Genomic DNA, 143,180 nt, shown 5'->3' with positions numbered 1-143,180 from the left:
GCTCCGATGTGAGGCAGCACCAGAGACAGTGACAGCAGCTTAAGGAATTACCTACAGTGTGCATAATCGTTAATAAGGGTACATCTCCTGTACTGGTGGCTGCTCTTGATTTTCAGCTTTGACAGGTCATTATTAAAGGACCAGACATGTTTTAGAAATGGTGAGTGTAAACATTACTTCATCTCTTTGCTATGAGTACTTGCTGGAGCTCTGCTCCCTCTGCTTTTTACTTTTTCTTTTTCCTTAAGAAAAGAGGAATGTTTTCTCTTTGTGAATAGGTGTAAAGTGCTAGCTTGTGCCAAGATGCCTGGTATTTGGCCTCCTCACATGCTTGCAGGACACGGCCTGCATGTAAAGCAGGAGTGTAGGGAGCTGGGACAATGGATATTGGGGAGTAATTGAAAGATTAAAAAGAAATCTCAGACATTGCAGGGAGCCAAAGATTATAGTGAAAATAAAGGGAAGGTATAAGGGCAAAACTTTGTAGGGCAAGAGAAGCATTGCTTTTTTGTTGAGGGACAAACAGTCATGCAGCTTTTCTTTGTTTTTTGGCGTGTATGTACTTTTAGCATAACAGGAGCATTGTGGTGGAATTTTTTGGTAAGAACTTAGAGTAAAAATCTATAGAGCTACTGTGCCATTCTTCCTGTCCTCTTTGTCCTTCTCTTGCCATTGTTTAATGCTCTGCAGGCAGTGATGGAGGGGAAAAGCTGATGACACCTACATGGTTTTCATCTTTCTTTATCAATCCCCTCGTTTGAATTATCACTTGAAACCCAGAGAACTCTTTTCTAAATAGCTCAGACTTGAGGCTAGTTTGAAACTTCACATTAAGCAAGTGAACAAACTCTCCTCTGCTTTGTGGCTCACTTCAGTAAATAGATGTTCCAGTTTGCTGCTGCCCTGTGATGTGCTGTGTGCCTCGATCAGGCTGAACAACCCCAGCCTGGCAGGAGGTCAGGTCAGCTGGAGCTCAGGCCTGGCACCTTCCTGGGATAGGAGAGCCAGGCAGGAGCAGGTCAGTGCCCTCACTGCATCAGGGTAATTCAGGCCTTGCTCAGAGTAAGTGGAATCCAGCCCCTTGATTTGTTTGGTGGAAGAACCCCTGGTTGCCCAAGGAGCCAGGAGTGGCTGGAGCTGCTCCGGGTCCTGCTGGTGCTTCAAGTACTACAGAAGATGGTGTGGGTTTGATTGTACCTGTGCACAGCCCCCTGGGCTGGGGCTGAGGCTGGGCCTGTGTCTGTGGGGCAGAACAGCAGTGCCCACCCTGTGCCCTGTGTGTGCCCTGCAGGGTCAGGGCAGTGCCTTTCCTGTGCCCCGTGTGTGCCCTGCGGGGTCAGGGCAGTGCCTTTCCTGTGCCCCGTGTGTGCCCTGCGGGGTCAGGGCAGTGCCTTTCCTGTGCCCCATGTGTGCCCTGCGGGGTCAGGGCAGTGCCCACCCTGTGCCCTTTGTGTGCCCTGCAGAGTCAGGGCAGTGCCCACCCTGTGCCCCGCGGGGTCGGGGCAGTGCCCACCCTGTGCCCCGTGTGTGCCCCGCGGGGTCGGGGCAGTGCCCACCCTGTGCCCCGTGTATGCCCCGCGGGGTCAGGGCAGTGCCAACCCTGTGCCCCGTGTGTGCCCTGCAGAGTCAGGGCAGTGCCCACCCTGTGCCCCGTGTGTGCCCCGCGGGGTCGGGGCAGTGCCCACCCTGTGCCCCGCGGGGTCGGGGCAGTGCCCACCCTGTGCCCCGCGGGGTCGGGGCAGTGCCCACCCTGTGCCCCGCGGGGTCGGGGCAGTGCCCACCCTGTGCCCCGCGGGGTCGGGGCAGTGCCCACCCTGTGCCCTGTGGGGTCAGGGCAGTGCCCACCCTGTGTCCCATGTGTGCCCTGCGGGGTCAGGGCAGTGCCCACCCTGTGCCCTGTGTGTGCCCCGCGGGGTCAGGGCAGTGCCCACCCTGTGCCCCGTGTGTGCCCTGCGGGGTCAGAGCAGTGCCCACCCTGTGCCCCGTGTGTGCCCTGCGGAGTCAGGGCAGTGCCCACCCTGTGCCCCGTGTGTGCCCCGCGGGGTCAGAGCAGTGCCCACCCTGTGCCCCGTGTGTGCCCTGCGGAGTCAGGGCAGTGCCCACCCTGTGCCCCGTGTGTGCCCTGCGGGGTCAGAGCAGTGCCCACCCTGTGCCCCGTGTGTGCCCTGCGGGGTCAGGGCAGTGCCCACCCTGTGCCCCGTGTGTGCCCCGCGGGGTCAGGGCAGTGCCCACCCTGTGCCCCGTGTGTGCCCCGCGGGGTCAGGGCAGTGCCCACCCTGTGCCCCGTGTGTGCCCTGCGGAGTCAGGGCAGTGCCCACCCTGTGCCCCGTGTGTGTCCTGCCGGGTCAGGGCAGGGCAGGGCAGGACAACTCAGTGGGTAACAGCTTAAAATCCTCAGCACCTGAAAGACGATTGAGGGTGGGTAGTTTATCTGTGCACAGATGGAGCACTGTTGTTAAGGGACCTCTCTCCACCTCTGACACCACAAATGCACTTTGAAGGAAATTCAGCTGATTTAGCTGAAGTCCTAAGTAGAAAAACATTTGCAGAATTCTTGAATTCTGTAATAATTTCTTAATACAATTTCTCCCCCAACAAATGAGCATTAGCAAAAGTTTGCAGGAGAATAAATCATCTCTTACTTCAGAAGAATGTAGCTTTAGAAACCTTAATGATTGTTTGAAACATCTCACTTTTAAAGGTCTTTCTCTACTGCTGAATACTTTGTTACCCCACTTCTTAGAATGCATAGCAATGTCATATTAGCTTTTGTCCCAGTGCAATAGACTCCACAGCTATTTTAAATATTAGTACAAATATAAACAAATAAAACTACTCCCATGTATACCTGAACAAGAAAAGGTTTACATTGTGTTTTGCATAAAAATTATTGAATTTCTAAAACCTTGGAAGTTTTTCATGAACTAATTATGTGCCTAACCTTGGGACCTCAAAGAAATAATTAAACTACTGTAATGTAATACATGTTGTGCTGTACCACTGACACTTTGTGTTACGAGAAAAAAGTGATGCAACACTGAAATCCCAACTTTTCACTGAGAACATTGGTAGGAACCTAGAAAATAATTTTTGTTTTCTACTGAAAGCAGCCATCAGATTTATTTATTTACAAAATAGAAACCCAAGTTTTTTGTAGCTGCCCTAGTCAGTACAGTAAAGATGTTTTGAAAAGAAATTCCTGCCTTGTATGAAGGCTTAGAGAAGGCTCCAGGGGGACCTTATGTGACCTTACAATAAGTAAACAGGGCTTGTAAGAAAGCTGGGGATAGACTTTTTAGAGGGTCTGTAGTGACTGAACAAGGTGTTATTATTATTTTAAACAAAAATAGAGTCACTTCAGACTAGATAAAAGGAAGCAATTTTTCCCAGTGAAGGTGGGGAAACACCAGGACAGGTTGCCCAGAGGTGGTGGCTGCCCCATCCCTGGAGACACTGAAGGTCAGGTTGGACGGGGCTCTGAGGTGCCTGATCTCACTGAAGGTGTCCCTGCTCATTGCAGGGGGTGGGACTGGAGGATCTTTAAAGGTCCCTTCCAAACTGTTCTCTAAGAATTACTTTTGGAAATTGGGATGAATTTCCTGAAAGATCTATAACTCTTATTTTGGATTTGTTTTTCATGAATGAATATTTGGCCTTTTGGGATAGAAACTGGGGACTGGTTGGTATCCAGTTGTCACTGGGCTGTGTTATTTTTATTTATTTTAAATAGCCATTAATAGGATGCAGACCAGGACACACATCCATGCCCAGGAAGGTTCATTGGGCTGCTGCTGTTCCCTGCTCATGGTTAACCCTGCTGGGGCCTCACGTGAGGCAGGGGCTGATCTGTCCTCCCTCCCAGGATTTGGGCAGTGCCCATGGGCTGGGAGGTGTATGAGGAGGCATTTCTGGGAAGTGTTTCCCAGCATGGTCCAGTCTGGAGCAGCTGCCCACAGTGTCACACACCAACATGCTGCCTCCCCTCACTGTGCAGGGGAGCACCACAAGATTGGCACCTGGGGGGGAATGGCATAGAAATAATTTTTGCAGAGGTCTGGTAATCTGGCAGAGTTGTATCATTTTTCAGAGGACGACTGAGGAGAGCCCAGCTCAGTGCTGGCAGGCTGAGCTGGCGTCAGGAAGTGCAGGTCATGGCTTGCTGCCTTCATGGAATCCTTTGAAGATATTGCTGCTCAGGAGATGTGAGGGTCAAACTGTAAAGATGGGACCTGATGCTTGCAAAGTGGGGCTAAAAATGATGGGGTGCTTAGTCTGTGTTGCAAGACTCTGCCCTTTTAAATGCTTCTTTTAAAGATATTTGTGTTACTCTGCCTTTACAGAGCACAGCCACAGCCAGTGCTGTAAGCATCCTCAATGAGAGCTCATAAAAACTACTTATGTGGTGTGTCATGAGGGAGTTTTTCCAGATTAATAGTGACAAATACTGCCAGGAAATCGGGTCTGATAGCAGGGTGTGAAGTTGCAGCAGTACATAGTCATTTGAAAACCTGACCAATAGAAATCACTTAAATTCCGCTTTGTATTTGTATCAACAATAAAGTAATGCAGGGAGAAGAATGAGAGATTAAAATACTACTTGGAAGAATAGATGGTCCAGATGTGCATGTCTGAGTAAACAGATCAGCTTCAGGTTGTTTTCTGGGAGACCTGGAACTGGAGAAGCTGTAAACTCTGTAATGCCATCCCTTCCTCTTGGGTCTGTCAGCAGCTGCTCCGTGGGGCTCAGACTGGGCCAGTGGACAGGGGGTCAGGCAGCACCAGCCACGTGTGCTGCCCCTGCTGGAGCCAGGCACACCTGGGAGAGTTTACCTAGGAGGCTGAGGGGATTCCTCTTCAGATCAAGTTCCACCCTTCATACCCCTGAACGCTGAAGGACAGCTCAGTGAGTCCAGAGGAGGAGGCAATATCCTGCCTCTGCTTCCCGGGAGACTTGTTTCTAACTTTCCATCTTCACACATCTCGAGAATCTGGACCGAGTTGCAGTGCCTGGTGCACAGCAGGTCATCCCCTGTTCACCAGGGAGAGAGGGAATGTGACCCCCAGTAGTGATTTGTGCCAGTTCTGGTATCTTTGGGAATATGGTATTTACTGTTAGGATTGTGCAGTTTTGGTCAGATGACAAATTTGGGGAACAGCAGCAGATAGAACAACCTGTGGCATTAAGGTGTCATTGTGCCTGTGGTGGCCTGAGGTGTGGGCAGCCACCTGAGGGTGCCAGAGGTACCAATGGGGACTGCTTGGCAGCTGGACCAACCAAAATGTGTGTTTTCTCTCCAGAAAAAAATATGTGGAAACCTCTAGGATATGATGATGGGAGAGGGGAAGGAGGTAAATTAATAAAACTACTTCATCATCACATGTCAGAAGCGAGAAAAAAATGATGGAGAAAATGAGGAGAGGGATCGACATTTCAGGTGTCCACCTGCCAATTGCATTTGTACAGACTGGACACCTCCTCTACAGCTGTGGGTGTTTTGGTGGGGTTTTTTAGACTTGCATGGCATTAATTCATCTTTTCCTAAAGAAATCATGCTGGAAACAGGTTTTTTGCTGTTGCTTTATCAGTCCCCTTATAACTTCTAAATTTTGGGCCAACTTCTAACCAAATTTGGTTGTTCTTAAAGTGATGTGAAAGTAGCTGGGGAGAAAGTGGAAGGGAACTTTAACTTCTTCTGAGGGAAAAATTGTATTCATTAGAGAATCCTCTGAGGACTCCAATCTTGGGACATAAAATCTATGAGAAATAATACTTTATTTTGCTGCTCAAAGAACTATTTGTGTTAACATCTTAACAAGATCTTTAAAAAGTTACATTCAAAGAGAACTGTCTCCAATTTTTAGTCTATTAATCCCTTGTGCTACAAATGTTTATGTGCAAGACTAGTCTTGGCAGATCATTAGGCTCATTAATTTCTTTAAAGCTATTCCCCATTAAGCCCATGCATAAATACTTGCAATATAAGGTCTATGCTGAAACTAAATAAATGCTAGAAAGAGGCCTTTACTATGGCTGCAATGAAATGTTTTCAGTGATGGTGTGTCTTGTCCTCCAGGATTTTTCTTTTTCTTTAATGGAAACTAAAGAATGGTACTGTTCAGCTTGCTCCTGATGCAGAGATGTGAGGGGATATCCTTTTGTAAGTAGGTTTGCTGACCCTCTGCTCCAGCGTAGCATAGCTGGGGAAAGCAAACCCTGTACAAACTAGATAAAGAAATTTGAATTTATGAATTACGGTGGTAGGAAAATGCCTGCAAAGTGCAATTCTGTTTACATAATTAAAAAAAAACCTGATAAATGTTCTATGGCTATTTACACAAGGGATGGAAGCTGAGTCAGATGTTAAAAAAGCAACACAGTTGCTCTTGATTATTTAGAAAATACGAAAAAATACCACACTGATGTCAGACTGGCACTGTTTTTCAAGACTTAAAATTAGCATTGGACAGTGTGTTCTGGGAGCCCGTGGGTTGGGTACATGTTTTTTCCACCGCAGGCAGCACTGGGCTGATGAGCATTGCTCTCCTTGCTCAAGTCCTGTGGCTGCTCAGTCAGGAATGCAAAACTCAAACCAGCAACAGGGAGCAGGAATGACTGGGATTGTTTACAAATTCGGATTTGCATGAGGGAGGGGAGATGTTGACAGTTACACTTTAGGGATCGAGCTACTGCAGCTGGATAAACATGGACTAGGTATCTCAAGGCCTCGCTCCCTCCCACCCTGTGGCACAAAAGGAACTAAATGCAAGTCCAAGCTAATCTGAAAAATAATAGAGCAGCTTTCAACAAAACCTATTTATCTGTGAGGTCAAAAAGCATCAGCCTGTTCCAGTGCTAGAGAGGCTCTTCTCAGCAAGGCTGTCAGACTGTGTTGGGCCGGGAGCTGCACAGCCCCCCCAGGGCACTGCTCCCCAGGGCACTGCTCCCCCGGGCAGGGACAGGGATGGCACTGCCTTCTCACTGGAACTGACAGGGAATAGCTGCAGTGGCACAGCCCCCCCAGGGCACTGCTCCCCTGGGCAGGGACAGGGCTGCTGGGATGGCACTGCCTGCTCACTGGAACTGACAGGGAATAGCTGCAGTGGCACAACCCCCCCAGGGCACTGCTCCCCCAGGCAGGGACAGGGCTGCTGGGATGGCACTGCCTGCTCACTGGAACTGACAGGAATAGCCCCAGTGGCACAGGCCCCCCAGGGCACTGCTCCCCCAGGCAGGGCAGGGCTGCTGGGATGACACTGCCTGCTCACTGGAACTGACAGGAATAGCCCCAGTGGCACTGCTCCCCCGGGCAGGGCTGCTGGGATGGCACTGCCTGCTCACTGGAACTGACAGGAATAGCCCCAGTGGCACAGGCTCCCAGGGCACTGCTCCCCTGGGTAGGGACAGGGATGGCACTGCCTGCTCACTGGAACTGACAGGAATAGCCCCAGTGGCACAGCTCCCCCAGGGCACTGCTCCCCCGGGCAGGGCTGCTGGGATGGCACTGCCTGCTCACTGGAACTGACAGGAATAGCCCCAGTGGCACAGCTCCCCCAGGGCACTGCTCCCCCGGGCAGGGACAGGGATGGCACTGCCTGCTCACTGGAACTGACAGGAATAGCCCCAGTGGCCATGGGAAACCCGCTGTGTTGGTGTGGTTTATGGATGACCTTTCCTGGATGCTTTTTAGTCACCAATAAAACCATGTTGGTTGATTGGAAAAGTGAAGAAGAATTCTAAGAGCAGGAATGGAGAAGCAAGTTGGTATCAGTGTGCAGAGCTTATGCAAAGCGGGGATTAATAAACAGTTTTATCTTCTTGGGCTTCAGGATGTTGACACACCAGAATTCTGCCAAACTCCTTATAGAAGGACCTGATGTTTTTATGGTTAAAAGATAACAGGCTGCTCCCTGGAATGAAACTGTGAATGAATCCCAAATGTAAAGAGCTCTCAGTTTTTTGAATCTATAGACAAATCTTCTGGGGCCTTTGGGTGCATCAGCAATGTAGCACCAAGTGCAGGCTACAGGAAATAGGCACTTGTGAAAGCTGTACTGGCCTTGTGTTGAGAAAAGTTTGGAGAAATAACTTCCCGTGAATCTATTCCAATTGCTGAATGATCTTCAAGTTGGTCCATTCCCTATGTAGGTCTGTTTTAAAGAAAACAACAAAACCAAACCAAATCAAACACAAACCCTAAACAAAATTGAGACTGTTTTTGTAGAGGTTGGATTTCTATTCCTGCTTCCTCTCAAGTCAAAAAAAAATCTGCCATAGGTTTGAATGGGAGCCGATTTCGTTTAAGGAGCAGCTTTCATGGGAAAATATTTGTACACATGGAGATGTGTTTGTGTAAGTACTGATTTACATATTCAAGTGCTGTTTGCATAAGGAAGTCTATTTGAGCCCAGCTGTTCATAAATACTGCAAGGTGCATGTAAGTCTCCTTTCCTTTATTGCTGTTTGAAACAGTCTGTTGCCACCCAACCCCAGCTCAAAGTGACATGATCTTCTGTCTTTCTTCTTGCCCTCAAGCTCCCTCACACCTCAAATCCAATGACATGCCTCTGAACTTTGGAAACAATCACATTGCTTTCCTGCTAAATCTTTTGATATCTACAAATAGCTTTTTGTTACAGTCATGCAGACATGAGTGATCTTACCTGGCAGGTGGACATGAATATTTTTGTATCGTTTTCCACTGTCGGTTATTAATTGCAAATACTTTAATCAATGTGCTTTCTCATTTTAGGGGTTGTTGTGCTGGGGTTTGTTTTGTTTAGATGGTTATGGCTGATGTTTGGGCTTTCTGTTCAGTGCATTAGGATGTAGTGACTCACATCTGTATGTTTGTGGTGGGTTTGGAGTGAGCGTTTTGTTGGTTTCATTGGACACATTCTCAGCTCTGAATGCTGAAGTCACGTCTAGCCCCAAATGGGAATGGTGCCATCATTGTCTTCCCAAGAAACTCCCAGATTTGTGACTGCAGCTCTACCCTCTGAGTTGCCATTTAGTGTAAGCACAAACACCAGCAAAAAGATCAGACTGACCCAAGTTCCTGTTAGGTCCTCCATGGCCATGTGGGTGCTGTGATCCTGCTGGATGAGCACTTCCTTCAAATCTGCTTCCCAGGGACTGTCAGCTCTGGAGTGTGGAAAAGCACACCTGGAGGCGGAGGTGGGGAGTGCTCTGGTGTTTCCCTCTCAGACATTTCAAGTCATTTTCATCCCAAGTACCCCCGGAGTTCAAAATCTCTCCTTGTCCTCAGTGGTTATAAAGGTGAATACTGGACATCATACAGTTTTCAGACTGAACAAATCTCTTGGGAAAAGAGGTGAATGTTAGCTGCAGATTGTCAATACACCATTCTGTGTGCCTAGAAATGTTTCATTTCTATCAGGACACTGTGAACTAAAGCTGGCTTTCCTCAGTCAGTGTGATCTATTTTGAAAGCTGCAGCTTTTTTACTACCTTGTTTTATATAAACCTTGTCATGGAAGCAGATTTTTGTGTGATTTTCTTTTTTGATTATATCATATTAGTCATAGATTTCTTCGGGGTGGGTTTTTCCCCTCCTTGTTTTGTAAACCACAGAGAAATGTCCCACTCCTCCTGTTGTTGTTAATTCCTGGAGCAGCATGCCAGAAGAATGTGGTGTCACAGAAACATCTCTTCCCCTGTGAGCAGATGGGTTCACAGCCAGGAGTGTGTGGGTGTGCTGGGCTGATCTCGGCAGCCTGAGCCATGTGACCCAGGAACAGGCTCCTCTGCTCCATCCATTGGCAGGGCGTGGCCCTCAGAGTGGCTGGACAAACTGGAATAAAATTCGTGTTTTTCCAAAGATGAATGGTTTGGGCTGTGTTGCACTTCTTGGTCTGATCTTCAGAGAGAGCTGTGAAGTCTCTCCCTGTTTCATTTTCTGGATGAAGAAGGCTTTTTGTTAAAGAAAGACCCAGTTACTTAGTCTTGTTTGAAAACTGGCCCAAGTGCTTTCCTTTGAGGTGGGACAATGTGGCATCTACACACACACTTCCCACCTTCCCCCTCATGCTGTGATTGCCCGGGATCACCCAGAGCATCCTGTGGAAGAGCAGCTTATTTGTCTCCCACCCTGAGGTCACACAAACACGTTGTGTTCAGGTTTTGGGTTTGCTGCTTTGCTTGTTTGTTTGTTTTTCCTACTGGGGATGATGGAGCACTTCATTACAATGAGCTGCTCCTGCTGCTGGTGTCTCGTTCTCAAAGCAGTCCATGGCCAGTGCCTGCTCTTACCCTGGAGAGGAATCTCATCCCTGTGGTGGCAGGAGCTGCTGAGCTTTGAGGGGCAGACAGTGCCAGGCCAGGGCAGAGCCACAGGGATGGGTGTGTGACAGCACATGGCACTGCAGCACACCTGTCGTGTCCTCCTCTTGTGGAGAGGCATCACTGGGGCCCAGGGAAGGGAATGTGCTGCCCTGCTTAGGTATCCAAGGATAATAAAGGCCTAACCAGAGGTTCATAGGGGACACTGCACTTCTATGAGAGACCCAAACACAGAGAATGGGCTTTTTTAGTGTTCTAGAGGTTAAGTTTTAATTAAAATGAGATCTTGGATGTTAAATTAAACAACAATATAATCTCTGTCTTCTATTCCTGTGAACTATTTTGGCACTTTTCCCTCTGAAAAGCAGGTTTTGCCTTGGGAAGGAGTTCTATCTGCATCTTCAGAAATCTGTTGCTTGTCTTGTAAGAGATGCAGGCATGGATCTCAGTTGACTTTCAAGTCACATGAAATTGTCCAAAATATTTGCAATGAAATGTTCTGCTAGGAGACAGCTTTCAAAATTTCATGTAATGGTGGAAAGCAACCTCTCTTGACAAAACTTTCCCTTCATGTTTAACAGGATTTTAGTTAAAAAAGTCTTTCCTATGCTGCATTTGGAATGCAAAGTGACTTCAGGTCTTACTGTGCAGAAAACCTGTATTCAAATGCTCCTTCAGTAAAGGTGACTGTGTTATGTTTCTCTCTTTGCCAAACCTCATTACTGGTATTTGTATTTGGGTGGTTTCAGTGTTCCATCTTAGTCCTATCAATACCTGGAGAAATGGCCACATAAATTTGAAATTTTGAAAGTATGAAGAGGACAATATGCTTTTTTTTCCTGAATAAAAGTATCAATTGTACTAAAGACATGGTGGGTCTGTGTTGGGCACTGTCCCTTATGCAAAGAGAACACTCACAAGGAATGCACTGATCCAGAGTTACTGCTGCCTAATTTTATGATCCATGGTAAAAGGCTCTTCCTAACTTTAAAGCTAAGATTTTTGTTCTGGTTTTGCTTGTGCATGTGGATTTTATCTAGTGATTCTCCATGGTCAGCAACACAGAAATTTGCCAGTCTCTTAAGTATTATAAGTATTCTGTTTGGGGCTTTTGTATCCAAGATAATGACTTTTCACACAGCACAATTCAAAGTGATGTGACCACAGGGAGTAAGGAGAGGGAGATAAATGCTAAGATTAAAGATTGGCAGACTATTTTGGGCTGAGCAAATTGTAATGGAAATGTATCACTTACTGGAACATCTCTGGGACCAGGAGTTGGAGGACAAAACACTGGGAGGGGAAAGATTGCTTGCACTTGGGACATGAGAAGACAAGTACCTGCTGTGTCTGGGATGAGGCTGAGATTTTTGCTCCAGGTCACTGGAGTCTGGCAAGAGAAGTCTGATTGTGGCAATCCCACATCCCAGTGAAGTCCCAGCATCATTTCTGCTGTGTTTTTGATGGTCATTCCTGTTTGTTGAGAGGAATTGTGCCAAAATATCCATGTTTTACAGGACTTCCGTTCCTTATGCTGTGTGGGATTAGGGGAAAGAAAAGAAGGGCAAGATACAGATCTTTGTGGTTGCCACAGAAGAGTCTCGTTGTTCTTGGTCTGTCCTGTGTGGGACTGAGTGAAGCTGCTCGTGAGGTCCAGAGATGGCTGTTCTTTGGGTGTGATTTCTGGGGCAGTGAACAGTGCTCAGCTGCTTTTGGGAGCTCTGATGGGAATCATTCTGGTCATCCCTCTCTGTGTCAGTGTGTTTCTCTCCTGCGAGCCTTGTGTTCCTCCAAGCCTTGTGTTCCTCACAGTCTCCACCACTGGAAGTGCCAAGGAAGAGATTTTGTTCTGCTTTGCTGTCACTTTTGGGAACTGACTGAGATTAGAATGACTGACCAGACTGGTTTGTGAAAGAGTGAATCTGAAGCTATGAAAGGAGCAGGAATCAATGCAAGAAGACACTAAATTTTGTACTGCAGAAATGGTTGTGATTTGTCTCGACTATGTCTTGCCAGACTTTGTCAGATGTCCTAAACTGAGGTAAAAAGTGGTGTGGCATGACAAAAAGAGTGTACCAGTGACTAATGGTAGCCAAGAACTGCCCCAGGAAAGCTCAGAAGTGCTTGTCCCAGACACTCTTTTATAATTTGCTCTTTTTAAATTTTTTGTTTGTTTGTTCACTGAGATGAATGGCTTGTAGTGCTCTTAAATTGTACCTCCCCTGGAAGTCAGAGTAAATGCACATGTTACCCAGACACTTTTAAGTTGTGATTGTGGTTTTAAGTGAGGCTACATTATTTTTTGTTGTTGCAGAGCTTGCAGGTTACTGTGGTGTCATTTGGCTTCAGCCAGACACCTCTCTCTGAATGCAGCACCTGGTGCCTCAGGCCAGCAGTGCTGTGGAAACCCAGACCAAGGCTTTGTCACATACAGAAACTTCTGTGAGTCTCACTTCTAACATTTGCTGATAATACTAAACTGTATTGGTGTAGACCAAGAGTCCTTCCTCCTTAAGTATCAGCTGTGTGATGCTCACACGGGGTTTGTGAGGGCCTTTGCTGGTGGGAAAGAAGATCTTGACCTTGGTTAATCTTCACACAAAGTTTGCTTGCTGAAGTACAGTCCTTATGTCCACTTGACTGGCTCTCTTTACCCACATCATTATTCTTAGAGAGAGAATAAAAGTCCAGTGGGAAACATCCTCTCAGTTATCTCACAAGCACTGCAGGGGATACTCTCATCAAAGTATAGTCCCTAGTTGGAATTCTGCAAGGAAAACCCACATAGGCCGTGTGTTGTAGTTCAATTTGTTCAGAAACCCCACTACACTTATGTTTATTAAGTAGAAGTCCTATGTTAGACAAAGTTGGATTTATATAAGTACTAAATATTATATGTTTACACATCCAGAGTTTTTTTTCTCCCTCTCCTTAGACATCTGTTTCTAAATCTCTCTCTGGTGTCCACCACCACATAGTCCATCAACATACAGACATCAACAACTGCTTTCCTGTGATACCTCTGGGAGACAGATATCCCCATTTCAGCTCTGGGACAGGTTACTGGGGATTAAGCACGTTGCTCAGAGGAAGACAGTGAGAGAAGGCAGGAGCAGATGTGTCAAGTGCTGTGCCTGTACCCCCCTCAGCAGGGCTGTGGGAAGGAGGTTGGGTTCAGGAACCCACTCCTGTGTGCCACTGCCTCCCTTCAAAGCTTTACATGTGTCAGCACACCAGGCATCTGTGGGATCCACAAAAAGGCTTGGAACCAAATGTCTCTCTGCACTCTGAGCCCTTCTCATTTTGGAAATCCCAACTTTGGAAGTTTGTTCTGCACAGAAATGGAGAGAGGCTCAAGTTTCAAAAGGCAGTTCTCGTCTTTTTTTGTCGTTTTGTTGACTCTTCAGCTCTGAGGTTTGGTGTTGGCTTGCATGTAGCCATAATAAGATTGCAAAGAATTCTTTTCAATGTGTGCAGCACTGGGCAAAATGTCCTGCAACATTATGGGAGGTTTTCCCCTGAGAGAAAGAGTTCTTACTGCTCCATATAAAACTTAATAGCAGTTCTTAGGAATGAAGATATTTAATCTATTTAATTTTTCTCAGATTAGCAGCTGGATGTGTTTACTTGTGGAGCTGCAGTGCTTTGGCTCCTGTGTGTAAATACTGTCCACACATTCTCTTTGCCAGTGTAACTGTGTGCCCATGATTGTTCACCCATTCAGCTTCTTATGGTGAATGCTGAGTACAGGTGATGCTGTATCTGCTCATAACAGCCCTGCTACCTGTGTTTGGCTTTGTTTGTGATGGGTACATGTTTAATATTACCTGGTTAAGTCTACAGATAACAGCTTCACTGCTGCCTGGATTCCAGCAAGTCTTTCTTTTCCCCCTGGGACATCAGGAGGCCGAGTTCCTGCAGGGAGTCATTCAGAGTTAAATCAGCAGCTGGGCGTTTGCTCAGGAATGATTTACCCACTGTCAAATACTCGCCAATCCATGAACAGGACATCCTTGTGACCTTTCCTAAACTCTTCTCTTTAACAATATTTTTTTAACATCTACATCATTTCAATTTCTAGAGTGAGGCTTCAGAAGGGCAAGCATGCAGAAATAAATAAACCCCAATGTGGGGTGGGGGTGTGTACTTGGGAATTACTGATTGTACCTTTCCATTTTGTGTCCAGGCTTTCCCACTCAGTCATGGGGAATTGATTTACATTGTGATGGGGCACACCAGTGATTCTTGTACAATAAACCATGTTGTGCACATACAGTCTGTACCTGCACCCTTAGAGGCAACCAGGTGGGAGATGTGAGAATTTTTTTTCCCAGGAAGTAACCAGAGTGTTCTGCTTGATTGCCAGAAATGCCCCATTTCCAGAAAGCCACAGTAGATAATACAGGCTTTTGCTGTTTTGGCAATATTTTCATATTGCTGTGCTACAAGAAAAGCAAGATAGCAGTAAATGCATAGTTCAGCTCAGCAAAGGTTTGGGTGTGCACAGAGAGACCCTCTGGAGGGAAACAAGGTTCAGCATTGCTGACCCTGCTGCTGAGGCCAGCTGTGGGCTCTCTGGTCACCTACAGGAGGGACAACACACAAAGATCTGAAGGGCAGGCCTGGGGCTGGAGGACCACTGTAAATGAGTGATGATGGCAATGTCAGCAGGGAACTCCAGGCTGGGTCAGGTGTGCCCACAGCAGTGGCTGCAGCTGGTCTGGCTGGCAGGTTTGGGCACCCCTGGCATGTCCCTGCCATGGGCATGGTCACAGGGCTGGGCTCCTGAGCACAGGCAGAGGTGCTGGGAGAGGTGCAGGCAGAGCTCCCTCTGCATCAGGTGTCTGTCACAGTTCCCTCAGACCATCTGTCCTGCACAAGGGTGTCTGTGGCAGTGCAAAGCTGTTTGGTTCAGCTCCAGTGTGTGTGCAAAGAATAACCAACAGAACAGCTGGGCAGTAAAGCAGACAGGCACCTGAGCACGAGTGCGTGAAGCTCTTAAAACCTCATCTGGAGTCTGACTTAGCAACTGAAATCTTCTTACACTCAGCTGACTCCTTGGGCCTGCAGGCAGTGTTCCCATGGGCTGAGCTTCCAGGTATTGAAGCTGTAGCCATATAGACTTCCATGGATACATTTGAATTCCTTTTTCTGCCCTTGTATCATTTAAGAGCCTGTGGCTACAGAAAAAAAATTAATGTAGAGGGAGGGGTATTCCTTAGGCTTTAATTATTTGTTTATTTACTACTCATAATTTGTTTGTTTACTACTCATCATTTGTCTACTACTCATCATTTATTTCCTACTCATCATGAGGACTGTAAAGCATTCACAACTATGGGAAGACTTTGGCAGTAATGGATGGGGGAGGGGAGGGATGGGAAAACATGCCTTCTGATCTATTTTAGTCCTCCAAGATGGCAAAAAATACCCTACAAACTGCAAGAGCAATCTGGGAGTAGGATGTTCAGTGCTTCCCCCTGTCATGCCACCGCTGCTGCTCCGGGGACGTTTGAAAGCCCCGAGTGAGACGAGAGGTAGATGTGGCACTGAGCAGGGCATCGCTGAGGGTGCCCCTCCCAGGCCCGCGGGAGGAGTGAGCTGTGGGGCAGCTGCTCTGTCCCCGCTGTCACACCTGGGCTGGTGGAGGGCAGAACAGGAGGGGCAGCTGCTCTGTCCCTGCTGTCACACCTGGGCTGGCTGGGGACAGAACAGGAGGGGCAGCTGCTCTGTCCCTGCTGTCACACCTGGGCTGGCTGGGGGGAGAACAGGAGGGGCAGCTGCTCTGTCCCTGCTGTCACACCTGGGCTGGCTGGGGGCAGAACAGGAGAGGCAGCTGCTCTGTCCCTGCTGTCACACCTGGGCTGGCTGGGGGCAGAACAGGAGGGGCAGCTGCTCTGTCCCCGCTGTCACACCTGGGCTGGTGGAGGGCAGAACAGGAGGGGCAGCTGCTCTGTCCCCGCTGTCACACCTGGGCTGGCTGGGGGCAGAACTGGAGGGGCAGCTGCTCTGTCCCTGCTGTCACACCTGGGCTGGTGGAGGGCAGAACAGGAGGGGCAGCTGCTCTGTCCCTGCTCTCACACCTGGGCTGGCTGGGGGCAGAACAGGAGGGGCAGCTGCTCTGTCCCCGCTGTCACACCTGGGCTGGTGGAGGGCAGAACAGGAGGGGCAGCTGCTCTGTCCCTGCTGTCACACCTGGGCTGGCTGGGGGCAGAACAGGAGGGGCAGCTGCTCTGTCCCCGCTGTCACACCTGGGCTGGTGGAGGGCAGAACAGGAGGAGCAGCTGCTCTGTCCCTGCTGTCACACCTGGGCTGGTGGAGGGCAGAACAGGAGGGGCAGCTGCTCTGTCCCTGCTGTCACACCTGGGCTGGTGGAGGGCAGAACAGGAGGGGCAGCTGCTCTGTCCCTGCTGTCACACCTGGGCTGGTGGAGGGCAGAACAGGAGGGGCAGCTGCTCTGTCCCTGCTGTCACACCTGGGCTGGTGGAGGGCAGCAGGGAGGGGCAGCTGCTCTGTCCCTGCTGTCACACCTGGGCTGGCTGGGGACAGCAGGCAGGGACAGGGTACCATGCAGAGCTGCTTCAGCAGGGAGCTCTGCCTTGGCTTGGTGGTAAGAAGAGCTGGACAAATAGAAAGGAATCCTTAACAATGCATTAATTCAGGCCTCTGCTTGTGCTACATCACTGTGCTCTGCTGTGGGACTGTGTTGGAGATGTAACGAGTTATAAATGGCCAGCCCTAAGCTCCTGGTTGTCTGCTGTTCCTCAGCACCATCCCCTGTCCCAGCTCTGCTGCCCAGGTCACTGCCAGGGCTTGGTGCTCAGGAATGGTGGTGGGTCTGGTTGCTCATGGCACGATTCACAGGCTTAAAGTTAAGCTGGTACTTTAGGACTCTACCTGATACCCCTTTTTTGGAGAAAGAGGGTTTTGAGGGAACCCCAATATGCTCTGCTGCATTGAGTTAATTTCTTTTGGTGTTAAGGTGCCATTTAAGACATCTCTGATAACCTAATTCTCTGTTTCATAGATGTCGTACACAGGCAAAGAACAAGAAAACACAAAGGCCTCCTCATTATCAAACTTGGCTGAAGTTTAACAGGTTTGTTGGAAAACCCTTTTTTTCTCCAGGGTATGAAAGAGGTGTTGCTGCTGTGCTACACTCATGCCCAAGGGCTTTGCTGGCATTACATATATAAATGAAGATTTGGGGTGAATTTTACTCCTTGGGTTAGTGTTGCTGTTTCTTACTTTTCAGTACATTGTAGACTTAATCATGAAACAGAAAAACTAATAGACACTCTGACTCCTAATTACAAGTGAAGATCAGAGTTGTAGGAACTTCTGTAGTCAAAAGGAACATTTAATGTTCAGCATTAAAACTTACATTTAAGGGAATATTTTCATTTTTGCTGGTTTGAGAAATGAGGCAAGTGGAGAAAAAAATCCAATGAAGTCAACTGTCAAAAAATAAGCTGCTGATTAAGTTCAATGGTACAGGAGAATTTACCTTCCAAACCCCATTTATAAAACATCTTTCCCATTCAAGATAGAGCCAGAATGCTTGTGGTTATACTTTATTTTGTAACCTTGTCTAAGAAATTGAGACTAGGGGGGTTCCCATTGAAATAACTGTTCAGAATTCCTTAGGAAGCACCGCAGTTGCTGCGGGAGAGCCCTTGCAGGTGTCTGTCCCTGCTCACCAGCTGGAGCAGGAGTGCCGGTGCCAGCCCTTTCATTTAAACACTGTAACATTTAATATTTCTCTGATGTCCTTCTGATCCCTTCTCTCGAGGAACTGAGTGGAAGGAAACACAGAAGACATTCAGTGATGTTCCAAAGTGCCCATTTTTGGCAGCAGTGAGCTCTCTCCAGATCGCTGCCTGGGAGTTCACAAAGCTGGCACATCTGGCTCCAGTTTGCAAACCTTCCTTGAGGCTGCACCTGCCTCCCAGACACACGGAAAGAGAGAGACTGCAGATTTGCGATCCCTTTGCTGATGCTCCATTAGCACTAAAAGGAAGCAGCCACATGTCAATGGTGTGATCCCAACACCTCGGGTGGCCAAACACCCTGTTGCTTGTTGGGAGGGAGCCCGCGGTAAGTCAGCTCTGCTTTTGGTTGTGTTTGCCCCAACCTGGACCGCGGGCGTGGCTTTTTCCCTGAGTGAAGCGTAACTTTCTCCGAGCTATTCTTGCTGAGAATAGAGAACAAACAGTCGAGTACTGGAGGCTGAGTCACCGAGCGGGAGAAGATTCCTGGCGCTGCTGTGTGCGCCCTGCTCGGGAGCTGACTCTGGAACAAAGAGGGCAGCAGCGAGTCGCGATCCTGCACGGGAGTGAGCTGGGAGCGCAGGTAACACAGCACGAACATCTCCGGAACGTCTGGAGTCTGAACTCTGCTAAAAACTGTGCCAGTGTTCCTAAAGCACATGTGTACTGGTGAAACATGGGCCACAGCAACTCTTCACTCTGCAAAATTATCCAAGTGTTTGCCTATGAAAAACGAAGGCTTTTTTTGTCACTAGTATTTGGCAGGTTATCCATTGTTGTGTCAGATTCAGGTATAGAAACTGAGTTTAAAGCTTACTAGTGGATTTTCAAAGTGAAATTACAGTTCTCCCAGGTCAGCAGCTCTCGAATGCACTGAAATTATTTGAAGAATGGCCCGGACTGCTTGGTCTGTCCCAGCCCGGTTCTGTCTGCAGGACAGTTCCATCACTGCCCCTGCAGCCTCGCTGGGGGACAGGGCAGCTACAGGAATAGTGCAGCTCCTGTGGCTGTAATATGTCTCCAGTCCCAGGGACAGGCAGATTTCAGCAGCCACTTCCTGGTGGAACTGAATGCTCTGAAAGGACAGAGGGGAGCAGAAAGGCTCATTTCTTGGTAGCAGCTTTTGGTCAGCCAGAAACACAAAACCAGACTGGTGGAGTCTGCATTTGAATCTTTGGATGCAGATGCTTTTATAGCCCCTTTGGTTGCAGTCAAACCTACCACACAGGTGTAAATCTGTGAGGAATCAACTATTCAAGTTCTTTCCACAGTCTTGGGAGGGATCTCCTGACCCACTGTGGACTTTATTAAAAACACACTACCATCAGTATTTACATACACACAAACACATATCTATTCTCTAACACAGAAATGCTTTCTAATTCTATTTGAGGGCATCCTTTCAAGGCTGGCAGTGATGTGAAGGTAGAGCACCTACTATTTTTTACTAATTCTAATACCTGTTTCTAGTGGGAATAGAATAGAGAAAGCCCAGCAAGACTTTAAGGTAAGCCCTGACCACTTTCAAAAGTAATTCATGATGTAGCCTCAGAGAGGCAAGTGTTGCTTTACGGGTACAGAAGGCATCTGTGTAACTGCAAGGCATTTCTTTACTAACAAAGAATTAGTTATTTGCAAATGACTGTTGGGTTTTATCAGCTCCTCCCCCTTTTTGAGGCAAGAACATTTTGCTAAAATAGTTTAAATAGTTTGAAGCAGCCTAATGCTTTACAGCAAGTATTTGTGATACTTTCTACTGTGCAGTCCATCTTCACAGCAATTCACAACAATACATTTTGTTCCTTCCCCTGCTTGTTCCTGCTCAAGTCTCCTGATAAAAGCCTGGGTTTATCTGGGAATGTACCAATATACATATTTTTCACACCTAGCTAAATAATTTTTCACATGGCTGCTTTAAAAGCCTCTGGCTTTATCAGTGGAAAAAATGCTTGGAAAGGAGAGAATTGTACTTAAATTAGTTCTATCAGCACTCCTTTTTTTTCCCCCTCTTTTTTTTTTTTTTTGGTTGGCTGGGACTTGTTCTCACAGAACTTCAAGCTGGATTATTTGTGTTAAACTTCCTGACTGAATTCCAAACAAGTCATCTTTCCCCACAACACTGACCTTTAGTGCAAGGCCAGTATAATTTTGATTTGTTTCAAGTTTCCCTTATAAGCAAGGGAACAAGAAGCCATATCCCTCAAAGACCTGGTTAGCCAGCTGCAGGACAAAATGTTTTCCAAATCTAAGGGGGAACAAGCCCCAGTAAAGCTGGACATTCCAAACTGGCATGCATCCTGTGTGGAGTTAGCTCTACCATCTCCCAGTCTAAAAGCTCTGGGAAATGCCGACTTCAAAGCAAGGTATTAAGTAACTAACCTGTCTTTGATCAGGGTTATGCCCTAATGGAGGCATTGCAGGGCAGATTCCAGGCTCCTGTTGGCTGTTCCTGGCTGTGGTGGGGGCAGAGGTGATGGCCCAGGCTGTAGCTGGCTGAGCAGATCAGGCCACCACCTTGTACTGGTGCTGCCCCAGTCTGCTGCTGGCACAAGCATCTGTTCACCCATGCAGGGTCCAGGGAATGCATCTGGCTGAATGCAAACCCTTTTTTTCTTTTTTTTTTTCTTTTCTGGAATAGTTTTAATGCAGGTTGGTTCCCTGATCTGTCCTCTGCACATCTGCATGAGCAAAGGAGCAAGTGAGGGGGAAGCAGCATCCTATGCTTTCATTTTACAGCCATGATTAGATACAAGGACAGGCAGTCTCTGTCCTCCCATGGCAAGGAACTGCTGTGGACTGAGATGGATTTGACTGCAGCAAATCTTGGTAGCTCCCTGTAAGGAAGAGAAGAGAGAAACGTGTTTGGTGAGACAGAGTGGGGTGGGCAGCTTGGACACCCTTAAGAAGAAGCAGATCTGCTTCACCCAGCAGCAAAGGGGAGAAATGCCACAGATAACAGCCATGGGAGAATCCCGAGCCATGTTTTGTGGGGTGTCTTTCTGGGGATAAAAGCACATTTCCTGTGCAGTTCAGCAGTCCTTTTGTTCTCACACTTGCTGCTGCCCATAGCTGGAAGTGCATGGTCATGACTTTTGCAGAGACTTGGCTTTTGTTCCTCCTTGCTGGACCCTTGGTCTCAAATGCACTTCTGGGACTGTAGAGGACAGTCACAGATGTGGGAAGTGACTTTTTCCAGCACTAGGTGGCTGTATGACGTTCTGCAGCATCCTGAACACAAGTTTTCAAAGTTGGGAAGTGGACTGTCCTCAGATGGAAAGGCTTCTGTGTTTGCACACCTCTTCTTCAGTATGATTTGATTGAAGTTAGGAAATCAAGGAATGAAGGCTTTTATTTGGGTAAGCTTGTCCCTGGCTGCAGGCACCTTTATCTCTGTGGAGCAGAGGGGGACATGGAGGCCCCCACAGAAGTGACTGTGGTGCCTGGACTGTGATTGCTGCAGTTGGCTGGTGCTGCTGCTGCTTTTTGCTTAGAGACTTGGAGATGAGCACAAAAGGAAGAGTCTGCACGTGGGGGTCCTGATCCTTCCAAATGCTTGTGCTACTTGGAGGCCACAGGGTGCTCCCCTGGGACATGAGGAGGGTCAGGTGGAGGGTGCCCACCCCACCAGGGGACAGGGGTGTGGGTGGGTCCCTGACTGCTGGTGATCCTCAAGTGCCCTGATGTGCCAGACTTTGCTGATAGACCAAGCTTGGAGAGGATTAGGTTGTCCTAAGACCTGGCTGTGCCCGTGGGCTGAGTGGCTTTGCCAAGGCCAACAGACCCCCTCAGGAGCCTGCTCGGCTGTTGTTTATTCATGAGGCCCAGCCCAGAGAAGCAATTAGTCTCCAAATGAAAGGCAGGCCGTTGTTTCCCCTACCCCTTGCAGCACTGTCTTCTCTCCTTGCTCTTTTCTCAGCCAGGATCTAGTCTTTGTGCATTTCCCTGCCCATTCCCCTCTCATTAGCAAACAAGGACTAGGGTTTGGCTTAAACATGGGTATAAAATCCCAGTGCAGTGACTTGTGGAATCCTTCATGCATAAAGGCTGATGCATAAGGGCTTTGGCCATCCTCAGTGTGCTTCTGGTTATTTCTTCACACTGAATTGCAGTGGAAGAACCTTTCACAGCTGGGATCCTTCATGTGTTTGAGTTTCACCTTTGCAATATTTTGTAGTGATCTGTTTGGTGCTACTGTAGTTTTCCTGTTTTTCAGAGCATTCTGGAGTGTAGATCATGCAACTCCACTCTGGAAAATGTGATGACATGGAATGTTTATTTTGCTTTTTCATGGTGATACATCCAGTGTGATGATACATATTTTTAAGGGAGGAGGCCTGTCTGAGGATTAAAGATCTTGGGACATTCAAAGCTGCTGTAAATGCATAAGGTGAGACATCTGATGAATTACAATGTCTGCTAAAATGAAATTGTTTGTTAAACCACTAAGTCTATGGGCACAATAATACATTAGGTCTCCATTGTGCTGGGTACTGTATGAGGGCAGCAAAAGGTTGGTTTAGGCCCCCAGATGTTTTTTGTAACTGCTGAAATTCTTAAATGATGTCACTTTGCAGCCTTGTTTCATGCTTGCTTTCTCTGAATGCTCTTGAATGAAGATCCCCAGGACATAAGAGTGATGTGCAGGAGTATTTGTCCCCAGGATTTTGCACAGTTGATCAGACGTGAAAAGGAGACGCTGCAGTGACTCATCTGACCTTGCAGCCCCAAGACTCTGAGTGCAGACAGTGGGCTCTGCTAAGGTCCCCATCCCAGGAATGCAAAGCATTCCAGAAGCTTTCCTCAGCTATTCTAGATAGTGGCCTGCAATTTTCTCACCAATGTTATGTGAAATGGACAGGGAAGGCAAAAAACTAATTGGGTAAATTATTGCAAACTGCTTATGAAATCCCTTTAATTTATCCTTAGCAACATAAACCCAGTGCAGGAATGGTACTGCTAAGGAAGGCTGAAATAGATTTTTTAATGTTTTTATTAAAAATAAGGTCAGCTTTCAGTGCTACACATTAAAAATTCTTCCTGTAGCAGAACTGCCACAATGTTGGGCCAAAAAGATTTTGGCAATATTGAAAGATTTGCTGGTGCTTACTTGTAAACTTGTAGAGTTGCAAAACTGTCTTCCTTGTAATTAAAAACAGCTTTTTGCCCTCAGAAACTTAGTGCCCAAACTTAAATGGGATAGATGGGTACAGGTGGTAGGCATAGCGTGTTACTGGCTCTAACTGGCAGAATTCATTTAGCCCTAAGAGCAGATGAAGGCATTAGGGAGGGATTTAAAGGAGGATAATGAGGTAAATAACTTTGCAGCTCCCTCTAAATGCTGATCCTCCCTGGCCAGGAAGGGCCACGCAGAAGCAAAGCTGTGAGCACAGCCTGGGCTGGGCTGGACCTGCTCTGCCTGGAGGGGCTGCAGGGTGCTGGGAGCCAGGGAGCACCCCCTGGCACTGACAGTGAGGGCAGAGGGGCAGGACCCTCATACTGGGCTGGTTCATACAGGCCAAGCCACTCACACATCTGAACTACCGTCCTGGAATATGTTTAATGGAGAAGCAGTTGGGTTAGAGCTTGGGAGTTTTTTTAGTGGGGGAGCAACTCAGTTTGCTTCAGTGTCTAATTTTACCCTGGAAGCAAACCCTCCTGTTTGCCCTCTGAAGGCAGCAGCAGCTCTGATGGCTCTCTGGGGGCAGTGGCTCTGCCAGGGCTGCTCTGGGACTTGTTTGCTTTTGATTATGGGAAAATAACCCGAGATATTTCTGTGCATGCAGAGCATTCTTAATGACTGACAAATCTGTTGTCAAGTAGGGACAAGGGGGAAGTGCCATCTTGAAAGATAACACAAATGTGTTTGGAATAGGTTTAAAAAACCCAAATAAATTTATTTTTAGTGACTTCCAGAAGCTTCTAGAACAAAAAAAAAGAGCAGAAAAAAACCCCCACCCTCCAAAAACCCGTTGTGATAGCTGCACAGTTAAACCTGCTGTGGTGGAAGTCAGTGGAGTTCACTGCAGTTCACAGCAGCAGGCATGGCAGGAGGGCCTCCTGCACGGCCTCCCAGATAACCATCACTGATCTCCTCCAGGAACAGGGCATAGGGGCTTGTCAGGCCTCCTGGGGTCACTTACACAGAGGGGAGGGGGCATTGCTGAGGCTTTGTTCTGGCCCTCAGCTTCCAGCAGCCATTCCAGCAGCCATGCAGGAGGAGAGGTGCTGTCCTGCCTTCCTGGTGCCTGCCTGCTGGCTGGCTCTGCTGGGCACACCAGGGAGCACTGGGGAGCACAGGATGCTCCCCAGGGGTATCTGCTTTGAAGTAAATGGTGTTGCTGCTGGAAAAGGTCATCTGGTGACATTCCCATGTCCTTCAAAGTTGGTGCACCTGGCACCGTGCAGGAGGCTGAGCAGTGACCATCTGCTCTTCAAACCAGCCACTGGCTGGGTCACCTCTGGCTGTCCCACCTTTTGCCCACCTTTATTTTAGTTCAACATGTTGCAACTTCTTCCTTGCACGCGAGGCCAAATCACGGCAACCCCCAGGATGGTGCCTCTGGCTGTGCTGACAGGCTGTGCTTTGTAAAGGGAAGCTGTGGGGCAGCCCCTGCAAACAGCCCCCAGGGCAGCCCCTGCAAACAGCCCCCAGGGCAGCCCCAGAGCCTGATCCCACCCTGCCCTGCCACAGCTGCAGTGGGCACTTTCTGCTCATGGGGCCGTTCCTGCTGCCTCCTCCGCCTGTCCTTGGGTGTGTATCTGGAGCTCAGACAGGGGGAATTCCTTCCTGGTAAAACAGGGTATTTGGTAAACTTCAGCTGGAGAGGGAGTGAGGAATAACTGCTGTCAGATAGTGAGAGGAGATGTGCTTGTGGTACCTGCCTCCAAAGAGTCACACTGGGAAACATGAAATGCTCTGTAACCCTTTGGCAGTGAATCTGATGGGGTCTGATTCACTCTAAAATGAGAACTTTGCACACAACAGCCCTTCAGCCCACTTACACCTTTACATGTGGATTTATCAGTTGTATATATTGACTGTAGTATTGACAGTAAGTTCATATATATGGGACATTTTTTGAGGTGGGAGTTGCTGTGAGGACAAAAAAAACCTTTGCCACCTCCACAAGCAGATACAAAGGGATGACATGCTGTGATAGTAAAACTGCAGAGCTTTTGGATGAAGCACCCAGAGGCTGCTTGAGCAGCACAGCAAGAGCTTTGCTGTTCTCTGCACAGGGCTGGCACATGCCACAGTCCTGCTCCTCGTCTCTCCTGTGCCATGTGGCAGCTCTGCTGGGCCTCTGCAGCATCCTCTCTGCAGTGCTGCTTTCTTTGGGGCTGCATGTTTGGATACAAGACTGCAGGTGAAGGTCCAGCTCAAGGGAAACAGCAGCCTTTGGTCCCTGCTGCTCTGTGCTCCCTGAGTGTGCCTGCTAAGCCTGCCAGCACATTCCTGCTGCAGGAGATTAGACCTCGGGTACCAATAATGCCATGTCATTTTTGGGAAAGGTGATATGGAAATTACTGGCTGTACTGCAGTAGGTGCCTAACTTCATACTATCATTTGGATAGTAAAGGAAAAGATTTCATGTTTGATGATATTGCAATTAACGCAAAAAATCAGTTAAATTATACCATGAAATCTAGTATGCTTTATTAAAGCATTATCTGGCAGCTGCCAGAGCCCTTGGTTTAGCAGGTTTTCTCCTGTATGTTGCAGAATAAAATAAGAAACACTTAAAGAAACTTTGTTTTGCTCCATCTTCTTTCTTTTCTGATTCTGTTTGAAAGATGTGATAGCATATTCTTTAAGGACTTCTGCTCCATTTCAGAGGCATTCATGGACTCTTCCATATAGACATTTTTGTTACAAATTTCTTCTCTTAATAGAGAATGAAATAACATTTACACTCAAGTGAAGGCAGACCTTATGACAGCTGCATGTCCCTCACTTTTACCATTAACTGTGATGTATTGGGGTGATAAAAGATCAACAAGCCAAATAAACTGTAGTTATAACTTTTATAGGTGAGGATGGAGGTAGCAAATTAACTATTCCAAATGATAAGACATCACTAGAAGCAGTAGAATGTGTCTAAAGTGACTGCAATGTTTGTTGGACCAAGACTTGCCATTTTTCCCCAACGATTCATGTGTGATGGTACTGCTGGCAAGGGGCCTGTGCCCAGGGACCCCAGCCCTGTGCCATCCTCCTCTGCTCTCTGAGGAGTGGAAAAGGAAAGGGTGCAGAAAGCTGTGATGCTTTTTTCTCTTCTACTCTTTTTCTGATACAGGAAGAAGTGAGCAGAAGACCCAGCTGCCAGGTGAGCCTGGGCACAGCCAGGTGTGGAGGAGTGCCAGGTGAGCCTGGGCACAGCCAGGTGTGGAGGAGTGCCAGGTGAGCCTGGGCACAGCCAGGTGTGGAGGAGTGCCAGGTGAGCCTGGGCACAGCAGGTGTGGAGGAGTGCCAGGTGAGCCTGGGCACAGCAGGTGTGGAGGAGTGCCATCACCAGCAACCCTTTGAGGGACAGTCAGCAGTGCCTGCTGCAGGACACTGGGGCCTTCTTTTGCCTCATCAGAGAAGCTCTGTGAAAAAAACTTTTGGGGAGCCATGTCCACTGTTGGAGGTAAGTGCAGTTAAACATGTGGCTTGCAGGTGTTGCAGTGGGTCTTGTTACTCTCTCCCTTGTGTTGCACTCTGCCAGACATGCCATTTTTGTTTTCTTCCCTACTCTATTGCTGTATCCATCCTTACACAAACTGTGTGAGCTCTGAAAACCTCAGGTGAAGACACCTGAGCGTGGAGCCACACCTGACCTTCACAGAGCAGAACTGATTGCTGCTTTTTTCCCCTCTGCTAAGCTTGGGGCCCTTGACTCAGGAGGTGGTAAAAGACACAGTTTGGCACAGTGATTTCCTTCGCTGTCCTGATGCCCTGTCTGGCCCAGGGCAGGAGAGCTCTCAGCATGACCCAGCACAGCCCCTTGGTTTCAGCAGTGCCAGGCCCTTTCACACCAGCTGGGAACTGCTCATGGCACCGTTCCCTTCCTGTGCTGGGAGCACTGAGGGGTGTCTCTGGCTCTCATTTGCCTCCCCAGAGCAGCCAGTAATTAACTGATCAGTTGGCTTTGACATTCCTGCAATAGCTTCAATGTGCCAAATTTTTAATGAACTTGTTTTTTTTGGATAGTCCACTTCACCACTTGAATTACTGTAACTAACCAATGCAGCCCTTGTTCTGCGAGGTGATGACTTCCCAGACATGTCCCATACAAAGGGGCGAGTTGAGGACTTTTTTTTCAGCTGTGATGCAAACTTTTAAGAATTTGTTCTTAAATGTGTTGCTGGATAGATACTTACCACTTCTAGCAAACCAGATCTCCTTGTGGCTTCTTACTTTTTGCCCAGTTTTCAGTTTGTATCTCTCCTGTGCTCTTTGTGGGAGCACAATGACTTGTGCTCTCTAATGTTGTGTGTTGTCTTCTGATGAGACAGAAACCAACAGAGCAGGTACTGCAGAAATTAATATCTGTTCTTAAACAACATGGGAACTTGGGTTTGCTCAGTGTTAAGAGATGGTGGGAATTGTACTGTGCACTAGGACAGGATCTTAAATTAATTTTGAACAGGAAGAAAATATTTCTTGTCTTCTGAGTCTTACCAAAAATTGAGGTTAACTCCATAGCTTTTAAAATACATAATTCATCTGCTCATAAGCCCAGTGGTGGTGACTGATGGGTGAACTGCAGTTTATTCCAGAAACCAATGCCCTCTGTTTCGAGGGTGACACTTTCATGTCCAGCTTAGACACCCAGTGAAGACTGGTATGTCCTACTCAGTGTCCAGCAGCTCTTCTCACTGTTTCTAGACCTTGCTTAGTAGTTCCTTCTTCAAAGTTTCTTATCTGTAAATTGGCCCAAGCATGAGGTTGTAGCACCAACTGGAATCCTGGTTTTAGCAAATTCAGCTAAATTCAGTGATGACCTCACGTTGGATGGGAGTGTTGATCTGCTGGAGAGTGGGAAGCTCTGCAGGGAGATGAGGACAGGCTGGATCTGTGGGGCAAGGACAGCCCATCAAGGTGCAGTGCTGGGTCCTGCACTTGGGTCACCACAACCCCTGCAGTGCTCCAGGCTGGGGCACAGGGGCTGGAGAGCTCCTCAGTGGGAAGGGACTTGGGGGTGCTGGTTGGCAGTGCCTGAATGGAGCCCAGGTGGGCAAGAAGGTCCCAGCAGTGGTGTGGCCAGCAGGATCAGGGCAGTGATAGCCCCTGTGCTGAGCACTGTGAAGCTGCACCTTGAGTCTTACAGGAGGGACACTGAGGGGCTGGAGCTGTGCAGGGCAGGAATGGAGCTGGGAAGGGGCTGGAGCAGCAGGAGGGGTTGAGGGAGCTGGGAAGGGGCTGGAGCTGTGCAGGGCAGGGAATGGAGCTGGGAAGGGGCTGGAGCAGCAGGAGCAGCTGAGGGAGCTGGGGGGGCTCAGCCTGGAGAAAAGGAGGCTCAGGGGGCACCTTCTGGCTCTGCAATCTCTGCCAGGAGGGGGGAGCCGGGACAAGGGGTTGGGCTCTGCTCCAGGGCACAGGGACAGGAGCAGAGGGAACGGCCTCAAGTTGTGCCAAGGGGGAGGTTTAGGTTGAATATTGGGAAAAACAACTTCATGGAAAGGGTTGTCCAGCCCTGGCACAGCTGCCCAGGGCAGTGCTGGAGTCATCATCCCTGGAGGCATTTAAAAGCTCTGCAGATGTGGTGCTTGGGGACATGGTTCAGTGGTGGCCTTGGCAGTGCTGGATTAATGGTTGGACTCGATGATCTTAGAGGTCTTTGCCAACCTAAACAATTCTATGATTTATATACACATACATATATTTTGCTTTGAGTGTGTGTGTTGATGGTGGGGTGTTGCATCAAATGACCTCTTGTCCAACCTCATTTATTCTATGATTCTCTAAGCTGTGGGGACTGAGAGCTGAGTGACAGGGGTTTGAGCTGCTGACAGACCCACCAGCCTAGTTCTTATCCTCGTCATGGTTTCCAGAACTGGCCCAGTGTCTCTGGCTCAGCCCTGGGATGCCTTGGGTCCCTGCTGCAGTCAGGAGCTGCAAGGTGAGGGCACAGCCCTGAGGATGGCTGGGAAGGTGGAGGAGCAGGGCAGGCAGAGTCCTCCCAGATAGTGTGTATGACAGATTTAGTCCCCACATGTCATTCAGCAGGTTCATCCCACAGGGCTGTGGCGTGGCTGCCCTGCCAGGGATCCCAGCATGGCACAGCCCTCAGAGCCAGGCCTGGCTCACCCCTTCCTGCCATGGAAGGTGGTCATTTCCAGGATGTGTTTCCTGCGTGGAGGCCCACGAGGGGCAGTTAGTAGTTTTTAAGTTCTCTGTTCTTTTCAGTCAGACTGGTTATGAGTTGGTATAAATTCTTGATGCATTTAGACGTCCTAATTTGTCTAGATTTTTATTGAGTCCATTTGTGTCACCCATGTGGGAAGATCCCGTTAAAATGCTTTGAGTTGGTCAGCCTTTGTGCCTTTTTTTTCTTCAAGGAGAGCATGAATTGCTTATTTTGGATGAATTTTTAAAAATAATGAGTGAAAAAATAGCATGTGTGTGAGGGCCCTCCAGAAGTGTGGCACATCTGTTTCAAAGCACCCAAGTGCAGACTGTGTCCCTAAAACAATTGTGGCATTTGTAACTCTTTCCATTCTGACTGTGCAAAAGAAAAATTTGCCAAAATAGCCAATGTGGGGAAAGCTCTAGTAAGTTTTGTTTCCAGCTGTGAAGTCATTTGGGCTTTGCCAGGCAGAGTGGCAGAGCTGGGGAGGCCCCTCAGACGGGAGGGTGGCAGCCTGTGGTTGGTGCTTCTCTGAGTCACTGGAGGAAAGAACATGCACAGGGAGAGCAGACTGAGCAGCTCAATGGAAAGGAAAGTCACTGAATATGAGGAAGTAAGAAAGAATTTGGCCCTTGTCCTCCTTCCCCAGACAAGATACCAGCCACGCTCTGCCTGACAGGACCACTGGGTGAGGACGGTAAATGTGACCAACTCCATCTGTGCCACGAAGCTGGAGACAAGGAAGTGGCAAAAAGCTTCAGAAAGGGAAAAGAGATAACAATGCATCTCTCTGATCCTATCAGAGCTCTGGCCACAGTTTCTGAATTACTGTGACTTCGCAGGAATACAGAGGAAATTCCCCAAACCCAGGCCCAGGTGCTTAAAGCTGTGTAAGGTCACAGGCCAGGCCAGGTCTCTCCTGGAACACTCCAAAGAATAACGGGAGTCTTGGAAAGCAAATGTCCCTCAATACTGACTGTCCTACATGTGAACTAGCCAGACTGGTTAAAGCTTAATTAACAATTGCCAGAGTGGCTGAATTCCTAAGTGCAGCTGCAGAACGTTAGCTGAGGGCATATTTCAGACCTTAATTAGTAACACTTGCACTGGAGGACCAAAATCTTTCACAAATGCAGCTGCAATCAATTCATCAGTCAGGCATTTCTGCAGGCAATACCAGGCTCTCCTGAAAATTGTTTTACTGCCCACCTAGACTGAAAAAATAAAACAGTTATACACAACAAACCACAGAAACAAATATAACTACAAAATGTCTTTATTGAAAAAAGCAGATTATAGCATCTAAGGTTAAATGAAACTTCTGACTTTAATATTAAATAACTTAAGATGATAGCAAGTAGCTTCTTCTTTAGATAAATAAATCTACATTTCCCAATTTTTTTCTTCAACAATCAAGGGAATCAAACACTGAAACACAAAACCACAAGTAATTCTAAAGACTAAAGACAGAAGCACATTGAAAGGTTTTACAAGGATATATATACAAAAATAGTTAAACTAATGTATATTTTCAGCATGTAAACTAGTTACATGATATACAAACTGGGAATTCATATATTTCCTACAAAATAAAAATCAACGTTGGTCCAAGTTCTTGGAAGAAAACTATATTCTTTTAAAGAAAATGAAAATATTTCTCAAATGAAAACTTAATTTAAGTCAAATTATATACTCTAGTTACGGCATTAGTTACAGGATGAATCACAAACTTTTAAACTTTTCTTGAAACACAAGAAAGCAGCTTTTGTCTCCTTTAGAGCTTTGGTTTACTTTACTACTCTGGAATTTCTGGTCTTAAAGAGCTCCTCTAACCGTGTTTTCCTTTTGAAGCTCCACCTTACAAAATATATACACACATACACACGTGCACACAAGTGAAAGGGAAAGGAAAGAACCCCAAACAAACCCTCCTTAAGGTCAGTTATGTGAGTGCATTCTTTTGTTTTGTTTTCACCTGACTGTTTTGGTCCTTTCTTTGGAACAGCCTCCCCGACCCAGAGCTCTGAGCTGCTGGCACAGCCCCACCCACGGGGAAAGGTGGGCCTGATGCAAAGGGGAACAGGTTGTTGTGTGTGAACTTCACAGAGACATTCTGCAAGTACAGCCAAGGCTTTTGGAGAACAATCACATCATCAAAGGAACTCAGGAGGTTGGTTTACATCTGTGTTGAGCTGATTTAACACAAGAATGCTCCATAAGAAAATCATTAGAAGCAGCTTTCTCATTTGCATAATTCCCAGGCAGGAGGGAAAATGTGCAGAAACTGCCACTAGCACTAACGAGCAGAGCTCACCATTACTTTAGGTTTAATTTTTCCCTTTGATTTGAAAAAAAAAACAAACCCCCAAACTGGCAGTTTCACTCAAGCTCCAGCTTTTATAGTCAGTGCTGGAAAAGCAAAGCTGTACTTCATAATACAGTAATGGCATGCATCTGCCTATAGAAAATACTGGTACAGCAACTGCTGCTTTCTGGCTTTAAACAAATTGCTTATTCTATGCTGAAATATCACCTTTTGGTGTTTTGCCATGATGACACATCAGAACTGGGTAGAACTACAAGAGACTGACAGATCAACATGTGAAGTAAAATTCAGTATTATTCTGTTCTACGGGATGATCATTTTCCAATAAAAGAAGAAAAGGTCAGGTATGCACGTTTGATAGTTTGCTGTTCCTTGGAAACTATGTTGGAACCTTAAGACTTGCCCCTGAAGTGCTGGGGAAGGTGCTGGCAGGGGCCAAATGGCAGAGTAAGTCCCTCTGGCCACTGTCAGATTGGAGGTTTTGCTTCTCTCCTCATAGAGCAGAGCACTTTTCCAGTACAGTGAGTACTGTTATGGGATGATTTGCTCCCAGGAACAGACCCAAACCTTCTCTCTGTATTTTAAGGACTGTTTTCCTAATTTGGGTTCCTTAATATATATTGTAAAGACATGCAAGTGAAAATGCCTGCAGGCTAATGTGGTCCAAGGGTTCCTTCCCTGGCAAACACACTGCACTGCAGCTGCTGCCCAAGGGTTATCCTGAAGCTCTGGTACAGTCCATGTTTGTAGTAACCTGAAGGAACTGACCTAGTCATACAATCCAGTTTAAAACAACTTTCCTCCCTGTTCTAGCAGTTGCTAGAACACAAAATTCCCCTTCCTCCTGAGGCTGGGCTGCTGACTATGGACACAGAGGGAGTGTGTGCCAATGCAGAGCTGCACATGCACCACGGCTCCTGTTTGCAGGCCAGGCCAATTGGGCCACAGTGTAGAAATGGGGCACTGGTTGCACTGCAATGCCTTCAAAACCTGGCACTCACATTAAATATGTTCATTATAAACTGATATATATTAACTAGAAAATGACTTTTTAAAAGTTCATCTGACTTGCCCAGGAGCACTGAGTAGGGCAGGTTAGTCTGGTCCATGGAAGTCTGGCAGAAGTTCAGGAAGTGTACCTTTTGTTCCTGACTAACAGAAAAAAACAGTTCTCAGGAAATTTAACTGCCCCTCCCCCACGTCCCCCATAAGAAAATTCCAGACTATCAAAAAGTTCTGTTAAGGGAGTTAATTATTCCACTTAGGAATTAGTGTCCATTGGATGCTCTTTGTGCTTTTCAAGAGCACCACAAATGGCTTTCAAAAAGTCAATGGAGCATAAGAAACTAAACTGCACTGGTGTTGCCAAATAAGTCACCTCCTCAGGCTGGATGGGGAATTTAACCGGGATTGCTTCCGAGCAGATCCCTCACATTCCAGCGTGGGGACAGCTGGAAGTGCCCCCATTTGCACAGGCACAGAGTCTGGGCTGGCATTTCCACTTCCTCTGGAGCAGAAGAGTTTTATTTTGTTGTAATTTCGAACACAGTTAAAGACAGCAATGGTAAGTTGTGACTTCAGGAAGGCTGGATCAATTCTCAGGGGAATGCAAGGAATTTTTTAGACATACAGATGAGTGATTTGCATGTAAATCATCTGCACATGGTAGAAAACAAACCATAAAAAAAGATTCATCTCACTTCCTATATGGAAGACATGTATTTTCCCCAGAGCTCTGAGGGTACTGTAAAAGCTTATGCAAAACATGGAAGTGTGTACATTCTATGTACAGCTAATGCTTGTTGGAAAATACCAATGTTTTGGTGGTCTGACTTTCTAAATTATTATTTCTGTTAAACTGTACTTTGTTTTCCAATAAAGACAATCACCCTAATCAGTTCAAAAGTAATCCAGAAAAGAACACAAAGCTGAAAAGGTAATACAAAACCACTGTCCCTCTCTTTCTTTAATAATGTCTCAACACACAATCATAAAGCAGTTGGTAACAAATGAAATCTTGTATAAAACAAGCAGTATAAAGACAAGTGTACCTTTGCATAGAAAGGGGCTGCTAATCCAATTAAACAGGTTGGAAAGATGAATTCTTTACTAAGTGCCAAATGGTCCAGCTGGTCTGAGTGAGGTTTGACACCATGGCCACTTTGTATACACAGCCAGCACTTGCAGGGGCTGTCCTGTCCCAGCCTGCAACTGCTGCCCCTGCAGTGCCAGTCTTTTGGAAGCATTCCTCTGGAACGTGGGGTTTGTATGAAATGCTTGCCATATTTCTTGAACAAGCTCAATACTTAGTCTTTGGATGACTGTGGAACCTTGTAGGATGGAGAACTGGCCTCACAGGATGCTGTTCTTTCCCTGTGCTGAAAGCTGTCCTGCCTACAAACACCCAGCTGCCTCCTGGTCACTGCTGCTTGGAATCTAAGTATTCTCTAAGACCAGAATTCAACAACACCAGCTAAAATGCTGGCATTTATCTTATGCCTGCTGCAATATGATAAGGTGCTACCTCTTGGAAAGTTATCCTACCCTCCTTACCCAGGTGGAATCTCCACTGAAGGAAGGTGAGCAGGGAGTGCAGAACAGCCCTTTGTACCACTGGGTTTAGAAATGCTGCCATTTACAGTTACAGTTTAGTGGTGAATTACTTGTTCAAGTAGACTGTGTCACAGAGAAAATGTCTAGATAAAAGAATGCATATGTACAAGATCAGAAAAGGACCCTTCACCTCTGATTCAAAAAATAAATAGCTGGTTTAGGTGGTTATTACTGGGATCTCATCTTTAAAGGAACACAGGGAACGTCTCTCAGAGCTCTGTGACGTGCATGGGGTAGCTGGGAGGGGGATGTGATGGCAGTTTGATGTTGAGGCGCCTGATGTGACAGCTGTGGCAGAGCAGGTGGCCCTCCAAGGGGTAACAGCGATGGCCTTCCTCATCATTGAGCTGCAATCTACAGTCCTGGAGGAAACACAGACATGCCAGGGTAGTGAGTGAGTCAGGCAGGGCATCTCCCAGCACTGCTGTGTCCTGCACAGCCCCGGAGCTCCCCCCGTGCCTCCAACACCAGCAACCTCTGCAGCTTTGGGCAGGGGGACCCCGACTGTCTCACACTGACATCACTGAACTCAAACAGGACAGGCCAGACTGTACCACCAGCCTTTTCTTTCCCCAGTGTGCCCCATTCTGGTCTCTTCTTCATCTCATAAACCTTGCTGCTAATCGGCCAAAAAGCAGGGCAGGGACTGACCCTGATGCACAGCCTGGGAGAGGCTGCAACAGAGAGGGGCTCATTCTGCAACACGGGAGCAGAGAGAACATAAGTGGAGAATGAGAGGAGTGGGGAGAAGGGGGGAGATGAGACATGTCTTACTTCTGAAGCAAGGCTAGGCTTTCTCTAGTTTGGAATTAAAAGAAATAAAGACTTCAAGACCAATGATCCTGCTTTAGTGGAGATGCTGGTACATGTGGGACTGGCAGAACTCCAGGGACAACACGGGGGGAACAACAGCCCAGGAACAGAGAGAAACAGAAAAGCAGGTGACAGTAACCCTGCCTGCTGACTGCTCTGTACCCTGCAAGAGAGACAATCCTGATTTTCAACCATCAGTGTTATCATTTTGAGGGCATTTGAAAATCATGGAAGTAGATGCTCAGATTCAATGTTTCAACTATGTTAAATACTTAAAAATTGTTACTGTGACCAGTCCTGAAAAACCAGAGGTTCTGAGTATGGATCTGTGCACTTAATAGAAAGGAAAAAACAAGGATCAAATTTGGCATATTTCAGTATTGAAAACAAATGAAAAGCTTTTAACTGGACACACAGTATGACTTTCAGAGCTCAAGTTTAAATCCTCAAATTTTACAGTGCTGAAATAAGACTGAAAATGGGTAAGCTTTAAAACTGGAGTGTTAGTTTAGTGAGGCCAAAATCAAAGTTTCTGCTAAGGTAGTTTTCTGTGTGTCACTGCATATCATAGAATAATTTTATAGCAATTTATGCAAGCTTTAAAATTAGAATTTAACAATTTCAGACATGCCAAGTTAAGTATCTTTTTCCCTCTCCAAAACGGAATTCCCTCTGTGCAAGCAGAGACCTTGCCTTGCCAGTGGGTTCCAGAACGAGGGTCTAATGATCTGTAACTGCTCCACCTCCTGCAGGAGTGAAGTGGCGGCACAGGAGTAGATGATGCAGAAAGGCAGCAGTTTCCAACCTGACCGCTGACTGGGCATGGCCCCCAGGTGAGGATGACAGCAGTCACTGCAGTCAAAATACTGGCACTAACTTGTCCAGCAACATTTGGGGACAGCTGTGCAGCCTGAAAACCTGAGCTGAGGCCATCAGGCAGGGCCCCACCCCTGCTGACACATGGCTGGCTCCTGATTGCTGCACACAAATGCACTCTGCTCTCTGGGCAGATGTGGAGGCAGCTTGATTTGCCTCAAATGGGAAGGAGAATGGGAAAATGAATAATGAAACAGAACTGAAAATAAACCCCCAAGTGGGACATTCTAGCATAAAGTCAATAGCCTGAGAGAGAAGGGGAGGGAGCTGTCAGCTGAGGTGAAGCCTCCACAAAGCAATGGATGGGGGAGGAAGGAGGAGGGAAGTAAAGCTCTTCAAAATACTGCCATTTCCTGTGCCAATTTCAGTTGAAAAATTCATAGAAAAGGATGGGGTATCTGTTGGAAAGGAGAGAGCTGAGTGCATGGGGTCTTACATTTGGGTACAGAACATTTCAAGATCTCCTGGATTTTATTGTTTCTCCCTCAATCAAGACTCTTTGTAAAACCTCTTTGCACAACAGTCATGGCAGACAGCATTGGTGCACTGCTGCCTCTGGTGCTAAAAGTTGGGCTCTGTGTGGGTATTACTGTGTTATATCAGAGCACAAAACTTACAGCAAAAGGGAAGTTTTTGGTCGATCCCAAATTAGAGGGATTGTTTCCCTCCTCATGTTCCTGGATGCAGAACTAATGATGAACTGAGCTTTGCTTTCCAAAGCAAGAGCACTAATTCCACAACTTGATCTGCCACAGCACGTGTTTAAATGTTCTAAGCAATAAGAAACTGCTCCCAAAAAAGAGACAGAAAGTCAGTGGTATCCTGGTCTCTTTTCTAGTAAAAAATTCAGCAGGGAGAAATCAGATCCCTTAGGAAAGCCTTGCACTGAGGGTTCTTCCCTACATAGGCCATGGGAATTCAAGTCTCCCCAGATCAGAGCCCTAAGGACCTTAGCCAGAGATGAGGAAAAAGAGAACTGGCATCCACTGTATTGAGAAAATTCAACCCAACCAATCAAACCCAGCTTTGAAGTTAATATATTGGGAAAAATCCCCACCCTGGCAGCACCCAATCCCTGCCTCCCCCTACCCAGGTGTGCCTCCCTGTGCCCAGGTGTGCCTCCCCATGCCCAGGTGTGCCGAGCCCTGCCCAGGTGTGCCTCCCTCTACCCAGGTGTGCCTCCCCGTGCCCAGGTGTGCCTCCCCGTGTCCAGGTGTGCCTCCCCGTGCCCAGGTGTGCCTCCCCGTGTCCAGGTGTGCCTCCCCATGCCCAGGTGTGCCTCCCTGTGTCCAGGTGTGCCTCCCCCTGCTCAGGTGTGCCTCCCCATGCCCAGGTGTGCCTCCCTGTGTCCAGGTGTGCCTCCCCCTGCTCAGGTCTGCCTCCCCATGCCCAGGTGTGCCTCCCCCTACCCAGGTGTGCCTCCCTGTGCCCAGGTGTGCCTCCCCATGCCCAGGTGTGCCGAGCCCTGCCCAGGTGTGCCTCCCCATGTCCAGGTGTGCCTCCCTGTGCCCAGGTGTGCCTCCCCATGCCCAGGTGTGCCGAGCCCTGCTCAGGTGTGCCTCCCCGTGCCCAGATGTGCCTCCCTCTACCCAGGTGTGCCTCCCCATGCCCAGGTGTGCCGAGCCCTGCTCAGGTGTGCCTCCCCGTGCCCAGATGTGCCTCCCTCTACCCAGGTGTGCCTCCCCATGCCCAGGTGTGCCGAGCCCTGCCCAGGTGTGCCTCCCTGTACCCAGGTGTGCCTCCCCCTCCCCAGGTGTGCCACCCCATGCCCAGGTGCCTCCCCGTGCCCAGGTGTGCAGAGCCCGCAGTGCAGCCCATGGGTGGGTGTCCGCCTCATGGGGTGGGTGCTGCCCTGTGGGGTGGGTGCTGCCCACTGGGGTGGGTGCTGCCTTTGGGGGTGAAGCCTGTGGGGTGGGTGCTGCCCATGGGTGGGTGCAGCCCGTGGGGCAGGCAGGGCGGGCTCACCTCGCAGTGGTAGCACTCCACGTGGTAGTCCTTGTCCATCGACACCACCCGGATGGTCTCCTCAGAGCCCTGGAGGGACACAGACACAGTGAGGGCAGTGCCCAAAAGCTGCCTTTGCGCAGGGCCCAGCCTGCCCCAGGGCCACCCCTTCTGCCCCAGGGCATCTCCTCTGCCCCAGGGCACCCCCTCTGCCCCAGGGCACCCCTTCTGCCCCAGGGGCACCCCCTCTGCCCCAGGGCCCCGCTTCTGCCCCAGCGCATCTCCTCTGCCCCAGGGCACCCCTTCTGCCCCAGGGCATCTCCTCTGCCCCAGGGCACCCCCTCTGCCCCCCCAGCACAGCTCTGGTCTCCCAGGGGTGCATGGCCCTGCACCACCGGTTGGCTGGTCAGCAGCACTCCGGGTCTCTGACACATCTAAGCTGGAGAAGGCATTTGGGAAGTGTAGCCAAAACTACATCCTCGAGGGACAAATTAGTCTTGAAATGAAATAGTTTTCCAAGGGCAACCAGGAGATGAACAAATGACCAGTCAAAACCCTGCTGCTTGGGTAACTTTTCCTTGGAGGCATCCTGGAGTGTTTTCCAGGAGTTGTGTCCCCCTCAGTCCATCTGCTGCAAAGCCCTTTGCACATGCCCAGGTCCCTGTGCACACCCCCAGGGACCGACAGACCAGTCTGGCAGGTCATTCCGTGCACAGCCCAAAGCCTCAGCGTGGGGTGGGTGCAGGGCAGTTGTGCAATCACTGCCTGAGCCCCAGGCCCTGCAGAGCAGCCCATACCCTTCTAGTAACCTCCCAGGCTCCTTCCCTTCCTGATCCACTCTGAAGACAGAGCTCATTAAATGTGCTGCCTTGCCTTGTTTCCAGTTGCAGGTGTGGTGAGAGCCATAGGTATGACGTGGACTATGTCTGAGAGAAGCGGTGGGCAAGTTAGTGCCTGCACTGCTAGACTTGAACTAACCTAAGAAACCCCCATGGGAAAGAGCATGGAGGCTCTCCTGCTACTCATCCCATGAGTCAGCAGTAGCACTGCCTTTTTTTTGCTTTTCTTTTTCTTTAAAAGAAAAAGAAGTTATTTTGTAAGGTCCAAAATCAGTGACATTTACAACCTACCACCTCCTCACAACCCACCACCAGGACAAGTAGGTCTGGCTCAGCCTTTATATGGTTTTAGTTATGTGAGACCTGGCCAGTTAACAGAAATACTAATGACAAATGAGAGTAACATGCAGAGTGATGGAGGTGGGCACGTGGGAGGCTCCAGCCACAGGCCTTACTGGGGCACAGCAGCCCACAGGAGGCAAACTCTGGCTCTACAAACATGGCAAGAGGGAAAGTAGGAGGTGCTGAGGCTCTTGTTTACAAGTCAACTGGACAGTGACCTCAGCAATGGGAACTGAGAGAGCCCTGCACCCACCAGAGCACGAGGGAGCACCATTAATGCACAGCTCTAGCTGTGCCAGTGACACTGGGCTGAGGTTGCAAGCAGGTTTCACCTGTCTTCTATTTTAGCCAACTTTTTGGTTGCCTTTTCCACCCCTTTCAAGCCCTTTCATTGCCACCCCAGGACAACAGATTGTGTGGGCTTCTCACAGGGTCAGGATAACCATCAGATGTCTTTTCAAGGGCTTTACTTCTTGGGTTGTTCTTGGAGCCCCAGCCAGGGTTTTTAATTAAATGAGATTTCTAACAGCATAATTAGGACCTGGAAAGCACCCTAAAGATACAAAGTGCTTTGCTGCATAAGTAGTATGACTATTACAACGTTTGGGAGTGACTTTACTGCTGAACTGTGTTTAATGTAGTACCTAACATAGTACAGATTTTGGAAGAGGGAGGAAAAGCATCTGGGGTGTTTTTAGAAAGTGTTCACGTGCCAACAGCTGTTTTCTGTCCGGGCTCAGTGCCTGGGAACACGTACCTGTGCTGGGAGGATCGGCTGGTTACAGGAGGCACATTTGGGTGCAAAAACCCTAGGGTGCAAGAAGAAAGGGTTCAAATCACAGTAAAAGCTTCTTCAAAAAGTAGAATCAAGGGAGCTATTCTATTCATGCCTTGTTTTTAGCAAAGCAGAGATCTACAGGATTTGAAACACCTCTAACTGTTTGATGATAGTCAGCAAAATGGAGATTTGGGAGAGGCTGATCTACTCCAGCTTTATTGCTTAGGTCTTCCTGACCTCCAGGCATAGTGAATCCAGCCCTCTTCCTGCATATGCCCTTTCTCTTTCTGTCCTTTTCCTCATAAAGCCATTCAGATTCTCCCAGAGACCTGGTGTGCTGACTGCAAAGCAGCTCCTGACTTGGGGACTGTCACAGTCTGACGTCAGAAAGCCATAACCTGCTAACCAGGAGAGGGGCTGATCATGGCTGGGATGTGCCAACTCAATCCAGCCACTGGGCTTATGGCCCACAGCTGCAGTTTATGACAGTCTCTGGGCCAGCACTCTGTGACCTTGTGCCAGGGTCAGTTGGTGCCAACAGGGTTGGATTCAGAGGGATTGGCTCTTGCTGCACAAGATGAGTTACTGGCTGCCTGGAGTAAAGGGTGTTCCTGCTGCCTTTGAGCAGGATCAGAACAGAGTCCAAAAGCAATCTCTTAAACCTCAATACCTTTTGTCTGGCAAGGCTAAAACCATGTAACACTGACTGCTAAAGACACGTCTACTGTCCAGTCTCAGTTAACATAACCTACACTCATGCCATGAACTACCAGAACCTCGACTCTTGGAAACAGCAGAACCTTCCATCACTTGCAGACTTGGCCTGATAAAATTAGTATTGGAAGTCCTGAAAGAACAGCCCCCAAGAAAAACCTCTGACACAACTTGATTTTCAGCCTCACTTGGCCACTGAATGCCACACTGGGCCCACAAAGTGCCCTTTTATAAACTTTAAAATATTTTACAAATGCAGCATATGAAAGCAGCAGTTGAGGGACATCTGAGCAAATAGGAGTGACCCTTTTAATCTACTACAAGGCTTATAATAACTCTGTGACTAATTGAACTGCTCTGATTTTCCGTGCACACAGTGGATTTGTGTACTCACGTGTGGTAGTCTTTGACACAGTAAATATTGTTCTCCACATCTACAGTGAAGGGCACTCCGTCCAAACACTCGTTACACACCACGCAGCGGAAGCAGCCAGGATGGTAGGACTTTCCAAGGGCCTGTAAGATCTTAGGAAGCAAACAACAAAATGAGTGGATGCAGGATTACATGAGATTTCCACTCCCCTACACTGCTGTGTCTCACTCAGTCCTAACAATGACAGTGAGAAAGGCACTTCAGGATGAAATTACCCTCTGCAGATCTGTCAGCAAGGGGCCTCTTAAAACAATCCCCTTGCTTATTTCAGTGGGTTTCAGTGCTCCCAGTGAGGAGAGAGAGCTGCAAATCAGGCAAACGCCCACCAGCCTCAGCTCTGCAGGGCCAAACTGCCAAGGAAATTACAAACAGCTTCACAGAGCACTGCTTGGAAAATCCCAAACACAAATTACTGGGATGCAGAGTGACTTCACAAAACTTAACAGGCTGTGACAGGCAGAATCCAAACTGGTCATTGCTCAATCTTAAAGAGTAAAATAACAAAACAAGCAATGTCCCTTTATTAATTAAGGATCCTAATCCACCCCAGTTACTGACTGGTTATCACTCAGTCACAGAGGGCCACTGGTTTCTGATAAAATTCCATGTGTATCCCTGTGTTTGGATATTGATCCATCCACCTGCCCAGGCACTTCCCATGCTGACCTTCCCCACTGCATTTTAAAGGTTTCAAGGAAAGGTCTGATGCAGCCTCAGCTGCACCCCAGAACAGACGCCCTTCCTGCTGGCATCCCTGTATGTCACACCCACTGTGGCACTGGGACATCAAGGAGGATGCCCCAACCCAGGAACGAGCCCCTGGGAAGAGTGAGACACAGTATCATTGTCAGGCAGCTCACAGCAGGTTATAGGACCATCTGCACTCATTTCAGGTATAAAAAATACCTTTGGAAGGTAATTTCCAAAAGCATCTGCCAGCAGCAGTGCTCAGCTGGGACAGGCTAAGTTCGAGACGGAAAATCCCTCTCCTGGCCCTGTAGATGATTTTATCAATAACGACCAAATCAACAGGAAATAAGTAGTGGCACACAGGAAAAAACCCACTTTAATGTAACCTTTTCTTCCTCCCTGATGAAGCCCTGTGGTTTTCTGTTCAGAGACTGGCATCAGGCTCTGTCTGACCTGCAAGCCTGGCCAGGAACAGCTGGTCCCTGTGCCATGCTGATGTGGAGGCTGAGCAGCCCCAGGGCACAGAGCACTGCCCAGTGCCCACCCTGGAGCCAGCAAAGCCCCAGGGCACAGAGCACTGCCCAGTGCCCACCCTGGAGCCAGCACAGCCCCAGAGCACAGACCACTGCTCAGTGCCCACCCTGGAGCCAGCACAGCCCCAGGGCACAGAGCACTGCCCAGTGCCCACCCTGGAGCCAACACAGCCCCAGGGCACAGAGCACTGCCCAGTGCCCACCCTGGAGCCAATACAGCCCCAGAGCACAGAGCACTGCTCAGTGCCCACCCTGGAGCCAGCACAGCCCCAGAGCACAGAGCACTGCTCAGTGCCCACCCTGGAGCCAGCAAAGCCCCAGAGCACAGAGCACTGCCCAGTGCCCACCCTGGAGCCAACACAGCCCCAGGGCACAGAGCACTGCCCAGTGCCCACCCTGGAGCCAATACAGCCCCAGAGCACAGAGCACTGCTCAGTGCCCACCCTGGAGCCAGCACAGCCCCAGAGCACAGAGCACTGCTCAGTGCCCACCCTGGAGCCAGCAAAGCCCCGGGCACAGAGCACTGCCCAGTGCCCACCCTGGAGCCAATACAGCCCCAGAGCACAGAGCACTGCTCAGTGCCCACCCTGGAGCCAATACAGCCCCAGAGCACAGAGCACTGCCCAGTGCCCACCCTGGAGCCAGCAAAGCCCCGGGCACAGAGCACTGCCCAGTGCCCAGCCTGGAGCCAACACAGCCCCAGAGCACAGAGCACTGCCCAGTACCCACCCTGGAGCCAACACAGCCCCAGAGCACAGAGCACTGCCCAGTGCCCAGCCTGGAGCCAACACAGCCCCAGGGCACAGAGCACTGCCCAGTGCCCACCCTGGAGCCAACACAGCCCCAGGGCACAGAGCACTGCCCAGTGCCCACCCTGGAGCCAACACAGCCCCAGGGCACAGAGCACTGCTCAGTGCCCACCCTGGAGCCAATACAGCCCCAGAGCACAGAGCACTGCCCAGTGCCCACCCTGCTGCCCCCGGGCCAGCACTGCCCCAGCACTGCCCTGGGCTGGCTCTGGGCACGGCTGGGCCACGTTCCCGCGGAGGAACCCACAGGAATCAGCCAAATAACAGTCTGCAATTCCTGGAAGTCCCAGAGCTGCTCCCTTTTGTCAGAGCACACTTGCTGATGGGAGGAGAGGCAGAGCAGCACCTGCCAAGCTTCAGCTACTGAGCTGCACCAACGACATGTTATGGCCTCCTGCCTGGGATTCTGCAGTCAAGGGCCAGCTCCAGGCGTGCAGTCGGGATCCCCCTCCCCCTGCCAGCATGACACAACCCCAGACATTTGCTCTTGGGCTAAAATGAACAATATCCTTGTCCAACCAGTGGTGCCAGGATATGAGCCAGAATCCTCATTAGTGGAGTCTCTGTTCCAGCTCCTACTGAACCTCCCTGTGTGCAACACAGCAGCTCCTTCTCTGAGGCACCCTGAGGTTCACACACACTTAAAGGCAAGGGCAAAACAGATATGCAACAGGACCTGCACTTCGTTGTGCAAGCCACTTCATTTTGCTTGGGAATTTCTGCTTAGGAAGAGCAGACTAAACTCTTCCTACTTTCACCCACTGAAATGGTGCCAGCAGTGTCTGGCCCAACCCACAGTCCTTGGATTTTTTTATTACCAAAGTAACTCTGACTACTGGCTTCCTACAAATCCCAGTGGCAATAATGCATTTTAAATTACATGGAGCAAATGACAGAGAGTAAATAAAGCAAGTTACAGAGTGGGCAGCAAACCTGAGGACTATTGGTAATGTCCTTCTCCACTCCAGCCCAGATTCCACCCACTGCACAGAGCTCTTGTTACCTGCTGTCTCACAGAGCACACCCTCTCTGTTCCTTTACCATGTTCTCACACAAAGTTGTGCTGTATTTTCCCCCTTTAGTATTAAAATTCCCCTTTTTTGTAACTGACATATGGCAGAACAACAGCCTCCCATATCTCAGGCAGCAAAGCCAAACTTCTGTACTTAACAGTAACGGAGCACGAAAGGCATTTTCATTTACTGTCTCAGTTTCAAAAATTGCACCGACAGCAGTGAAGGCACAATGGCAGCCTGGGCAGGGGGAAAGCACAGAGTGTCACAGTGCACTCCCAAAGTACAGGAAAAGTGGCAGGAATTTAGGTCTCTTACCATTTCCATTATGAGGTGTCCACACACAAAGCACTTGTCTGCCGTTTGCTGAAAACCTGAATACTGTTCAAAGGACAGAAAAGAAAGGATGATTAGTAGCCACTCCTTTAGCCACAGAAATACCTTTTAGGTGGAGCTGTGCTATTTTCCAGCAGCACACTATACAGAGGTTTGGGAGACAGTGACTCTTGCAGCAACCTCAGGTGCCAGTCTGGCCTTCTGATCCACTGCAACACTTCCACGGAGATTTCCAATGTAACAGTATCCTTTTGATTTTTAAAGTCTATTTGGAGAGTTTATGTTTGATGTGTGGAAATGACCTTGAAATGACTCTACTGGTGGTGATTTTAATAACACAGGACTTAACTCCCAAATCCTGCTCCAATCAGCAACCTCAGACTTTGGACCTACGTTTCACTCAATGCTATGTGCAAGTGAGAAAAATGAAGACAGGGCTAAGGAGATTCAGCTGCCTTGTGGATACCAAGCTTTTTATCCGGGAAGGTCTGGCAGTCCATCTGTAGGAGCTTGGGCTCTCTGCACACTGTGGCACCAGTGAGATACCTCAGAAAGATGCCCAACCCTCAGGTGCCACCCTGTGCCCCAGAGCTGGGGGCACAGTTGTGGGGAGATTCTTTGCCTCCCTGGGACCAAAGTTCTGTATTCCCTGCCTGTCTCTGACCTTAACTTTGTACTCGTGTCCCCAGAGCAGTTCCTGTTTCAGATGCCCAAGTCTGTCTCTAGTCCTGTGTTTAGAGGTATAAAAAACCATCCAGGTGATCAGAGCAATGACTGACCTACCAAAGCACTGCCCTACAATGGAGAGGCATCTGCCTGAGGAACTGCAGCTGTGTAAGTCTGAAACTGGTGTTTGGAGGGGCTGAACTTCCCCTCAGCCTGTGCAGCCCCCTCTCAGCCAGTGTTGCCTGCACAGGCAGGGGTGCCCGGGTACCTGTGCCATGACACAGGGATGGCTCAGTGCAGCAAAGCTCACCTGGGTGTGCTGCAGCTGCACAACAGGTGAGGGAGGGGAGGATGAGTGTGAGCCAGACTCTTCCCCCAGGACACAGGTTAATTGGCTCAGGCATCTAATGCATCCTCCAAGCCCCAGCAGGGCTTATGGCTTATTCCATTCACCCCCAGGTTCAGTGGGGATTAACTGTCCCCTCACTTCAAAAGCCAGTGGTACCCAGCCTAGAGCTGCCATATGTTTTCTTTTTATTGGTGTGAAGGGATTACATGTGATGTTGGATCAATAGGTTGGAGACAAAATTATGGTTGCTATGCAACAAAGTGATTATGGAGGAAAAGGGCTCGTCAATACTTTGATGGCCCACAAGTCAGTAAATGATGGGATGGCAGCTTGTCAGCCCCAGGTTTACTGTGCCCTAAGGACCTCAGCTCATGCAGTCCTAATAAACTTTGAGCTTCATCAGAAGAGAGCAGGGTGTTGAGGAATAAATACAGAGCTGGGCAGTACCAGCTGGCTATTTCTTCAAGATACTGCTTTTATTTGCCCTTCCCTTCTTGTTACTGATGCAGCAAAAAGGCTTCACTGCTTGGGAAGCTCCTTGGCTGCCCTGTGGCTGAGCAACCCCCTGGCTGGGCTCTTCCTATGGCTGAGAGCTCTGGGCTTACTGCAAACAGGTGGGCAGGTGCTGGTGGCACAGACAGCAGAGGATTAACAGCAGTACAAACCCAGCTAATTCTAAAATCCTGCTGGAATGAGTTTACCAGCACCATCTGGCTGTCATTTGATAAGGAATGCAAAGGAGCATTCACCCAGCTATTGATTAAGGGGGAACATTATTCCCCAGGAGCAGAATGGCATAGTGGTCAGATTAATGTCATTTATTGCTAACTAGATTGTCATAAATTACACTGTTTGTCAAAAAGAAAGGCTCTGCTGACACAAAATCACGCTTTTTATGACTAACCCTATTAAATTAAAACCATGATTTGTTTTTAACAAGAGAATTGTTATTAGTCAAACACATCCAGAACTGGATTACCCAACTAAAAGGACTTTGCCAAATGGCAGCAAGTCTAACAGCAGTGATGAAACATTTCCTGGGCTCAGGGAGCTGTCCTTTGCCACTACACCTTCTCTCCCCTGATCACAGGAGTGATCCCAGACAAACTGGAGGCTGGGTCAGTGACATCAGGGGTTTGGGTTCAGGTCTGTTTGTGCTTTAAATCTGTTTGGGCTGGAAAAGACTACAGGATGGCAGTGCTGGCAAAGGCAAACAGTAAATGATTTTCCTGATGGTTTTGTAGCTCACCTGACAACTTCTTTATATTGTTAGCTCTTAATCTGAAGTGTTCAAACAGGGCTGCTGTGCTAAGGTTTCCAGTTTAGAAGCAGAGCTCACAAAGTATTAAAATACTAATTGAAATTGTCAACCTCTGCCTTTGAAGCACTTAGTTATTAATAACCTTCAGAAATCTTGAGTGTGCAACAGGAGAGAAGTTGTGATCTGCTCCAGCCTGCAGCCAAAGCAGAATGGCCTCTGTGTTGTGTCCCAGCACTCCACGGGCCTCCCTGCCAGGCATTCCCAGCACGGCTGGGTGGGAGAAGAACCAGGCCCCAGAGCTGCAGGAGAACACTTGTACCTTTGTGATTACTGGCATAGTTGGAAGGCAGAAGAGCTTTGGAGCACACCAGCCCTCCCTCATGATCTGGAGATGTGAAAAACATAGACTGGGGTGAAGCTGCAGGAACAGCTGATGGGCAGGACCCTCGTGGAGAGGCCAAGTCACAGCTCTGCTGTTCCCGTGGGATTCGTGTGTCCCGTTTCCTCTGGGATGTGAACAGTGCAGGGCTCAGTTCTGGACCTGCTCTGTGAGGGTTTCAGGTGTGAGGGTATAAGGTTTAGGTGTGCCATGCTCTTCTTAAAACCAAGTGTTGTGTTGGCAGAGTCCTGAGATGATGTAAGTACAGATCAGTCTCCAACTGGATGGGAACGTTACCAGGTCTACAGACACTCTGAATCCACGACAAAACAGAAGTGTCCTTTGGAACCTTCCTTAATATTGATTACAGATGCTCGTTAAGCAGATATAAAACATAGAAAGAAGTGGTTATAAAAAGAACAGCTCTGAAATTCAAAGCTGAAACTGTTACCCTTTACTCTCCCTTCTGTGCCTTAGGAGTCCAATCCTAGTGACACCAGGATGCAAAGAAATCCAGTGCAAGAGGAAGAACTGGCACACTCTTTTCCTGATTTCTTAATTTTTTCTCAACTGTTTTCTCCCCTATTTATCTTGTCCTTGACTTCTCTTCCAGGGTAATAAAATATCACTTCATATGCACAAATCAAGACTTTGTAATCAAGCTCCCAAATGATACTTATATAAAATAAGACTCTGGGAAACTAAATAAACCTTGAGAAATATGTTAATTATGTTAGAATAGAAGAGAAAAATAAAGTAGAAGACTTGGGTGACTGAACCTTCCTTTTGTTTGCTATCCAATATACTTTGATTATCAAACGGGCAAAAAAAAATCTCTAATGATCCTGTCCAAGAGTCTTTGTTTCAATGTAAGAGGAAAACAAGTCCCCTTCTGTCCTGAATATTTAGGCCTGCTGGTGTCCTCCTGTGATAATCTTGGGGTCTATAACCCTACTGTCTAATGTGCAATATATCTAAAAGAAATTAACAATGAATTTTGAGCATATAATCAACAATTATGCGTGGAGGATAATCCCACCACGTATTATGAGACACAATTCCTCCTGTCTGCACTGGGTCCTGCAGCAAATTTTGGTTGTCTACCAGGGTCTTTGAAAGGTTGATGTTCTCATCATGATTTTTCAAGGGAAAATGTTCAGCAAACAGCATGCCTGAAAAGGCTCCAGGACCCAAACCTTCTACCTTAGCAGTGTCAGAGCTTTGCACAGACGTGTTGCTGCTTCTCCTCCACATGCCTGGCCGTGCCCAGGGAGGGGCTGGGGCACTTCCCTGCTGTTCTGCACTCAGCAAAACAAAACCTTCCTCCTGGAAACAGGCCCTGGAATCTCATTCAGGCCCCTTTTCTTCTTTGTTGAGGATGCTCCCAACCTGCTGAAGGTTTGTGCAGGCAGAGCAGTGGGTTACATTCAGTAGTGTGGCAGCTGCTGCCCCAGCAATGGTGTGAGGCTGTGAAATCACAGCTCTGCAGAGTCACCCAACGGGGCTGCTCAGCCCAGCCTCGACTTTCCTACTCCTTTATGCTTTAAGACCTTTTGAAAGAGATGATAAGGAGTTTGGGATTTTTTGCCAAAATGCTTCAGGCATTTAATTCTGAAAACTAATTTTGGAATTGGGTGCTATGCTATTAATGTATTCCAAGCTCCTGTGATCCCTCCCAGCCTCCCCTCTCCTGGTTTCCCATTAGCAGAGCATCTGTCTGCTCACTGCTGCATTGTTTGCTCTCTGCATGGCACCCTTAGTACATGGGACACAACAATGCTAGAAATTCAGGGGATCACATTAGGAGAGGGAGAAAATATCAAATTTGGTTTCGTGCTGATGGAGTTTTGTTGTTGTTATTTTACACACATATTTAAATGCAGCAACTAAAATAAACTGGACAGAATGGGGCCTTCTCAGGCTCAAAGATATGGGAGCCTCATGGCAGGTGACAGAGATTAACTAAAGGAAAATAGTCCAGAACTTTATTCTTCATCTTGCTGAAGCCCCTTCATATATATCCTGTTGCTTTACTCTGTCTTGCTGCCAGTGAGGAAACACCACACAGCACTTGGCTTTTGCTTCTGCCTTCCCCTTTGCCATGTGTGAAGGCCAAGAGAAGGGCAGGGAGGGTCTCCATGTCCTGCACAGCAGTAGCAGGTGGTGTGGCCATGCACAGAACTCTTGCCAGGCCCCAGGAGCTGAGCTGGGGGAGAACAGTGCCTGGAGCAGCCAGGCAGTCCCAGCCCCTGAGGGAACAGCCATTCTCACCCTCCAGAGACCTGGTGTGAGCACTCACCAGGGCTACCTTCTGGCTGATCAATGAAGAGCCCATAATGATTTGCTCACCTAGACCTCTCTTGGAAGCTTTGCAGTGACAATGACCAAGAAAAAAGCCTGAAGCAACAGCTTTAACTCTGCATCATATCATACAACGTAACATCTCTTGAGTGGGTTCTCACTGTACAGCCCTCCCTATCGTGCTGTGGGTTATCCCCTGTCACTGCCACCATCCACTGTGGAAGGGTCTCCATAAGAACCCACCTTCCTGGAAAAAAATTATCTGCATTTTCTCCCTAACAGTTGCCGAGAGATTTCAATTCAAAACCTAACAGCAACTAGTACCCACATTCATTACTGAAGTGAAAACAGGCCACTTTCTCACATCTAACTTTTTTCTAACTCTCCCATAGAAAAAAAATTAATGCTGTCTGCTTACAAGTGTTTGGCAGGAGTTACAGATAATTAGAGAGAGCTTGAGGTCTTTCAAGTGCGCTTCAGATATTGTAATTTACTTTTCAATGCAATATTAAGAAAAATGGGATAGTCTGACTTTTTGGATCACCATCTCAGGAGCAAAGAGGGGAGTGACTGTCTGGCATGAAACCAACTGGACTTTGTAACATGCTCTTCCAAACATTCCACTAGCAAATGTGAGGTATGGGATAGTTACAAAAGCTGGACAGTAGTGACACAGCTCAGAAAAAAAATCTTTGTCTTTCCTGGTCTGTTTTGCCAAGTGCCAGAGAGTGATTCCTGTCACTCATTTAACCATCTGCAACCCAGCTCAGGGTGAACACAGACCTCCCTCACACACTGAAATGTCACTGCATTATGTTTATCCCCATTACCACCTGGGCCTGTGTATTGCTGTTCCAGAAACCCGAGAGAGTTACCTGGACCCCTGTGGGTTTGCCCTGCAGAGCCCACTCTGTTCCTGGCACACCTGCCACGTGCCTGTGCCGTGTTCCCTGGCACACCTGCCATGTTCCCTGGCACACCTGCCATGTGCCCGTGCTGTGTTCCTGGCACACCTGCCGTGTTCCCTGGCACACCTGCCACGTGCCCGTGCTGTGTTCCTGGCACACCTGCCGTGTGCCCGTGCTGTGTTCCTGGCACACCTGCCATGTGCCCGTGCTGTGTTCCTGGCACACCTGCTGTGTTCCTGGCACACCTGCCGTGTTCCTGGCACACCTGCCGTGTGCCTGTGCCGTGTTCCTGGCACACCTGCTGTGTTCCTGGCACACCTGCCATGTGCCCGTGCTGTGTTCCTGGCACACCTGCTGTGTTCCTGGCACACCTGCCGTGTTCCTGGCACACCTGCCGTGTGCCTGTGCCGTGTTACTGGCACACCTGCCGTGTGCCTGTGCCGTGTTCCTGGCACACCTGCCATGTGCCCGTGCCGTGTTCCCTGGCACACCTGCCATGTGCCCGTGCTGTGTTCCTGGCACACCTGCCGTGTGCCCGTGCCGTGTTCCCCGGCACACCTGCCTTGTGCCCTTGCCCAGTGTCCACCCTCAGCTCCTCAGCCCCGGGGCCAACATTCCCCATGGGTCCAGCATTAAAAATCTGTCTTCTGGGATGAATTCCTGGGAGAAAATCCAGACCCTCCCAAGTCAATGGGACTTTTGGCTCCAGCTTCAGTGGCCTCCTCACTCCTTGCCCCAGGACACAGCCCTGTGTTGCAATGAGAGGTGAACCCAAACCTCTTGGATTCACATCCAAAGCCAAAGTGTGGAGGTGAATCAATATTTGACTATCCACAGATATTTTGAAACTTGAATTTTGAGTCCAGTTGAAGTTTGGCCCAACCCTTCAATTCAGAACACCCTAATTAATCATCATTAATGCCAAATTCATTTATAAAATACAACCAGGACTGCTGGCATACTACAGACTTAGGAAAGACTGAGGAAGGAAAGTATTCAATGTTTTTGGCAGGGAGGGGCTGCAGTGAGACACACACAAGCAGCAACACGACCTGCACTCCCTCATGCCCCAAGTACAGTAACACACTGGGAACTCTCTGCCTTTGTTTGCAGTGACAGGATCTGGAAGCACAGCAACACTCAGCACTCATGGTGCCTTTGGAACTTGAAAGCAGCTCCTGTCCCAGCCTGGAGCCATCAGTGCCTTGGAAACACTCACAGACTTCCTTTTGCTTCTGTACACCAGGAATATTGCAGCAAATCCCTGTCCAAGCTTTGCTTCCATCATTCTGCTAAACATATCAACGAACACCCGTGTTGGTCTGTTCTCTGACTGGAGCATGGATTTTACCAGCAAGTCTCCCAAATACAACACCCTCCCAGGTTCCCAGAACTCCATTTGCTCTGTGATTCCCATCAGAGATGGAATGGACACAACCTGCAGCTTCAACCAGTCACCTTCTCAGCCAGTTTGTTCTGAGAGTCTCCCTCAGCAGCAATGGGCTCTCTGGCCAATGCACCAGGCCCAGGGCTCCCTCCCAAGGGAACCTCCGAGCATTTATAGTCACTGAGATGGAAAAGCAAACCTCTGACTCCAGCTGACACCAGCTTCCATTACACTAAATAAGAACTATCTTCCCAGGGCCCAGCAAGTGGGACAGACAATGTGCCACAATGCCAGGCTTGGAAAACAGCATGTGCACAGACTGAGAAGACAAGCCTCATTAGTATTAATTACCCTGCAGCCGTGCCCAGGGGTCCAGGTTAGTGCAGGGGTCCTGTTGTGTTTGGTGCTGCAGGAGGTGAAGGTGCTGGCCCTGCCCTCACCAACTGCCCATCACTCCATTGATAACCTGACCCTTCCCCCATGAAAAGCTGAGCATTGCCACTTCCCACCTCCCTACCAGTCTTGCACACCCTGATCCTTTTCCATTTCTAAAATCATGGAGAGTTCACAGTTATGGACAGGTGAGGCCCTGTATGTTCTCAGCAGCCACTCCTGTGTTGCTGTGGCCAACTGTGGGGCAAAGAGGAGAGTGCCCTGAGATGGGACCAGCCCTGGGGCAGGGCCAGGAGGATCCCAAACCCCACAGGGCAGGATAGGCAGGAGAAGGAAGACTGGAGAGGCAGTGCAGGGCTGCCAGACACGGCTCTGTTGGGGCTGGGGGCTGCACTCCTCCTTCTGCCACAGCCACAGCCTCTCCCTGCAGGAGGGAAGGAGGGCAGGGAACCAGGGGCACCAACCCACAGCCTGCCAGGGGCTGAGCAGGGTGGGAAGGGGCTGAGGAGAGGCTGGGCAGGGTGGGAAAGGGGTGGGGAGGGTGAGAAGGGCTCCCCAAAGGCTCCTGGAGGGCTGCAGGGTGTCAAGTCACTCCGCAGGGTTGGCATGAACAAAGGGTTTAGAGCCTTCCTCTTTAAGGATTTATGGGCAAAGTTTCTCCAGTCTCACTCACTGAAATGGATGAACAGCTTTAGATGAAACTTTCAGCAGCTAATGACAGCAAAGATAGCCAGAGGCAAAAACCTGGCATGGAGAATTTCAGCCTAAATGATTAAATTTGGCAAAGTTATATACACAGACAGTGAAAATCTTAAAAGGAGATGTTTTGGATGACCTTAATGCTCTGCACTGTGCTTGTGGTGTCTCTAATCGGTTATTTCCAAAGCATCTGAGTGTCTTCCAGTAGTGCATTAAGCAATGGAACTAACATCTGTCAAGAGGTTCATTTTCCCTCTCATCTCCTCCCTCGAGGGAAATTCTCTCATTTCTTAACCTCTACTGGACCCCCACTCAATAATGTTCATTACCTCAAGAGAAAAAGGGAAAGCCTATCAAAAAAGGGAAAAAAAAGAAAAAAAAGATAGATAATGGATCTAAGATCCAGGCTGCTTTGGTGACATTTTTAGAGTCTTTTTTGCCAAGAAAAACAGTAATTTCTTTTAAATTTCTTTACATGATATTTAAGCATTGAAAAGGAAAGACAAATTAAAATTATTGAGCTATTTTTCCTTCACCCATGATTATGCAGCAATTTATCAACCAAATGAAACAGGAACATCTGACTGAGATTATTTATTATACAGTAAGGCATTTATTTTTTGTTCACCTCACCAGGAACAGTGTCTCTGTTATGGCTAGTTAGCCATCTGTGTCCGAAGAGCTTTCAGGAAAGGATTAAACTGTCATTTGTTTTATTTCCTTTCATGCAATAACTATCCCAACAGGGCTGGGGCAAGACTTGGGTATTGCTGGCCTTGCTACCTTAAGGTGGCATGGAAAGGAGTAACTGGGTCTGTCCTGGAGCTGAAGCAAAGCGAGGCAAAGTTTGGGGGTTTGGTTTTGTTCTTTTTGCTCCCCACACTCAGTGCCATGCAGTGTCCTCCTGGAAATGCCCAGCCTGGGCAATGTCTGTGCCATGCTTAGGCAGAAGTGGAATTACCTGTGGAGTTATTGTTTGAAATCTGAGTCAGTCAGTGCATTGGCCAGGATGGCTTGGGTTTAAGCACCCAGAGAATGTGCAGCCAGTCAGGGCTGGAAGCAGGAGGCTGTAATATAACCTCCGAAGGCAGAGGCATTCCCTGTCCTCCAGGAGTGGGAGTTCCCAGCCCCACTGCTCCATTCCCAGCCCTGCACACCTAAGGCCAGCCCCACCAGGGCAGCGGGGGCAGGTGGCACCCCTTTCCCATCTGCAGCTCCACAGGGGGGTCTAAAAACCTGGCACACTTCTTCCCTGGCAAGAGTGAGCAAATACTGAGCCACCTGGGGCAGGGACAGATGATCTGTGTCCTCAGTAAGAGCAAACCTGTGGGAAAACTTGCTGGAAGAATGTCCCTGGTGGCTCCTGCAGGGCTGTGCTGGGTGTCTGTGCCTTGGGCTGCACCTCATCCTGAGTAACATGATGTGTCACTCCCAGCTTTGGGCCAGAAATGAAAAGCACTTTTCCAAGTAAGAGACAGAACCTGAATGCTTGGCACTCACATGTCACATTTTGCAGACTGTTATTTTGGGAACACTTGGAAGCCAAAGCTCTCGGGCATTGTTGTGCTTTAAGTGACAACTGTGCCCTGTTAAAATGTGACCTGCACAGGATTTCACAGCAGGACAACCCACCTGGAGCAGCTCCACCAGCTCTGCTGAACCTTGAGGGGACACTTTAGCCAAGGAGGGTGACCCCCATTTTTACAAGTGCCAAACATTTGGAAAATGGTTTTTCTCAAGGTCTTGGCTTGATACTGCAGTGAATTCCATGTAGCACCTTTGATTGAGGGAAAGAGCTGGTCTGTCTGGAGTGAGTGGGAGTTGAAGACCCAGTACCCAGAGGAGCCCCAGCTCTGGAGGCTGGGCTGGCACAGCAACCAGCAGCATTGCAGGAGCAATAAAACACTGACATCTATAGGATCTTACACATTTCTAACAGCTACAATAGAAAGACACCCATAGACAATATTCATTCTCCCCTAAAATGTCCTGCCTTGATTCCCATCAAGAACCAGTTCAGCTTTTCTGCCCATCACTGTTCATGTGCCACCATTGCAGCCCCACCATGCCTGTGTCCTGCCTGTGTCCCAGTGGGACCCCAGGGATGTGGGGAAGAAGCCCCTGCAGCAAATGAATGGGACACCCAGAGGCAGCAGGGGATGGGCAGAGCTCTGCAGGAGTGACAGCCCTCCCTGGGAAGGGCCTGGGCTCTCCTCCAGCTTCCAGGAGGCTCCAGCCCCCTCCCACCCATCCCCAGTCGCTTCCCACAGGGATTCCTCCTGCTGGGAGGGCACACCAGGGGCTCATTCAGACTTCTGCTGCTTGGGGGGACTGTAAGCAAGGAAAAATCAGCTCCTCACCTCTGGCTGTCCCTGGGAATCCATGGAAAGATCAGGAGGCTGCTGCAATCCCAGCCAGGAACATGCAGGGTGTTATACTCTGGATTTCCCAACACCCCCAGTGTGGCAGCCCTGCACCTCCTGCCCACATTTTCTGAGGCTGCTCTGCCATCTCCTCTTCTGTCATACTTTTGAAATAACCTGCTGTGGAGCTGCAGATCTACAGAGCTGTGGCCAGGCTCCCAAACCTACAGAAGCATCTCATTCTCCTCATCAATTCCCAGACAAAGGCCAAGAAAGAGCAAGGACACCAACAGCAGGCAGCATTTTCTTAGCATAAATACAATTATAATGCTGCTAGACTGACTCTGTTTACACTCCCAAATTAAAATAATCTTTCTCTTATCCCCCTGCTTAACTTCCCTGATATCCCACTGCCAGCAGGGAATCCTGCTGCACTCCACTGAAGCTGCACAAAGATTTGGAGTCACAGCAGAGACTGAAATTCTCAGTTTTACTGAAAAAGCATTTGTCTATCTGCTTTGGACAGAAAATACCTCTTTTTAGAGAGGACTGAGGTTTCCAAGTGCTCAGGAGCAAGATGAAGAAATTAAAATAATTTCCTTTTTAATGGCTACTTTTCCTTTCAACTTCAAGAAAAGCTCTGAGCTTCCTCTGTTCACAGACCTCTAAACAGGCAAAGCTGCTTTATTTTATAAGTGAAACAATACAATTCCTCACATTCTTGCTATGCCATTTGCTCAGGGGAGCTGAGAGAAGATGCAATCCCCTTCTGAGAAGCAGAGGGCTGCCCAGGAGCAGGGACAAAGGCAGACTCTCCTGCTCCTGTCCCCTGGTCTGCTCCTCCCCATCCCTCCCTCTGTGCCACTGGGAACCTGCCAAAACACACCTGGGGGATGCTGGAGCTTTTCAGTCCATGCCCGAAGTGTCCCAACAGTTCTCTAACCTGCAGAAAGCTTGTTCCTATCAGGTCCTGACTCGCAGTTTTCTTGGGAAAATCACTGGAATTATCTCTGTTCAGGAGCCCACTGCAGAACATGTCTGAGCTAAAGAGGTTCCCCCCATCCACAGAAACTGAATGTTATCCAAAAGATTATGATTTTTAGATTTAAAATTCTCCTGTTTAGGCTGAAATTACAGGGTAATAACAACAATCATGTCATTAAGTCTGGATGAAAGGGTTTGATCATAAGGAAAGTACATTCCAAAACAGTTCAAATTAAAAATCTCAAAGGTTTGAGCCCCTCCCTCTCTCACTCCTCCTCTTCTGCCTCACTCTTTGCTTCTGCAGAAACACAGGAAAGAAAAAGCTGAAAAAAGCAAGCAAAAAAAAAAGTAATTTTCTCTCCAGAATGCAAGAAAACAGTAACAAGTTTCAATGACAACAAAAAACTTACTTTCTGCACAAAGTAATTTCCATTTTTTCCTGAGGCTCCAGCTCACTGCTAGGCTGAGTAAAGGTGTAACACAAGAAGGCAAATATGGCTTATATTTTAGGAATCTCCATGATTTTTATGGATTGCATTGATGAGAAATGCATCTGCACACTCTGAGCTACCAGTTTTGTTGTGGGATATACTTTGAGTAATTCCCTTGTAAAAACCATGCTTATATGTTCATTAGAAATGGGAAGGCATTCTGAAGGCCTGAGCTTCTAGACTAATGGGATTTCAATAACTGAGGTGCTATAAATTCAACATCCTGATTCTCCAATTCATCTTCCTCTAAGCTGTAATATATCACTGCTCTCTAACTGCAATTCCCAGCCATGCTGTCCTCTTCATCTTAATGCTAAATGCTCTGCCACTCAGCACACCCTTCCCTGTGCACTGCACAGTCCTCACCCTTAACTGCTCCAGTTCTGTGCTTGGTTTTACAGCCACCACTTCAAACCAAGGGGCTGATCCTGCTGGTGTGGGGTCAGTGGGGAATGACTCCCAATCCCACCTCTGGCAGGAGGCCCCACATCATCAAACCATCTCTCAAAGCAAACAAGTCAATATAAAAGAATGTTTTGGGTTAGAAATAATAAAAAAAAATCCTGAAATCTTACTTACTAGGAAGTCTTCTTCACAGTACACCTTGCCATTGACATTGTAGAATGCTTTTCCTCGTAGTCTTCTCCCTGTTAAAACACAGGACCATCAGAATTTTGTGCTCCATCCCCAAACCCATCTGGTCAGGAGGGAAAGTGAAAAGCCCAGCCTGCTGTGCCTGTCTGTGGGGTGTGTTCCTGGCCCTCTCCTCCCCAAGGGTTCCTCCAGAGACACAGGTGAGGGTCAGGCCCTTGGCTTTATCTGCCTCACCAACTCAGGTACCAAACCTTACCTGAGGTACCACCTCCACATCACCTCTGGGAGCAGGTTATGGAACCAGTTGATACCAGTGCCTGGAGGGCTTGAAATCAAACCCAAAACTGATGTTGGGGAGAAGGCTCCTTTGCAAACTGAGACAATTTTCTTGGCAGGTAAAAGCCCAGAGGCAAACACTCAGCACAGCAAAGTGTCTGTCTCCAAAGCACCACACAAGGGACACTGCACTGGGTGTTCCTGCCACCCTTAGAAAATATTAATAACCAATGTCACAGCAGCTGCCTGAGACACTAAAGCAGTACAAAGCACAAAGGACGGAGGGAAAGGCAGGAAAATCCCACCAAACCCAGGAGATTTTGTATTCAAGTTTTGACATTTGCCATTTCATTAGCCCGTGTGGAACTCCACTGACAAAGCCTGTGATGGCCGTTAACTGAAGGTTCCCTTTACAGCAAAGAAATGCACAGCAGACTCCAAAGAGACCCAACAGAAAGGATTAAACCCAGGGACTGAGGAACCACCAAGCCCCACCAGTGTTTAGGTGCAGCAGATCAGAGCTGCCTCCCACCAGAGCTGCTCGGGGACCAGAGAGGGAGAGGGCAAACCACGCTCATGCCAACTCACCTTATTCCCACTGTGCCAGGGCCCACTGGGCAAAGCACTGGGTGCCCTCCCCAGCCCTCGGCAGCCCTGGTGGGCAGATGGCACAGGGGCTGCCTCTGCCTGTGCTGGCAGGGATACAGCCAGGGGAGGGAAGAGCTCCACACCCACAGGGCCACACATGGGCCCTCCAGGTCAGTGCCAAAGCTCCACTCCACAGAGAGAGCCTGGACATCTCCAGCTGCACCATAAACACCCCCCACCTTGGTGAGGTTGGGCTCTGAGGGCTGCCAGCTGGCCAGCCTGGAGGGGCAGGAGAGCTCTCCATGGATTCCACAAACAATGTGGAGGGAAATATGATTAATTTTCAGTGCTGGAAAGAGCTTTTTACACGTTGCCACTGCGATCCGACCCTGGGAAACAGAGTGTGGCACAAAGAGTGGGGATCTGGGCTGATGCTTTGGGGAAATCACATGCTGCATGTGGCTGTCTGGTGGTTTGACTGTCGTGGCCCAGGGAAATGCTCCTTTTGTGTGCACATTCTTGGGCTGTCGATCTCACGGGCTGCTGTCTCCACACTGCTGGGAGGTGGAGTCAGCTCGTGTTTGTTTTCCAGCTGCCTGTAACTCTGGTGGGGACCAGGAGCTTCATGTTGTGGACAATGTGCTCATCTCTCCTCTGAGAGTCTTGGGTAAAGCTGGGCCATCCACCAAACAGGACACAGGACTGGCACAGCCATCAGGGGCTCACAGGGCCCCTCAACTGATGCAGAACCATCCACCTCTAGAACTTCCCTCCTCCTCACCCAGCTGTTTTCAAACCTCTCCAGTGCAAGGTGAAAACACATGGAATGGAAGGAAGAAAGGGAAAGAGGCCAGAATGGCTTTTTAAAGGACACACTGTCTGTGTCAGGCCTAGCCTTGGTACACAGCTTGTCTTTAGATGGTGGACATGAAGTGGCTGCACCCAGAGCAGGGACCTGCCTGATGTGGCACTCTCATCATGCTCTCCCACACCTGCTGGGCGTTTGGGTCAGGGGAGTGCTGGCCACGTCCCTCCCCACAGCCCCACTGTGGTAACCAGGGTCAGATCTCACTCCTGCTGTGAAAGGATCTGTGCAGGACAGGAGGCCCCTGATGGGAGGCACCAGCACCTCGTGGGGCACTGCAGGAGGTGCAGAAGGATCTGCACATCCCACTCTGCATCCCAGAGTGCAGAGCCTGGCACTGCTGAGGCTCACAGGACCAGCCCAAATCCTGCTCCCGTTGCTTCCTTAGCAAAGCATCTCTGGCAGAGAAACCAACAGGGCCTGGACTGGGATGGAGTGGGAAGCTCCTGACCCAAAGCCAACAAGGCAAACCCAATGTTTGGAGTGGCTCTCAGATGTCTCTGATATCAGCTGGGTTTGGCAGCTGCTTCCCTGTGACACAGAACCACCTGAGCCCCATTCCCAGCCCAACCTGCAAGCCTGAGACCTCTGGCCTACACAGCACTGCCAGCACAACAGCTTTCAAAACTGAGGGAAAATACTGTTTTCCCCATTTTCCAGCTGAAAAAAACCAAGACACCTATTAGGGAACCAACTTGCCTAAACTCATAAAGCAGGCAAGCAGCTTGCTCACATGATAATGACTATGATTAGCAATGATTAGTAAGATTGACAGGCCTTTTACCTTGGGAGAATTTCATTCAGGGATCATACAATACTGATCTCACAAACAAGAAAACAGCAAGTTATCACTCAAGCAGCACTGGATGCCAATACTGGCTCTCACATCCTGTATTTTAGAAATAAAGGCAAGAGCATCAGTCCCCCTGGCCCTCCAGAAGAGTTTGCTAAAAGCCAGCATTGAACTCAGTCAACCACCACACTGGGAGTGAAAGCTGCAACCCACAGGCAAGTGCTGGCTCTTGCAGCCAGGGAGACAGGAATCCCAAGGAGAGGCAGTGCTGGGACCCCCTGGCCAGGGCACCCCAACACCTCGAGGAGGGGTCCCTGCCCCTGAGGTATGGCACATGTTGCCTTCAGCTCTGCAGGTCCTGCAATAACTTGGGGCCTGCACAGCACCAGCCTGTTCCTGTAGCTGTAACCCATGATTATCAGTTTGGCAGAGACTACAAGCTAAAAAGGCCTGATGTTCCTTCAGGCAGCTGAGCCAGAGTAGGTAACACCATCCTGCCTGCTGGCACACAGGCCCTGCTGCTTGGCTTTCCTCTGAATGACCGAGTCCAGCCAAGCCTGGGGACTATTTGCTTTCATACTATTGAAACAAAAAAAGTCAGGAGTTTCTGACAGAACTTGATGCAACTCGCCGATGGCTCATTACAGTAATCATGAGCAGTGGTGAGAAGCATCCAAAGTGGGGTTTCACCACCATGCACTGGGCTCCTGCTCCTGCTGGCTGCCCTCCTGGGGTCTCTGCCCCATCAGCCCAGCTCCCAGCAGCACTGGGGAAGGGGCTCTGCTCCACACCCGAGCAGAGGAGCAGCTTCTGGCCAGGAGCGTGTGTGGGGAGCTGCAGACCCTGGCCAGAAACCCAAACCAGCAGCAGCCCTTACAGGGAAGCCCTTTTTCCCTGAGTGCTCCTCAGCCTTGTTTTGCTGTAGAAAACAACTCACAGTGACAAATGCCATGGAAAGTAACTTCCATTTCTTGACTGACCCCCACACCCTTGAGGGGCAGTGAGCACCAGGTAAGGCGTTTCAACACCTCAGGTGGGAGGCAGAGACCCCCAGCAAACAGGACAAAGATTCATGTGGATAATCCAGTAGATAATAAAATATAAGCTAGAAATTACTTGGTCCCAAGCAGTGATCACAACTGGTGTTTGTAACCAACAAGGCAAACACCCAAAAGAATGCAGGCTTTTAGAATTAAAAAAAATAATATATATATATAAGAAGGATTTTAACATTGGTTTCATATTTAACCAGTTAAGTCTCTGGTGTTTTAAATGTATCTACCAATTCCAGCAAAGTTCTACCTCCTGCAAAATTTTTACCTCCTACGTGTTGCAAAACTAAAAGGAAGGAATGGGAGAGCTGTTGCTTTATCAAAGTACTCAATTCAAAGATTTGTCTTGCAAAAGGAAAAATTACACAGGCTGTCCACAACTATCTCTGGCACTGTTCTCTCCAGCCTCTACACACTCCACTGCGAGGTGAAAACACACCAGGAAGCCAAGATGGGATAAAACCTTTTCCAATGCTGTTTCCAAAGCTGCTCCAGGCCCCCATGGAACAAACTGTGAATCAGCCCAGGTTATACGTTCTTGAGGAGGTGCTCCCAAAGAGCACTGGGATTGTCCTGCCCCCTCCCCTCTAGCCTGGAAAGCATCTCGGAGCCCTCCCTGCCACTGCTGGCTGCGGGTATTGCCCATGGAGAGGTCAGTTCATCAAGGCACAGCTCTCCTGTCACACAGGATGATGCAACCACCCCGGGGCTGACACCCCCTGCCTCTGCAGGGCAGCAGATAGCAAATGTCTCACTGTCACAGCCTGGTCATTAGGCCTAATTACTGTTTGCAGCGTGCTTTGAAGTTGGAAAGTGCCAAAGCATTATTACAATATTTTAAGTACTTTGATGATTAAAACCATGCAACCGTTTGGTACCAATCACCATTTCCTAGTACTGCAGTTCCTGAGAGCAGCCTGCACTGTCTCAGCGCTGCTCACACTCACCCAGCTCCCCCTGGCACGATGGGGATGTGCAGCCCCAGCCTCGCCTCCCCCAGGACACCCCGTGTGTCCCCGAGACTCCCAGCACACTGAACAAACACCATCTCGTGGTATTCTCGAGATTCTGGGCTGCTTCTCATGGGGAAAGCTTCAGTGTTAGAGGGCAGATGACTAATAATGTCCTTGGTATTTCTAGTGCTACAGCTGTGTGGAAAGAGAGGATTCTATTTTAGCCACAAAATGTAATTAAACCGCTCCCCATATGGAGAGCAAGCCAAGAGTTCAGCTGTAAGTATCACTGGTAAAGATAAGGAACTCGTTAGAGCAGAGCTAATTAACAGCCCGAACAGCCCAAGCTACGCAGTTCTACTCGGTGGCTGCCATTGCTGTGGCTGGGACAGCCCTGGGGGACAGAGCCGGGCTCTGGGGCTGCTCGTCCCACGCAGGCAGTGCCAGGACCAGGCAGGGTGGCTGTGCCTGCCCCGTGCCAGGGCCTGGCTGAGCCCCAGCATGGCCCTGCCCTGCTGCTGCTGGGACAGGGGCTCCCCTGAGCTCCTGCCTTGTCCCACAGTGCCCACACAGACTCACAGCGTCCTTCTCGAACAGTTCTTTCTGGAGATAAAACCGTATCACAGTGCTCCTCCTCGACATTCTCCCCCTTCTGGTGTGATGAACTGTCAGTTCTGAGGCTGAACGGGACCCTCAGGGAGATCTCTTTGGCCCACAAAAGCTTTCTGAGCGTGGCAGCCCGGGCTCTTCATGCCTGGCTGACCAAAGAGCTGTGCCTATCTAGTTTAGTTAGCAATATTAAACAAGGACCTAATTGCTTGTTAACTGCTCCAGCCCCATCTCTGCAGTGGCTGATGTGACACCAGCACCGTTACTGTCTCGTCGTGCACCCTGAGTGAGTGTCCAGAGTGTTCCGACAGCAGCGACATGGGAACACACACAGAGCATTAATATGCAACGAGATCTGCTCAGGTATTTCCCAGCTACTGTAGCAGTGAAGGAAAATTCCCATGTATTGCCCCAAAGCCCTGTACAAGTGGAACCAGACACAAGGAGGCTCTGCCTGTGGCCACGTTCTCCATCACTGCCCAGGGGAAACACAACCTTTTCCAGGCCAGATTGGGAAGTGGCTTTGCAAAACCCGCTGGGGCTCTTGGTCTAGGGCTGCTCCGATTCTGAGCTGGTCCGTGGTGCCATCCATGGGCTGCCCATGTTCCCAAAGGCACTGTTACACCCCATGGCTGTGGGGTGCCCACGCAGGGCAGGGGGTGCCCAGGAGACCTCTGGAGTGTCAGGGCACCACGGTGGCACCACTGCCCACAGCCTCACACCAACCCTGGCACACACGGCAGCTTTTCTTACCGTGCAAGGGTCCCCCTGAAGAGCCCCTGTGTGACACCATCCCGTGATGAGAACCCAGGACACACACAGCTCAGGAGCTGAGGGGCAAAGGAAGCCTCCAGAACCAAAACCTGCTCTCCACAAACCCTCAGGTTTGACAGCTATTTCTCAACAGCGGAAGCCAAACTTTAAGTCACCAGATGACTCCAGGAGCTGAAACTTCGTGAGAAATACCAAGTTTTACAAACACAACAAATAATTGAAAACACTAAGTAATAACAACCCACCTGTGCTGTGTCCTCTGCCCAGTCACCTCCAGCTAAAACAGATGCAGAATTCCACCCAGGAGAGCTGTTCCCTTTCAGGAGAGGAGGATTCCTGCCCAGGAATCCAAGATGTGCCAAAAGAAAACAAACACTTCCAATACTTTATTTGCTACCATTCTTCCTTTACTCACATGTTCCCACCCTGTGCCCACTGAGGTTTTCCCTACACAGGTTTCTGTCTCTGCACCCACTGGGGCACAGGGTGAGCCGAGGGCAGGTGTACCCCTGTGGAACAGCCTCCCCAGTGGGCTCACACAAAGCCCCAATCTGGCAGTGTGGGCACAGCCGGGCAGTGCGGGGCAGTGCGAGCACAGTGGGGCAGTGCGGGCACAGCCGGGCAGTGCGGGCACAGTGGGGCAGTGCGGGCACAGCCGGGCAGTGCGGGCACAGTGGGGCAGTGCGGGGCAGTGCGAGCACAGTGGGGCAGTGCGGGCACAGCCGGGCAGTGCGGGCACAGCCGGGCAGTGTGGGCACAGTGGGGCAGTGCGGGGCAGTGCGGGCACAGTGGGGCAGTGCGGGGCAGTGCGAGCACAGTGGGGCAGTGCGGGCACAGCCGGGCAGTGTGGGCACAGTGGGGCAGTGCGGGGCAGTGCGGGCACAGCCGGGCAGTGCGGGCACAGCCGGGCAGTGGGGGCGCAGCCGGGCAGTGGGGGCACAGCGAGGCAGTGTGGGCACAGCGGGGCAGTGTGGGCACAGCCGGGCAGTGCGGGCACAGCGAGGCAGTGCGGGGCAGTGCGGGCACAGTGGGGCAGTGCGGGGCAGTGCGGGCACAGCCGGGCAGTGCGGGCACAGCGAGGCAGTGCGGGGCAGTGCGGGCACAGTGGGGCAGTGCGGGGCAGTGCGGGGCAGTGCGGGCACAGCCGGGCAGTGTGGGCACAGCGAGGCAGTGCGGGCACAGTGGGGCAGTGCGGGCACAGCCGGGCAGTGTGGGCACAGTGGGGCAGTGCGGGGCAGTGCGGGCACAGCCGGGCAGTGCGGGCACAGCGAGGCAGTGCGGGGCAGTGCGGGCACAGTGGGGCAGTGCGGGGCAGTGCGGGGCAGTGCGGGCACAGCCGGGCAGTGTGGGCACAGCGAGGCAGTGCGGGCACAGTGGGGCAGTGCGGGCACAGCCGGGCAGTGCGGGCACAGCGAGGCAGTGCGGGGCAGTGCGGGCACAGTGGGGCAGTGCGGGGCAGTGCGGGGCAGTGCGGGCACAGCCGGGCAGTGTGGGCACAGCGAGGCAGTGCGGGCACAGTGGGGCAGTGCGGGCACAGCCGGGCAGTGTGGGCACAGTGGGGCAGTGCGGGGCAGTGCGGGCACAGCCGGGCAGTGTGGGCACAGTGGGGCAGTGCGGGGCAGTGCGGGCACAGCCGGGCAGTGTGGGCACAGTGGGGCAGTGCGAGCACAGTGGGGCAGTGCGGGCACAGCCAGGACAGTGCGGGCACAGCGGGGCAGTGCGGGGCAGTGCGAGCACAGTGGGGCAGTGCAGGCTCTGCGGTGGGAAGGGGCTGCGAGGAGGGGGCTCAGCTCTGTCCCTGGCCTTGCAGAAACCTCCACCCCCCCCCGGCCCGCTCCTCTCCTCACAATGCTCAGGCTTTGTGAAATAAGGGATGAATTTCTAGGGCTTTCAGGGGTTTTAAGATAGCGGGGGAAAACCCCAATGCCAAATTCCTTTGAATAGAAGATACTGCCTGTTGGCAGAAGCCACTTTTTCACAGACTCGGCCGTTTGAAATCTGAAACACTAAAAAGTGGCTACTGTGGATGTGCTGTATTCTTCTTTTCAAAGCAATCTGGCACACAATGTTGCTCCCCCGTTTCAGGACCCAATCCTGCATTCCTTTCACGCTCAGACTCCCATTGACTTTAAGGAATGCAGGATTGGATCCTAAATGTGTGCTTTAGTCACACAATAGCTCCTCATGGTTACGATCTATTGAGAAAGGCACACTTTAAAAACCATTTGGAATTGCAGGCTCATCCAGCAGGCCAGAATGCCTGTAAAGATCTCCCATTATTCCAGGAGAAATGCTCGGTGTCTGAATTGCACACACACACCCGCACGTTTTCCTGGTTTCAAGCTGCAGGCACAGCTTAGCTTGAGATGCATCAAAATATTTTGAGCACTGGCCTGATAGCTCCTAAAGAAACCACGTGTAATTTTAGGTGTTGAAGAAAACCCAAAACTCCGCGGAAAGGGGAAAAAAAAAGCCACCAAAGCAAACATATAAGCAGCTGAATCTTAAGGTCGGTTTTTCAGAGAACTTTTGTAAAAGCCTCTAAAGGACCTGCACTGGCTAAGACAAAACAGAGCCTTGCACTGCTGGTTTGGAGGATGCTGTATATTGAGTTACGAGCCTATTACGATGCAAATCTCAAATGTACAAGCTTTTTACTTGGCCATAAACACAAAACAGTATACATTGTCCTTTCAGAAGAAAAGGTTTGCTGCTAAAATAGCAGAAGCCCTACGTAAATAACCAACATTCTTTCTGCCTGAGGTCACTGACTTGGCCTATTCAATTCCGGGCTAGTCTGGGATTTGACAATCTAAGCAGGGGAGAGGCCCTTTCCTTTTTTTCAAAAGAATGCTGGGATTTTATTTGAAATTTAAACTCTTGCAAACAAAAGGTGGCATCGTATGCTGGAGGCCTATGAAGGTGGAGTACAGGATGTATATTGTTTTCTCCCTTTACATAGGTTCTTTCAGGAAAGAGTATTCAGAGTCTGTGAACAAATTCTAATCAAACATTATCATCAGGTAGACAGACGTTGCAAGATATGAACGAACACTTTTTAGAGATTAGGAGATTCACTTTCAAAAAATATTGTTGTGGGGAAAGCATAAAAATGGTTTAAAATGATAATTTAAATTATAATTTAAAATAAATTATTTTCAAAATAATAATTGGAAATTATTCAGTAGTTTAAGTCCCTGTGCTAATTCATATTTGTGCACCAAAACAGAGCTTTTCAGTGCAAATTGAGCGTGGCTACAAAGTCGGCACTCCCTCTCCCTCTCAGGTCTGTCCTGGGCAGGCAGATGGCACTTCACTGCTTTTCCTCCCGGTTACCATTGCCCAGCTCTTACTTGGCCTCTCCCAAAAGCACACTCTTGCATAATGCAATTATCATGTCTATTGCTGGGCTGCTGGCCAGGCTGTGCACGGCTCTGTGCCACCTCTGCAGCAGGGCAGCACCGTGCCAGCCCCTGCCATGGGGACAGGCTGCCCCACACACCTCCCTGGGCTCAGTTTGGGCTGGTGTAAATCCCGAGAGCATCGCTGAGCTCACCCCAACCCACCCCAGCTGCAGGCCTGCCCCAGGGCATCACCTTCGCCAGAGAAAAGCCTGTCTTAGCTGTGCACTCACTACTACCCTGTGGCAAAATCCAGATGCACCCATGGCAGTTCATCATTCTGACATGTTTGTAGCCCAAGGTATACTCTGGACTCCCCTCTGCAGTTTACCTTAACCTGCCACAATGTCAAAATGAGAAACTTCATTCTCTTCCCAAAAAGTTTGATTCTGCCTGGTGTCAGCTGTGCCACCAGAGGGAACAAACCCTCTGTGCCCAGCCCTGTGCCTTTGCTGCCACCCCCTGCACTGGTGCAGGTGAGGAGTCTTCTCTGCCATCCCCTGCATTGGGGCAGGTGAAGGGTCCCCTCTGCCACCCCCTGCACTGGGGCAGGTGAAGGGTCCCCTCTGCCATCCCCTGCACTGGGGCAGGTGAAGGGTCCCCTCTGCCACCCCCTGCACTGGGGCAGGTGAAGGGTCCCCTCTGCCACCCCCAGCACATGCCCACCAAAGCCCAGACGGGGCGGTGGGGACATGGAGGGCACATTTCTGCCCCAGTTGCTGCAGGACCGAGGTGTCAGCCTCCAGCAGGACTGTGTAGACACATAGCTAATATCTTTTGTTACCTTGCTGAAACCCCCACCTTTCTTGGCAGGGGATCCATAATCTCCGTGCCATGTTTACTCTAGTGTGGAATTCTCTCTTCCCTTCTCTCTCCTCCTACTCTTTGGTCAGGTTATTTAACCAAGAGGTTGCTTAAAGCTGCAGGGACCAGACGATCTCTGACCTCTGGTATTCTGGCAAAGCCTTCCTGTGCAGACTGTATTATAAACTTAGCAGATACTTTCAAGCTTCCATATAATTTGCAAAAGTTAAAATTGGCAGATGTTTCCTTTCTGTCCCAGTTACGTATTTATTCTATCCTGTACCACCCATCAATTTCAGAGTTAACACACAAATTATTTCCACAGAGCTCTAACTGAAAAACTTATGTTAAAAAGGAGTTCACAAAAACATAAGCCAAGTATATATTTAAAAACAGAAATACAACTGCCTGCATCAATCTAATATCTATTTTGGGCCTATATATTAACATATATCTCAAAATATATTACTTAATTAGCCACCAAGACAATGTAAAATAAAGCTCCAAATGCACTTCAATTTAATTTCTCCCCCTCAGGGCTGGGTTAAAAAAAGTGAAGAAAAAGGGCAAAGCACCACAGCCCACTGGGTAAAAACCACGAGAGGCCTCCCCAGCACTCAGCAAGCTGGGAGGGCAGGGCTTCAGCTCTTCCCCCAAGGAAACTGCCACTGTGGGAAGCTTTCACCATTCCATCACAGCCCCTGCTTGTTATCAGCAAAGAATTCCACTTTCCAGCTGTTGCCTGTAAGCCAGGACTTAAAAGGAGTACTTGTCTTATCCCTGTATGCCGGTGTCCCAGTGCCAGTCTCTGGCACAGGAAATCCAGCCCCAAACTGCAGCCTGTTCCAGCCCAAGCCTTCCCCACTCTCCAGGCAGGGCAGCCTTGCGCTGGGTGTTCTCATTCATGTCCCAGTAAGAACCAATGTCAGCAACTGGGATGCAGTTGGTGTCCTGTCTCCAGCCCCGGGCAGGAGTGGAAGGTCACTGGGAGCTGCAAACAGGGCTCACACAGCTGAAGTGTTCCCAAGAACAACCTCTCAGCTTTCAGCAGCCAGCACTTAAGACCTTCCTGCACCACAGGTTGCATCATAACTATTATGTTTAATAGCCTCACTGGACCAATCCTTCTTTAATTTGCCTAATTCCTCTATGAGATCATTTCTGCTTTTGGCCTCCACGCTGTCCCTGTGGCAGCGAGTCCCAGTCTCCCTGTGCTCTGTATGAAGCCTTCCCCTTTGTTTGTTTGAAACCTCTGCTCACCTCGAGCTCCTGTTGCATCCTAAAGAACACAGCAGCCCCTGCAGTCACCCCCACCAGACCAAAGGGCTCTGGGAGCCACAGCCTGAAACTCCAGCTGCATCTGGGCAGGGATGTGATGCAGATCTGCACAACTATTTTTATCTAGCAGCATCTTCAGACTCTGCTCAGGTCCTCTTTGCACTACACAGAAGAGGGCACATTCTAGTGGGATGGAGAGGCCCTGACTCAAAGTTCCCACTCTGTGCATGAGGTCCCTGCAGGACACAGGACCAGCATACTGAGTTCTGCACTGCCCCAAGTCAGTGAGCAGCCCTTGAGAGGGGTGAACTGCTGTAACACACACTGGGAGGGAACTTCTGTGGGAATACATCCAGAAGAAGAAGCCACTGTATTCCAGTAAGATCAAGGGAAGAAAATAAAAAAGAATCTAAAAATGTATTTGGTCCTTAGTGCCATCTGGACATTCATGGCAGGGCAAGAATCCACCAGAGACTCCACCTGACAAACAAGCAGCAAAATTTAGTCAAGCCTGTTGAACTGGGGTACTACAGGCCCTCTTCATTCAAGTTCAGCCTCAACTAGGAGTCCCAGCTTTAGCCAGGCTCTGAAGCAGATAGAAGCAAGCAGACCCAGAGCTGAAAAGGCAGCCAGGCTGCTGGATGCCATCTCTGCAGGGACTGAATTGCAGCATCACCTCTCCCAACACACAGAAAAGCATGCTGAAGAAAAGGAGTGGACACAGCCCAGTCCTGTGGCAACATGCAGGAGAGCCTCAAGGGAGATGAGCAATTTCCCTGAACTATCTTGTGTGTTGTCTCAGAAAAACAAGAATGGATTTGCACAGATCACTGTCTCCCTCCCATAACACCATGTGAGTCAGCTCCCCAGTGTGAGCAGCACCAAAGGGTGCTGCTGTGAACCTGAACCCACCAGCAGCGCTTGGTTTGAGGCACATCCACAAAGGGCTCAGCAGCCAACACCAATGGCACCCCTGTGCTGGTGAAGTGAAGCTCACAGGGATCAATTCACATTCCCTTGAGATAAATCTTTGCAATAAAGTGAGGTTGTTGAGTCCACAGTGCCTAGAGATGGTATCTTGTGCAACAGCTGTAACTCTTTTCTTCCTGGGGTAATGGAAGAATGTGTCAGCGACTGGTCCTTGGGTCCAGACGTGCTAAGAAGGCTTAGAAAGGTTAGTACAGAGTGAAAAAAAACACTGTTAGAATGGCAAAGTATAAAACATCTGCCAGCTTTCAAGCACACTCTTTGGGTTTGAATTATTTAGCAGTAAATTTGAAGGACCTGCACAGAGAACAACTCTTCTCTTGCTCCCACTGGTGAGCAATTATACTGATGTTAATAACATCACTTCAGATTTATGCTGCGTAATTTTAAACAAAACCTTGCTAGGGCCTTAGATGTGTGTTTCAGACAATATTCCAGTATACTTCACTGTAAGCCAAACAAAACTGAAAAATTTCAGTTGTTGCACTGACTTACTGAGATGAACTGGGGTTTGCTCAGCCAACCTGAAATAGAGATCAGCCCTCCTTGGCCTGTCCTTGATATTTTGGGGTGGACTGACCACAGCTTCTTGCAACAGGTCACCTAGTACTGAACCCACAGGCAGCTTTCAAGGCAGGGAGCTGAACAGGTACAGCTCCTGACAGTGCACTCACTTCTTTTGGCACTCAGGTACAATAAGGATATTGTTCCTTTAATGCTTAGCTTTCCTTTTAAGAAGTATGTGAGATTTCAGCCAATTCTCTGCAACGATTAGTTCAGGATGAATGTACTTAACTCAGGATTCAGCTGGAAAGAGCCCAAGTAGATGCAATCAATTTTCTACTAAATCCACTTCCTTCCTCTCTTTCCTACCCAGCATGAGACATCAGCTCCCCACTACAGCCAGTGGTGACTAAGACAGTGCAAAGCTCTGCCTTCAGCCATGCTCCTATATCAAACCTGGCTATTTCTTCTCATTTCCCCTGGTTTGGGGCTTTTGCATATCCTGCTTGCTAGCCCAGCATTTTGGGCTTGGGGAAAAGGCTCTAGAGGCAAATGTGAAAAAGCAGCTGTAGAGCGAACCACAAACCCCACAAGGTTCATCACTCACAACTGCACAGAACCAGCTGCAGAACTCTGAGAAAGGACGACTTGCCCCTTTGCAGGAGTGTCAGTGGAACCTCCCCCAGTTTCAGCAGGCACTGTGTGGCTGTGCCAGCTCTGTGTGTGCCACCTCTGTGTGTGCCACCCAGTTATCCTCACCAGGACCAGTCAAACACCACAGGGCTGCACCACAGCCTCCTGCAGCACGGCTGGAACAGCACAGTGTAACAATAGGGATGATTTGCTACTTGAATTTAACCAGGGTAATAAAAAAATAACATCTGTTCAAAAACAAGGCTTAGAAAACATGCTCTCTGGCTCTCACCTACATGCCTTCTTAAGAGTTTAAGTAGATGATTTCCAACCTCATTTTCCCAAGTGTGTACGTTCTCCTTTGTTAAGTAACTCATGCAATCAGCAGAACAAGTCCTGGTGGCTCTGTATTCTCCAGGCTTTCTTCCTCTGAACAGTGGTGTCCAAACTCTTTTACTGGGCTCCCCTACCAGCAAAAGATATTTGGACTTGCACCCCCAATACGTGCATGTTTCTATATTGATCCATTAGACACAGTTACTACTGAAGTATTTTCTTCCTGCACCCTAAAGGATAATCTCCAACACTCTGTGGGCTGTGTCCACCCACTTTGGAGCCTGCTGCTCTAGAGACCACTGGACTGTTAATACTGATTCAGCAAATTGTTTCCATAGGTCTGAATTTACACTGCCATGGTTCCTATGGCCAGTAATCCACTAACTCACTCAATAAAGTTATTTGCATTATTTCCAGGAAAATTTTTGCAGGGAACACAGTTGGAATAGTGACAGTGCAGACAGAGGAGTTCTGTGACTGAGGTGCTGTGACTGTATCTAATTTAATGCCAGGACACAGAACACACTGACAACCACTGAGACACAACAATCAGTAATCAATGACTCTTAACTCCATTTCTGCTTTTAAATATGCACTAAAACAGGTGCCTTTCACCGTGCACAGGCACAGCTGGAAGAGCTGGCAGGTATTAGTGGCCCTGTGCTGCACGAGGGCTGGCAGAGTCCTGAACCCACCAGCCACTGCTGCTGGGGCTTACAGAGACACTCCAAAGGGTCTCTCCTCCAGTTCTTTCCCTGTTTCTTGCCGAGCTCTTAATTCAGTTTATTACTGCTACTGCAAACACCGTGCAAGTTCACAGGAGCCTGGCACACAAAGAGTTAAGGCTGAAAGGCTGTAGGGAAGAAAACTCAGCTTGGGGCTGGGGGAGAGGAAGAGACAGCAGGAAGCCTGAGGGGCACCCAGAGCAGAGAACACTGCTGGAGGGGCCCTTGGGCTGCCTGCCTGGCCCAGGCTGGGCTGCAGGAGCTGGGCAGCAGCAGGCAGGGAACAGTGGCAGTGCCAGGGACTGACCAGCTGCATCACAGGGGAGAAGCAGTGCCAGCAGGTACGGAGGTCAGGACAAGGCTGCATGGGAACAGAAAGGAATACAGGGTTTGTGCATCTCTGAAGGGAGCCAAAAGGGAGCAGGACAGTGCACAGATCAGTCAGGGACCCCCTGGCCAAGCACTCAGCACTGCTGTGCCACAGCACTCTGCAGGATATGTGGGCACAGGGAAGGAGAGTCTCTGTGGGATTGGAAACCCGGTTCACCCAGCCTGCCCCAAACACCCCAAGGCAATGAGCACTCTGGGAGCCTCAGGAGTGACTCTGCAGGGCTCCAGAGAGCTCTCAGAGTGTACCATGGGGTTTAAACCTCACTGCAGAGGTTGTGGCTGCAAGCAGCCTCCCCCAGCCCTCTCTGCCCTGGAGTTCTCCTCTAAACAGCATGAGGTGACTGAACACTTGCAAAACCGCTGGGCAGAAGGTGCTCTGAGGGCATAAACAACACTTCTTGTCCCCAGCAGGCTCCCAGACCTCTCCATCAGGACACATACAAACAAGAACTTGCACACAACTTCAACACACTGAGCCACACCTTGCTCTGTCACTCAGCTTCGTGGGACACGGCTCTGCCACTGAGGCACACAGGGGGGTCCTTCACTGCCCAGAACAGCAATGGTGGGGGGGAAATGCTGAGGCCCTGGAGCACCCGCTACCCCAGAATGATGGTAGGAAGTTACTCTGGCCCAGGACCACAGGACACAGACCTGTTCTCAAGTACTAATTCTCCACGAGGAGAGGAGCAAGAGGACCATTCCTGGATGAACCCCTCCTCACATGCCCCGAGCCTGCTGGGGTGTTTGGGGCAGGCAAGGAACACAGAACTACACCTGATGGTACCACACTCCTGCCCCCTCCACTGCTTGGAGAAAGTCATTCTCGTTAATGGGAATGCTGAGCCAGGAGAGCAGCTGAGCTCCCACAGGAGGGTGATCAGCAGGGCAAGGACACTGTCCAGGGGCAGCGTGTCCCTGCCAGGTCCCAGCCCCAGCCCCAGCCCACCTTCCCCCCTCCACCCACCCAGCACCACTTCCAGCCCCACACTGACAACACAGCACTTCTATCACAGCATCTGCCCACTGCCAACCTGTGACCCACCACACACCCGGCCTGGAACTGCCTCACAGGACCAACAGTCCCAGAAACGGAGAAGCAGGGACAGGGATGGGCTGCCATGGCAGGGGGTGCTTCAGGTTTGGTTTTGGAAAGCCTTTACTGTACCTGACTCAAGACCGTGGGATCAAGTTTGCAAGCACGATGATTTTTGTGTCAGTTCAGTGCAATGCATCACAGGCAGGTTTCATGCTGGTAAAATATTAAGAATTTCACAGTAAAACCATAAAATAATTCCTGAGAATTTCTGGCGTGGTGTTCATAATCAAAGCCATCTTGCAAAACTACCTGCTTTTTATGTAACTACAGGGAAGTGGCTCACCTGGGGCAAACCACAGCATTCATGTCAGGGTGAAGCTCCTGCTGCCCAGCCAAGAGCTCACACTGCTCTCCACAATGTCAAGAATTCTTCAACACTAACTGAAACTGGATTTGGCCATGAATGATGATAAATCTAAAAAGTCCCAACAGAAGTTCTGGTCAAAGGCAGGATTTTCAGGAAATGAGATATTTATTGGAAGAGGGGGAGAAAAAAGAGCTTCCTGGTCAAGATCAAATTTATTTTCTTCCTGTGCTGTGTTTTAAGGGAGAGACAGAGCAGAGTGTGTGGGAACAAGAGCTCTTCGTCACCTGGGTTAAAAACAAGCTAAAATTTCCTGAGAAGTCCAAGGATAGGAGAAAACATCCACTGCTGGGAAGTAACTCTGACCTGTCGATGTCAATTTACCAGAACCAAGCTGGTCCTTCTCTAACAGTAAGTTTATAAGCAGGCAAAACAGTCAGATCATGTAAATAGCAGGGGTTACCACAGCACTTTCCTTGGTGCCCAAGGCCAGCCCCTGCAGCTGGAGAGGCCAATCCTCCTGAGCCCCCCATCCCAAGGAGCAGGAATGCCTGGCTGTTTGAGCCCCCCATCCCAAGGAGCAGGAATGCCTGGCTGTTTGAGCCCCCCATCCCAAGGAGCAGGAATGCCTGGCTGTTTGAGCCCCCCATCCCAAGGAGCAGGAATGCCTGGCTGTTTGAACCCCCCATCCCAAGGAGCAGGAATGCCTGGCTGTTTGAGCCCCCCATCCCAAGGAGCAGGAATGCCTGGCTGTTTGAGCCCCCCATCCCAAGGAGCAGGAATGTTTGAGCCCCCCATCCCAAGGAGCAGGAATGCCTGGCTGTTTGAGCCCCCCATCCCAAGGAGCAGGAATGCCTGGCTGTTTGAGCCCCCCATCCCAAGGAGCAGGAACGCCTGGCTGTTTGAGCCCCCCATCCCAAGGAGCAGGAATGCCTGGCTGTTTGTGTAGGCTCCAGGCCAAGCCTCATTCCCTGATAAGCCTCTCTGGTGCGTTTGTGTCTCACATCCGACTCAGAGTCCTCTGGATACTGGAGACAGCATTCCTTGGATACTGAAAATAAATTAAAAACACAACGCTGGGCTTGGACAGAGCAATGGGAACGTTACTGATGTGGCCCAGGCACCAAGGGCTCTGGGGAGCAGTGCTGGGAAAGCAGCCTTTTTAAAATCTTACATTGGACTGTGTATTTAATGATATATAATCCTCAAAATGGTCCCCCACAAACTGTAAATACACATTATTTGAACAAGTAATTAGTTTCAGTAGCATGCTGGAGCAGCTGGATGGCTTTTGGCTGCCAGACACTGCAAGTGCTTCTCCAGCAAAAGCATCTATTTGGGATATAACAATAATTGCTTGATGATTTATAGAACTTCTCACTTCTCTGGTACTTTGACTTCCATATCTCCTCATAATTTCCAAATATCAATGAAAGCAGCACAGTATCACTCGTGAGGGAGGGGAGAAGAATTATGTCCACATGGCCCAAGCCAGACTGGCTGAGGGATCTGCCCCAGGGGACAAGGAATCCTGGAGCAAGTGGAATAAACCCCTGTCCTCTGACTCAGGGGCAGATCTACCCCTTGGTGGCCACCAACCCCTCAGTCCTCTCAGCTAAGGGTTTTTTTCTCCGTCCTTTGCCACTACCATCTGCCAGAAGGAACCTGGAAGACAGAATTTGGCAGCAGCTGAAGTTTGGTACTACTGTGTGTTTTATAAGTGTTAAGACAAACTTTAGCAAAAAACTCCCAAACTTTTATTTTGTTTTGTACATGGCAAGATTGTTATGGGAAACAGCTTTTCTAGACCCACAAGAAGTAAAAGCATCCTTAGGGTGAAGAGTGGCAGTGGAAACCTTTGATCTGTAACATGAATTTGTAAGGTAAAACCCAAGCTGCTTTCTGGTGTGCAACTTCAATGTATTTTCAGGCCATGCAGACATTTCTCCCTCAAAATAAGCAGTAAACAGGAATTACTCTTAGAATGAGTTTGTAAGCCAGCCTGGACAGGAGGCATGGATGAGGTGCAGGGAGAGAGTCCTCCTGTCAGAGAGCACAGAGGGATGAAGAGAAGCAGCAAACCCAGATTTGCCCTTCCCAGGGTGTGCTTTGCTGAGAGCCCCTGACCCTGCTGGGCAGGACTGGGGTGCTGTGGGGTCTGGCACTGGCACCAGGGAAGGCTCCAGGGCTGGAGACAGCAGCAAAACAAGGGGACAGGAATAAGAACAGAAAACTCTTTGGAAGTTTGGAAAAGAGCTTTGCTGGTGAGAAAGGACAGAGTGAGGTTTCCATGGCTGCAAAGTGGTATAATCTTGCCTCCTTGATATGGGGATGCTGAGCTGGCAGCAGTGAGGAGTCCTTAGACCCTGGGAACTCAGGGAGCCAGGAAAAGCTAAGATATGAATACCAAATCAAATCACCAGGGTACAGTAGGATTGCAAACAGTGTCACAGGCAGGAGGACAAGCTCACTATTTTCTGGAGAAAAGGTACTGACATGCAGGTAAGATCTTGACTAAAGAAATCCATGTGCTTGTTTGAGATGGAAAACAAAAGATGCCCACACAGAAACAACAAGTCTGAATTCTGGCACAGCAGGCACATGCCAGAACAAATGCAGGCAGAAAGAAGGAAAAAGAAAACCCATGGAGATGGAAATCTTCACAGATGATTCATCAGAGACAAAACCTGAAGTTCAATCCTTCCAACACAGGAGGAAAACAATCAGGTAATGGTGGCCCACAGAGCACACTTTGGGTCAGTCCAGACTGAGATCACTCCAGGGGCAGGACAAAGGAAGGGTGGGGATTCCCTCAGATGACAGGAGAATATCCAGGAGATCCGTGGCTGTGGGGCAGGCTGAGCACGGGGGAGCTGAACAGCTCTGAGTGCATGGACAGGTCTGTGTGTGCCACAAACACGAGACAGGCCCCAGAGAAGAAATGACCTGCTGGGTGAGGGCAGGAGAACAGATTTACCCAGTGCTGACAGACAACACTCATGAGCTGGCCAAGTGTGGAGATAGAATGGGCTTATTCCTGAAGAAGTGATGATGATGATCTGCATTAAATGAGAAATCATTTCCGAGTTTAGTTTGCAGGTTTAGTTTTCAGATGAGTAAAGATGAAGGACATCACTAAAGCACAGGTTAGGCACTTTAGAAAGTATGTAAGGACAACATACAGCAGAAACTTGGATCATTAAAGTTACAGAGAGCCAACCCGGTGCTTCTCTTCTCATTTGTTCTCTTTGTCCCTTTTCCCTTCCACCTGTTTTCTCCCTTTGTTTTTAGGTAACACTTCCAAATTACAGAACCTGGAAATGGGAAACAGAAACATCTGTTGATAGTCAGTGACTTGCCTGTGCTCTGTTCTGGATTATCTGGATTTCTTCCCCTTTGAGAGATGAACTCACCAGAAGCCCAAGGGAGACTATTCTTTTGGAAAAACTGAGATGTGTTCCAAAAAACCACTTCAAATGTGCAAAAGGGAAGGCAAGAGAAGAAAAAAAGGAAAGGTTGAACACCCAAGAGATGTGGGTTTCAGATAAGACAATTGAGACCTGCAGATAATAAACACTGATAAGGAAAGAGGGAAAGTTCAGCAAATCCTGTTACATGAGACAATAGGTGACATTTCAAACCCACAAAACTGTGCAAGGAGGTGATTAGTTTCTCTGGGGTTTTATAGAAATTAAAAACAGAGGCAGAACCCTTGTTAATTAGAGCATGGATTTGTGCTTTATGTGTTTTCCAACCCCTGAAAGGATCACAGGTGCCGTCAGTGATTGGTTCCACACTATGAATACACAAATATTATGGCAGGAATACATCCATGGTCAGTCCATCAGCACAGAGAAAACTTTCCATCATGAGTTGCCAGGCAACCCCCACCAATTAAAATAACCATCAAAAGCCACACATTTCACGCTGGAATCATTAACAGCAGAATGTAATTACAACCTTTCAAGGAAACAAGGAGACAGACACAAACCACCAGACAACTGCTGATCACATACCCTCTGATCAGCAGAAATTGGGAGTGGAAATGTTTCCTGGTTCCCTGGTGGTCAGTTGCCCATCCCCACCAACCTGCCCTGGGTGTCAGTCTCCAGCTCTAGCACAGCCCAAGCAGCCCTCAGAGACACACAGAGTGACACTCTGTGCTATACACACCCCCACAACCAAAAAAGCTTTGAGCACACCCATCTTCAAGTATCTGAGATGTCCCCATGGAAGGAAGGCCCATCAGATGAGCCATGCCTAACAGAATGGGTTCTCTCCTGGAGCTGAACTAACTTAATTTCAAGTAGTCACAAAATTGAAGACATCTCATGACATAACAGCTGACCCAGCAGTCCAGGCTGCAGAAGGGACACAGCAAAGCACTGTCCCTCTGAAGGCCAGCACACAGATACCTGGGGCAACAAACAGCAAGGCAGAGAAACTACACAATGCCTCCTAAAATACAAAACCCAACTAACTAAATTCTAAATAAAGGAGCTGGATAGAACATGGTGCTAATAACACCAAGGTTGTGGGTTTGATCCCTGTGTGGACCATTCACTTAAGAGCTGGACCTGATGGTCCCTGTGGGTCCCTTCCAACTCAGAATATTCTGTGATCCCACCTCAAACATTTCTGATGACCCTTCCACCAGCCCATTGTTTTTCTTCTCCTAAAGCCTGGCACATTATCAGACTAACCACGGATCAGGATAAAGGAAACACTTTTTGACTCATCAGTACCCAAAAGTACTTGGGCTCTTCCATGGGCTGGTGTCCAAGTTTGACACTTAATTCCCAGAAGATCACATTCCTTTGCTGAGACTCATGATGGCTCAGTGTTGCCCAAGGTGAGCCCAGACCATGTGAAGCCAGCTGCTACCTCTGCCACCCTCTGCCAGTCCCTGCAGCCAGCACCTCCCTCTGCTCAGCCTGGCACTGGGGTGGGCTGGGGCTGCAGTGCACACATCTGCAATGGCCTGGAACTCCCTGCCTGTGTTACATGGGAATCGTGGGGCTGAGCACAGGCTGCAGCTCACCCCAGAGCAGAGGGTGACTCAGGCACAGCCCTGGCCTCCTGCAGATTGGAAGTTCTCTCCTTGACACGTCCAGACCAGCCACAGCCTCACATCAATGCTCTGCTCCCTTCCCACAGCCAGCCTCCCGCAGCCCCTGGCTCTTCCCGTGAATCAGCCCTCCAGGAATCTGCCCCACATGCCTCAGGACCTGCTGCCAGCTCCAGGCAGGGCTTGAAAGCCACCAAACACTCAGGTGGCCGCAGCTTCCCCCCCAACGTGGGGCTGAGACGTGGATGAGTAACCACAGGAGTTGTGCAAGTCAGGAGAGTCAGGGAGGAACCTTCCCACACACAGCCCTGAGCCAGCCTGGCTGCCCCTGGGCACAGCCCTGCCCCAGCCTGGCTGTCCCTGGGCACAGCTCTGCCCCAGCCTGGCTGTCCCTGGGCACAGCTCTGCCCCAGCCTGGCTGCCCCTGGGCACAGCCCTGCCCCAGCCTGGCTGTCCCTGGGCACAGCCCTGCCCCAGCCTGGCTGCCCCTGGGCACAGCCCTGCCCCAGCCTGGCTGTCCCTGGGCACAGCCCTGAGCCAGCCTGGCTGCCCTTGGGCACCACGGCACAGCACTGAGCCAGCCTGGCTGCCCCTGGGCACAGCCCTGCCCCAGCCTGGCTGCCCCTGGGCACCACGGCACAGCACTGAGCCAGCCTGGCTGCCCCTGGGCACAGCCCTGCCCCAGCCTGGCTGCCCCTGGGCACCACGGCACAGCACTGAGCCAGCCTGGCTGCCCCTGGGCACAGCCCTGCCCCAGCCTGGCTGCCCCTGGGCACCAGGTAAGAGCCCAGGGCTCTGGCAGGATTACAGACCAAAAATCCCCAAACTTCAGCCGGCTCCAGTCCAACAGTGGGTGGTTAGAAAATGGCAGGGCAAAGTGCAAGGGCACCGGTGACCCAGCAGGCTGGCACTGCGTGGCAATGCTCCACTCCCAGCAATGCCCATGGGCTCCTCACCCTGCAGTGCTCCTGCATTGCTCCCTGATGCCCAGAGGAGCTGCACAAAGCAGCTGGAGGAAGGTGAGCAGGTACTGAACCTCCAGCTCAGTCACTGCAAAGTGAGCCATGAGGGACCGAGGGGTTAAAAGCCACTGACACAAACACATCCATTTGTATCACTGTGATTACCAATTCTAACAGCATAGAGCTCATAGATTTGACACTGAATTGTGTTTTATTTTATGTGAAAATCACATTCACAGACAATTTAATTTAAGGCTATAAAGCAAGTACTGGCAGTGTGCAATTTGGATGCAGCAACTCATGCCAAACTTAAAAATATACTGTGGGGACAGAACAAATATGAATTGAAAATGAATCTTCCACTGGGAATTTGGGTATTTTAAAAATTCAACCAACTGCTGATAAATATACACTGTAGGGACACAGCTGCCTTAAGATGTTCTGTGCATCACTACCACCAAGAGCAAACAAAGGTTCAATTGGGGCAGCAAATACACAAAAGAGCATTTCCAGGGTCACAAGGACCTTCTCCCTACAAGCTGGGACACGAGCAACCTGCTGTTAACAGACATCTCCACCCAGCAGCTCTGAGGCCTCAGACAGGAGGTTGGTCCAGGGGGAAAAGGCAGGTTTGTCCATGACCATGACCCAGGTCCCCTTGGACATCAGCTGGAGAGCAGGGGCTGGCTCAGAAGGGCCCTACAAAGCTCATTCCCTGACGCTCTCCTGTACCCTGTAAGCAACAGAGAACAAACTGATACTCCTCCCCGTTAAGATTTATCTTACTGCACCACACTCATTGCCACTGGATTAACATTTTCAGCCTGAAAAGATGCTGTGGACAGCATTATGATCTGCAAACGGAAGGCACCTGATAAGTTATCTTCTTTAATGAATATCAAACAGAGCCCATTAATTCCTGCAACTGTTAACCTGCACTTAGATCACACAAGCAATCTGGCACTATAGCAATTATTCTCCTTCAAGAAATCCTGTCCTGCTCTGAAATACTATCAAGAGGAATTAGATGATGAGCTTTTCAGGCAGACATTTTTCAGCTCTTGTCTTCCACATAAAAAAATCTGCAACTGAACTCCTGCCAAAGCTAAGATTTTACACTTAACAGAAGGGACAGTGCATGTTGTTGCCTGAATTAATATCTGTTATTTAAGATTCACAAAGCATGCTCACATATGAGTAATTCGACATATTTAAACACATCTAAGTGTTTTGCTGAATCAAGGCCTAAAAGAGGTTCTTCTGGTGTCAGGGCTGAGAGAAAATCTACATTTAAAAACCATCCTAACAAGCTTCAGTTGTTTTCTCTAGGAGATTGTGGATAAAGGTCTACATTCAACTCCTTGATCCCAGGAAACCAGATCACTTTAGCTTTTACCTTACCTGAAGAGAATTATCTGACCTCTGAAAGGGAGCTATTTGAGGGGCATGGCTCTCTGCAGAAGGCAACAGGGCTTTACACAGAGATGTGGCAAAAATCAACCAGCAGAGCAAAGTTCTGAGATGCTGCACTTGCTCAGTTACAGAAACAATGCTCAGCTGTGCAGAACCCACTACACACACTGGAGAGGCAGAAATGTGGCACATAAAACATGCCTGATAGGTCATTTACTTTCCCTTTCTATTTTTCTTTTCACCCCATGTCGCTGGTGAAATTTCCTTTTTTGGGGGGAGATCCTGAACAACTCTGAATCAACATTACTGAATTTTCCCCCAAAGTTACCAGAATGTGGGAAGACAATGAAGAGATTTACCACCTGAGCATTCTTCCAGAACATCTAAAGGGGACAGAAGTCTCCTGTTTTTCTACTGTGTATCTGAAGTATTTCCTCATTTTTCTGTGTCCTCAAGAACCAGTCACCATTCCTGCAGGAATCCCTCCCAGGAATCTCTCCTTCCATCCCCACACCTCCACCCTGGCAAGGCTGGAGACCTCACGGAGGTGCCCATGGGCATAATTTTGGTTTTCCTGCTCATCACAAGGAGCACAAACCCTCCAGCACTGGTGTGGTATGTGATGGTGGGAGAGCAAAAGGACAGTGCTGGAATCTCCCTGTGTGCTCCCAGGAGGGCACAGTGTGGGCTGTGCTGCCACACAATGCCCTTGTCACCCAGGGCACCCTGACAGATGGCACCTGGCACTGACACCGAGGAGCAGCTCCAAGAAGTGCCTAAGAAAGGGCTCTGACTCGGGCAGAATTTCCACTTCTGTGCACAACTGCACTTGTCTTTGCTGAGCTGAAAACACTCACTTGCCAAGAGATGAAATGAGGCCTTGGAGGCTCCATCACTCATTATCACATTTCAGCCTGAGTGGTCTCCAAACCACAACTTTTCCCAAGGGTCTGAAATACTATTTTATTTATTCTTTAATTGTAGCTGGTTAAATATTGGGCCCTTATCTAAATCAGATGTCTTCAGGTACAGAATTATTATTCTTTGGTTATTAACTTCTTCTACAGCCATTACATGGAAAGTAGGACTGGAAACTGTAGGTCATTGTTATTTTGGGGAAAAAAGAAAGGCTGTCTCATGCTCTTACTCTCAGATTTGTAAGTTGTACTGGGTTGGTGTGGGCAGGTGTGGGTGGGGCAGGGCAAGAGCCCCTCTGGGAGAAGCTGCCAAAGCTCCCCCAGGCCCAGCAGAGCCAGAGCCAGACGGGGCCAGGACGGACCCACCGCTGGCCAAGGGCGAGCCCAGCAGAGATGGGGCAGCTCCTCTGGGGAACATGGAGAGAGGGGCAAATCCCTGTGGAATTGCAGAGATGGGGCAGCTCCTCTGGGGAACATGGAGAGAGGGGGAATCTCTGTGGAATTGCAGAGATGGGGCAGCTCCTCTGGGGAACATGGAGAGAGGGGGAATCCCTGTGGAATTGCAGAGATGGGGCAGCTCCTCTGGGGAACAGGGAGAGAGGGGGAATCCCTGTGGAATTGCAGAGATGGGGCAGCTCCTCTGGGGAACAGGGAGAGAGGGGGAAATCCCTGTGGAATTGCAGAGATGGGGCAGCTCCTCTGGGGAACACGGAGAGAGGGGCAATCCCTGTGGAATTGCAGCTGGAGAGCAGTGGGAATACAGGAGAGGGGCAGCCCTGCAGCCCCCAGGGCAGGGCAGGGCAGGGCAGGGGCAGGGGGTGCCCCAGGCACAGCAGCTGAGGGGCCCCTGCAGCCCCAGGGGAGCCCATGGGGAGGCAGCTGTGCCCCTGCAGCACAGGGGGGGCAGGGGGGCTCAGAGACCCTCCTGCAGCCCCTGGAGGAAACCCTGGAGCAGGGCATGGATGCCCAAGGGAGGCTGGATCCCATGGGAAGCCCACGCTGGAGCAGCTCCTGGCAGGACCTGTGGCCCCATGAGAGGAGCCCACGCTGGGGCAGGTTTGGGGGCAGGACTTGGGACCCCACAGGGACCCACTGGAGCAGTTTGTTCCTGAGGGATTGACCCCATGGAAAGGACCCAGCCTGGAGCAGTTTGTTCCTAAGGACTGATCCCATGGAAGGGACCCACTCTGGAGCAGTTTGTTCCTAAGGACTGATCCCATGGAAGGGACCCACTCTGGAGCAGAGGAAGATTCTGAGGATCCTCCCGCTGAGGAGGAAGCAGCAGCAGAGACAACATGGGATGAGCTGAGCACAGTCCCCTTCCCCCATTCCCCTTCACTGCTCAGGGATGAGGCACAGAAAGCTGAGAGTAAAGTTAACCCAGGAAGAAGGGAGGGATGAGAGAACATGTTTTAAGATTTAGTTTTTATTTCTCATTATCCTGCTCTGATTTGATTGATAATAAACTCCCTTCCCGCAGCCAAGCCTGGTTTGCTGTGTCAGTATCTGGTGCCTGATCTCTCCCTGTCCCATCCCCACTCATGAGTCTTTCACTGTATCCTCTCTGCCTGTCCAGCTGAGGGGGCAGTGACAGAGTGGCTCAGGTGGGCCCCTGACATCCTGCCAGGGTCAGCCCCACGTCAGGAAGCACAGGAACTGGTGCCCAGCAGCCGTTTCAGGTGGAGAGAACCATCTTCCTTCTCTCCTGTCAAAGTCTCAGAAGGAGCACTGGTGTGTGTTGTGACCTCTTGCCTAACAAAGATCATTAATGAGCACCCCTTTACCTAAAGCTCAGCTCAACTTAAAACATTCTGCAAAGGGACATTTGGTTTTGATCTGAAAACAAAGAAGAAAAGAGAATCTGCCACTTCTCCTGCTATTTCATTCCAGCAGTTAATCATCCTCATTGCAGAAAAACTGCCTCTGATTCCCTATTTGTGTAATTTCAGCCTCCAGAAAAGATCTCTCTTGTGTTTGTCTCTGGTACATGAGACCACTTTCTAATGCTGTTTTATGCTTGAATTATTTACAAGCTCCAGCCTATAATTTCTGGTACCCAAAATACACTGGTCTCTCAGCCTTTAATCCTCTATGGAGGTGCTTCTGGACCCTTTCTCCAGTCACCTTTGTCCCTTGAGAGGTGGGCACCAGAACTGCAGTACAGGATTCTGCCCTGGGTCCCAGCAGTGGCACAAAATTAACTCCCTGTTCATGAACTGCAGCACTGTCAGAAGTTTCCATTTGGTTGCTGCACTCAAGGGGCAGTTCCCACAGACAGAACCTGCATGCCTTGGTGCCCAATCTGGATCTACTGGCACTGCCCTGGATCACTCCATGGGCTGCACAGCCCCAAATGTGGTGAGAAATGAAGTGTTAATGCAACACCCTCTTTCCAGTTATGCTTATTTTGATACTCCTTCAGAGCTGAGTGGAGAGGAAAAGCTCTGCCTTTGGCTCACACTTACATGTAGCTGAGCTTGAGCTTTGATCAGGTGTGTTACCTGCACTTGGGCACTGCTGCCAGGCCAGCAGCACGTCCCCTCTGCAGTGCCCAACGTGAGAATAGCCCACACATCCCCCTTTGCATGACATTGTGTGAGAGGCAGAAGGAAATCCCAGCCCTTCCCACCTGTGAAACCTCCTGGTGGGTGATGGCTGGGCCTTCCAGCCCAGGAGCAGCACAGAGGGAGGCTCAGAAGCCAACCTGGAGCCCCGTTTCCTGCGTGTGGTGACTCACAAAAGCTGTGAATCACCAAGTTCCAGGGCACTGTGGGGTGGAGACTCATGGACATGTCTCAAGTCGCCCTGTGGTAGATGCACACTGGCCACACACACCTCGCCAGAACAGTCAGAAAAGCTTGTTGTGCTTTTAAATAATCAAATTGTGGTTGTATTTTGCTGCTAAAATACATTTCTTGGCCCTCACACACTTTTTAAGGAACAGAGTGACCTGCACACATCTCCCTGTGGTAGCAAACATGCATCCTGACTCCTTCAGAACCACATTTGTGCCTCAGAGAGGAAGCTGGAATTCACCCATGCAATTAGGTGAGGGTAATGTTGGCAGGGAGTGCACAGATACTATCCACTATCATATTCTGTAATCCTCTGCTGAGCAGGATGCTGTGCACTTTGGGAGCCAACAAAATAGCTACTCATTCACTGTCAGACTTGAGCAAAGTCAAGAGCAATCCCTAAAGGTTTGAGATGAGTTCATCCCCACATCTGGTAATGGTCCAGAGTCATTTATAAAGGTCACTAAACTCTACATTCAGGTTGCAGGTTTATTTAAGTTGGTATTTATCTCTGTCTCAGGAGAAAAGACAACACTTCTCCTTTCACAAGTGAACTTTACAATGGTCTTTTGATTATCAACTTACTTGGTTCTATGCCAATAATCTTTGACTTTTTCTAATCCTTAATTAATCCTTTTTATAAACAATTTCTGCTCAGCATGTTCTGCTCAGAGTGAATCTTTTGCTCTGTATATGTACCACAACAAGATCTTCCACATCCAGGCAAATATTTTCATATTTTAGGAACCTAAGTAAATGTGTGTATAAAAAAAGGAAAATTACCTGACTCCTGCAAATTGAGCTCTCACACTTCCCTTGAGCTGTGGGAATTTGTGAGCTCTCAGCAGTTACAGACAAGACCCTGAGGAGACTCCCACTCAAGTTCACAATGCCCAACTTAAGGCAAACACTACTGAAAGTGCTGCCCTGAATTTTCCATGTCCTGTTGTCCCTGGCAAAGCCTTGACTTTTCCAATCTCACACAGAAACATCACTTCCAGATTAAAAGGGAAACCTAAAAAGGTCCTGAGACCAGCAAGGAGGAGACAGTGATTTCCCATCCAGTTTTTCCCTACAAAAAATAAAAATCCTGTAATAGCATTAGGTATTTTAACTTGCAGTTCTATTAGTTCTTGTCCCATTCAAGCATAAGAAAACAATTTTTGAGTGCTGGGTATACACAGAAATGACAAATACAAATGCTTGACTAGAGTTGCATTTGCAAATAGAAAGTGACCAAAATACAATTTTGGCTGCACAAATCTGACCCCTTTTTTCATAAAAACGATACATGAGCATTACAGTTCCATAAACACAAGTGATTTAAAGCTTGTAACAGCCAGATTGGAGCCATTTTGTAAATGCAGCCCTTAAAACACCCAAACACTACTTTTCTGGGCTGCTGCTTAGGAAAACACCATTGAACACTTACAGATGGCAAATAAAAAACAACTTTGGAAGCTGGAGTCTTGTGTGGGAATTTTGCCTGTAGGAAGCAGGCAAGATGAGGTCTCCCTTTGTACAGTGGTTGCTGGAGGAATATGTATCACAAGAGGAAGCCACAGAACACGGCAGGGCAGATCTGACTTACCACAAGAGCAGCACGTGAAGCAGTTGGTGTGGTAGAGGTTCCCCATGGCCTGGCAAGCCTGGCTGGCTCCATACACACCTTTGCCACACTTTATACAAATACCTGCAAAGCAGAAAGAGAATCACAGTTAAAATCCTACAAACAGCTCCAGGCTGTTGATTCACAACACTCATGATGCCCCACCAGCCCTAAATCAATGAGCTCCTCACAGATTCAAGTACCCAGAGAGCAGCAGGAGGCTTGGGCAAAACCAGTGCCTGGCAATGAACCCAAAAGGAGGGCGGGAAGTCTCTGCTGGGGTTTCAGTGCATGGAGACCAAGGTTGGCTGTGCAGAGGGGGCAGGTGCAAACAGAAAGGACAGAAAATCCACGTGCTCTCTGCAAGTAACTCTGCTTGCCCAAGAAATAATTCAGAGGGACCTTCACAACTAAGTGCTCCACCACATTACATTCAACAATCAGTAGTAAGACAACAATTCAGTCCAAACCCCAGAGGTTTCTCTTCTCCCCTGTCCAGCAATGCAGCATCAGGAGTGCTGGTGCACAGGGAAAGCCACACAGCACTGGAAGGTACCTCTGTCACATTCAGTAATTTTAACTCTGTGAACAGAGTTTGTGACCTCCCAAACACACCCTGGTATCTCCCAGCACAGAGGAGCAATTCTCTCTTCCTCATGGTCTCAGGGCAGGAGTTCTGCTTGAGTGGGGTCAGAAGGTCCCCTTCCCTGCCCACGCTGCTCGTGGCCATGCCAGGGATGGCTCCAGGATGTCCTCAGGAGACCAAAACCAACACAGCGCTGGCAGAGCCAGTGCTGAGCTCCACACATGGCAGGCTCATAGGGCAGGTCATGGTTTCAGTAAGCTCTACAGAGAGAGGGGTTGGGGGTGGCTTGGGTTTTGGGTTTTTTGACAGCTGTTTCCTCACAGTTACAGTTTTAAGGGTCTTTTGCCTGTGCATTTATTTCTACCTATGCACAACCTCTTTAAAGTAAAACCAGAGCAAGGAGATAATTCAAAGATCACTTTGGTTCTGTATCCTGTGAAGAAGAAACGAAACTCTGGAGAATCCCTGTCCTTCTGACACGTACTCAGAACTACTGATTTGTAAGTTTTTATAAGGTTACCACTGGTGTCTATTGGACTGCAGCAGGACAGGACATCTCAAGACAAGGCTGTGTGATCTTTTTTTAAATACCACGGGAGAAAATAAAAATTGAGATTTTTTTACCTCACACAACTCTAAGAATCTGCTGAGTCCCATGTGCTGTTTGAGGCCCCATTTCTAAAAATGCATGCACAAGCTTGGCATTAACCATTGGCACCAACAAAACTGCTAATAAACCCCAGAGCCCAAGAACTCGAGAAGATACAAAATGGGCTTTTATCACCCAGAATTCTCCCCTGCTGTGCTGTGAACATTTTATACACACACATGGAAAATACAAACATGAGCTCTTTGGGTGACAATTACCATATTATGAACTGGGATCTTTCCCATGGGAGACAGAACAACACAAACTTCTCCAGCATGAGTCCTTTCCATGGGTTGGAGTTCCTCACAAACTGCTCCAGGCTGGGTCCCTTCCATGGGGTCAGTCCCTCAGGAACAAACTGCTCCAGAGTGGGTCCCTTCCATGGGATCAGTCGCTCAGGAACAAACTGCTCCAGAGTGGGTCCCTTCCATGGGATCAGTCCTTAGGAACAAACTGCTCCAGGCTGGGTCCCTTCCATGGGGTCAATCCCTCAGGAACAAACTGCTCCAGTGGGTCCCTTCCATGGGGTCAGTCCTTAGGAACAAACTGCTCCAATGGGTCCCTGTGGGGTCCCAAGTCCTGCCCCCAAACCTGCCCCAGCGTGGGCTCCTCTCATGGGGCCACAGGTCCTGCCAGGAGCTGCTCCAGCGTGGGCTTCCCATGGGATCCCAGCCTCCCTTGGGCATCCATGCCCTGCTCCAGGGTTTCCTCCAGGGTCTGCAGGAGGGTCTCTGAGCCCCCCTGCCCCCCCTGTGCTGCAGGGGCCCAGCTGCCTCCCCATGGGCTCCCCTGGGGCTGCAGGGGCCCCTCAGCTGCTGTGTCTGGGGCACCCCCTGCCCTGCCCTACCCTGCCCTGGGGGCTGCAGGGCTGCCCCTCTCCCGTATTCCCACTGCTCTCCAGCTGCAATTCCACAGGGATTCCCCCTCTCTCCGTGTTCCCCAGAGGAGCTGCCCCATCTCTGCAATTCCACAGGGATTCCCCCTCTCTCCATGTTCCCCAGAGGAGCTGCCCCATCTCTGCAATTCCACAGGGATTCCCCCTCTCTCCGTGTTCCCCAGAGGAGCTGCCCCATCTCTGCAATTCCACAGGGATGAGGAGCTGCCCCATCTCTGCAATTCCACAGGGATTTGCCCCTCTCTCCATGTTCCCCAGAGGAGCTGCCCCATCTCTGCAATTCCACAGGGATTCCCCCTCTCTCCATGTTCCCCAGAGGAGCTGCCCCATCTCTGCAATTCCACAGGGATTCCCCCTCTCTCCGTGTTCCCCAGAGGAGCTGCCCCATCTCTGCAATTCCACAGGGATTCCCCCTCTCTCCGTGTTCCCCAGAGGAGCTGCCCCATCTCTGCAATTCCACAGGGATTCCCCCTCTCTCCATGTTCCCCAGACGAGCTGCCCCATCTCTGCTGGGCTCGCCCTTGGCCAGCGGTGGGTCCGTCCTGGCCCCGTCTGGCTCTGGCTCTGCTGGGCCTGGGGGAGCTTTGGCAGCTTCTCCCAGAGGGCTCCCTGCCCTGCCCTGCCCCGCCCCACCCACACCTGCCCACACCAACCCAGTACAACACCTGCTCCAGTCCAGTGCAGCATGAACACCAACACCTCTCTGGTGTGCTCAAGTTAAATGGGACACTGTCTAGTGTATATAGCACTAATTCCAACACTTAAATGCAAAGACCATTCATGAAATCACGGGTTTCTTGGTGTTCATACTTTTAATTCCCTCATTTCAAGTCAACAATGGAGATTAATCTTTCATTCAACTATCTCAACATCCTGGCACAAGGTTGCTATTTTAGACCGTATTTTGTCAAATTAAATGACAATTTAAAAAAGAAATTAAATCTAAAAATTATTACTTTCAAATGTTAAACCTGATTTCACTATTTTAGTGAAGCAACAACTATAACTTTAATATCAACAGCTACCAACATCTCAAGCTAAACCTGTAATACAACCAGCTCCCAGCTAGATCCATCAGTTTAGTGCAATGTGTTAAGAAATGCCAGTCCTTAGGCTAGCTCAGCCCTGACAGGAGAAATGGCAGTTTCAGAACATTTGTTGCCTTATCCAAGGCTGCTAAGTCTATTTGTTTACTTATAACCAAATGTTATGGAAAACATCTGCTATTTGCCATGAGTTAATGGTTAACTGGTTATTGATTACTGTGGGCACTGTGATTGGCAAAGGTGCCCTGTGAGCAGCAGCTGCAGAATCAGTCCCAGCAGAGCTCCAAACCTGCCCTCTGTGCCATCACATGCTCCGAGATGCCCAGCCAGGGCAGGAGGGGCTGCACAGGGAATGTAGGGGACACACAAGCCACCCCTCACTGCTGGTACACACCTGGTGTGAGTTTGGTTTGCTCTTGGTGGGGCAGAGAAAAACCCTCCCAGAGCTCCCCAGTACCTGCACAGCTTCATGCCCACCTTCTCATGCCAACCATGTAACCAGGGAGAGGCAGCTGTTTATGGTCTGTGTGACTGTGAGGTTATGCTGAGGAACCTCTAACACCCATGTCTTCCAATTTACACTTCATGCTACTCAAAGAAGAGCAGAAATGCACAGGCTGTAATTCTCTGGCATTTCTGTCTATAAGGTTTCATGCACAAATCTACTACAGCCAGAACTGCTTTGATAAATGAAAGTTATTACCTCATTTCTTTACCATTGCTCCACTGAACCATCAGAAGCAAAAGAAGGATTTATTGTGGATGTTAAATTAGCATTGGCCTCTCCAAGCAAGTGATTCGTTAGGAGCAGCTGTCAGTTTGTTAACTTGTTTTCTCTAAGAAACTAGTCATTAACTCCAGGAATGAGTGACCACAGAGGTGATTAGCATGGTAAAAAAGCCTATGTAAAATTCCAAAAGTGTATATTGGAAAATATATCTGCAGCTGCAGTGTGAGTAGTGTGAGCTCATAAGTGCCAAGGAAAAGCCCTGACTCCATGGCTGTGCAGGTCTGGTTTTCCACCAGTCACAGCCCAGGCTGCACACTGCAAGCTTGTGAAAGCCCTGACACAAGGGCTACATCACTTTTTTCCCCCTAGATTTAATTCCAAAGCTTGTTAAACCGCCCATGAAGAATGTTCTGTTACAGAGCAAGCATGTCTTATTTCTGACACTTGACATGACTTCAGATCAGCCACTTCAGCCTTTATACCATTCCCTGCCCCTCCCAACACCTCTGTTCTAAGTACTCAGCTGTACCTCCAAGCCCTTTAACACAGCAACTCTTTCCATCCAGTTCATCAGCTCTCTATGGAGCTGGTGTCTCTCTTTAGCTAGAAAAAGATGTTACAAGATGCTGCATATCCCTACAGTTTGCACAAAGGTGGCTGAGAAGCACAGTCCCAGCATTCCTTGGCTGTGGTGAAGAGGTGTTTGCATCCTCACAAAGTGTTTAACCCAACAGGAGAGACTGATCACACACACCCTGTGGAGCACAGACCACCACCAAATATATATGAGAAGGAGCTCCCAGGGACTCCCTGCTGGAGGCAGCTACAGCACATGGCCAGTGCTCCCCACACCTTTAACCACTGCACTCTACTGAGCCTGAACACCAGCCAGAGCATCATCTCTGGACAGGAGCCAGACAGGCCTCCAGCACTGCATGGCAACAGAGCCATCAGAGACATGGTGCTCCCTGGGCAGCTCAAGCACCAGCCAAACACCACTGCCAGCACCAGGGGAAAGTCAGACAGGCATTTTCTGATGCAGTCAGTGATTTTGCTCCAGACTTGAGACCAAATGCAATGCATTATAACAAGAAAAGGTATCAGCACCAACCTCATGAAGGCATCAAAGCTTCTTCAGTCTGCTTGTACTTCCAAGAGTTCCCTGTGGTGGTAGCCTATGCATTAGAAGCTGTCCAGTTTGGGACCTGTCCATCAAATGCTAGGATGCTCTTTTGACCATGCTAGTACAGGCTGGCACTTTATACAGCCTTCGGCAGGCCCCCAGAATTAGGAAGAAGGGCATAGAGAAAGGTTAAATGCAGTATGTATTCTGGAAAACACAGAGCCTCTTGGCCAAGCTTTGTCCTCAGACACATGTGGAATTCAGCCTGTGCCTAATGCCATCCTTACATAACCTGAAGTCAAAGGTTTAGCACAAATGCAAGAGAAGTGGTCCCACATGGCCCCTCAGCTCCAGCAGCAGCTGTGGGAGGCAGGGCAGGACGTGGCTGTGGACACCCTGACACAGCACAGGGATGAGCTGTAGCTTTGCTGCCTCTCAGCCACACCGTGGCTGAGAGATCTCCAGGATAACTGCTACATGCTGCCTACAGTAGGAAACAACCAAGCCCTGTCATCAGGAGTTATGGTAAAGCTAAAATTAACAACTAACACATGGCACAGATGACTCCCTCTGCCTTTGCAGCTCTGCTAACGCTGCAGTGCCGGGAAGAGGGTGGGGAACGTCACACTGCACCACTGCAAAACCCACTTTGCTTCTCTGGACAAAAGGAGACCATCTCTACATGAGTCCCCACCAAGGTTGTCTGCACTTGTGGTCTAGCCAAGGCACAGGGGCAGGGAAATGGAAACCTACTGGCACGAAGAACAAAGGAGAAGGGAAGCCTTAATTCAGCGCAAGAAACCAAAGTGCAGCAAGAATGGCCAAGCTGCAAGAGCAGCAGGGCTGTGGAGACCCTGCAGCTGCCACTGGCCATGGGAGGTGTTCCCACTCTGCCTGCAGCCACTGATCCCACACCTGGACACAGCAACACGGAGCTGCTACTGCCTGTAAGAAAATGTCCTGCTCAGGAGCCAGGTAAGCAGGGAAGCACCAGAGCTGCCCACAGCCCGGGCAGCTGTGCCAGGGCTGCCACAGCACCTGCCCCAGTTGATGGCAGCCACTGTGCAGACATCCTGGATGGGCAGAGAGAGGTGACTTCAGGGGAGAAAAATGCTCCTTTCCTTCCAGCAGCCACAGGAGGAGGGATCTTCTGACACACACGTCATCCTGCCAGACACAGAGAGAAGCAACGAGGCACCTGCTCGGGGCAGAGCCAGGCAGGAGCAACCCAGGAAACCCTCCCACCCTCACACCATGGAGGGCTCGGATTTGTTACCTGGCAGATACCTTGCAAATGTACCAAGGACTGAAGAGCTAACACAAAATCTGGTATGTACAAGTTATAAACAAATATATCCTGGACACACTCAGCAGCAACATCTTGTGATAGGAATGATGGAGGTACTGCCTGGATGAGCTACAAGCACTGCCCTCTGCCCTGGGGGAAGGTCAGAAGGCACCAAAACTTGAATTAATGTTAAAAATGACAGACTAAAAATAGTGGGAAATGTTAAGCAAACATTTTAGGCTCCCCTCCCAAGCCCCAGTCCACCCATACCTGGTTCCACAACACCCCACAGCCTGGAGGGATCTGACCCCATCCAGTAACACAACTCCAGCTTGCAAGTCCCCACGTGCTGCCTGCAGCCACTGCTGCAGGCTGGAGAAGGCTAAACTGGGGCAATATGGGCCATACCACCTGACACAAATCACAGCTTAAGAAAAGCAAGACAAGAAACAGACTGTGCACTGGGAAACTTTTTCTTGTCACTGTTAAGTTTATTGAGATTGCCCTCCACCTTGCTTTCCTCCTCAAGGAATAAACAATACACTACTTAGGCTCTTGAGATATGTATCTGCTGACTTAGAGATCTCCATCACTTCAGTGCCTGCCTGCTACAAGAGGCTTTACTCAATACAAGGGCTTAGGGCAGGAGGACTTGTATAGAAGTTTGCTCAGAAAAATCAAAATTTGAGATAAATGTATGTTTGGTTACAAATGCAGTGAAGTTCACGTTCACTGGAGGTTTTGTAGGAGCAAAGTTTAGGTTCTCACTCCAGCTCCTGGAATACCTTTTGTTACCTTCACTCTGCCTATTGCTTGATGAGGCTGTGGATTGCATAGGACAAAGCTGTTGGGAGAGGTCATGGCCACAAAGGAGGACATTGGGGCAGTTCCAGGACTGAGAGTGCTGCTCAGGGCACAGGAGCCAAGCTCCACCTGCCTGAGGGGTTGGTGCTGCCAGCAGGACTCAGCCTATTTCCTCCGTGCTTTGAAAGTAGCCCTACACAGCCTGTTGTGCTTTGTCATTAACTTTCCAGAGTTTCAAATACAGGATGAGGTGATGGACAAGTGCTTGGGAACACAGAAGGCTGTAGAAACAATTCTCAGACAGCAGCCTCCCTGCCTCTGTGTTTCAGCAGCCCTGAGCCCAGGGCATGTCTGTGCTGGTGGATTAAAGCACGGCCGCTCCAGGTCAGCAGGGCCGAGTGGGAGATGCCCTGGGAGCCAGGATCGGCTCTGATCAGCAGCTGCTGCAAACTGCAAGGCTTTTGTTGCTGGTAAAGTAGATCCACCCAGTCACACAGTGAAAGCCTGAAGCTAGCACAGCAAATGCTTCTTGCTTCATACAGTATGTGAAATTACTGCTGTGAACCATGAAATTACTGACGCTATCTGCAGAGTTCATGCTGCCTCTGCACAGCTCCCCTTTGTGTGCATCCCTCTGCCACAAGGCACAGCACAGCCCATTGTTCCCCCTGTGTTTGACTTACACTGACACTTGGTTTACAAATATTCATTCATTTCTCTACTTCTTGATTTAGCACATGGCAGTTCCAGGATGATTTATACTTCTTGCTTGGCATTTATAGAAGGATCTTTTGCTGCTGAGGCAATGAACTGGAAGAGCGAGTGGCTCTCGTGGCCTCTCTACCGTCTGTGCCACTCTGGCTTTGTCTGGGACGGAGCTCAGCTCACTGCTCAAGGCTCATGCTCAAATTGACAACCATGGCACAAGGAGACTTGCAAATAACTTTAGAAACTGAAGTACTAACCAAAAATAAAAAGACAGAGAGGAAAATCCTGCTTGTAAAAGTACCTTCTGAATACTGAGATTAGCAGAGCAAGGAGGCAGGTACAGCTGGGGATGTGAAGGAGAACACCACTGGGAATGAATGACTTGGAGGGAAAAGTGTGTCTGTAAAGCACCTTCTCTGCCCTCCACTGCTGGACATCTGAATGCTGTGCACAGGCACCCTCTGCCAACCCAAAGGCACCAGGTCAACAAGGCCCTTCAGCTCAAACCACATTAATATTGCCTGGAACACAGCGAGTGTAATCACATACATAATTCAGCTTCTTTGAGGAGTGCAAAATTTCTGGCAAAGGGGGAGCAGCAATCAGGGGAAGACAGGCTGGGGCCAGCAAAACCTGGACCTTGTGCATCTGCTGGCAGAGGAGGACACAGCACCACAGGCAGAGTCACCAGGTGAGCCCAACAGACACACTGAAGTCCCACAGCCCGCAGAGGTGAGTGATGCTCCTGCACATCCTTGTTCAGTCCACAAATGTCTAATACCAACATTAAAGTGCCACAGTGTTCCTGGGCAAATTTCTTGTTGGGAAGCTGGTGTAAAGCACTAGGGGCATTCAGCCCAGCTGTGTCCTCACACTGATTTAGGAAGAGGGCACATCCCAATATAATGGGCAACAGAAGAAGTGGCAGTTCACAGCTGGTGATGGAGGAGAGTCTTCAAACTGCAATTTATACCAGTACTTTAACTGCTGGTTGTACCAGCTGGAGATCCCCTGAGCTCTGGGGCGAGATGCTTGTCCATGCCATTACTTCAAACCTGGTTTAGTTTTATTTAAGCTGTTTCCAGTGGCAGGTTTACAGACACTGAGACAGTTTTATTACAGTAAATAAAAAATAAATACTTAAAGCTTATATTGTCATCATCTGTCCTTTGAGCTTACTGATGCCACACATTAATAATAGTATTTATTTACATATTGCAGATGTTCCTTATATGTGACAGTGTTCATAGTACAGAACCAGCCAGAAACTCTGCTGTCCCAGTCTCCTTTTCTAGTTTTGACTTTCTTAGTTTTCCCTTAGTCTCCGTGTCTTGGCTCTTTTCTATATTAAATATGAGTCACTGACGCCTGTGTGGTCTTGAGAGAAAAAGCCTTCTGAGATGACATGGAAAAAACAGAATCAGTTGAAATGCTTCAGCTTACAAAAATCTGTGCAGCCAGGTAACAACAGCAATCCTGAGAGCAGCATCAGTGCAGCCCAAGTACCCTGAACTCCACAGCACGTCAGAGCTGCAAACATCAACTGCACAGACGTCAAGTTGGAGAGACTTTTCATTACATTCTCCTGACATCGCACGTATGAGTCACCACTCTAATATATGGCACAAAAAGGTCATATATTACAGCTGCCTTCCTTGACATATTTAAAATGGGTTCATGATTAAACAAGGAGACTAGTCTAAAAGTTTCCAGGTGCACTGTTCTACTTTCTGAGATAAGGGGCTATTTCCAGAGGGAGCATGACAGGCTGGGGAAGGCACAGCATGAGGTAACCCACGGGCTCCAAATTCCACAGCTCCTCCCACAGGCAGTGCCCCTGCCCCACGGGGCACAGCAGCCCCTCCTCTGCACCACCCACCCTACCAAGGTGCTGGCACTGACTCACCAGTTCTCACATGCCACAGGGTTCTTCAGCACTTACAGAAGCATAAATAGCTTTGCTTAAACCAAACCATGCATATGGGTGGGTATTATAGCAAGCTATTTAGAAATACTGAACTATACACGTAGGGAAAACTGGAAATTACTTAAAAACCTGTCACCTCAACCCTCTGAACCCGTGTTTTTCAGTCACTGCAAGTGAAGTGACTCAAGTACTCTTTGAGAACATGAGGAGGAGCCATGTACCTTCCTGGAAGGACATCCTGCAGGAACAACCATTTCAGAGAGGAATTTACCATAGGTTTCTGCCACCTTAAGCTCAGGAAGGAATTCAGTTCTAAATCACCTGGCAAGCCCCACCTTCCCCACCTTGGCTGCAGTGAAAGGCTCAGTCTCCTGTGCAGCTGTGAGGCTCAGCCAGGGAGGTGCTCAGTGCTCAGCAAACAGCCACACTCCTCTCCTCAGCCAGACAGGAAGACACTCAGACCATCAGAGAAGCCAGTCCTGATCCAGCAAGTTGAAACCCCTTGGGACAGCTGGTCAAATCCAGCTCCAGCGACATGTAAACAGGATGTTCTAATTTTGCCTCCTCTACCTTCGGGAAAGAGGAACACTAAATGCTATATATGTAGGCTCATTTCCTTCCTGGGGATCCAACTGGGGAAGAAAAAAGCAAAAAGTTAGAAAATCTACACCCAAAGCTGCCCATGTGCTCAGCTGCTCTCCAGTGCAGACCTAAGGCAGACAAGTGGTGGTTGTTCTGGGCTTTAAGTTCCTGTCTACAGTGATTCCTGCCAGAGGACAGCTCTGAGCTTCACATCCCCATGAAATGACCTGAGCTCCACTCTCACCTTCCTTGAGTCACTCCCCATGGCAGCTGTGGCCAGACAGCACTGCCCACACCCACAGGAGTGGACAGAGCTCGCTGTGCTGGACAGTGACCCTTGGGCAGCAGCACAGGCCATGGCCCAGGGACTGGATAAACCCAGGGTCACACCTCTTAGTACCATCTACAAAGATGCCACAGTGTGAACTATTGATAGTTAACTCCATATTGGCAGGATTTCTGCTAGGGCAGGTATTGCCTGTCTGGCTTGCTTGGACTTTCTGCTGGCTCAGGCATTGTCAGTCCTGGCTCAGGTGTTGTCAGGCCTGGCTCTCCGGGAGATGGCCTGAACTCCAGGGTCCATGCTCTGTCTGGATAATTCAATAGAAATACGGACTCACACTTGAGCCACATCCAAACAGCATGAGTGAATGATCCAGAAACGCACAAATATCATGCTCAGGATCATCCCTCTCCCCTGCCTTGACCCAGACTGTCATCTTGGCATGACATGGGAGCAAAGTGGGTAAAAAAAGCCAGAAAATTAGAAAAAAATAGTAGCACTAGTTTCCTCAGATAAAAAAGGTAGGAAATGGGCATGGTCATAGCACCCAACTCAGAAGTGTGTGTGGCCTCTGCTTATGCACTCAGGACGTGCTGTGTCCCAGCTAGTGACAAACCACCAGCCAGAGCTGGCACACTGCGTGCCCAGAAACACACTGCTCTGGTCACCCAGCTTTTACATTCCCACAGACAGAGCAAGGACAGAGGTGCCCAGCTCCTCTGCACAACCTGAGGGGCACTGAGGAACAAACATACCAGACACTGAGCAGCAAGGCAGCTCAGGAAGGACCTGGCACAGAAGGCAAACCCCAGCCATAACAACGTTTTGGCATCATCTGCTCTTTTCACAACCTGCCCACTGCACCTGCAGCCAAAACCTTGGCCCACAACCTCGATGGAGAAACCTGCAACCACTTAAGCTGAAGTGCTAAGCTGCTCCTATTAAAGAACACATGTCCTGCAACAGCACTTGGCACTGAGATGCAAACAGTGAAAGACCCTGTGGCCTCAATGGCTCATGTCAGAGGCTATTTGCTTGAGGGCAGACAGAATTTATCTTGTCACTGTGCACAGTGACACTGGTGCCCTGGTGCCCCACCAGTCTTGTCTTCACAAAAGAGCTGCCACCCAACACTGCAGGACCCAACCAAGTATCACAGCAGGCCTCTTCCCAGAACTGTCACTGGGTGCCTGCTCCACACTCACCCTCCTCTCCATCTCCATGCCAAGACCGCCAAGCATCTGCTTTTTCAGCTGACTTTTGGAAGATGGACTCCTTTTTGTGGAGCTGGATGCCAGATTCACGTCAAAGTGATGAACAAGAGACAAGATGCTCATCTCTCCCACTCCTGACACCCCACCACCCAAACATCTCTGATTTAGCAAGTAACTCATCAGCTCCACCACCCACAGTCATGAGACAGCAAGAGAGTTGTGGCTAAATATCTAAAAACACTTGCAAAAATACAACTAAAGCACAGTTGTGGAGCAAACACCCCTGGGCTGATTATTCTTTTAAGAATCTTTCTAGAAGCAGCAAAAAGCAAACTCAAGAACTGCAAAACCAGGGAAAGCATGAGCAGGTAGAAACTCTGAAGGGTTAGGAAGGTAATTTTCCACGTTGTTAGTTACAGCAAACATCTCTAAATAAATGGGATCTTATGCAATTTATCAGCCAAACCACCCTTCTCCATTTTGAAAGGCTACACGAGGTGGTGAAATGTTAGTTAATTTATGTCTTAGAGGACTGGCTGAAAAATAGCAGAAACCTGCAATCGTCTGGTAATTGCAAGTCCACACTTAACTGATATGAGAAGCCTCTATTCACAGCTGCTAAAAGGAGCATTCATTCCTCTTTACATCATCCCTGTACTCTTATGTCTTGATGCAATTTTCAATAGCAGGTGAAACCACTAGAAACTGAAAACAGTGTGAGAAATTTCCCTCTATGTGGTTTCAATTAAAATACTCTGCAAAACAGAGGAGTGACAGAGATAACCCTTTCCCCTCAGCTGTGCTGCCTGTTCGTCCTTCGCTGCAGAGCCGGGTGCAAACCCCACCTGCAGTGGCAGGGGTAAATATTTTCCCTACTACTAAAGCAGTGGTTCAGATTATGATCATGGCAAAAGCAATAAAAGATAACTCACATCTGATTATGATCTATGTGGTAGCTGTTGCGTGCCCTTTTAAGTAGCAGAGGATCCACCCGAGAAGTGGGTGCCAGAGGAGGGAAGGCAGGATGGGAGCTCACCTTCCACCCGGGCACTGTGCCCATGGGAGCTGGCACATCTCCCACCCAGGACTCCCCACACCAGGAGCTGACACAACCCACTCCCAGCCCCCCTTCTGACACAGCTCTGCTGGGCAAACTGCCCAGGCCCTGAGGGTGGACAGAGCGTGTGGGCACCCGGGACACGCCTGCAGCTTCAGTATCCCCATGCTCCAAGACAGCCTCAACACCAGCTCAGGATGCTGTTGGCTCCCTCTGCCACAAGCACACACTGCTGGCTCGTGTCCCCTGGACCCGAAGGGCCTTCCTGCAGAGCTGCTTTCCAGCCAGTTGTGATAGCTTTGATCCAGTCCTTCCCTAGTCACCAGGTGTAACTAGGAAAAGGCTCATCTCCTAGATATTCCTCACCTGGTTTTTTTCCCCCTCCCATGTGACAAGGGAGGATCTCAGAGAGGGAGAGAGGAAGTTGCCGGTCTCCTTGTTCCGGCAAGGGTTGGGAGCAGGGAGTTTGCTGCTTATGGTCCCTTGTTGGAGCCATGCAGGAGATCAGAGAGAGAACGTGAAAGAGGGAGAGAGAGCGTGAGAAAGAGCTGGCCTTCTTCTGAGAGTCGTTGGTAGGACTGTATTGTAGTGGTTTGCTTGGGGGGTGGGTGGGGGTGTCTAGTAGTACCTATTTGTTCTGTTTTGTCCCTTTGTTGTCCCTATTTCCCCCCTTCCCCTTTCCTTCTCCCCTGGAAGTTTTCCTATGTTGGGTGCAGATTGTGTATATATAATTGTGTTTTAAAAATACATATATACTCCAACTTAATTCAGTTTCTTTCCAGTTTTTTTTCCCTTTTTTTCCACCGCTTTGAGAAGCAGAGGGAGAAGGAGGGGCAGCTCGGGGGCTGGGAAGCCAAAACAAAACCAAGACACCAGTGCCCCCAGCTCCTGGCCCTGGAGGAGGCTGCAGCTGCCTTTGCTGAGCTCCATGAGGTTCCTGTTACCATCCTTCTCCAGCCTATCAAGGTCCTGCTGAACTACACCACCTCCACCTAGTCCACCAAGTACTCCTCCCAGTGCAGTGCAACGTCCAAGCTGGCTGAGGAGTGCCCTGTCCCATCATCCAGGTCCCTCATGGAGGTGTCAAACAGCACGGACTTCTGAGATGCACCAGTGGTGACAGGCCTCCAACTCAACCTCGTCTCGCTGCTCACAGCTCTGAGTTCAGCAGCTCCACCAGTTTTCAGTCCCTCTCACCATCCATTTACCCAGTCTGTACTTCACCACTGTGTCTGGAGGGATGTTATGGGTGACAGCATCACAAGCTTTGCAAAGCTGAGATCAGCGACCACTGCTCCCCCCTAATTCACCAAGCTTTTCATCACAGGAGGCTGACCCAGCACCCCACTCCACATTTCCCCTGGTCTTCTTTTGCTCAGGCATCTGCAGAAGCAATTCCTGACTTTCACAGCTCTCATCTGGTCCAGCTCCACACAGGCCTTGTCTCTTCTGACCCCGACCATCATACTCTGACAGTATTTTGATATTCCTCCCAGGTCACCTGTCCCTGCTTCCACCCTTACACACTATACAAACCACTTTTCATCCTTCTTCAGAGCCCCTTGCCCATCCATGCAGGCTCCTGCCACTCCCTGCATGTCAGTCAGGATGGACCCTTCCTGAGCTTAGAGACTGCAATCCGTGAAAAAAATCAACCAGTTTTCCTGGACCCCTCTTCTCTTTTCCCTTGCTGCTTTAGAACTCCCAGAAGTCAGTAAGGTACAGAAGCTAAATATGCAATACGTGAAGTCAGGTCAGTCTACAGAAATGCTCTCCCCTTTTGTGGGTACAAATAAGAGTCTGGACTTCAGTTTTCAACTAAAGCTTTTCCTGTTGAAATTCACAACAAAATGCCACGGGTAAGTAAAGAGCTATCATCAATATTTACATATTAAATGCACACTTAAGAGATTTAACTCCCCAGTGGAATCTCTTTGACTTACAAATAAGCATAAATGCATTTCTGAGTCTGACCTTTAATCAAAACATTCAATATCAGGGTGTAAATCACTCAGCTGGATTGTTCCTTCTCACATGTTAAATCACTACAGCACAACCTAATGCAACCATTCCCTTAATTGCAACAAAGCCCTTTTGAAATCTCTCCTTTCACTGTATCCACTAAGAAATAGGTTCCTCAATTCCCTTTAAAAACCTCAAACTAAACACAACCCCCAAAATTTACCTTTTGAAAACTGGCTCAAACAATGTCTATTTGTTTTTTAATTAATTTTTTCTTTTTAAAATTACTAGTGCCTTTGTTTCCAGAAGAATGTAGCCTCTTCTGTAATTATATCCATGAAAATAAGGGTAGCCTTTACTAAATCCATGATGAGTCTCTGTACTGTGATTCCTCTGCATGGTTGAGTGAAGTACAAGTTGGTACCGAGCTGGTGCCTGCACATCCTCTGCTTCTGCCACTGGTGTCTCAGAGATGGAAGGATTTTATATTCTCTAGAGGAGCTAATTGTCCATTTGAGAGAAGGAATCATTGTTTATCCTCAATTAAAACAGACTGTGCTTCACTCTAGTGCCAGTCACAAACCCCCTTCTCTGGTTCTCTTCTACCATAGGAGAAACGTTGTCTCGGTTTGAGGGGAAAACCCAAAATGTTTACTCACGAAGAGGGGGTGGGGGGGCCTCCTCCACAATAATCACGCCACTCTTTATCAAATTTAAGAAAATACAACAAGTGTAACTGTTCTTAAACAGACCAGAGCAAACAGCTTCCCCAACACCACAAGAGAAAAAAAAAACCAACAACAAAACCCAGCAGGTTTCCTCCAGGAGGAAAGTTATACTTAGGCAGTGTCAGTGTCACAGCCCGGCTGGCTGCGGAGTGAGTTTCCAGTCCCTCTCCAGCGAGACAGACGAGTGGCGAGCTCTCAGATGAACTCTGTCTCTCCCCCGTGTTCCTTGTCCTGAACGAAGAAGGAAAGCTGGAAAACGGAGAACAGCAGCGTGTCCCAGAAAGCAGCCGCGACCTCTCTCTCCCGGGTCGCTGCCCCAGCCGGGGTGGGCCGGTCACGACACTGCAGATGGGGGTGAGACTGGAACATAGACCGGGACCCCAAATGCAGGAACCAGGAGAAAAGAACCAGCTCACCAAGAAGCAGAAACAACAGCAGCCAGGAGCAGCAAAGAGCAGCAGCAACGACCTCTCTCTCTCTCCCACCCCTGCACACACACCACCCACGAGCCGTGTTGTAGTCCCCAAGAACAAAAGAGACAACCTGCCCCTACCCAAGTGATCAGCAGTTAACTCATCATCATCATCATGGCGAACGAAGATTTGAGAAGGGCACTACCCACATTTGCTGCAAGCTGCTGGTGGCTAAAAAGGCCGATACGGGATAGGCAGGTCCGGTCACAGAAGGCACAGCGGAACGTCTCTTTAGGTGACATTGGCAAGGAACAGTTCTGTCTGCGTTGTCTTTTCTCCTCGAGACCGACTGTGCGTTCTCAAAGGGAGCAGCAGCGTCGTGAATGGTGTGTCTCCATGAATCCCGACTGGAGGCCAGAGTGGACCATTGGGGCAGTCAATATGGCCAAGGCTGAGCTGTTGTTTCAGGGAGTCCTTGTAACTACCTTTTTTGTTAACTACTGGCATGGGCAGTTAGTGACAGGGGAGAGAATTTACATAATAATTCCAAACTACAACAGACGTGTCTTCCAGCAAAGCAAAAGCAGCCCGAGTGATCAGTAGAGATGGTTGTTGGTTTCCAGCTGCTGGAGCCACAGCTCCCATCCTGCAGTGGAGCCAATGCCTGGCTGACAGGAATGGCTCCTGCAGCAAGAACATGTATCCCCTTCCCTGCCTTTTCCTGACCCAGCAGACGTGCTGGACTGGTATTTGCTGCCATGGAGTCAGCTCAGCAACTTGCACCTTACCATGAGAAGGAGCTGCTTTCTCTGCAGTGCAAGGTTAAATCCTGGCCAGGCCTCAGTCCTCCACCTGCTGAGGTTGGGAACAGCTCAGCACCTGCTGCCAGCACAGGCCCTTCAGCTCAGGGCTGACACACAGGGTGTCCAGGCTCCAGCCTCCCTGCCCTGCCCAACAGTGCCCAGGACACTGCTTGCTATGGTTTCTCGGTGACCTCATTGTGGAGCTCTCTGAGACCAGAAAACTTGAGCTGTTTCATTCCTAGCCAGGATCAGGCAGCAGGCTGTGCTCTGTCCTGATCTCCACTCCAGCCTGCCCAGATCAGAACACCTTATCTCACCTCCTCCCTCCCCCTCGTGCTCACAGGTTTGTGTGCCCTGGCCCTGAGCTGCAGGATGGACACAAACATGCAGCTGTTTGTTCTGAAGGGGTCACACCTGACCTTGAAGTCAGTCTTGCTCTAATTTAGACCCCCAAGACAACACTTACTCTGTTATCAACTGCTTAGTGAGAGACTGCACCTTGCATAGGCCAAAGAATTCAAACAACAATTTGTCTGCAGGCTTGTAGAACACATTTTCCATCTGGGAACTGATTTTTTGGGGAACAGCAGTGTTCCAACAGGGAATGTGTGCAGAACAGCCTGCACAGCAGTGTACCCAGGCCCCAGATCTTTTCCCCAAACAGGAATGGATGTCCACTGTTTAGGGAGATGTTTCACACATCACTGTCACCTGGCTGTGCAGCTCTTGTCCCTTGAGAAGGGCACACTCCTGTTCTTCTCACTGCATTTTGGTCGCATTCCTAATCAAATTTACAACATGTAAAAGCAAAATTAACGTTATGACCCAACACTCCCCTACAGCACCTCTATAATTTGATTCTCTGCTCAAATTAAAGCCCGAGTGTTTTATAACCACTTTCAGCTCAGCCCTGGCACTGGTGGTTCTGGACCAACAAACATTGCCTTACAATGGCAAAAGCCCAGGAAACAGTGAGGGGGATGCAAATGCACAGCCATAAGCTCCATAATAAAGGTGAAATAATGTATTTCTCAAAAATTTAGGCAAATATTACCATGTATTCTCCAGAGCTCTCAACAGCCTCCCTCTCCCTTTGTTCTGAATCAAAGTTCTCTGTTGCATTTTACGTACTGGATAGGAACAAAAAGCTCCCCAGATGCACATGCTGGTGAGCAGTGAGCATTCCAGAGGGACTCACCCTCTCCACTGCACACCTCCTCCTCTTTGCTTTTGATTATCACAGCAAAATTGGCAGCAACCTTGAGCCCAGAGCAGCCAACTCCTTGCAGAAGCCTGGTCTCTCTACAAACCTGCATAGGTCTTGCATCTGGGAGCTGAGAGGGGACAGGAGCCAAGGCAGGGACAACCCCCACCCAAGAGATCAGAGGAGAGAAAAGAGCAACTCTGACAACTGGGATCAGCCAGTGCACATCATCCTCACACACCAACGGGGGCCAGAGAGCTGGAGGAAGACACATCTGCATGTAAAAGGGGAAAATGGAACATTCTTCCACTGCTTGTTACCCTGACATCTGTGGATTCACATCCAGCTAATGTTTGCGCCTGTTCCTGAGGTCTCAGCAGCAGCCCAGAGCCCCCACCAGTGGATCTCCATGGGAGGGGTTCAGCTCCAGGCTGGAGACCCCCAGGCACAACAGCCAGCCCTGCAGAGGGACAGGAGAGTCCCCAGCCCTGCTGCCCTGCAGGCACAGTGGCCTTTGGCAGCCCCTCAGCCTGTCACCCCACCTGCAGAGCAGGGTTAGGAATTCCCCTGCAGGCACTCCCTGTGTGTTTCCCTGTTTGGAAAGGGAAGAACCCCAAGCTCATTATTCAAGGGATACTTTGCCAGAAAAATGAACCAAGGTCCTTCTCCCAGACCTTGGAACCCACCGTTTCTCTGACCTTGCAATAACCCAACACCAGCTTTCCAAATTCTGCCAGTCCAACCAAGCAAAACACCCAGGAATTTCAAAGGAAGTTCTGCCCACAGCGGAGCCGAAGGTCTGGCCTTCAGATCGGGAGCTTGGGTGTTTTGTTGGTTGTTTTTTCCCTCTTTCATGATTTGCAGAGGTAAATCAGACAGACACAAGGAGAAGGGCTGCCCAGCCAGAGTCAGGGCACTGCTGTGCCCAGGTGGGCTGGAGCTGCTGCCCACCCCTGCCACTCCACGGGAGGTGGGGAGCAGGGACAAGCTGAGCTGCACATACCTGGTGCACCAGGAAGCTGATTTGCAACTCTGCACTTGGCACACCTTTAAAGTGTTTTCCTTGGGAGAGCCTCTGGGAATCACCTCTTTCTGGGATGGTTCTTCATGGGCCTGAATTCCTCCCAGGTGTGGAGCAGGGGCTGACAAAGCCTCTTCCCAAGAGAGTTAACACTGATTTGCTCTTACACAGCATCCAAGGCTGTTTCAGCCTAACCCAAGCTACCCCTTCTCTTTTCACGTTTCCTTAATAGGTTAGGGAGGTTTTTGGGTTTGCTCTTTCAAAAAGCGTGGTCTGGCACTCCAGAGTCATCCCACCCCATATGGAATTGCCCCATTGCTCTGGGGCACTGAGGGATTTGGTGAGTGAAATGCCACATTTCTGCTCTGCCAGAAAACACTGCAAGGGGCAAACCTCCCCTGGGCTGCATTCAAAGCTCCAAGGCCAAACCTGCCCTGGCTTGGATTTCTCTCCTCTCTCTGAACTGTGTGACCTGTTTGCAGGTGTAGCGTGTGCCCTGCACTCCTCTCCAAGACCAGCCAACACCTCCCAGCACAGTCACTCTCACCAACCTCACACAGGGATGTCTCCCTCTAAACCGCCATGGAAAGGACTGGGAGATTTCTCTTTCCAGGCCAAGCAAAACAACCACCTTTTTCTGTTTGTAAAATAGCACCTGAGACCAGCACCTGATGGCTGCTAAAATTTCATCAAAAGAAAACATTCATTATCATTCTTTTCCTGCAAAAAAGCAACCAAAGGAAGAATCTGGCACCAGCACTCAGAGCCCCCAGCACCCACAGCATCAGGGTGAGCTCTGCAACCACCTGCATGGCTGGGCCTGCTCCTCTGCTCTGTACATCCTCTCCAAGCTTAGATCCTGATGCCTTTAAGGACTCTTGTTCTGGCCAAAAAACAAGAAGAAAAGCATAGGATGCACAACTTCATTTGTGGACACAACTTCTATCCCATCACACACGCTTTCCACCCATCTCCCATGAGCAGAGCAATACAATGCCAATGACTGACTCTGTGCCAGCTGAAAGGGCAGCAGGACAGGGCAGCACAGCCCTCCTCACACCACTGACCCCACCTCCTCTTTGCTAGTTGATCAGAACTGCGGGAAGCTGGACTCTCTGTCAGACACCACGTTCCCAGCACAGAGCAGGGACACACCTGACCATCCCACCATGGACATGACCTGGGAGGCGCAGAGGCTGCTGGACAAGCCAAGCAAGAAACATGGCAAGGCTAAAACACTGATGTGAATTTATTTATTCCCTGATCTCTGTGGTGTAATAAAAGCAAGTAGAGATAACTCCAAGAAACAAGTCATGACCTAACAGGACTGTCATGAATGAGGCAGGACTGGATTTATCAGATGGGTTCCATCTTCTAAATAAAATTTTAAGTAGTTAGTACCTTGCCTGAATTTTATTTTGACATGCTTTCAGGGTTTTTCCCCCTGAGTTAAGCCACTAAGGCTTGCACCTGAGTCATGGGGGGGTTTCCAATGGAGCAAGTGCATCCCTGGCTCCCGAGCACTGTTGCTTTCCAGGACTGCACTAAAGAGGCCCAGCCCTGCTCCAGCCAGGACAGGTACAATCAGCCAACACTCTTCCCAAGACAACCAGCTACCAACCTACACCTCAAAAAATTACATGCTTCTTTCTCAAAGCAGCTCCAAGTCTGGGCTCTAACACACTTGACTGGAGTGCAGCTCTGTTTTCTATTGAGTGTTTAGATCTGGGAAACATGGCTTTGATTAAAAGTGGGCAAGCCACCAACTGTAGAGAATTTTCACATAACTGTCTGGCAAAAAAAAAAAAAAAAAGAAAAAAAAAGAAAAATTGAGCTGCAACAGTTATTACCATTCACCAAAACTTCTGCCCTGGTCCCTGAGGAATTGCCTGTTTCCCCCATGCACACCTGAGAACTGGGATGCTCCAGGTTAACAGCATGGCAACTGCCACAACACAGAGAAACATCCACACAGCCAGCACTTCACCACTCCCAGCTCTTCCCACAGTTATTTGGGCTTAGCTGATGTTGGGCTCCAGTAGCTTTTGCTGCTTCTACCTTTTTTTAAAAAAAACCAAACCACAAAACTAAAAACCAGCATTCTGTTTGAGCTAACTTGGTTATGGAGAGATGGAAAGAAGAGTGACAGTGAGACAGCCCCCAGAGTGCAGGTCTAACCCTGCTGCATTTCCCATCACTGGCAGGAACAGGCAGGCAGCAGCACAGGGCCAGGGCAGCACACTTCTCTGAGCAGGGGAAACCATGGATAAGTGACAAAGTTTCATCACCATTCCCTTGCTCAGAACCACTCTGCCAGTGACTATTTTCCAGTCATTCAACATTTGGCCCAAACAAATGGGTTTAGTAGGAATTTCACACCAGAAAAACTGCAAGCCAAGATCTTATTCTAACACTCCTGAAGGCAATGCCACAAGGCCATGGAAACAGAATGAAGCCACAGCAGCAGAGCCCTCAGGCCTCTCAATTCAACCACTTCCAGGCTGGATTTATTACAGTAACACTCACACTTCTCCCTGCTTTGTTAGAAACCCCTCTCTACCAAAGGTTTCCAGTGAACTACACCCTGCACAGGCTGCAGTTCTGCACTCGCCAAAGACACACACAGAAAGGGACCTCAAATTACTCACTCATTGAAATCTGGGGCACCCATGAGCACTTGCCTGACCCTGTGTTTCAAGTCCAGCAATATCTGACCCAGAAGGGACCCATGTTTAGGACTGGCCTTACCTGATGCTTCCCCAAACCCCCAGGTTGGCAGTGCCAGCACAGAAGTCACACAGAGGGGGATGGAGAAAGTGCAGCAGGACCACCCAACCTCCAGCCCAGGAGCCTTCCCCCTGGGATCCCAGTTCCCTGCACTCCTCATGCCTGGGGACGAGCTGCAGCACAGCACAAAGGGTCATGCAATGCCAGAACAAAAGGGTATTGCCCAGGCCTGGGAGAGGCCACAGGCTCTTCATGACCACAGGAAATATGATCCAAGCCAGCTGAAGCATCAGAACATGCAAAACTGTCAAATTGCATTTAGGGATGGCTTTTTGTTTCTTTTGAAAATTTTTAAATTTTTTCAAGTGGCCACATTAAAAGGAAGAAAACATCTTATTTTCACTTTCCAGAAGTTCTGAGGTGTCACAAGTGAAACAGTTCACCAATAAAATGTTTGGAGGGCCAGAAAACATCTGAAAGTCCCCAGCAGTCCTTCCTCTATAGCCATCTACCTTTCACAAAATCTGTAAACACATTCTGAACTGAAACACACCTTGTTCAGCCAGTTCTTACAAGAGCAAAGTTAGATACCAGGCATGACCTTCTGTAACCTATTAAATGCCCCCTTGCTGTCTGTCCACTGGATCCACTCCCTGGCTATTTCATGACAATATGTGATATTAATATTCTCTACACTTGCACACTGCCTTCCCTGCGCTTCTCCCAGCACTCACAAATACCCACATTAGCCCCCACAGCTGCATTCAGTGCTGCTGTCTGCAACTAAAGGCTTGAAAATGAAACATCTCCTCCAAATCCAGCCTCAAGTATTCGTGTTGTTATTCCATCCCAATCACATCCCTCTTTCAAAGTAATTTGATTTCCCATCTCTGGCACTGGAGGAACTCAATTCTCTCCTGGGTACCTCAGCTGCCAGGAACTCCTCAGGAGGATCCCTGAGCCCAGAGCAGGGCACAGGCAGTGCTTGGCACCCCCTGGCAGAGCCCAGCTCAGCCCTGGCAGGCAGCACCAGCACAACCAGCCCAATACGTCCCTTCATCCAAGCCAGGCAGGAGCTGCCACTGCTGCTCCTTCTCCCAGAGCAAGGAGGGTCAGGGCTCTTGTCAGCACACATGTCCCACCACAGCCCCAACAACACAGAGGTTCTAACCCAGCTGCCTACAGGGTTTTGTGCAAAACCTGCCAAAAGGAGCTTTTCCAGCATCTCAAATTTGGATATAGGTGTCAGAAGCAATAAATCCTTGCCCCCAGCTGGGTCCCCCTGTGCGAGCCCTTCCATGTTTTCTATGCACGGTAGTTCTCAGCTGAGCACTACTGAGTCTTTGTGCTCTGGGGTGCTGGGGTTTTTCCTTAATGAGTCAGAGGCCTTTTCCTAAAAGTTCGCTGGAACACATAAATGTGACATTAGAGATTTAGTAAAATTGCTCCAAAAACCCAGGACTGACGTTTCAGACAACGTGAAACACTCCAGCTGGAAGAGAGACATGACTTGCTTGGCAGATCCTTGTGCTCCTGTGTCAGCACAGCAACAAGCAAGGGAGCTAAAGCAGCACAGGGAGGTTATAGGAAGAGATAACATACCACAGAGTGGAAGTATCTGCTCCAATGTAGAAAAAAAGAGGAAAAAATCCACTTCCAGAGACAGCACCCACACAGGCACAGTGACAACCTGCATAAAAATCCAGCCCACAGCACATTTATCAGCAGATCATTAGCACATTGGCTGATTTTGTTCAGACTGAAGGCTGGTGCTGCTCCCAGGGAGCCCAGCAATTGATGATGGAAAGCAGTTGGCCCTAACTGGCATTTTGATGAGTGAAACAAACTTTGGAAAGTCCTATGGAATTCCAGAGACCTGGAGATCCCATCTCTAAAAGTAAGTCAATTAGAAAAAACACTGTCATTGAAATCATCCAAAATCAGCCCTCAGATGCTATTGCAGCTTCAGAAAAGTCCATAGTTTGTCTCATGCAGTACTTTAAATCAAGTAACTCTTAGAAAGTCTTCACAAACCTACTTCATGGTTACTGAACGTAACCCAACTGCTTAGTTATGTTTATCACTAGTGTTTTGCACAATAGCCAGCTGTAACATTTAATACTATAGTTTTTGTTTATCTTTTAGTGTAATGCTAAGCTTAAATAGTAGAACCTAGACAAAATTTTTAAGTTTTGTCTGTTTCTCTACACTTGCACACTGCCCAGAGGAAGGAGCCCAGAGGAATCCTGCTGCCAGCCCCAGGAGCTGTCCCAGCCCTGGAGCACCTCCAGGCCGTGCCACATCACAGCCCCAGCTACTCTGCCCTGCCAGGACTTGAACCTTTCAGGCAGCTGAGCACAGCCCTCCAAAGCAAGCCTTATAAAGCTGTCATAAAACTCACAGACATCCTGCACATTCCTGCATTTCGTCCTTTTATGCTGCTTCAGTTTGGGTTTATATCACAAATTCAGAGGAGGCACTTTGTCCAGGATGGGCACAAAAATCAAATGCCACATTATACTCTTAAGACACTGAGTTTCTCCAGCCACAGAACAGGAAATTGTTTTGGACACCAGCAATGCCAAGAGCAGAACTGCTCCACTTTGACAGGCTGTGAGACCATCACAGACCTTCAGACTCCAAAGGAGCAACTGCACCTCCTCTTCCAGCAGCAGGGCAGGGGCACAGGATTTCAACAGCTCCATCCCAACAAGGACAGCTGCCAAGCACCTCCATGGAGGGCGCTGCAGGATTACACCCTCTGCCAGTGCCTGAGCTGGGCCACCCCCAAGCTGTGACTGCCAATGGGCTCTGGAGCTCCGTTCCGAGAGGACTTTTGGGACATGTGATGTAGGTAGGAGGCCAAGCCCTGAGCTTACTAAATGTTGGCATAAATGTTCTGGTTTTCATAAAACTGTTTGGCTTATCACTGTTGGTTTATTTTCTTTTCATTGCTGAAAACCTTGTTATACACCTGGAAATTACTTTGCCAGGTTTTGGGGCTTTTTTAATAGTAATTTTCACATTTAAAAAAAAAAAGTACTGTACTACTAGCAAATTCTCTTCCTTTGAGAATGCTTTCTAAGCATCCAATATCCACATGGCTGTAAGAGACCTTTCCATCCTAATTCATTAACTGTGGATGTTAAGGATCAGCCCAGTATCTTTGCTGCTCCCACAAAGCCATCAGTGCACACAAACCTGTATCATTTACACATTTTAGAGGTAAAAATCATACCACTTCGGGGGTGTTTTCCACTAAAACCCTTCAACTTCAATCACATTGTAACAACAGCTACTTTGACAGTTACCTGTTCCTTCACAGCAGGTCACATTTCTCCTCTGAACACTGAAGGGGCCAAGGAATCATTAAACTCATTCCACTGGGATTTACTCCAAATTCACACACTGTGTACAAACCTCCAGTGTGTGACTGAGCATCAAACGGGACATTCTCACACATAAACCCTTGTGGAAGACCCAGCACAGAGGACACAACTGCCAATACCAGTTAAACTCTGCTGGAGAACCATTTTCACTCTCAGCCTTGCTCAGGATGTCTGACTCCCCAAGGAAGCAGGGCTGGCTGGGCTGGGGTTCTGGGGGGACAGGCACAGGGGAAGAGTATGGTTAAAAGCCTGATGTGACTTCTGGGAATCTGAGAGCCTTTGACTTGGGGAATACCATATGGTCCTGGCCTGGGGGTTGTGGCAGAGCCCTAAAAGCTGAGCAGAGCCAATGAACTGCTCAGATCCAAGGAACTGCTCTGTGTGTCACACAGAGGCCCCAGCTGGGGCACAGCACCTCCAAACCAAAGGCAACAGGCTGCACTGAGCACTGCCAACCTCCCTCCCTGGGCACCCCCTGCACATGCAGGGATGACCTTCACTGGGGGACACACACAGGGACATTTCCCAGACCGTGAGGCAGCAGAAGAGAGTAAAAATCCAGGAGTTCCCACACCACAGCAGGGCTTGTTTCTGTGCCAGCTCTTGTATCTCAGCCCCAAACCCTGCGCTGAAAGCCTCTCCTGCCCTGATGCAGCACGTGGCAGCTCTTTGGAAGTCACCACCCCCCTGTGCATGCAGTGCCTTTAGAACAATGGAGAGAGAGCCCAGGAGTAAAAGCACAAATAAAATAAAAGAAACAAAACACCATTTGCCATCAAACAATACCCCGATTTACAGTCAAGTTTCCTGCAACTGAAGGTAAGAAGGCATGTCCCCCCTTATAACACAGGCTTCTGTGCAACTTTGAGTCACCCAAAATTCCTTTTAATATCAATTTAATGTTAACTGTCCACATTACATGCGTCCACTACTTGTTAAAATATAAACACATATTGCACATCTCTCCCCTTCTTTAATTACATATGACACAGTTTATCACTTCTCAGCCTCAGGAAGGCCCACAAGCACATGCCTGGCCAGCAAGGACTGCAAGAAGCCATCCAGGACCACTCCCACACCCTTCACTGCACATTTCATACCACAGACAAGACTTTGTTTTTTCAGCTCTGCTGACTTGTGTCATCACACTTATTTTTTGCATTCTCTTATTTCCATTGAATTCTTTCTACTTTGTCCCCTCACTCCCCTTCCTACTCCTCTCTCCTTTCTCTATCACTATTTACCATTATTTCCTCCATCCCTGCAGGAGGGCAGGTGCATCAGCACGAGAATGCTGCTGACTCACACTCAGCCCAGGATCTCTCACTGCAGCTCCTCCTGCCCCCTCCCCAGTGAGCACCCACCCCTTGGCCTGACCCCCTTCTGAGGGGCTTTCCTGCATTTTGGCTAGAAAAGCCTGACCACTCCCCAGTCAGTTCCAGCAATGTATTTCCCAGCTGTAACTGGGAGATGAGCAAAACTGGACCCTGAGGGCCATGGCCTGTTTGAGCACTTCAGGAGACCACACCGTGGAAGTTTATTTCTATTTAAATGGTTGCCTGTCAAAGGCAGATTCTTCACAGAGCAGCCTCAACTGCAAATGCTGAAGGATCTCAGCTGCTTCCCAATGCTGAATTGATTTCTGGAATTACCATCTTACCAATTCTATTTCTAGAATTTCAGCTTACCAATGCTGAATTGATTTATCTAGAAATATAAACTAATTCCAAGACAATAAATCTTTGTTTATTTCCCCAAACAGTTAACCATTACCTCTATTCTGGTGGAAACAGGGAAGATCTAATATTTCACAGGAAAAGCTTCAGGAACTCCTAAGACTGAAAACAACACTGACAAATCTCCCATTTTCTGGTCATCAACTGCAAGCTCACACACATTTCATTCAGATTTTCACATTTCATCTCTAAGCAATGCAGCTTGTAGAGACTTACCACTGTTATCTGAGTTAATTTTGATTTCACATGCACACACACAACAAACAAGAACATACAACTCTGAACTCACAGCATATTGTAGGGCTCAAAAGCTAATCCAAATTTACATGGATGACTATGAATATAAAGGGCAGAGAGGGCCTGGATGGGTCTGGGAATTTACTTCTTTCCCTCACTTGCCTACCCGGCCAAGTAGTCAGGACTTCTTGGTGGGGCTCCAAGAAACGTGTGCTTGTACTACTGGGTGACTTTCTGCAAAGACCCAGGGGCTCTCAGAAGTCAGCCCTACTTGCTAAGGTAAGCATGGGCTAGTGCTAGACAGATGACTAAGAGTTATTAACAGAATCCAACCTTTGTGTCTCATTCTGAGACATGAACCAATCCCTGCTTCACTTGGTGAGCCTTGCACAGGGTACTGAGGAAGGAAGGGGCTGTTTTCTGCAGGGTCAGGCAGAGAAGCCTGAGGAAGACAAGAAGGTGACAGCTCTGTGACAGGACTGCTTGTTTGTCCCTGAGGAGCACCACATGTGGTGTGAACTTGCTGTGTCCTGCATTTCAGCCGTGAGAGCTGTGGGGGTGAGATGGCAGCAGGGGCTGGGGGAGGCACTGAATGAACGTGCAGGGATGGGGAAAAGCACCCTCACAAAGGGCACTCAGTGCACGGGGTGGTGAACGGCAGCAGCAGAACTACCACCTTGCTTGTCTCTCTCTGGGCTTTGCACAGGCAGGAATCCACACTCCTCTGCCTCCCTGGGCTCACGATGCCTCTCCCATCTTCACCTCAGTTGAAGATAAGACAATTAAGTCACTTCTTGTGCTGGATCTCACCACCCTGACCAAGATGAGCAGCCAACCTTTGTTGGGCAATGGCTGCAGCACAGCAGGGGCTGTCAAGAACATGTGATTGCTGCCTGCACCCCTCTGTAGACTCTCCTTCATTTCTGACTACACACCAGCAGAGTCACAGGACACACAGAGCAATCTGATTCACAAACAACAGCCAGATCAGTGTAACTGTTCAGCATGGTGACATTTCCCTGCCCAGGAGATGCCAAGCCATAGGATTACAGTCAGTCCCTCAAGGACTGGGTGACTTGGATGGACATGCCAAAAAGTAACTTTTGCCTTAAACTGGTTTTTCCAACACACAGACATCAGACTGAAGAATCCTGCAAGGTAAATAGAATTTAAGACAGCGCCTGAGCTGATGACTTTCCAACACCCACAAATGTCCTGTTTACACCTCAGGAGGAACATTCAAGTTTAAAAATGTTCCTGAAACAACTCTGACAATTCACCTCACCACATATGAATGTTCAGCTGGGAACAGTTATGAAATGAAGTGAAAGTACTTTTTTATTACCTCTTTCCTCAGCATCTGCCACTAAACCAAGCACATTTACTAAACTGTCAGTGCCTTGGTGGGGACAGACAGGGGGGCTCAGCAGGCTGAGGATGAAGCAGTTTGGGCAGGGGCTGCACAGCAAGCAGCTACAAAAGGAACAAAGTCTCACAGCTTTACCCAATGCAACTGCAGGCTGCTGCCAAAGTAAGGATCTCAGGCTCCTGCAGTCCTCTGTCTGCACCCTCAGCCTTGGGTCAGCTCCAGCCAGCTCTTCAACGGGGATGAATTTGAGCAGTTTGCCAATCCAGCCCCAAACAGCCTTCCCTCCCTCCCTCCCTCCCTCCCTCCCTCCCTCCCTCCCTCCCTCCCTCCCTCCCTCCCTCCCTCCCCTCCAAGCTTTGTCTTCTGTCAGAGCAGTGGGTGCATGTGGCTGAAACATGCTGGGGGGAGCACTTGGAAGAGCAGGGGGTTACCCCTCAGTGCAACTGGGCAGAGCCCTTCCCGAGCAGCGCTGGCATCTTCAGTCAAATTAAACCAATTGCAGAAGGGCATCTTCCTTCTTTCTCCAGATGCACTGAAGCCTGTGAGGAGAAGGGGAGGATGGAGAAGCAGTAAAGCCAAGCTGCCAGCACAGCACTGCCCAGGGCTCTCTATTCCAGCACAGGCAGGCAGCTGTCAGTCCACCAGACCTGAGGGCCTGCACGCTGCTGGGCTCCCCCAGAGCCCCTTCAGAGCCCAGCCCCTGCACTTGTCCTCCACCAGGTACTTATCTGTCCCAGGGGACAGGCTCCTCCTGCAGCAGAGCTGTGAGGTGTGGGAAAGCAGCCAGGGACTGCCAGCACACACGTGGTCAGGGGAACACTCAAGGGGACCCACGACCAGACTGAAGGCAGGGCAGAACTGTTCCTTGTTCAAACAGGTCTGGTTAGCCCCTTAACCTCCATTTCAAAATGGCACACTGCTCACTTTTTAAATTTACTGGGGGGGTGGGGGCAGGACAACAACAATATGGTGACAGGACACAGAACACAGTAAATACCCAGTGTCCTCATGTAAGCATTTACTCACTACACAATTGAACTCATCTAATTAAGGATCATTAAACCATCTCCTCTGTTCCCTCTACCTTCTAAGACTATTGGCTCAACATTTCTGTTCTCCACAGGCATCACAGAACACCCACGACTGCCTTTAGAGTGTGCCAGACACCAGTGCTATGGGAGGGAAAGCTTAAGCAAAGACTTCACAGCTGCAGCCTGTGCAAGCTGCTCTACAAATCAGTGCATCTTCCTTGCTTCCTTTTATTAACCTTGTGTAAGACCCTCTCAGGTAAGCTGAACCAAAGAGCAGACTAGTCCCCATCCTGTTCTCACTCGCCTTGTCTCTGACCCAACAGCCTGTGGTTGTCCCTGCCAACCTCTCGTGCAACCTGCTCAGCCAAAGCTCAGCATTCACCTACAAGGATGATTCCAATAAAAACATGGGATCAAGTGCACCAGGATTTAGCAAAACCTCAGCAAACAAGTCTACCAGGATTTATCAAAACCTCAGCAACTCACAGAAATCACCTTTCTTTCTCAAAGCACCCCAGTTTTCTCGGTTTCAGGTGCTTCCAGGGTGCAAGTCCCATCAGTGCTGCTTTGTGCTGCTACACACCCGCTCCCAGGCACAGGCTCACTGCTCCCGGGGTTCAGGGCGTGCTGCAACACATTGCCATGGAATACACCTGCAAGCAGTGGCGCTTCCAGCTGGCAAACTCTTACAAACAAGAAAACCCACCCACAGCAGAGATTCCCCATGGCTGCCCCAGGAGTCCCTGATAGCACACGCAGCTTTCCCAGGCCCCTGGAAACGCCTCCCAGAGGCTCAGGAGAGATAACTTGTTTCTTACCCTGAATACATCTTATTTCTCAGTGTCTCTCTGAATACCATGGAAATGTTGAAGGTAAGGTTTGGTGCGGTTCTGTGTTACAAGCCCTCCCACCCAGTCCCCGCACGTGCTCAGACTGAGCCGCTGGTGCCGCTCCGGAGGGAACAGCACGGGCAGGTGCCCACAGTGCGAGGGATACGGCGGGGGATTATCAGCTTTCTAGTGAACCCCGGACAGATGAAGGAAGGCAGTAAACACTGCATTCAGCTTCTCCGTCTGGGCACAAAAGCCTGTAGAAACGATGTCACTGCAGTTTACAGAAAGGTTTTGCTGGTAGTGAAGGCACTGCTCCCTTCGCCACCTCCACCGACCGGCCCGGGGCTGTCTCCGTACAAGCATCTCCCAGACAAATGCAAGAAGCCCTGGAACTCCTTCCTTTCATGCAGAGCACACTAATGCCGCGCCAAAAGCAAGCTGAATCCTCCTGTTTGAATCAGCGACCGAGGTAACACACGTCTCCATCCTCAGGAACGCTCACGCCGCTCAGAAAGCGAGCACGGCCAAGGAGCCTCTCCCCGCGCCCAGGCAGCACACAAAGGCACGGAGATACCCATCCCCTCAAAGGCCCAGAGATAACCATCCCTTCAAAGGCCACACGTGGGACCAGCTCACCCACAGTCCCTCACCGTCCTGGGCCTCTCACAGCCCCGCTCACAGCCCTCACCCCTCGTTCAAGCAGAGAACAAACCGCTCCAAGGGCTGCCCGGCTCATCTGCACTCCCCGGGGCAGAGCAAACACCGCAGTATTTGCACGTTCCAGGATCGACTATTCACAGGCGTTTTAGGCCTTTGCCACCCAGCACAAAGTAAGAAAGACAGGTGAGCTTAAACCCAACTAGTGTGGCTACAGAACAGGTTCGATCATTTCAAGAAGCGACAAAAATCCAGGAGATGATCAACAAGCTATTCATCCTCAGCAAGCACCGAGGGCCCTCCTCTCTTCTCCTTTCCTCCAAACTGCCCTCTGGTCTCCGGGATGCCACGGACCCCTGACAGCCTCGTGTGGCAGAAACAATGCCGGTTCCCGCAGGTACTCTGAACTCGCACAGAGACTTCATTGAACGAGGCACTAAAAACTGCTTCAGCAGCCCCACTCATCGCCTGTAACAGTTACCAGCGGCTGAGAGCACGAGCACAAACACCACAGCCTCAGGGATGCTGCAGGCTGAGGGGGAAGCGTGAGCAGCCCGTAAGGAGGGGAGGCAAACGAGAGTCACCGTAAGTCCCCTCTGCAGAAACAGCTCCTGAACGCTTCAGCCGAGCCTCCCACCCGCACGTGGGAAGGGAAGCACCGCACAGCCCGGGCAACCGCGCTAGGAACACACAGGAGGGAGATCACACAACAGGAACGAGCTGTGGCGCAAGCACTTCTGACACCACACAGACAGTGTTTGTGGTGATATGGGACTTCAGCAGCCACCTGGTCCGGAGTAGCCCCGGCATCGTACACCCGCCTGCTCCACGGCCCAAGCCCCCCGGCCCAGGCAGGCCCCACACGCCCTCACCCCACTCACCAAAGTATTCCTTCTTCATGTGCATCTCCAACTCCTTCTCCAGCTCCAGCGTCAGCGCCTCCAGCCGCCTCTCCGCCTGGCTGGGGCCGCTCTCCCGGCACGGCGTCACCTGGTACGGGAGCTTGAATTTGGGGGCCGAAGCGGAGCCTTTGGTGGGGCTGTAGGCGTAGGGGGGCGGCGGTTCGGGGGCGCCGGCCGGGTGCTGCGGGTCGTGCCGCGGCGGGGACTGGGCATGGATGCGGTGGTACACGTCCGCCAGCTCGGGCACGGCGCCGTCCTCCTGCAGGCCGGGCCCCAGCAGGGACGAGCGGGGCGAGGGCAGCTGCAGCTCGGGGTAGGCGCTCATGGAGCCGCGGGAGCTCCGCGAGCTCTGGCTGGAGATGCTGGAGCGGGGGCTGACCACCGCGGGGCCGCCCGCGCCGCGGCCGTCGGGGCCGCACAGGCTGGAGCGGGGACTGGCCATGGCGAGCCCCGCGCCGCCCGCCCCCTCGGGCTCGGCGCTGCCCGGCGGGCCGTACCTGCAGTCCGAGTAGCTGGAGCGGGGGCTGGCGGTGCAGGAGTACTGGCTGGCGGTGCTGGAGCGGGGGCTGGCGTGGCGCTGGTCGTAGCCCATGCTGATGCCGCTGGTGCGGTTGCTGCTGGGCTTGCTGCCGCCGCCGTCGTAGCCGGTGAGGCTGGCGCGGGGGCTGGAGTGCTTGCTGGTGTCGCTGGCCGTGCTGGCGTAGCTGGAACGGGGGCTCAGGGCGGCACCGTCGTACTGCACCAGGCTGGCGCGGGGGCTGCCGTACTTGTCCTGCCCGGGCACCACCAGGCTGGAGCGGGGGCTGGAGAACTTCTCGTAGGGCAGCGCGGCCGCGCCGCCCATGCTGGAGCGCGGGCTGGAGAACTTGCCGTGCTCGGCGGCGGGGCCCGGCGGGGCGGCGGCCAGGCTGGCCCGGGGGCTGGCGGCGCCGAACTTGCCGTCCGCGCCGCCGGCCGCCCGCCCGCCGCCCTTGGCCACGTAGCCGCCGTCGTAGGCGCTGCCCGCGGCGTAGCGGTAGCCCTCGGCCGAGTAACGCTTGCCCTTGTCGGCGAAGCCGCTGTAACAGGGCAGCGCCACCTCGGAGCGGGCGCACGGCCCCTCCTCGCAGCACGGCTCGGCCGCGCGGCCGTGGGCGCGGAGCGGGGCGGCTCTGCCGCAGGGGGCGGCGGCGGCGGAGCCTTCGGCGGGCGGCGGCGGCGCGGCCGAGCCGTTCATCTTCCGGCCCCGCTGCTCCGCCGTCATGTGGGCGGCGATGACCCGCTTGGTCTCCTCCAGGTCGGGGTGCAGCGCCAGGTCCCGGCGGCCGCCCCGGCCATACGGACCCTCCGGGCAGGGCTCGTAGAGGGACAGGTCCTCCATGAACTTGGTGGCCTTCAGTGCCATGTCCTCCTCGTACTTCTCCATGCTCGGCCGGAGCCCGGCGGCGCAGGGGGAGGGAGGGCGGCGAACTCTCCGCGAAACCGCAGCCCGGAGCGAAGAAAGAAAACGGAGAGAAAAAAAAAATCCCCAAAATCCCTAAATCCAGAACACAAAAACCACTCCAGAAGAAAGCCCCTTGCCGCGGTCCTGGCGGGACGCGGCTCCTGCGGCGGAGGCTGCGGACGCGGTGCGGTCACCCGGGCGGCATCCCGCGTGCGGGTCGGTGCGGTGCTGCCGGCGGAGCGCGGCCGGCGCGGACGAGTAGCCCCTATGTCACTTTCCAGCCTTAAATAAGTTGCTCGGTCCAGTCAATGGCGCGCTGCGCGGAGGAATTTGCGCTCTGAGGGTCCCGGCCCCCGCCGCCCCCGGCGGCCGCCCCGCAAAGAGGCCGCGGCCCGCCCGCACCCCCGCGCGGGGCGAAGGCGGCGGCCAGCCCGGAGGGGCTCCGTGGCGCGGCGAGCGGGGCGCGGGGCGCGGCGAGCCAGGGACTCCTTTGTGTGGGGCAGGAATGCGAGGAAGGAGACTGGGCGCTGCGTCCCGCTGGAATGTAGTTAATGCCGGAGCCAAACAATGATTTTCCCCGAGTCAGGCGGGGAGAGGCGGCCGCGGCGCTGCTCGGCGGCGGGGTCGGCAGCTCCTGGTCGGCTGGGCTGGCCGAGCCCGGCCCGTTCGGGCGGGCGGTGCCGCTGTCACCGCGCCCAGCCCCGCGCACCCCGCACCGCTCCCGCCCCCGCGGGCTCCGCGCCCCGCGCCCAAACTCTGCGGCGGCACCGCGGCCTCGTCCCGGGGGAAGGGGCGGCTCTGCCCACCCACCCTCCGAGCGGGCAGCGCCCCGGGCAGGAACCGCCATCGGGGCGGTGCTGCGAGGCCGGCGGTGCGGAACCAGCCCCGCACCTGTGCTGAGTCCCCAGCGCTGGCCAGGGGGCTCCGCGTAGAGGACTTGTGCTTGTAGCACGGCAGCTGAGGGGTGCTGCCAGTTATTAAGTCTTTAAAAAAACCAGAAAATAAAAAAAGCAGCGCTAAGACATATGATCAACATATTGTGGCCTAAAGCAATCTGTGAGTTGATGGGAGTTTAAGAAAGCAGCTACTGTGTGTAACTGCGAGAGCTTCATCTGTTGATGGGTAACAAACGCCCAAGTGCTGCTTTGCCATTTACATCTGTGTGCTCGGGGAAAAGGCTGCCAGGAAACAACCCCCAAAACAGCCACTGAACCGAGACCCCCAATACTAAATGGCAGCCTACAGTTAATTATTTTGGCAACTAGGCTGCAGCTCTGTGACAATCGTTTGTGTTGATGGCAGAAATGCTGACAAGGCCCTAACAATGGTACCTGAGGGGTGTCCTTTCACTGCTGGGCGCTGAGCACACTGTGAGGAGAGAAATATGTTGCAAGTTTGAGCTATAGGCACTCCGCCGTGCCAAGAACATTTTATTCTGTTATCCTAACTAATTAAACATTAAAAGCAACTGTGTACTCAAAAATGTCCCCAGCTGTGGAGGGCAATTGATTGGCAATCTGTTTGCTTGTGTGAGTGAAAAAAACTCCAACAAACAAGGTAAATGTGCCGAGCAAGCCCTGCAAAGCAAATCTGTGAGACAGGGCAGAGCCAGTCCCTGTCAGGGTGCACACACATAGGCAGACACCGCGGCCCTTGGGAGCCAGCAGCTCTTCCTGCGCTCACCTCTTTCACTACACTTTTTGCCCATCTCCTCAACGAGCTGCTCCTGCAGCTTTTCTACTTGTGAAACAAGTTACACTTCACCTGTAGCCCGCAGGTGTGTGATGGGTGAGAGGCCTGTTGCAGTTGTCTCCTGTGCAGACCATGCCCAGCTCCCCCAGCACAGGGCCCTGGGCAGCCCCTGCACCAGGTGGGCTCAAACAGCAGTTCCAACCCCTGCCCATTGAAGCCTTGGACTCACTGGTACAGCTCTCAGCAAAGGCACACACTGTGCTGTCAGCCACGTAGCACAGACATGTACCTGCCAAGAACAAAGGCAGGTTCCTCCCTCAGAGCACATGGAAACCACCTTTAACTTGTGGCCTCCTCTGCCCCACGTGGGACAAGGTTTATTTGCAGCAGTGGGCATCTCGTGAGCTGCTGCCTTCAGCTGTACTGGTGCAGAGTTCCTTCAGCTGGGCCTGGGGCCTGTACTAGGCTGTTTGAGTGCTGACTTTGCTCACTTACTGCCAGTTTCTCTAAGATTGCCTTCTGAGAAACTGGGAGAGGCTCATGGACAACCTGGCAAGTTCTGTCAGAGCGCATGTAAAGAAAATTAGTTTATTTTAAGAGTTTGTAGTTTTGGGTTCTTTTAAGTTTTACATTAGGTAACTTCACTCTTGATCTAACAGAGTGGGCAGGATATATTAGAAGGTCCTGCCTGTGTGCTCATGCAAGGAAGCATTTTGAGCAGGTCCCTTTACAGTAGGAACTGCAGAGCTGGTGCTGTGGGAAGTGAGAAGTGCAAACTACAGCAGGGGCTCTGTGTCCTTCTGTAGCTCTGTCCTGGGCCACAAATGTGCCCTTGCTCTGCCTTTTGAGGCAGCACAGTACTGGGCTGCTTCTGCTGCCAGCAGGAGTCTGTTGGTACCTCAGTCATTAAAACACGTGCATTGTTCAGGGTGGACTCACAGCACAAACACACAGGGGACTGAGGGAATCTGGGGAATCTAAGGGCATCTAGCAAGCAATGTGGATCAAAGGATAAAAATCACTTACTTTACTGTTGGAAAGCTTATGCTTGATAAGTAAACCCTCAAAGGCAGGCCCAGCCAAGCCTGCTCAGCCCTGGGCCAGTGCCTCAGCACTGTGTCCCACCTCAGCCCCGCTGCAGGGGCAGAGCTGCTGAACCCTCCTCACCAGGGAGCTGCACCTCTGCCATGCACACAAAGCACATCACCCTTACCCACACCACAGCCTCAGGGGAAGGCCACAGGGCTGAATCCAGTCTGTTTGCAGGGTACTCAGGCACTGCTGTTTCTCACAGAGGACCATCTGTACCGGGCTGTGCAAACAAGAAGTGTGGAATTACAGCTGCTCTTGCTCTGCTAAGCACCCCCATCACTCTCCTCAGTGTTACATGGATGAAACCCCAAAATACTGGGTAATTACAGCTTGGCAATGCTGGTGTGGCTTTCACTCCACCTAATTTTCAATATACTTGCCTAGTTATAACAACTAGCAGTAAAATGCATACATTGCAAGAAGACTCATACTTCTGCAACTAAGAGCACAAGAGCTGTTGGAGTGTTGTAAAAGCTAAACTTCATTTCACAGTTTGGTGTGGTAATCCTTATGCCTGATTTTAAGTTATACGGTAAATCAGATATTAAGGAAAGCCAGCTGCTCCTGTTAAATAAAGTCTATTGTCTAAGACTTAAGGGGAGCAAAACAGCCAGGTGGAGTTATTGATCTGTGAATATCAGCTGGCCTGGCCTCACAGGCAGCACTCTCGTGTTCCTGGGAGTTCCCAGTGCCTGCAAGGGAATGGTGCTTGAGCCAACAGGCAGGGAGACCTGCTGGCAGTTTTGCTTCCTTGGTTGCAAACAGTTTATTACCAACAAAGCAGGGAATCTGTAAATGTAAGAACTCACTGGGGAGACTTCAGTCCTCTTGAGGGCAGCAGCAAAAATCCCACTGCCTTGGGTGTTCTCTCAGGCCTGGGCTCACTGATAGTGCAGGAGGCAGCTCTTTGTCTCTCCTCATCAATTTAACCACTGGAAGCTGTTCCACAGATCTGCTTATTGAACTGGATGCTGCCTGATTTGCTGCAATTTCCTTCTTTGTCTCCAGCATTAGGAAATCAATGAAATACCTTGAAGTCCACAAGGTTTTCCAGTGTTAAAATTGATTGGTTTCTTGGTGAGGAATGTTAATGATTATTCTTTTTCTCTGGTCTGTTTTAAGCCTGATGAAAGAAAATAAAGCCAAACAAACAGAGAACACCAAAAAACCTTGTTAAATTCATACAAAAATTATGCTAAATAATGTTTTTATTTGGGATTGGAAACTGAAGTTTTGATTTTCTTTGAAGTGGTAGCTGTACTGGGTTTAGACTGCTTTGTTTGGCTTGTTTGGATCCTGTATGTGAAGTTGTGTTGTGATAACTTTAAATATAAGCAAACATTTTGAAATATGAAGTTTGGCTATTAATATGTATTTGGACTTGAGTGATTTGTTTGCAAATCACTCTGTTCTGACTTGTATTTTAAAATTCAGATTTGCAGTTGATCAGAGCTCCTAAAAATTGAAACGATAGCGTGTGTTTTAGGGCACCACCTTCTGGTGGACAGCACGCTGTGTTTGAATGGATGCCTTTGCTAGGCACAACTATTTAAAATATTTCTGACTAACACTACTCTGCAGGCTTACAGGTCATTTCTCATTCTAAATCTGCAATAAAACACTATTTAACATTTTTTACATTCTTCTTATTCATTGCAAATGCAGATATTCACTGTGCTGCACAAACAGAACTCGGGACAGACCCCGTAAAATCCCCGTCACAACAGGCGCTTTGTGAGCGTGCTGGGTCAGACAGACAACATATGTCCAAGCACTTGGCATTAATTCACCAGTTATGTATCTGATTTCTTTCATAGTTTCATCTTCCACTTCTCTTACATATTTCAGATAGTAACACTTTTGTCCAATGCAGTTTTTTGGCTCATCCTTTGGAAGCTGCACATGGCCCCAGCCATCCTGCCCTGCCATCTCAGGACAGGGTTGCTGTATGTTCAAATACAATCAGTCAGCAGCCACTGCATTTGCATAAATCCATCATTTAGTTGGTCAGCTCTGCCAGCAGTGCACCACTTAGTACTTTTCAGAAGGTCTTTGGTTGTATAGCTTCTTATTTCAGAGACTTGGAAATATAAAGACAAACTTGAGACTCTACAGGGCTGAAATTTCTCTTGATATGCTTAAGTTCTGATTACAATACTGCAACCCATCATCCAGCAAAGAAACCAGACAGCATTAGAATATAGACTAAAGAATAAATATAGAATAAAGAACAGAAGCTCTGCATGATGGTCAGACTGCCAGACCTGTGCCCCCATGCTCTGCTGGGGAAGATCACCAGCCCCACTGGTTGTGCCTCTTGGTACCCACTGCAGAGACGAGGCAGACCTGAGCACTGCCCTCCCCACCTGGCACAAGGTCACAATGTCACAAAACAATGCTCCAGTCCCACTAGCCCAGAGCTCCCCTCTGCACTCACCCCAGTCCTCAGCCACTGTTTACAGCATCTCAGGGTCCTCCCACCATATTCACCTACACCCCTCCAGGGACTCAAGTGCTCTCCTGTCTCCAGCCCTCCTCCTCTACAACCCCTTTAATCCTCCCCCAGGTCCACCTGCAAACCACCCTTACTCTGTCCCCATTGTGATCTCCATAGTTCCCAGCAGCTTCCCAAGCTTCTAGTTAGGCACCTTTGCCACCCTTTTCCCCCAGCACACTCCTGCTACCCCCAGTTATGACAGGTTAGATGTGCAAGATGTACAACACCCCCGTGGATGTGCAGACAGACCCCCAGCAGGCAGAGGGGTGGGTACCACACCCCAACAGCCAAAGGGCCACCAGAGAAGCTTCTGTGTGTCTGTCTTTTCTTATTACTCATGGTGTTGCAGTGATAGAATTGTTTGCAAGTAGCTTCCAGTGTTGCTGAAAGGACTGGCAGAGCCATTTCTCTAAGTATCTTTTCTTTTGGAAATGGTACTGCAAACTTCTTGCTTTTCCTTGTGTGAGTGAAGGAATATGCTGATGACAAAGATAAAGACAACATGTATCTGAACAGCAATTTTCTTCCTTTAACATAAACAGGTATCAAGCTATATCTACCAGTACAGGTATTTACTTCATCTTACTCCTCCTTTAAACAATCAAGGCTCCCAAATCAAATTGTCTGCAGGTCAATCATTCTGCTTTGACACTAGCCCAGAAATAATCTCAGGCAAGCAAAAAACAGATAACTGACTTGTGTAAGATTTGTTCTATTTCCCTGGTCCTGGTTTCTGCTTTCTTGAATGACCAATATTTTAGGTGCACAAAGTAGATGGCTTCCTGTCCTTATAGCTACAAAGAGAAGAAAAGTATCTACCTATAGGCACAGAAACAGAACAAAACCAAATTTATTTCCCTTAATTCAGTGTCTATTTGGTTTTCTAATCCAAAATTAAAATTGTGGGTCAGAAGTAGGGCTTGAAGCAGATACCAGTGGTATCTCCAGACTGAACACAAGCTGATTCTGTCTTCTGTGATCTAATAAATGGTTAGCAAGAGGTCTTTGTTGTAAAGGTCAGAACTTGAAATGGCACATCAATCTGCCCCAAGCTGTCAGTCGAGGCCAGGAAAGGGTGCACCTCTCTGAGGTTCAACTATGAAATGGTTTCATAAAGTAAAACTAGTATGTCAGAAGTACTGCAAACATTAACTGGTTATCTCCAAGTTGCAGTTGCTCTTCAGGAAATGGGCTGGCACAAGGCTGGCACAAGGCTGGCACAAGGCTGGCACAAGGCTGGCTGGCAGCCGGGCCCCAAAGCTCCTCCCCCTGAACCGTTCTCACCTGCCTCCTAAGGGTGATTCTCAAGATTCTTTGAGACTCTCTAATTAACTGTTGTCTATCATCAATGGCCAATATGCCTTTCCATGCTCCACTGCAGAAAAGGGGTATGGAACTAATAGCAGAGAGATAGTGATACATTCCCAGCTGCATTCAACCACACTAATATTCCACTCTTGGTCTTGTCTATACATGGCTCACATTCACTAAGCAAACAAAACATTCAAGGAGTTGTTTCTATAAAAGCAGCCAGAAAAGCTTATCTGTGTTCCAGAATTTTGCATGAGTGTAAACAAACAACTAGAGAACCCTGGGGGACAGAAAACCCAATATGTATCACTGCAAATAGCCATTTGTAAACTGATTTAATGAGCTGGGCTCAGAATTTGTTAGTGAAGACAGAACCTACTTTAGGGTTGCCATGCCAAGGCACTGAGAAGAACTCCTCCATTTTAACTTTTAAATCTAATGCCTTCCAAATGTACTTCCTTCCATATGACTGTTACTGCTATTAGGAGTTTAACAGATTTGTCAGTTAAAAAGTGGTTGTTTTTCTTTTAATTACTTGAAAGCTTAATAAGTGCTTCAATTTATAGTTTTTTCTTAAGAGCAAGAGAAAGTTTAAGTTGGAAAATTCTGCATTAATACAACATTGGTGACTAGTAGCCCATTAAGGACACTCACAGTCTGTCAGTTCTGAAAAGCAGCTTTTCATTTAGCACAGCAGCAGTTTGCACTTCAGTCAAAATCATTCCCTTCAGTGTTAGAGGAGGATCTGGGAGCATTTTCTGGCCATGTAACTCCTTCTTGCCCAGACATGAGTGGCACAACTACATCTCCTAAACACACCCTGAGGTAGTTGCTGGTGCAGGTAATTCTGGCCTTTCATGCTGCAAACCAAGTAATACATTGTTAAACTTCGTGTTTCTCTAAAACTTCATCTCACCAGTGCATTAGAACAATTAGTAACTTAACAAATAGAAACCAGCAAGATTCAGTAGAACCCTCTACATTTTTTCACCCCTAAATCTTTCAGTGATGTTATTTGATTCAGCTCACACACCACTCAACTTCCAAATCATGAACACTCTCAACTTCTGGTAACTTACTAGGGCAGTAAGTTACCAGAATTAGAGCCTCTAGAATAGTTTTTAAAAGCTAGAGAGCTAAATTTAATCAGTAATTTTATATTTAATAAAGCTTGAAGCCTAAATATGCCAGCCTTAATTTTTGGGAGATGTCACCTGACATTTGATTCTAGTATTTCAGCTGTTTATGGCAAGACATTTTCCACTGTAGCACTGAAAATTCTTTCTGCAATGCCTCTTCTTTACAGCTTTACCTCTCAGTCTCTGCTCATGCTGGGCAAGCAGCAGCCAACTCCAAAGGATTTAACTGCACAGTGAAGTATTAGGCCTCCAAACAGGGCACTGCATCTGACTACTGCTACCTAAAAGAAGAAATAAAACATTAATTGCCTCACAGAAGCAGTTCTGGCAATTTAACACGATGACAGGCTGGCCTTTGTTCTGGTAGAACCAGAGGCAGCAACGAAAACCTAAAAAGGGGCTGGTTTTTTTTCCATTTGTCTCTATACATTTTGTTTCAGAGTCACTCACTTTGCAAACTGATACCTAAGAAATGTTGCTGCTCAGTTGCTGTGCTCTGGAAGGCCAACTCTGCAAACTTACCCACAAACAGAAGCAGTTTTGGTTCACTGACACAAAGCTGGAAGATAATTTTGGTACAGTGACAGAAATGGCCAATTAATGCATTCTAAGAACCAACCCTGAGCTTTGAGAGCTACCAACACCAACAAATGCAGTAGGTTTTAAGATATTGGTTCTAAATATGGCACTTTTGTCCTATGCACAAAGTGTAACAAAAATTGGTGCTTTCTTCTTTCTGAAGGCAGGAGGGGCTGAAAGCACAGGTGTGGTGGTGCAACTGCTTCAGCTGAAGAGCCCAATAACTGATTGTCCAGGAAAAAAAACATTCACAAAAGTTTTATTAAAAAAATTCCCCTTTCACCTCAAACAAGTGAAGCTTCAGTTCTGTACTACTAGGTTATGTTTAGAAAAATGGAAATAATACAGTAAATTTTGAAGGCTATACAATGTAAAATCCCATAAGTCAGCATAATCTTGGACTGTGCAAGCAAATATAGCAAGTATTTCAGATGTTATTTATTTGGTCCATCAGATGTACAGTATAGTAGTAGTATCTTGAGTTTACAAAACATCAAATATAAATAACCTGAAACTGTAACAATACACAAAAATTTGCTTCTTACATTGACATACCAGGCAGTACGAGCTGAAAAACTGGAGTAAATTAACAGTTTTACAGTAATGTACATAGTGCCAGCTGATGTTTAAGAACACTGTTAGAACATGGCACTGATTTGCTCTGTTGAATTATTTTCTTTACTTGTTCAGGGTGTGAAAAATGTTAAGGACTAGGCTAGAAATGTTTTTTGTTCAAGCACTGTGATTGTGTGAATGCTGGAGGTGAAGCCCTCACACACAGAATAAGGGATAGGTAAATGTGCAGGCAAGGCCACTGCTGGGACACTTCAAAGGTAATAATCACTGAAAAAACAAAAATGTAGTTGCTTAAAATCTGGGCATCAGATTTTGCTAAACAAGAGCAGGTTTTTCTGTCCTGTTGGATGATACCTAAGAGGTATTTACACTGACATAACATGCTTTTTTCATGATTGTTTAAGCAAATACTTATCTGTAAAGATTTATAAACTATGTTTCTACTACATTTAATATATGGAATTAATACGGAAAACCTTCTGAAAGAGTCTATTGATACGAGAGCTTTGTCATCAAGAGAAACAGACACGAATTAGTTCAGCCAGTGATTTGGCATTCACTCACTCACGTTGAACCAAGGCCTTAACGTTAGTCTAGTTCTGGACATTTTTCACATCCCAGCACAACGTGGGGTTACAGTGTTACAGAATCTGCCCCATCCTGTCGGGGGCACCGGTGTGTTCAGTCACAGCTCCGCTGCCAGCTCAGCACACGCCCTTGGGAGCCACGTACTCGCAGCCCTTCCCCTCCAGCTTCCTCTTGTGGCTCCTGCCGTCCTCCTCGGCGCTGCCCGAGGCTCCCTCCTCCTCCGAGTCCACGATCAGGAGCTCGTCCTGCTCGGCCGCGGCCGCAGCGCGCGCTCTCTTGGCCCCCGCGCTCTCGCACTCCCCGGGCAGCTTCCGCTTCAGGCTCCGGCCCTCCGGCTCAGCCCCGGCATCGCCCGAGGGACCCTCGTCCTCAGAGTCAACAATCACCACATCGTCCTGATCTGCAGCTGCACAACACGGGGGTTTAATGCCAAAATTCCAAACTGATTTTCATACATAAATATAAGCACGTCTCTAACACAAGAAATACATCTAGGAGCATTCTTTATCCATATTCTTTGCCACTCAACTGCAAGAGTATTTTGAATTCCCCTGAAATGACTATAAAATATTGTTTTCACATCATTACTCCTTCTTCACCAGAGATATGGAAAATATTGAAATAACCCAAGAGGTAGGGAAATGCAGAACAGGAGACTGAGGGGAGACCTCAGTGCAGGGACAACTTCCTGGGCAGGGGCAGAGGAGGGGCAGGCACTGAGCTCTGCTCTGTGGGGACCAGGGACAGCACCCAGGGAATGGCTGGAGCCGTGCCAGGGCAGGGACAGCACCCAGGGAATGGCTGGAGCTGTGCCAGGGCAGGGACAGCACCCAGGGAATGGCTGGAGCTGTGCCAGGGCAGGGACAGGTTGGATCTCAGCAAAAGGTTCTTCCCCCAGAGGGTGGTGGGCACTGACCAGGCTCCCCAGGGCAGTGGGCACAGCCCCAAGGCTGCCAGAGCTGCAGGAGTGTTTGGATGATGCTCTGGGGCACAGATGGGGATGGGCCTAGGCAGGGACAGGGGTTGGACTCCATGATCCTGGTGGGTCCTTCCAACTCAGCATGTTCTGGGATTCTGTGACTCTTCTGCATGTACTAAACAGAAGAATCACATTCTGTCTGTAGCAGTTGTTGATAAAACTTCTGCACACACCGAGCTGTAGAGCAGCCTCTCCTCTCCCTACCACATTCAGCAGAACTCCCAGGAGAGGCCACACTCCCAGGAGAGAACCCACAAAAAGAGGGAGAAGTGGAAGTGTGAGCAGAGTTACAGAGCTCCAGGATAACAGTGCATGGTATACAAAGGCAAAACAGAACCAAACATGAACTTCCAAGACCTCTAGTGGATTTGGTTTGTTTTTAAGCACCAATTCACTGTAAAAACCAATTTTATCCTATTTCTGTAAATTTTAAATATAATTTGAAATAAATTTTAGCAATACGCTTAAAATTTAATCTTCCCTGAAACAGGAGGCAAGTGACTACCTGTGCATGTGTCTTAGTTCTGTGCACGTACCTTAACTCTGCCAGGCAAGGAACACCATCCCAAATAGGAAACAGAACTAAGGATTCCTAACTCCCATCTGCCACAGGAACTATTTGGATTCATACACTATCCCCAGCAAACAGTGTGGTGTTCCCAGTTCATCAGCCTGCACTTCTCAAGCATTCCATATGCATTGGAGTTCAACTATTCTGAGTGTGTTCCAAGAAACAGTCCACATTAGGACAGTCCCTTCTCTAAACTTGGCTAATCCATTTTTGTCAAGCAACAGGGTGACTATGGTTAGGCTGGATCCAACTTTATTTTCATCACTGTGCTGACACCCCACCAAGCCCCTACCAGGGAAATAATACCATTTCAGGCTGCATTCACTGTAAACTTTTGTGTGGTTTCTAATAACTGTAAATGTGCATTTTTCTATTTAATACCACCATTATACACACAGACAATTTAAATGCCCTGTATTTTGTTTTGGCAAAGTTAAGTCATAAAACTGAAGCCAACTACTTTAACTGGGTTGCACTATTGAAAGATTGTTTTGTTTCATTTGATGCTGATTGCTGTTATTTACCTGTTGATGTTGAGGGTTGTGCTCCATCATCACTGCCATTGCTCATGTTCCTGGATGCTGGTTCTGGTGGTTTAGGGCCAATTCGTTCAGGGGCGTCACCAACAACTTCAAATTCTACATCTTTTTCTAGGTCTTCACTGCAGAAAAACACATTAGAACAGTGAGGTGAAAACAAAACCCTGGTTTTTTCACAAAGAAAACACCATTCAAGTATTAGAGGACCCTGCAACTATGACAAAACCAGAAAAACATATTGAAAAGAAGTTGTTCAGTTCTCCTTTACAACTTATGTTTTGCCTGTCCATAAACACTGTTCCACACAGTGCCATGACTTAACATGCTTAGGAGTCAGAAAAATCATTACCTGAGCTTACCTTCCTTCCTTAATGTCCCACCTGTTCTCACTGAACATGCAGCATGTTCATTTACTGTCTGTAATATGTTTATTACTTATCCAGAGTTAAATACACTCACCAATTATTTCCAAGTGACTTCTGGACACAGGTAGTCAAGCACAGGAGCTGGTGGGTTTTTATATTTTTAAATTTTGTTTTGTCTTTTTTTCAAATGGCAGTTTTTTGCTTGTTGGCTGCCCCAAAAGTAAATTAGTTTTTGCACTGTGTGTTTTTATGCCGTGTAACAACAAATTATTCAGACAAACCTCTTTCAGATACTGTTGTAAGAAACAAAACCAAACAAAAACCTCAAACTCTGTTATTTCAAAAAATAATGACAATTCCTCATTTACCTCTGTATTTTCTTTCAGCAGCTTAATCTTTGACCTTCATTTATGTATTTACAATTCAGAGTGGAAAATTCTCTGTGGAACTGTTCTACACATGAGCAGCCAAATTTCAGAGTCCTTACCTATGAAGCACATTGATTAGCAGGGTGTAGTCCTGCAGGAAATCATCTGCTTGTAGCCGAGTGCCATTTCGGATTGCAAAGTCTGATAATTTCCTGTGGTTATTTCCTGCAAAAACAAGAAACAACCTGCAGCATTTACAGCTTTTTATATAAAGATCCTTTACACCTGAAGAAATATGCTGACAGGAATACTCCAGAACTTTTATGTAGACACATAAGATTAACATTTATTAGCCATACTGGAAGTAAAAGCTGACTTTTAAGCCTGTTAGGAGTTGAAATTACTTATGTTTGAGTGAGTTACTCCTTGTGCATCACGTTCCAGCACTCCACAGTTACATTTAGGAACACTTTGGAGATGGTATCTGTATTACAGTAGTGCCTACAAGCTTCATGAACACACCACCTGCTAAGAACAGGGAAATGCAGGGGCTTGCAAACAGGGGTCTGTTTTTGAAAGCAATCCTGACACAGCAGCTGAGAAGAGCTTCATGCAGGGAAGCTGACCTGGCCATGCAGGCCTGCAGACAGCACACTGGCTGTGCCAAGGCCACTCACAATACCTGCAAATCCAGTTCTCTTCCCAACTTGGCCTACAGGGTGAACACTGCAGCACACACCTGCTACACACATGCTGGATGCTTCCTTCCAAGGCTTTATCTACTCTTATCTAAAAAACTTCAGTATGCATACCTTCTGTTTCTCCTTCTTCTGAAGAGATAAGGATAGTTCCCTTTCCATCATCTATTTGTACATCTGGTGCTACCATAGCAAATTTTTCTTTCAGTATCTGAAAATATGAATATGGTTACTTAATCAATATAATCAATTAAAAACACTTATAAAAAAAGAGTCTTGAATTACACTGATTTTATTATCCTGGCTTGTTTTCAGCATCCACTGAAAGCCTGTACTTTTTTTTTCTCATTTCCATGAAGAAAATTATTATATTTTTAATATCTGGTATCTCCAGGTACAGCTATGCTGAAAAGATTTTTAGAATTACAAATCAATTGTGACTACATGACTGCAGTGTGGCTACTGAACTATTCAACTGAAATACAAATTTAGGGGTTTGTTGCCAGATATGAATAGGCTTTAAAAGCACAAAAAAGTTACAAAATGCAAACATTGCTGCACAAAACACAGAGTGCACATGGGCAAGAATCACGTTGGTTAATCCAGCTCTTCTTGTGACTGAGAGCAATGCAGAGTAAGTGATGCTCAGTCAAAATATACTGATCAAACCCCTGACTTTAAGAATGTGCAGCATGAGACTCAGAAGGAAAGCTGTAGCTGTCACTCAGGATTTACCTTATCCTGGAGTGTTAGCACAGTAACTTTGTGCACGTTGAGTTTCACAGTCACCTCGGGCTTACTGGCACATACGTAACAATTAGGATTTGGGGGGTCCAAAGCACAAGGAACCAACAGCTTCTTCCTGGGATTTGGCTGCTTGTTCAGAAAAATCTGGAGGACAATCATGAAGAAAGCAAGTTATTCTATAAGTAACAGCATGTATAAAAGCACTTGCCTGCAGGTTCCTTCTCTCAGTCCCACAGGCTGCCCCGTTCCCTGATCCCCTCTGAGCAGCAGTTCCAGCCCAGCCAGCCCTCACTGACCCCTGAGCTGAGCAGCTCCTGCCAAACACAACAAACAACCACGTTCAACCCATGGCACTCCCTCTGCCTCCCTCTCCTATCCAGCAGCAAACGTCATTAAATCATGGCATTTAATGATCCTTGAGACCTGCACTTCTCTGTTTGTCGTGACTGAAAGTTCCCAGCAGGCTCAGGATCCACTGAAGGAACACATGACAGTGAAAACTGCACACAGTGAAAAGATGTTAAATGTAACTTTCAAACAAATAACAAGAAAGCAAGTATCTTATTCCCACTTACCGTTCTACACTGGTCTATTTTTCCTGACAAAATCTTCAAACCCTCCAGCACTATCAGGCCAGCTATGACTGCATTGGTAGTAGCTATAGCTGGGATAATGTTTCCTGCCATTGCTGCAAAATAAGCAAGAGGAGGCAGAGTTTTAACAGCAAATGAAAACAAAAGTTTACACTAGTATTTAAATAATGTTCTATTTTATCCTTACACTTGATATCAAATCTGCTCTTCATATTCATTCCAAAAACATGCATCCTGAGGTTTGCAGCAGAAGTGACAAAATCCATGGAAGAAGGGTCATCCTAACAAGAAGTTAACATAAAAAGCAATTAAAAATCAGATTACTCCCTGTAAATAGTTTGCAACACAGGGTCCCTAACCTTAAAAACCAGAAAGTTTTAAAAAAAGTACACTGTTCCATTTCAGTCAATACACTTCCTGTTTCAAATGGTGTATTAAGACAGAGCAGTAATATAATACTTTACTAAGTACAACTCAAACATGTATTTTAGTAGAAAATTAGAATATCAGAAATAATAAAATGCCTTGTATGTTAAAAAAAAAGTCTAAATCCTAACTCTTATAATGGTTTAAATATTTTCAACACTGAATTTCAACGCTGAAATAGTTTCAAGCACTGGGTATTTCAGAAAGAAGTACTTTTTCTATCTGTTGTAACAATATTTTACTATTTTGCCCCCTCCATATTTACAAACTACCTTTTTTCTTATGTCAAATGACAACTGACTGCAGGAAGATGATGCTGCCTGAGGTGCTAGAAGAGAAAACTCTTCCTTTTCTTCAGCAAAACTCGTACTGAGCACCCCTTGTCAGAGCTGATTACTCTGAACAGCTCAGTGGAGCTCTCACTACTAACCAAGAACATGTTTTAGAGAAAGAGGAGGAGGTAAAAATCAAGTTGCATTATTAAAATACCTTAAAAAATCAAAATACAACAAATACCTGTAAATCTGTGCTTTTAGAAGCTGGTGAATTATTTTACATCCCAACAGTCAGTCCTTACACTGAGTTACAAAAGAATATTATGAGTTTATATGGAAAGTGCTGTCAGTGAGGAGACACTTCTGTTTTAAGTAGTGTTATTTTGGAATGGAAGTGAGTGAGCCCAACTAATATTTGTGCTCCACATGCAGAGTATCTGGCTGGTGTGTACATGGCAAGCTAACCTTGTCCCATATAAGTGCCTCTCCATCAGCCTTCTCAGCCAGGTGAAGACTCAGGGTTTTCACACTCTTTGAGAACAGGTCTGCATAGCTCCTGACACCAAGAACCTGCTGGTCCTTCAGCACTGCAGGGGACTCATTCTGTTGGTCAGACAGGTTTTGCTCTTTGGGGAAAAAAAGAGAAAAAATAAGATCAGGAATACTTATAAATTCCACAGAATTTTTCTCAAGTGATTTTCCAATTTCAGCAAAATTAAGTGTTTTCTAAAATGAAGAACAATATTCTTAACCTGCAGTAGCCCCAACATTTTACAACAAATCTGCATTTAAAACTGCAGCTGTAGCTACACATGAGTCACCCAGACATGCACAAACTACAGTAAATGTCTATTTTAAACAAACCTCAGCTTTCAGAGATAAATCTAAGCTTATGGTAAGGTGCCCTAGAATAAACTGACACATAATTTTGTTGAAAGTGTATTTTCTACAGCCATTACTGAGTATCTAAAATAACAACTGCAACACAGTCTTAGAAAAATGTTTTCCATACAAATTGGAAATCTTCAGGAATTGCAAAGAATATGTTCTTTACTTAACTGTGACTCTAAAAAATATAGATATCACAGAGATGCATTAATAAATAAAAGGTGTAACTAAAAACATACAGCAGGAGGAGGGACAGTTACCTTGCTTTTGGACCTCAGCCCAGTCCAGTGGCACTGGAGGTTTTCTTTTTCTCCACAGCTTATCCATTGTCAGCAGGTATCTAATGTCATCTTTGAAAAGCTGGGAAACATGAAAAAAATTTGAATGAAAGAGAGAAAAAAAGGCACACTTTATTTTTACATCTGCTGTGAAACTGAACAATCAACGTGAGATTTATGAGGTTTAGATTTTCTCCTTGAAAATAGTTACAACTGCATAAAATCAGGTTCTAAAACCTTCTTATTCCCCACTTTCTAACACTTAATTGCACAGAGCAGACACAGCTCCGGTTAATTTGGGGAGGAGGAAAGGGAAAATCAAAAAAGAGGAGTCCAAAGGAAGGTTCCTGTGCCCCCTGAAGCCATCACCACAGGCTGATGCTGCAGGAGACCAACAGGACAGCAAAACTGGGGGATGGCAAAGCACAATCACAGAACTGATGGGGAGCATTAAGTGTCTGAGTTTTGCCTTAGCTTTAAAGCATGTCATGCACTTCAGGTAAAGACATTTATCTGGGGTAAAGAAGATACCTTAGTAAACAGTTTAACTGGGTCGTATCCCGTTGATTTAGCCCACTCCTTAGTTGAGACACGTTTAATCTCACCATCTTCATTGGATGCCAGTGCTCTGGCCTCTGCTTCTGCTGGCTCCCCTATCAATAAAGTAAGCATATTTGAATTAAAAAAGAAAATCCCATCCAAACATTTCCCCCAGAGAATAATTAAAATTATGCAGACCATACACTGGCTTTAATGCACCCAGCAAAAGCTGAATCAGACCCAGGGTGCCTGCTCCTGTTTGCCTCTGCAACTGCAACTCACTGTTTTAACTTCATGTCACTCAATTCCTTTGCTGGCAGAGAGAGTGAACAATTGTTTCCTATTCATTTTCTCCACAGCACTGGGATTTCATAAATGTCTAACCACCCCTCCCTAGGAGTCTGGCTGAAGAGTCTTAGCTTGGTTAGGACTTCAACACAAAAAAAACCAACAAAAAATCAGCTTCCTTGCTCTGGTTATTCTTACACAAAAAAAACTCCATATACAGATGCTAATGATTTTCTTTCTTTCCCAGTCCCATCCAACAATTGTTATCATGATTTCTAATAAGCAGCAGGTTGCTGTTTTCATAGAACTATCCATTAACATCTTGACTGAGAAAAATCAAACGTGGAGACCATCACCTTAGATGTAAATTTGTGAATGTTTTCCCCTTTCATCAATGCATCATTTGCATTATTTCACATTTTTCTGCCTCACTCTCACTGCCCAGTCATTCTGTATTGTGAAACTTTCCACTACTTTTTGCAGTTAGTCCTCATCTTTATTATTCTGAGTGACTTTGTTTAATTACCTGTGTGAACTGCACACACTTCCAACTGAGACACTCCTCTAATCACCATTTATCACTCAAGTAATTTGTCTACTTCAGGATCTTCACCCTTTTTTCTCCCTCAGGTTTTTCACAAGTTTTTGAGAATGGTGTAAACCAGACAGATCTGCTCCTCCACAGGTTTGCTGCTACCTTGCAAGGACCCACAGAGCCTTGCAAGGCACAACTTCCCTTCACAAAGGCTGCACTGACTCTTCCCTGAGTGCTGTTGGCTGGGATAGAGTTGATTTTCTTCCCAGTAGCTGCTCCAATGCTGTGTTTGGGATTCTGTAATAATGTTGATAACAGGCTCCTTCTGTTGTTGCCAAGAGGTTACTCTCAGTAACTTTTCATTTTTCCACACTCTGCCAGGGAGCAGAAGCACCAGGAGCTGGCAGGGAGCAGGGCCAGGCCAGCTGAGCTGAACTGCCAGGGATATTCCAGAGCTCAGCACACGAGCTGGGGGCGTTGGCTGGGAGGGGCTGGGCACTGGCTGGGCACTGGCTGGGCACCCACTGGTCAGTGAGTGCTGAGCAGCTGCAGCACTGGTTTGTCTGGAGTTTTATTCCTCTCTCTCTCCTTTCATTCCAATTATTACTATCATTAGTATTAGATATTTTTTTTGTTCCATTATGAAACTGCTCTTATCTCAAGCTGTGAATTTTCCTTTCTGTCTGGTTCTCCTGTCCTGGGCAGGGGCAGTGAGGGCTGCTGGGTGGGGAGTGCCAGCAGGGGACAAACCCTCACCCTCCCTGTCACTGCCCTGGTATCCCTGCTGAAATGAGTGGCATTGTGTCTGCTACCTTTCAAGCAGCCCAGCAGACACTGGTTTAAGTTACTTTATATGCCCCTCTTAAGACTCACCAATTTCATTCTGTACTTCCCTTAGGAACAACCTGTCCAGTGATCACTATCTGATGTTCAAAGCATTTGAAGAGTTAGAGGATTCTCTAAGCTCCCCCTCCAGAAGTCCTTGTATCTACCAAAGGATCCAAAAGAATCAAGCAATGATGCTGCTTATCCACCTCACAGTAACTAGGATTACTGCCCTCACAGAAAAATACTGAATAGCTACAAAAACATCACTCAAAATAGGCCTATTTCCCCTGCAGATAAACACTGAAGTGCTGCAGGACAGAGAAGTTCAAGCACAATCCATGTAGTTCCTGGCAGTCCCTCAGCTAGGAGTGGAAAGGCAGAGTGACTACAAGTATCACTCAGTCCTGTGTTCAAAGGACAGGCCTCCAGATGCAGGGAAGGAAATGCTCCATCACTTCCAAAATACATAAGGGGGAAAAGGCCACCCTGTGAAGATCAGAGGGATTTCACTTGCACTTCAAGCTCACTTTTCTGGGCACAGGGGAAAACCATCTGCTGCAGAGGGAGCAGGAGACTCCACACCTAAGCAAACCTGTTCATCCATATCATATCTTACACCTGGATGTGTTAACTGGAACTCCAGGAATCGTGAGTGTTCTGTGTCCTCACAGCTGCCCTCCCCACACCACCTGAGAACAGCTACAGAACAGCAGTGCCTCTGGTACCCCCTGTTCTGAAGGGGTCATTTGAATCATGTTTTAGGCTGCCCACAAGGGCCACAGTTCTGACAGGTTCAGCTATTAAACTATTGTCACTTTGAAGAGTATTTTTTGCACATTCTCCATGAAAAAACCTCTGGCAGGCACCGCTGCAAGTTAACTAACAAACTGAAATTGTTTCAAATGTCTAGTAAGAGGCAGGATGAGACAACTGACTTATGCAGTCTACATGATGGTCTGTAAAGGAGACAACTGTTAACACTCCCCAAACTCTTGTTGTCCAAGAGTAGAAGTAGAATCCTCTTAAAAGACAATGGAGTTTATGAGATGTAGGGACACAAGTCATAACCTCTGGAACAGAACATTTCAGTAGCAGGGTAAGCCACCAGCTTATATCACACTCACAGGCAGCTTCAGGATCAGCTCTGTCAGGAGAGACTTCTTGATCAGCATCTTCTTCTCCAAACAACTGGCTACATAATAAGAACAACACAACACTATAATTTCAGCATCCTGGTTAAAGACTGAAATATTTGCTTAAAAATATATATCTGGAGAATTCTTGCTGTCAGACAGCCATTTCAAACATTGCTTTTTAAACTGTTGGGATTCATCACACATGGACTTAACACTGACAGCACAAAGTGCTCAATACAAGAATGAATTTTGCAGAACAGTTCTGTAGAACTCACTAATTCACCCAGCTTTACATTTACACTGCAGTACTGAATGCATTCTTAGAACCTGTGGGATGGCCAAGATTCCAACAAACTTTACACTTGTTAATACATGCATTAAACTGAAAAGTGTGCTCACTTCAAACAGAGACAAAGAACAAAGTAACCTCAACCTACACTGCTGTGCCAAACTACTCTGCCAGAATTTTTATGATATTAGAGCAAGGCCTAAGTTGAGCTTCCATCTTACTAGTAAAATAAAAAAATAACCACCCCAAACCCCAGATGATCAAGGAACTGGAGGTTTGCATTGTAATTTTAATTTAAAATTAATCTAAAATCCATTACAATTAATTTTAAGTGTGTCCATCTTATTTCTCTGCCTGTAGGTTTGGAAACCAGGAGAGTGAAGCACAGTACCCAGTCTCTCTTTTGAAAAGATCACTTACTTGAACAAATACTTGGCCCACACAATGCAGTGGATGGGCTCTGAGGGGGTGTTTCGGATTGTGCAGCCTGGGAAAGTCTTCTGAGTTGGTTTAGGCTGACATTCATAACATTCTGTCACTCCCTGGTGAAAAATGAAATACTTGTCACACTGAGAAGGCCACTGCCAGTACAAGCTATTAACAGATGAACTGTAACTCTATCCCACAACAGCCAACTCCCTGTTGTCCAAAATAGCCAGTGACAGTCACACACAACCCAACCTTTTTGATGACTGTCACTTGTCCAAGGTAGCCTGCAGTCCCACTCTCTATCAGAGGAATATCAGCAGCCAGACACATCCTGTTCACGTGGTTACGGGCAGCTGCAAGGCAAGAGGTTTTAAAGAAAAAAATGGAATAATTACAGAAAAAATGTTTTACTTCTCCAAATTCAAAGCAGTTTCCCATGCAAACACTGATCCTTCCTCTGCCTTGTTTCATTACAGAGCACTACACCGTTTCCCCAAGCCCATTTCCCCACTAACACAAGATATATTTACATTATTAAGCACAGCACACTCAACTAACAAAGCTACATATGTACCCACAGCACTCATCAGTTCTCATAAAGCACTAACACAGCAGTTAATATTTACTGTCCAAACAGCTGGAGAAGCACTAAGTACCCTTCTGAGTTCCCAGCAAAGCACACACAGCCTCAGCCCAACCACAGGTGGCTTAGGAGGCCACTTGTTACTGGTTTACTGCCGAGAGGAACCCGTTACAGTGGTGCCTATGACCAAGCAACACCTCCCAGTACAACCCCCACGCAGACGTCACCTCTGTTATCCAGAGCATTCATAACCAGGGTGAACTGGCGGAAGAACTCTACGTTATAGTCAGGGCTACGGAGAGAAAAACAGCACTTGAAATGGCACGTCCAGGTTGCTGCTCGTTATGCCACAGCACAAACTCCACACATGCAAGGGCTGGACTGATGTCCATGTCATAAATTACACAGATTACAAATTTAGCTGGGCTTTAACTGCCCCATTTGTCTTCTGCCCCTTTCAAAGCTGGCTGACAGCATGAATTCTGTGCTGCTGGAAGGAAGCTACTGCAATTAGTACTAATTTGACCAATGAAACAGGCAGACAAGGAAAAGTGATTAAACTACTCTGGCCTAATGAGTAAATTGGCTGAGCTGTGGTAACTGACCTTACAAACCATCAGCTGTGGCTACAGCACACACTCTGTAATTACCACAGCTCATCAGACTGTGGATAATTCATTAGACTGAGAGCTGCACGGGTCTGCCTGTGCCTCCCTGCCCTCAGGAGCCAAGACAGGGCATCTGAAACTGTGACACTGCAGTGTCTGCACTGCATTTCTCTGATGTAAAGAAGGTGGAAGGGACAGTAAAAGGAAACAGACCTAAGGGTTGTTTCAGGAGAAGCTGCAGTGAGTCAGAGTTTCATCAGAGTAACAGTAACTTCAGAAGGCAAACCCTCATGTTACTGAATATCCATTTTTAAGAAACTGGGCAAATACAAATTAAAATGGGAAACAGCTAATGGAACTCTGCATAATCCTGTACACTACTCATTGATTGCAGATAGCACAGACTAAATTTTAACATTTTGGGGCATATCTAAACAACAACTAGTCACCTACTCACACAAACGACTTTATGTTTTAATCACAGACTCAACATTCACATTTCTTTTAATCTAATTATTGCTCAAGACATCAGGGCATCCTTACAATGCAGAAACTTATATGGCAAATGTTGCTAATAGAATGAAAACCAGACATAAACAAATAGCTACAGGTTACTAGCAGAGCTTAAAACTCATGCAAAATCCACCCTGCCCCTCAGGTGTGGGGCAGTCCCACAGGTACAGCTGTTTCCCCTGACTGAGGAGGCTCTGCACAACACCTTAAATCACAGCATTGCAGCATTTACATAACACAGCACTTGCAAATCAAAACATGTAATTAGAGCTTAAAACCAAACATACTTCATGATGCTATCATGGTAAGCTATAATATTAGCTTCTGGACAAAACTGTAACACGCTTTCCTTGGCAACCTAGAAACAAAACAAAAAAAAAGAAAACAAAAAAAACACTTATTATTTCTTCCTTCCTTCTAAAGACAGACTTGATACCAGTTGAGTATCGAGTAAGTTGACTACCTTAAGAGATTTAAATACTTATATAATGAAATGCTGTGGACAGCCATGATCAACCAACCAACACTTACCTCTTCCCAGCAGAAACTAAACTGTGACATGTTTCTAACACATCCATAAAATAACACTGAGCAATAAGACTTGAGCTTTGACTTTTTCCTCACCTGTGATTTTGATCTTCCAACATGTTTCTTCTGAAACAGAAACTGTCTGTTGAGATTGCTGACATCAATAGTATCCAAATCAATCTATAAACACACAAGAGAGGCATTTCACTTTCACAGAAACGAAAGGAACAAAATCATTGAACAGAGTTTGAAGAAAAGGTGACTGACCAAAATGCAGAAGCTTCACACACCTCTTTGTGGAGCTGCATTCAGGTGTTACATCTGCACTACAGCAACTGCAAAGGCTCAAGGGATCACCTGCTGGTCCTCAGGAATCCCACCCAGGGGGGACTGGCCCCCAGCCAGGACAAGCTGCTCCAAACCAAACGGTCCTTCCATGTTGGAAGGGGAACAGGGCTCCGAGCAGCTGATCAGGAGCCAGGGGCTGCCTCCCCACCCAACACTCACTGCAGGGCAGGAGCTCGGCCTGTTTGTCACAGCACTAACCCACACGTGCATGCTCAGACATTAGGAAGTCTATTTACAAAAAAATAAAAACCCAACCACACAATTGAGATGTTTATAAAATTTACAGCACAGCACCTGTGGTGTGCAACCTGAGAGGGTGCCATGTCTGCAGTCCCCTCAAGAGCCAGCTCCTATTTATGAATATATGCACAGGAACACTCAAATGTCTCTGGCCTCGACCACCAGAATTAAGAAGATTTAACTACAACTTTGACATTTATTCCTGACTTTGTTACCACTACTTTTCTGCAGTTAAACAGTTTCTCTGGCCAGCGACTCTTTCTAGAACTCCTCTCCTGTCCCTCACACTTGGAGCAGCACAGTGAGCCAGTTGTTGAGCCTCAGAGACATTTCTCCCCAGTTCCCACAAACAAAGCAGACACACAGGGATCCTCCCAGCCTGACTGGGCAGTGTGGAGGGCAAACATGACCTGCTG

The 143,180-nt window shown here is 48.8% G+C and overlaps 2 protein-coding genes across 2 annotated transcripts in view; both read right to left on the bottom strand.

Moving 5' to 3' along the window:
* Positions 1 to 30,662: 30,662 nt before the first annotated feature.
* Positions 30,663 to 120,375, bottom strand: WTIP (WT1 interacting protein). The gene is made up of 8 exons (XM_071567327.1): positions 118,255 to 120,375; positions 86,354 to 86,455; positions 57,222 to 57,289; positions 44,444 to 44,506; positions 41,042 to 41,172; positions 39,913 to 39,964; positions 37,996 to 38,064; positions 30,663 to 34,703 (listed from the first exon to the last, which is right to left on the bottom strand). The coding sequence occupies exons 1-8, from the start codon at positions 119,678 to 119,680 to the stop codon at positions 34,551 to 34,553; spliced, it is 2,064 nt and encodes a 687-aa protein (XP_071423428.1). The 5' UTR covers positions 119,681 to 120,375; the 3' UTR covers positions 30,663 to 34,550.
* Positions 120,376 to 128,251: 7,876 nt separating this feature from the next.
* UBA2 (ubiquitin like modifier activating enzyme 2) overlaps positions 128,252 to 143,180 on the bottom strand; it is a 17,535-nt gene continuing 2,606 nt past the window's right edge. Inside the window, exons 2-17 of the mRNA XM_071567486.1 lie at positions 142,273 to 142,356; positions 141,936 to 142,006; positions 140,755 to 140,819; positions 140,197 to 140,297; positions 139,936 to 140,057; positions 139,215 to 139,282; positions 136,431 to 136,552; positions 135,882 to 135,981; positions 135,199 to 135,359; positions 134,220 to 134,313; positions 134,015 to 134,127; positions 133,428 to 133,583; positions 132,807 to 132,903; positions 132,114 to 132,219; positions 131,247 to 131,383; positions 128,252 to 129,578 (exon numbers count right to left, since the gene is read on the bottom strand). Coding sequence (XP_071423587.1) covers positions 129,289 to 129,578; positions 131,247 to 131,383; positions 132,114 to 132,219; positions 132,807 to 132,903; positions 133,428 to 133,583; positions 134,015 to 134,127; positions 134,220 to 134,313; positions 135,199 to 135,359; positions 135,882 to 135,981; positions 136,431 to 136,552; positions 139,215 to 139,282; positions 139,936 to 140,057; positions 140,197 to 140,297; positions 140,755 to 140,819; positions 141,936 to 142,006; positions 142,273 to 142,356 — 1,887 coding nt within the window. The 3' untranslated portion in view covers positions 128,252 to 129,288. The remainder of the gene's footprint in view (positions 129,579 to 131,246; positions 131,384 to 132,113; positions 132,220 to 132,806; positions 132,904 to 133,427; positions 133,584 to 134,014; positions 134,128 to 134,219; positions 134,314 to 135,198; positions 135,360 to 135,881; positions 135,982 to 136,430; positions 136,553 to 139,214; positions 139,283 to 139,935; positions 140,058 to 140,196; positions 140,298 to 140,754; positions 140,820 to 141,935; positions 142,007 to 142,272; positions 142,357 to 143,180) is intronic.

The sequence above is a fragment of the Pithys albifrons genome, chromosome 12, assembly GCF_047495875.1.
Source record: "Pithys albifrons albifrons isolate INPA30051 chromosome 12, PitAlb_v1, whole genome shotgun sequence".
NCBI lineage: Eukaryota > Metazoa > Chordata > Aves > Passeriformes > Thamnophilidae > Pithys > Pithys albifrons.
Note: the sequence above shows the minus strand (reverse complement) of the source record. Positions and strands in the feature narration are given on the sequence as shown.

Coding starts and splice junctions, on each gene's coding strand:
- WTIP (XM_071567327.1), bottom strand. CDS start 119,680: ATGGAGAAGTACGAGGAGGACATGGCACTGAAGGCCACCAAGTTCATG. Junction 86,456..118,254: donor CATGAAGAAGGAATACTTTG/GTGAGTGGGGTG, acceptor TCTGCTTTGCAG/GTATTTGTATAAAGTGTGGC. Junction 57,290..86,353: donor CTTCACGTGCTGCTCTTGTG/GTAAGTCAGATC, acceptor GTGTTTTAACAG/GGAGAAGACTACGAGGAAAA.